The 144,179-nt window shown below is 46.8% G+C and overlaps 2 protein-coding genes across 5 annotated transcripts; one reads left to right on the top strand and one right to left on the bottom strand.

Moving 5' to 3' along the window:
* Window positions 1–35,895: 35,895 nt before the first annotated feature.
* ggt6 (gamma-glutamyltransferase 6) lies at window positions 35,896–120,724 on the bottom strand. Its single transcript, XM_033018461.1, has 4 exons — window positions 120,516–120,724; window positions 60,656–60,870; window positions 43,981–44,094; window positions 35,896–37,335 (listed from the first exon to the last, which is right to left on the bottom strand). Exons 1-4 carry the CDS (start codon window positions 120,629–120,631, stop codon window positions 36,071–36,073), a joined length of 1,710 nt encoding a protein of 569 aa, XP_032874352.1. The 5' UTR covers window positions 120,632–120,724; the 3' UTR covers window positions 35,896–36,070.
* Window positions 120,725–131,980: 11,256 nt separating this feature from the next.
* LOC116971355 (beta-1,3-galactosyltransferase 5-like) lies at window positions 131,981–139,027 on the top strand. Of its 4 annotated transcripts, XM_033018472.1 has the most exons (3): window positions 131,981–132,188; window positions 134,233–134,341; window positions 136,763–139,027. In XM_033018472.1, exon 3 carries the CDS (start codon window positions 137,833–137,835, stop codon window positions 138,835–138,837), a length of 1,005 nt encoding a protein of 334 aa, XP_032874363.1. In that variant the 5' UTR covers window positions 131,981–132,188; window positions 134,233–134,341; window positions 136,763–137,832; the 3' UTR covers window positions 138,838–139,027. The 4 variants fall into 4 exon arrangements, with proteins under 4 accessions (XP_032874363.1, XP_032874365.1, XP_032874367.1 ...); XM_033018474.1 differs by lacking the exon at window positions 134,233–134,341; XM_033018476.1 differs by lacking the exons at window positions 131,981–132,188; window positions 134,233–134,341 and adding an exon at window positions 133,813–134,181.
* The last annotated feature ends 5,152 nt before the right edge of the window (window positions 139,028–144,179 follow it).

The following is a 144,179-nucleotide window of genomic DNA, read 5'->3' as shown; positions in this document are numbered from 1 at the left end:
AGTTGAGGTGAATGTTTGGAGAATAATGATGCAGGAGTGTTTATTTTCAACAATTATTGTGTTTATTCGTCATCATTTGAACTAGAACAATAAAATTATTATTAGTTGCAGCTCTAAAGGCCCATTAAATGCAACACAACAAATGGTGGGCACAGTGGTGCAGTGGGTAGAGCCACTGCCTCACAGCGCCAGAGATCCAGGTTCAATCCCAACCTCGGCTGCTGTCTGTGTGTGGAGTTTGCACGTTCTCCCTGTGACCACGTGGGATTCCCTAAATGGTTTAGACTTTAGAGATACAGTGCAAGAAACAGGCCCTTCGGCCCACCGAGTCCACGCTGATCAGCGATCCCCCCGTACACTAGCACTATCCTACACATTAGGGACAATTTACAATTTTTACCGGTCAATTAACCTACAAAGCCTGTACGTCTTTGGGGTGTGGGAGGAAACCGGAGCACCCGGAGAAACCCCGCACAGGTCTCAGGGAGAATGTGCAAACATTGTACAGGCAGCACCCTTAGTTAGGATCGAACCTGGGTCTCTGGCGCTGGGGGGCAGCAACTCTACCGCTGCGCCACCGTGCCACCCCAGTTTTGGCAACTTGAACACTGCCCGGTCCATCAATGGTACTGACCTCCCCACCATTGAGGGGATCTACAGGAGGCGCTGGTGCAAAAAGGCAGCCAGCATCATCAGAGACCCATATCGCCCTGGTCGTGCTCTCATCTCGCTGCTACCATTGGGAAGAAGGTGTAAGGCCGAAGATCACCTGGTTGTGTTGCTCCTGGGCCTGGCCAAGCTGGCCATCCGCGAGTCACGGCGCCAGGCGGAGGAGGGCTCTGCCCGAGCCGGCTGCCTGCCCCTATTTCCAGGGTTACGTCCGTGCCCGGATGGTACTTGAGAGGGACTACACGCTGCCCACGGGCACCCTGGGGGGTTTCCGGGACTGCTGGGCACCGCGGGGGTGGGTGTTGTTATGTATTATGGTGGTGGGTTTTGTTTTGATTTCTTTTGCACTGTAAATATTATTGTAAATACTTGATTAAATAATTTTTGGTTAAAAATAAACAAACAAATAAATAAATAAATAGATAAATAAACGATAATAATGATAATAAAAATAATAAATCGGGAAGAAGGTACAGGAGCCTGAAAAACATGACCACCAGAGTCAACCAACCCAACAACCATTGGGCTCTTGAACACTACATAACACTAACTGATAAATGTAGAAAACAAGCAACTGCAGATGCTGGTTAATACACAAAAGGACACAGAGTGCTGGAGTAACTCAGCGGGTCAGGCAGCATCTGTGGAGAACATGGATATGTGACGTTTCATAGAGTGCTGGAGGAACTCAGCGGGTCAGGCAGCATCACTGGAGAACATGGATAGGTGACGTTTCGGGTCAAGCCCTTCTTCATTCTGATTGTAGGGGAGGGGGTAAGAATGCTGAAAGAGGAATTAGGCAGGACAAAGTGTGGACACCAGATAATGGGTGGACACCAAGGAACGATGGACAGTCTGTAGTAGGACTAACTTTTTTTTGCGCTTGGATCAGGGTTATAGATTCATTGAATTTTTGTATCATATATATTGATTTGAATTTATTAGTCAATATAATGCAGACAGTAAGCATGCAGGTACAGCAGGCAGTGAAGAAAGTGAATGGCATGTTGGCCTTTATAACAAGAGGAGCCGAGTATAAGAGCAAAGAGGTCCTTATGTAGTTGTACAGAGCCCTAGTGAGACCACACCTGGAGTATTGTGTGCAGTTTTGGTTCCCTAATTTGAGGAAGGACATTTGTGCTATTGAGGGAGTGCAGCGTAGGTTTACGAGGTTAATTCCCGGGATGGCGGGACTGTCATATGCTGAGAGAATGGAGCAGCTGGGCTTGTACACTCTGGAGTTTAGAAGGATGAGTGGGTATCTCAATGAAACATATAAGATTATTAAGGGCTTGGACACACTAGAGGCAGGAAACATGTTCCCGATGTTGGGGGAGTCCAGAACCAGGGGCCACAGTTTAAGAATATGGGGTAAGCCATTTAGAATGGAGATGAATGAGGAAACACTTTTTCACACAGAGAGTTGTGAGTCTGTGGAATTCTCTTTCTCAGAGGGCGGTGGAGGCCGGTTGTCTGGATACTTTCAAGAGAGAGTTAGATAGGGCTCTTAAAGATAGCGGAGTCAGGGGATATGGGGAGAAGGCAGGAACGGGGTACTGATTGTGGATGATCAGCCATGATCACATTGAATGGCGGTGCTGGCTCGAAGGGCCAAATGGCCAACTCCTGCACCTATTGTCTATTGTCCAAACAAAACACAGAATTACATAAATTTAACATAAACATCCATCACAGTGATTCTCCACCAGGCACCTCCTCACTGTGATGGAAGGTAAAAAACTCTTCATGTTCCTTGCTTCTTTGTGTATTGTGTTTACAGGCCTGTAAAGCAGCCGCATGTAAGATTTTAATTGCCCTGTTGCTGGTGCGTATAACGATTAAACATCGTTGACTCTTAACTTTGGCAGTTCCAGCATTTAGCGATGGTGCTAGGTTACAGGCAAGGAGATTTCAGGGCAAGTTCCGACCGCATAGCCGCAGCGCCTGTCACAGAGGCCAACTCATTTCCTTTGGAGGATATTAGTGAATCCGTTGGGAATTTACAATGATCCAGCAGCGTTATGAGCTTGACACTGGATTTCACTTATTAAATTTGAATTCCAGCTCTGCTTTGGTTTAGTTTAGAGATACAGCGCGGAAACAGGCCCATCAGCCCACCGAGTCCGCACCAACCAGCGTTCCCCGCACATTAACGCTACCCTACACGCATTAGAGCCAATTTTACAATTATACCAAACCAAATATCCTACAAACCTGTACGTCTTTGGAGTGTGGGTGTAAACCAAAGATCTCGGAGAAAACCCACATGGTCACGGGGAGAACGTACAAACTCCGTTCAGACAGCACCCGTAGTCGGGATCGAACCCGAGTCTTTGTAAGCACTGTAAGGCAGCAACTCTATCGCTGCGCCACCGTGCCGCCCTCTGTGGTGTGATTTGAACACACGCCTCTGCCATTGACAGACATTGTCTTGGGATTTCAAGGCGAGTTATAATAAACCGTGATCGATTGCCGAACTGCATAAGTTCATAAGGTCATAGGTTTTAGGAGCAGAATTAGCCTATCCGGCCCATCAAGTCAACGCCATTCCCTCCTAACCCCATCCTCCTGCTTTCTCCCCATAACCACTTACACCCTTCCTAATCAAGAATCTTTCGATCTCCGTCTCATTGCCCTGGCCTCCACAGCCGTCTGTGGCAAATAATTCCACAGATTCACCATTCTAGCATGGGGGTCATAGAGCCACACAGAGATACAGCACAGAAACAGGCCCTTCGGCCCACTGAGTTTGTGCCGATCATTGATCACCCTTTAACCTATCAAGAACCAGTTTCACCCCGGTCACTCCCTCTTCTCCCCTCTCCCATCGGGCAAGAGGTACAGAAGTGTGAAAACGCACACCCCCAAATTCAGGGACAGTTTATTCCCAGCTGTTATCAGGCGACTGAATCGTCCTCTCACCAACAACTAGAAAGGGGTCCTGACCTCCCGTCTACCTCACTGGAGACCTATGAACTATCTTTAATCTTTATCGGACTTTATCTTGCACTAAATGTTGTATCCTTTATCTGTGCACTAAGGATGACTTGATTGTAATCATGTACAGTCTTTTCATTGACTGGATAGCACGCAACAAAAAGCTTTTCATTGTACCTCGGTCCACGTGTCCATATTAAACAAAACTAAAATCTAATCCAATTCTTCCTACACTGAAGAAGTCTCCCATACTCGCACAGTCTGAAGAAGGGTCCTGACCTGAAAAGTTGCTTATTCAGACGCTCCAGAGATGCTGCCTGACCCGCTGAGTTACTCCAGCACTCTGTGACACGTCACCTATCCACGTTCTCCAGAGATGCTGCCTGACTCGCTGAGTTACTCCAGCATTCTGTGACACGTCACCTATCCATGTTCTCCAGAGATGCTGCCTGACCTGCTGAGTTACTCCAGCTCTTTGTGTCTTTCTTTCTTTGTTTCGCAGATGGATAGAGCAAGTGACAAAGACTAGTGAAAAGGAGACAAAGGATGTCAGATAGGGAGAGAAGCAGAGGAGTGAAATGTGAAACAGGAGGGAGGGATGTGGGTGGATGGAGCGAGGGGAAAGGGGGGGGGGGGGATTAAAGGGAAACGGGGGACTTTGAGGATGGGAAGTTTAGTTTAGATTAGTTTAGAGATACAGCACGGAAACAGGCCCTTTGGCCCTTCGAGTCCGCGCCGACCAGCGATTCCCGCACATTAACACGACCCTGCACACTTAAGGGACAATTTTACAGTGATACATTTTTACCGAACCCACTTAATCTACAAACCTGTACGTCTTTGGAATGTGGGAGGAACCCAGAGATCGCGGAGAAAACCCGTAGTCAGGATTGAACCCGGGTCTCTGGCGCTGACAGGCAGTAACTCTACCGCTGTGCCACCGTGCTGTCCTAAGATGTTGGGATATGTGTGTACACAACAAGTGGGTATACATTGAAATTGGAGAATTCAATGTTCGTGGTATTGGGTTGGGCCCATGGTGAATGGTTGTGGGATTTTCAATACATTTTACAATTGGATATTCCAACCTACTTATTCTAATCTGTTGGGGACCAAGCACATTGAAGCGACAGCCAAGAAGACACCCCAATGCTTCTGCTTCCTGAGGAGACTGAGGATATTCCCCGTGTCTCCAGTGCCTCTTACAAACATCTACAGATGCCCCGTAGAGAGCACACTGTCGGGTTACATCACAGCTTGGGCGGGGGACAGCTCTGTCCAAGACCGCAAGAAATCACACAGAGTTGTAGATGTAGCCCAGTTCATCACACAGACCACACTCCCCACCATTGTAGATGTAGCCCAGTCCATCACACAGACCACACTCCCCACCATTGTAGATGTAGCCCAGTCCATCACACAGACCACACTCCCCACCATTGTAGATGTAGCCCAGTCCATCACACAGACCACACTCCCCCCATTGTAGATGTAGCCCAGTCCATCACACAGACCACACTCCCCACCATTGTAGATGTAGCCCAGTCCATCACACAGACCACACTCCCCACCATTGTAGATGTAGCCCAGTCCATCACACAGACCACACTCCCCACCATCGACTCCATCTACACTTCACGCTGCCTCGGGGGAAAGCAGCCAACGTAATCAAAGACTTGTCCTTGTCCCACCCCGGTCATTCCTTCTTCTCCCCGCTCCCGTCCGGCAGAAGGTACAGAATCTTGAAAGCGCGCACCACCAGACTCAGGAACAGCTTCTTCCCCTCTGTTATCAGGCTTCTGAACGGTCCTTCCATAAGCTAGGGCGCTGTCCAATTCACCTCTACCCCATTGCGGACATTGGACTTTGTCTCTGGAACTGATGCGCTAAAGATACTGAGAACTATATTCTGCACTGCATCTTCCCCTATGCTCTACCTATTGTACTGGAGTTTGACTTGGTTGTATTTATGTATGGTATTATCTGATCTGATTAGATAGCGTGCAAAACAAAGCTTGTCGCTGATCCCCAGTACACCTGACAATAATAAACCTAAACCTAAACTCTAAACCTACACCCGCTTTTAATACATCCTTATTAAAGTATCTAATATGGTTAAAGAGTGTGATGACACTCACTACTAGACACATGTGTAAAATAGATGGGAAATGTGGTGTGTAGGAAGGAAAAGCAGATGTTAGTTTAAACCAAAGACAGACACAAAAAGCTGGAGTAACTCAGCGGGTCAGGCAGCACCTATGGAGAAAGGAATAATAGGGTCTGAAGCAGGGTCTCGACCTGAAACGTCACCTATTCCTTCTCTCTGGAGATGCTGCCTGACCCGCTGAGCTACTCCAGCTTTTTGTGTCTTTTCCAGCAACACAACCTAATTCACGACCTCTACCGAGTTTGCCCTTGACTCATACTCGCAGTGTGGTCGTCACGAGGGCGTAGGAGGTCGTAGGTAGGTCGTAGGTAGGTCGTGATGCTAGTCGTAGGTACTCATGGCATCAAGTAGGTCGGGGCGTTTTTTCTAGCCTGATGAAAAATGTCCACGAGTAAAAAAGGTTGTGAATTAGGTGGTGAAAGTGGGACAGGCCCTTTAGTTGTTGGATTCATCTTTCGCAGCCTGAGTCCTTTAATAACTTCCAGATCTGCAGAATTCGGAATTAACTGTTCGGTCTGACTAGATGATGCATGTCATTATTCAATGTAGGTGGATTTAAAGTTTGAATATTTATGAGCTTAAAGTGAAATGTTTATTGGGTGATAAGGAAAGATTTGCTAAATTAAACTTCAAACGCTTATTCAGAAAGGGAGCTCTTAGTGTGAGGGGAATTAGATTTAGCAGAGTACATCTTTGCACTTGAGAGAAGGCACATAACAGGGACTTGGCAAGAATGTAGGGAAAGCTGGTTTAGTTTTAGTTTGGAGATACAGTGTGGAAACAGGCCCTTCGGCCCACCGGGTCCACGCCGACCCCGTACATTAGCACGATCCTACACGCTAGGGTCAATTTAATTCATTCATCATCGTTGATAACATTAGCGGCGCACATGAGCGGAAATCGCTTTTAAAACATGGGGGACACACAATGAGGCCTAACAGGGGTCTAGGACAGGGGTCGGCAACCTACGGCCCAAGGGCCGGATTCGGCCCGTAACCCGAAATCATCCGGCCCACAGGCGTAATTTTTTTCAATTCGTTTTTGCGACCTGGGAACGGCAGCCAGTCCCGGGGCACGCAGGTCCTTTGGCCCACCGTGTCCGCGCCGACCAGCAATCACCCCGTACACTAGCACCATCCGACACACTGGGGCTCCGAAGGGCCGAATGGCCTACTCCTGCACCTATTGCCTATTGTCTATTGTTTAGAGGGACGTGGGCCAAAGGCAGGCAAGTGGGCCCAGCTAAGTTGGTCGGCATGGACGATTTGGGCCGAAGGGCCTGTTTCCATGGATAATAGCTCCACGAGTTTATGGAATCAATTTATCATTTACGTTGGAAGTATTTATTAATAACATTCCAGTGTGGAGAATCATTAATTATTCACGGGGCACGTTTGACAGATTTCTTAATTATTAACTGGTTGGGCGTCAAGTCATTCATGAATAATTTACGGTGGATCCTGGAGAATTTGTTAACTTTTATGGATCAGCAGAAAGCATTACTATATATACACCCCAAGTCCACAGCTCCATGATAGATAGACTGGTAAAGAAGGCGCATGATATTCTTATTGAATGGGATATTTAGTGTAAGAGTCAGGAAGCCATGTTGCAGCTTTGTAAAACATTGATAAGGTCACATTTAGAGTATTGTGTACAGTTCTGATCATCCCCATTACAGTTTAGTTTAGTGCCGATATACAGTGCGGAAACAGGCCCTTCGGCCCACCGTGTCTGCGCCGACCAGCGATCCCCGTTCACTACCACTATCTACACACAAGGGACAATTTACAATCTTTACTGAAGCCAAATTAATCTACAAGCCTGTACGTCTTTGGAGTGTGGGAGGAAACCAGAACACCCGGGGAAAACCCACGTGGTCACGGGGGAGAACGTACAGATTCTGTACTGACAGCACCCGTAGTCAGGATCGAACCCGGGCGTCTCGCGCTGTAAGGACTTAATTCTACCGGTGCGCCACCGTGCTACCCGAACTTTGGTTAGGTCACATTAGGAGTATTGTGTGCAGTGCTTGTCCCCGCATTACGGGAAGGATGTGGAGGTTATGGGGAGAATGGCGGAGTAGACTTGATGGGCTGAATGGCCTAATTCTACTCCTATTCCTTATGACCTTATGACCTTATGACTTTGGATAGGATGCAGTGGAGGTTTACCAGAATGATGCCTGGGTTAGAGGCCATTAGCGACAAGACAAGGTTGGACAAACTGGGATTGTTTTCTCCAGAGGCTGAAGGGGGGATGTGATGGCATTTTATAAAATTGAGAGGCATAGATACGGTAGACAGTCAGAACCTGAGAGAAGTATATAAAATGGAGGTAACCTCAAGGAACAGTACCACGCCTTCCCTCCGGCCACAAGTAACCTTTTGGATTGAACACTTTTAGAGTCATACAGCTCGAAAATAGTCCAACGTGTCCACGCCAACCAGTACGCCCCATCTGAGAATCAGAATCAGAATCAGAATCAGAATCACACTTTATTCGCCAAATATGTTTTGCAACATACGAAGAATTTCATTGGCCAGGTCAGTCATACAATTAAAAGTAACAGATCAGTCAAAAACACATTTTAACATGAACATCCACCACAGTGACTCCTACACATTCCTCACTGTGATGGAAGGCCAAATAAAGTTCAAGTCCTTCCTTTTGTTTTTCCTCGGTCGGGGGCCTCGAGCCCTCCGTTGATGGGACGATCTTGACTCCCGTAGCCGGCGACGTTCGGGCCCTCCGCATCGAGGCCTTCAGCTCCTGCAACGGGGGGGATGTCAGCTCCCCCGCGCTGGACGATCGAACCTCGCGTCGGGGCTGGTCAAACCTTCCGCGGCGTTGGAGCTCCCGACTAACCTCTCCCGTGACTGCGAGCCCTTGGTGGTAAGTCCACGGAGATCGCGGTGGGAGCGATCCCAGGCAAGGGATCTGCTCCGATGTTAAGTCCGCGCCCCACGGTGGGGCTCACGACAGTCCGAGGAGGCCTCCAGCTCCAGCGATGGTTGGCCGCAGAGCCCGGAGAATGTGATCCGAAAATTGATCACATCTCCGGGAAGGTAGGAACTTGGAAAAAAAATTCCCCCGATCCCCTCCCCCCTCCCCCCTCCCCCCACATAAAACAAACCGAAGAACATTAAAACAAATTTTAACGCACTAAAAAATAACAAAAAGAAAGAAAAAACGAACAGACTGCCGGCAGGGCTGCCTTCTCCCCGACGCCCCCTGGTGGTCTAAGCTAGTCCCCCGTTTGGGCCATATCCTTTTAAATTATTGGACCATGACCCCACTGACGAGCACCAGGCCACCATTTCTAGCACCATCACCGACTTCATCAATTCCCACGCCCTGCCCGACCAAGCTTCCAACCTCATCGTTCCCCAGCCCCGCACGGCCCGTTTTTACCTTCACCCCAAAATCCACAAACCCGGCTCTCCCGGCAGACCCATTGTCTCTGCGTGTTCGTGCCCCACCGAACTCATCTCCACATACCTTGACTCCATCCTATCCCCCTTGGTCAAATCCCTTCCCACCTATGTTCTAGACACCTCAGACACTCTCCGCCGCCTCCACGCATTCCACTCTCTGGGCCCTCACCCCCTCATCTTCACCATGGATGTCCGGTCACTCTACACCTCCATCCCCCACCAGGATGGCCTCGGAGCCCTCCGGTTCTTCCTCGACCAGAGGAGCAACCTATACCCAGCCACTGACACTCTCCTCCGCCTAGCGGAGTTGGTCCTCACCCTCAACAACTTTACGTTTGACTCCTCCCATTTCCTCCAAACACAAGGCGTAGCTATGGGCACACGCATGGGCCCCAGCTACGCCTGCCTCTTTACAATACAATACAATACAATTCAATTTATTGTCATTTGGACCCCTTGAGGTCCAAACGAAATGCCGTTTCTGCAGCCATGCATTACAAACAAATAGACCCAAGGCACAACATAATTTACATAAACATCCATCACATTGCTGTGATGGAAGGCCAAAAAAACTTCTCTCTCCACTGCACTCTCCCCCCCGATGTCAGAGTCAAAGTCAAAGCCCCCGGCGGGCGATGGCGATTGTCCCGTGGCCATTAAAGCCACGCCGGGTGATGCAAGGTCGCACACCGGGTCTTGATGTTAGAGCCCCCGGCGTGCGCTCGCAGCCCGCAGCCATTCCAAGCCGCGCGGGGCGATGATGTAGGCCCTGCTCCAGGAGCTCTTCAACCCCGCAACTCGGGCGGGAGAAGTCGCCATGTCGGGTACATTGAACAATCCTTGTTCAATACGTACCAGGGCCCCATCCCCGACCTCTAGCTCCGTTACATTGACGACTGCTTTGGGGCCACCTCCTGCACCCACACACAACTGACTGACTTCATCCACTTCACCACCAACTTCCATCCGGCACTCCAATACACCTGGACCATTTCCGACACTTCCCTACCATTTCTTGACCTCACCATCTCCATCGCAGGGGACAGACTCCTGACCGACATACATTACAAACCCACTGACTCACATGGCTATCTGGACTACACGTCTTCCCACCCTGCCCCCTGTAAAGACTCCATCCCCTACTCCCAATTCCTCCGCCTACGCCGCATCTGTTCCCAGGATGAGACATTCCATACCAGGGCATCGGAAATGTCCTCGTTCTTCAGGGAACGGGGATTCCCCTCCGCCACCATAGATGAAGCTCGCACCAGGGTCTCATCCATACCCCGTAACACTGCTCTCTCTCCCCATCCCCGCACTCGCAACAAGGGCAGAGTCCCCCTAGTCCTCACCTTTCACTCCACCAACCGGCAAATACAACACATAATCCTCCGCCATTTCCGCCACCTCCAACGTGAACCCACCACTCGCCACATCTTCCCATCTCCCCCCATGTCTGCCTTCCACAAAGACCGCTCCCTCCGCAACTCCCTCGTCAATTCTTCCCTTCCCTCCCGCACCACCCCCTCCCCGGGCACTTTCCGTTGCAACCGCTAGAAATGCAACACCTGTCCCTTCACCTCCCCCCTCGACTCCATTCAAGGATGCAAGCAGTCGTTCCAGGTGCGACAAAGGTTCACCTGTATCTCCTCCAACCTCATCTACTGCATCCGCTGCTCTAGATGTCAGCTGATTTACATCGGGGAGACTAGCGGAGGTTGGGCGATCATTTCGCCGAACACCTCCGCTCAGTCCGCAATAACCTACCTGAACTCCCGGTGGCTCAGCACTTCAACTCCCCCTCCCATTCCCAATCCGACCTCTCTGTCCTGGGTCTCCTCCATTGCCAGAGTGAGAAACAGCGGAAATTGGAGGAACAGCACCTCATATTCCGCCTGGGGACCTTGCGTCCGGATGGCATTAACATTGAATTCTCCCAATTGTGCTAGCCCTTGCTGTCTCCTCCCCTTCCTTAACCCTCTAGCTGTCTCCTCCCACCCTCCCATCCGCCCGCCCTCGGGCTCCTCCTCCTCCTCCCCTTTTCCTTCCTTCTCCCCCCCACCCCCCATCAGTCTGAAGAAGGGTTTCGGCCCGAAACGTCGCCTATTTCCTTCGCTCCATAGATGCTGCTGCACCCGCTGAGTTTCTCCAGCAATTTTGTGTACCTTCCTTTTAAATTATTCCTCTCCATGCACCTGTCCAAATGTCTTTTAAATTTTATTATTCAACCTGCGAGTTGTCAAGAGTGTTTTATTGTCATATGTCCGGAACTTAACAATTAAATTCTTAATCGCAGCAGCACAACTGAATATTTAAATATAGCACTATAAACAATATAATAAATGAAAAAAAAGTTCTGTGTGTATATATATATATATAATATAATATATGCACACACACAGTCAAACCTACAGACACATAAAACAAACAAACAAACAAACAATAATAGTGCAAAAAGACAAAACCAATGCCCTCAAGTTTATGTTGTTCAAAGCTTATTTGCATGTTGTAGCATTTAATTCTTATGCTTGTAGGGAAGAAGCTGCTCGTGAACCTGGACGTTACAGTTTTCAGCCACCTGTATCTTCTACATCTCAACTATCTCCTCTGGCAGCTCTTTCCATACATACGCCACCATCTGAGTGAAAATAATGCCTCTCAGCTTCCATTTAATCTTTCCCCTCTCACCTTCAACCCATGTCCGCTGGTTCTTGATTCCCCTCCCCTGAGTAAAATAATCAGTTCGTTCTTCCTATCCATGTCCCTCGTAACAAGGGCCGAGTTCCCCTTGTCCTCACCTTCCACCCTACCAGCCGTCACACACAACAAATAATCCTTCGACATTTTCGCCTCCTCCAACGGGATCCCAACACTGGCCACATCTTCCCATCTCCTCCCCTGTCTGCATTCTACAGAGACCACTCCCTCTGTAACTCCCTGGTCAATTCGTCCCTTCCCACCCGAACCACCCCCTCTCCTGGCACTTTCCCTTGCAACCGCAGGAAATGCTACACTTGTCGCTTAACCTCCCCCCTTGACTCCATACAAGGAACCAAGCAGTCTTTTCAAGTGCGGCAGAGGTTCACCTGCACCTCCTCCAACCTCATCTATGTAGAGCAGGATAAGTGGCAGCTGCTCTACATCAGTGAGACCAAGCGTAGGCTTGGCGATCGCTTCGCCCAACACCTCCCCGCGGGTTCACAATAACCAACCTGATCTCCCAGTGGCTCAACACTTCAACTCCCCCTCCCATTCCGAATCCGACCTTTCTGTCCTGGGCCTCCTCCATGGCCAGAGTGAGGACCACCGTAAATTGGAGGAGCAGCACCTCATGTTTCGCTTAGGCAGTTTACACCCCAGCGGTATGAACATTGACTTCTCTAATTTCAGGTAGTCCCTGCTTTCTCCTCCCCTTCTCAGCTCTCCCACAGCCCACTGGCTCCTCCTCTTCCTTTCTTCTCCATCCCCCCCCCCCCCCCCCTACACATACATCAGTCTGAAGAAGGGTCTCGACCCAAAACGTTGCCTATTTCATTCGCTCCATAGATGCTGCCTCACCCGCTGAGTTCCTCCAGCATTTTTGACTACCTTCGATTTTCCAGCATCTGCAGTTTCTTCTTGAACAAGTGAACGCTCACTGTCTTTTTGGGGTGGAGGATTCTAGAACTAAAGGGCACAGGCTTACGGTGAGAGGGGCAAGATTTAAGGGGGACCTTGGGGGCGTATTTTTCACTTGGAGGGTAGTCCGTATCTGGAAAGAGCTGCCAGACTAAGCTATAAAAGTGGATACCACTACTAAGTTATTTAGATAGATATAGGGATAAGAAGTGTACAGAGGGATATACCCTTGGACGTCAGTTTACCTAGATTTCTGAAAATCTTTGATAAGGTGCAAAGGAAGATGAGAGCCCACGGTATCAAAGGGCAGATACTAGCACGGATAACATATCGGCCGGATGGCAGAAGGCAAAGAGTGGCAATAAAGAGGGCTTTTTCTGGTTGGCTGCCAGTGACTAGCAGAGTTCCGCAGGGGTGGGTATTGGGGCCGCTACTCTTCACGTTGTATATTAATGATTTGGATGAGGGGATTGAAGGCTTTGTGGCCAAGTTTGCGGATGATACGAAAATAGGTGGAAGGGCAGGTAGTGCAGAAGGACTTGGACAGGTTGGCAGAGTGGGCAGATGGAATATAGAGCAGCAAAATGTGGAGTCATGCATTTTGGTAGCAGGAATAAAGGCGTAAACTATTTTCTAAATTGGGAAAGAATCCAGAAATCGGAGGCGCAAAGGGACTTGGGAATGCTGTTTGCAGGATTCCCAAAAAGTGAATCTGCAAGTCGAAGCAATGGTAAAGAAAGCAAACAATGCTGGCATTTATTTCAAGAGGGCTTGAATACAAAAAACAGGGATGTAATGCTGAGGCTCTATAAGGTCAGGCCGTATTTGGAGTATTGGAAGCAATTTTGGGCGCCATATCTGAAGAAGGATCTGCTGACCCTGGAGAGGGTCCAGAGGAGGTTTATAAGAATGATCCCAGGAATGAGTGGGTTAACTTATGATGAGCGTTTGACGGCACTGGGCCTGTACTCGCTGGAGTTTAGAAGAATGAGGGGGAACCTCATTGAAACGTACCGAATAGTGAAAGGCTTGGATAGAGTGGATTTAAGAAGGAACTGCAGATGCTGGAAAATCGAAGGTAGGCAAAAGTGTTGGAGAAACTCAGCGGGTGCAACAGCATCTATGGAACAAAGGAAATAGGCAATGTTTCAGGCCGAAACCCTTCTTCAGACCCGATAGAATGGATGAGTGGATGTGGAGAGGATGTTTCCACTAGTGGGAGAGTCGAGGAACCAGAGGTCACAGCCTCAGAATTAAAGGATATTCCTTTCAGAAGGAGATGAAAAGGCATTTCTTTATTCAGAGGGTGGTGAATCTGGGGAATTCTTTGCCACAGAAGGTTGAAGTGGCCAAGTCAGTGGATATTTTTAAGGCAGAGATAATAGATTCTTGATCAGTACGGGTGTCAGGGATTATGGGGAGAAGACAGGAGAATGGGGTTAGGATGGAGAAATAGATCAGCCATGATTGAATGGCAGAGTTGACTTGATGGGCCGAATGGGCTAATTCTGCTCCTATTACTTATGACTTTATGACCTTATGATTTGTGCCCAATGCACACAAATGGGATTAGGTCACAAATGGATGCCAACTTGGCCAGCAAGGACAAGGTGGGCCGAATGGCCTGTTTCAATACTGTTTAGCTCCAGGACTCTAACTTTAGGGTGGCACAGTGGCGCAATGGTAGACCTGCTGACTTACAGCGTCAGAGACTCGGGGTTGATCCTGACTACAAGTGCTGTCTGTTTGGAGTTTATACGTTTTCCCAGTGATCGTGTGGGTTTTCTCCAGGTGCTCCGGTTTCCTCTCACACTCCAAAGTAGGATCATTGGCTTAGATAAAATGTTAAAGTGTCCTTATTGTATAGGGTACTATTAGTGTACGGGTTTGGTCGCTGGTTGGCACGGACCTCGTGGGCTGAAGGGTCTTTTTACGCACTATATCTCTAAAGTCTTAAGTCTATCGACTCTATAATGAACGTAGAGGGACAATACATGGCAGTTTGGGACAGAGAAAGTAAGTAAATTTATTGGCCAAGTATTCACATACAAGGAATTTGCCTTGGTGCTCCGCCCACAAGTAACAACATGACATACAGTGACAGTTACGAATGACTCAGAAAACACTAAACATTAATAATAATAAAACATTAATGATAAAACACCATTGATTAAGCATGTGAACCAACAAAATACCAGATCAAAGGGAGGCTACAGATTTTTGGCTGTTGAGTAGAGCAACTACTCGTGGATAAAAGCTGTTTTTATGTCTGGCTGTGGTAGCTTTGACAATCCGGAGTCGCATTCCCGAGGGAAGTGATTCAAAGAGTTTGTGGCCAGGATGAGAGGGGTCAGAGATGATCGTGCCCGCTCGCTTCCTGGCCCTTGCAGTGTACAGTTCATCAATGGACTCGGTGGGCTGAAGGGCCTCTTCCCGCGCTGTATCTCTAAACTAAACCAAACTGAAAATTCATTAATTATTTTGACATTAATAGTCAATAGACAATAAACAATAGGTGCAGGAGTAGGCCATTCGGCCCTTCGAGCCAGCACCGCCATTCAATGTGATCATGGCTGATCATCTACAATCAGTACCCCGTTCCTGCCTTCTCCCCATATCCCTGGACTCCGCTATCTTTAAGAGCTCTATCTAACTCTCTGTTGAAAGCATCCAGAGAACCGACCTCCACCGCCCTCTGAGGCAGAGAATTCCACAGACTCACAATTCTCTGTGTGAAAAAGTTCCTCATCTCCGCTCTAAATGGCCTACCCTTATTCTTAAACTGTGGCCACTGGTTCTGGACTCCCCCAGCATCGGGAACATGTTTCCTGCCTCTAGCGTGTCCAAGCCCTTAATAATCTTATATGTTTCAATAAGATACCCTCTCATCCTTCTAAATTCCAGAGTATACAAGCCAAGCTGCTCCATTCTATCAATGTATGACAGTCCCGGGAATTACACTGGCATATCTCAATGTATGACACAATTCAGCGGGACAGGCAGCATCTCAAATGCGGAGATGTTGTCAAGTGTGAGGTGCTGCCTGTCCCGCTGAGTTACTCCTGCTTTATGTGTCCATCTTCGGTTTAAACCAGCATCTGCAGTTCTTTCCTACATATTGTATCTCGATGTATGATTGAATTTGGAAAATGCTCCAACTAAGGGATTGGAATTGAAAATTTAATTGAATGTTAAGACTAAAGTATTTAATTATTCAGAGATTGTGTTTGGGAGAAATAGTTAATAACTTAGAATAGAATATAACAGAATTAGAGAATACATTCATCGGAGATTGCATCGGGATTAAAAATAAACTGAGTGAATTCATAGCTTGTTGTTAGATTAGGTAAATGCCTTAATTATTCAGAAAGTGGGTTGGGAGATTTTATTCCTAATTTTGGGTTCATTGATTCTTTATTTAGATTGGATTGGGGAAGTCCAGAACAAGGGGTCACAGTTTAAGGATAAGGGGGAAGTCTTTTAGGACCGAGATGAGAAAAACATTTTTCACACAGAGAGTGGTGAATCTGTGGAATTCTCTGCCACAGAAGGTAGTTGAGGCCAGTTCATTGGGTATATTTAAGAGGGAGTTAGATGTGGCCCTTGTGGCTAAAGAGAAGTATGGAGAGAAAGCAGGTACAGGATACTGAGTTGGATGATCAGCCATGATCATATTGAATGGCGGTACAGGCTAGAAGGGCCGAATGGCCTACTCCTGCACCTATTGTCTATGTTTCTATGTTTGGAACAAATCAATATTTTTTTAAGGATTGAATCACCAACACAAATTGATTTATGATTTGGATACTGGTTTAGAATTATTCATACTTAATTAGTTGGTGAGAATTTGTTAAGTATTAAGAATGGATTGGTAGAATTTGTTACTTCACGAGATAGCTGTGTTTGAATTGAATCTTTATTGAAATTGGATTGACTGAATTCAACAAGGATTGTGGGTAGATTTTGAGAATTCACTAGATATTTGGAGATTGTTATGGGAATTTGCAAGATCACTTAGAATTGCAAGCAGTTGGAGATTGCACGAAGATTTGGTACTGAATTCGATGATTTAAAACCTAGATAATTTTCAAAAAGCTTTGAAGAAGCGTCTAGATTGGATGGGAGAAAAATTAGGTTGCTTTGGCCAAATTCACTATGACTGAAATTGGGATTGGGTGAATCCAATAGTTTTAGGATTGTTTTCTGACAGTCCGTGAATTGTCTCGGAGAAATTTGTTAATAATTTAGAGATTTATTAAGTGAAGTCATTAATTATTGAGATTGTTTTCAGAGAATTCTTCAATTATTTATCAATTAGATTGGAAAATGCATTAATTATTCAGAGATAGAATCAGCTGAATTTATTAATTATTTAGAGATTGGATTTGGAGCGTTCATCACGAGTTGATATTGGATTGGTGAATTCAATAATTATGGGGGAAGGAAATGGTTGAATTCAACAATAATTGAGATTAAATTTCGAGAAATTACATATTCAGATTTTGAATTGAGTGTATTTATTAAAGTAAACTCCAATGATCATTGGACATTAACATATAAGATTAACATAAAACATATAAGATTATTTAGGGTTTAAGAAGGAACTGCAGATGCTGGGAAATCGAAGGTACACAAAAAAGCTGGAGAAACTCAGCGGGTGCAGCAGCATCTATGGAGCGAAGGAAAAAGGCAACGTTTCGGGCCGAAACCCTTCTTCAGATACAAACACTCAAAGTTAATACTGGTCATTTCAACAGACCAATAAGCCACCAATCAAAGCTTATGGAATTAAAATGGTGGAGGGATAACATTCGGCATTGTTCCAACCCTATCGTTATCAGCAAACACTTAGTGGTGCTACAAACTGATGCCAGTGCGCTTGGTTGGGGTACTACCAATTTCCATCTCCATCTGTGGAGGTAGATGAAAGGCACGGGAGGCATCATTATCACAGACACTGGGCATAAATTACCTGGAAATGTGGGGTGCGTTCTATGGCCTAAAGTCATACTGCTCTCGGATAAATCACCAGCATGTTAGACTACAGAGTGACAATCTGACTAATACAATTTGGTAATGGTGTATCCAGAGAAATAATGGAATATCAGCTACTTACCTACCAGGTAACCCAAAATTCAGTGACAGACATCAGGCCACGCAAATTCAATAAAATAAGACTTAATCACCAGTTACCAAACTGTGTTTCTTGGGGACCAGACCCTGGGACAGCAGGGACAGATGCTTTTCACTGCATTGAGGGGGCAATTGTTTATCTATGCATTCTCTCCTTTTCTGCATCATCAGTCGGGTATTACGAAAAATACAACAAGATTCAGCGTCTGTTAATTGGTAGTGCCGATTGGCCTACTTAACCATGGTTCCTTGCGATACTCAACATGGGTTTTAACCATGCATCACCATCCTGAAACAAGCAGATTATTGGTTCATCCCGTAACAGGGGAACCCATCCATGTCAAAAACAACAAACCTATCAATTTGTAGAGTCTAAAGAAACCTCTACTGCAACTGGGACTAGCGGACCGAACATTGAACATTATCTCAGCGGGCCACAGACAGTCCACCAAAAACTATATCTGGGGAATTTTTAATATCAATCCCCCAAGAACCAGGTACTCTCTAAATGGGATATGAGTATTGCCCTAACGTTGCTAAGGAATTGGTCTCCAGCAACAGCTCTGTCCCTGCTAAGACTGACGCACAAAACAGTCATGCTGATGGCTTTGGTCACGGCGCTAAGGCTACAGTCGTAAATAAGTTAAGGCTGGACTATATGATTTCTTCAACAGGAATATAACGTTTCATATTACGAATTAGTCAAACAGAACAGACCGGGATCATCAGGCCTCAAAATAGAATTTAGGGATTACCCTACAGATATCGTCTCTGTATAATAAGACAATTATTGTTCTATATGGAGAACACCAAGAACATCTGAGGCTATGAGATGGCACTACTAATCAGCCACAAACAAACCCACAAAAAAGTGTCGGTTCAAACTATTTCCAGATGGCTGAAACAGATTTTAACAACAGCTGGGGTGGATACAAACATATTCAAATCCTATTCCACCAGGGCTGCAACTACATCGGCAGCTATGGAGTTGGATGTACCAATGAACCAAATCCTCGAGACAGCAGGATGGATCAGGGGAAAATGTTCCAACTATTCTACCACAAACCAGTAGTTAAACTGGAACTTTGCAGAGCCAATTTTAAGTTCTTTAATATAATTTCACCCCTTAAATAGGGGCTATAATTTGTTGTTAACAATTTATCATGGATTTCAATGTTGGATTCATGTCTAAACATGTTAACACAATTCCTCCCACAGTTAATTAAGGCAGATGTGATGCATGGACTCGTTTCCACGGCATGAAATCACAGAGCTTTGAAATCTTCACGTAGTCACTCACGTGACTCCGAAGTAAAATAGTATGATTAAACGAGAACTTACCAGTTCGAAGTTTGATCATTATTTTATGAGGAGTACGTTGAGGGAATACGTACCCTCCGCTCCCACCCTTGATCATATACTCAACTGGTATTTTCTTCTCTAATCTTACTATGTTCAGTCATTACAGTTATCTGTGATTTCACACCGCTGCTTTGAAGAATGACACGCATGCGTCCTGGCGGGGTTCTTCACGTATTCCCTCAACGTACTCCTCATAAAATAACGATCAAACTTCGAACTGGTAAGTTCTCATTTAATCTTACTATTCTACTTGTTCAAGTGTCTTTTACATGGTGCTATCATACCTGCCCCAAACACCTCCTCCAGCAGCTCGTTCCATGTGCGTCTAGAGCCACATTCATATTTTTCACAATTCTTATATTTATTTCATCTGTATAACAAAGTAGGAGGAAATTTCCCAGTGCTCTGGCCAATAGTTGTTCCAGTCAAAATCACCACATTGCTGTGTGCAGGTCCACATTCACTGCTTAATACGGCATCTACAACTCACAAGATCTTTTATTCAATCAATGGTACTTTATTTGTCACATGTACCGAGGTGCAGTGAAATTTATTTTTGTATACAGTTCAGTACAGGTATCACTATACATCAGTACTTAATACATCTTAGACAAGCATCTCAGATACAGTGCAAGTGTACGGCAGAAGTACACTGAGACAGTGTACAGGGTCGCCAGTTTGCCGCCATTTTCAACATGCAGGGACATTGACCTGACCATGAAGGCCCGTTGTCCTGGCGACGTTGCAGCGTCGGCCTGGCCAAGTGTAGCTATGGTATCCTCCACTGCTGCAGGCCGCGTCCGGTCCACGTGCTCGGCCTCTTGCAGCGGGGCCCGGTCCTGCCGAGCCCCAGGCTGCTGCAGCGGTCTCCAGCGGCCCGTTCCCCCCCCCCCCCCCCCCCCGTCGAGGCCGTGCACTCCATCCCGCAGCCGGTCTGGTTACCGGCCCTCAGTCCCAACTCCTCCACCCTCCACTCTGGTCCACAGGGTGAGCACGGTCTGTGCTCGGTGGCTCCCTCTCCAGGCCGGTTCCGGTTCCGCGGCCGAGCAAGGCCTGATGTCGGGGTGTGGCCATGGCCATGGACTGCTGCGAGCCTTCTACCGCACAGCTTTCCAGGATCTTTCTCCTCTCAACTCCCGTTATCAAACACCCTTGTGACTCCTTATCATCTCTAGCCCTTGTCGACACATCTACCACTCACCCACCCCACCCCCCAACCTCACCTGTATCCACCTATCACTTGTAGAACACAAAGTGCTGGAGTAACTCAACGGGGTCAGGCAGCATCTGTGGAGGATGTGGACTGACTACTCCCTCTCTGGGCGGGCGGGCGGGCCCTGCCTCCTGCGAGGGTGCTCGATGGAGGAGTTCTTTGGGACAGACCTAAAGCTAGGTGAGATATGATGCAGGCACAAGTCTTTCCTTGGTGACACAATGACTGCAGACACTGGTTTACATAAAAAAGACACAAAGTGCTGGAGTAACTCAGCGGGTCAGACGTCATCACTGGAGAACATGGATGGGTGACGTTTCGCATTTGGAAAATTGGAGGAACAGCATCTCATATTTTGCTTGGGCAGCTTACAGCCCTGTGGTATGAACATTGACTACTCTAACTCCAGGTAGCCCCAGTATTCCCTCTCTCTCTCCCTCCCTCTGCCACCTGTCACACTAGCTTCTCGTTTTCACCCAACAAACAGCCTGTTCCCTTTATCATCAATACTTTTTTGCATCTCTTTCATTCATATCTCCCCACATCACCATCTATCTCTCGTTTCCCTTAACCATAAACAGTCTGAAGAAGGACCTGAAACATCACCTATTCCTTCGCTCCAGAGATGCTGCCTGTCCCGCTGAGTTACTCCAGCTTTTAGTGTCTGTCTTTCTCAGTCTTACCTTGTTTTGTTTTTATTGACTCATAGAGAGCTATGCAGCACAGAAACAGGCCCTTCGGCCCACCACATTGATTCCCATCTACACTGATCGCATTAGAATAGCATCCTATGTCTTCACTATTTAAGTGTCCGTCTAAATGCCTCTTAGTCCACCATGGCCTCTGGCAGTGAGTTCCAGATACAGTCACAAAGTGCTGGAATAACTCAGCAGGCCAGGCAGCGTCTCTGGAGAAAAAGGATGGGTGAGGTTTCAGACCCATCATTCAGTCTGAAGGGTCCTGACCCAAAACGTCACCCTACTTCTTCCTCCAGAGATGCTGCCTGACCTGTTGAGTTATTCTAGCACTTGTGTCTATCATTGGCATAAACCAGCATCTGCCGTTCCTATCCACACATCCAGATATTAACAACTCTCTGTAAATTTAAACTCCTTCCCCTCATCTTAAACTGGAACTCAAACTTCATTTATTTACTAGTTAAATCAGCATAGGGTAAACTGTAGGCCATTCGGCCCTTCCAGCCAGCACCGCCATTCACTGTGATCATGGCTGATCATCCACAATCAGTACCCCAATTCCGGCCTTCTCCCCATATCCCTTGATTTCGCTATCTTTAAGAGCTCTATCTAATTCTCTCTTGAAAGCATCCAGAGAATTGGCCTCCACTGCCTTCTGAGGCAGAGAATTCCACAGATTCCAAACTCTCTGGGTGAAAAAATCTTCCCCCATCTCAGACTATTGGCCTACCCCTTATTCTTAAACTGTGACCCCTGGTTCTGCATCCCCCCAACATTGGGAACATAGATACCAACATTGTTTAACAAAGAACTGCAGATGCTGGAAAAATCAAAGGTAGACAAAAATACTGGAGAAACTCAGCGGGTGAGGCAGCATCTATGGAGCGAAGGAATAGGCGATGTTTCGGTTTGAGACCCTTCTTCAGACTGATGTCAGAGAGGGGAGGGGGGGCGGGAAAAAGGAAGAGGCGGAAACAGTAGGCTGGGGGAGAGCTGGGAAGGGGAGGGGAAGGAGGGAGAAAGCAAGGACTACCTGAAATTGGAGATCAATGTTCATAGCGCTGGGGTGTAAACTGCCCAAGCGAAATATGAGGTGCTGCTCCTCCAATTTGCGGTGGGACTCACTCTGGCCATGGAGGAGGCCCAGGACAGAAAGGTTGGATTCAGAATGGGAGGGAGAGTTGAAGTGCTGAGCCACTGGGGGATCAGGTTGGTTATTACGAACTGAGCGGAGGTGTTGGGCAACGCGATCGCCAAGCCTAGGCTTGGTCTGGCAAATTTCACTACACTAATTGGTGTACGTGACAAATAAATGTCCTTTGTCCTTTGGTCTCACCGATGTAGAGCAGCTGACATCTAGAGCAGCGGATGCAATAGATGAGGTTGGAGGAGATACAGGTGAACCTCTGCCTCATCTGAAAAGACTGCTTGGGTCCTTGTTTAGTTCACCTTATTCTGACCTACAGGCAGAAACTAAAATCTGCTAAGCCTGTGGTCAGAACACCGAAAAGGTGGACAAGCGAGGGCATTGAAAACCGACAATCCTGCTTTGACTGCACGGATTGGAATGTGTTCAGGGAAGCAACCACATGCCTCGATGAGTATACGGACATTGTGTCATCATATGTCAGCTTTTGTGAGGACATTTGCATTCCAACTAGGACCCGGATACCTGGTTCAATAACAACAAGCCCTGGTTTACTGCAGAACTCAGACAGCTCCGGCGGTCTAAAGAGGAGGCCTACAGGAGTGGGGATGCAAACCTCTACATGCAGGCCAAGTACAAGCTGAGAAGAGGAATCAGAGCTGCCAAGGAAAGGTACTCTGAGAAGTTGAGGAGCAAGTACTCAGCTAGTGACACTTCGTCAGTTTGGAAGGGCTTGCAAGAAATCACCAGCTACAACTCCTTTCCCACCCACCCCCCTCCAATCACTACTTCACACTCAATTACCCACACCCTCCGTGCTGCACAACTTCACTTCTCCATCATCAACGATAAAAAAAGAGGCTTTTCAGAAGACAGAAAAGCCGGAAATCGCCTGGACCGGACAATGTTTCCCCCTCTACTCTCAACTGGCACCAGTCTACACAGACATTTTCAACCAGTCCCTGCAAACCTGTACTGCCCCTGCCTGGTTCAAAGTCTCCACTATTGTCCCTGTACCCAAAAAGGCAAGGATTACTGGTCTTAACGACTACAGGCTTGTCGCACTGACCTCTGTAGTCATGAAGACACTCGAAAGGCTTGTGCTGGCCAGGTTGAAAAATATCACAAAATACCACAAAATTATCACCTGCTGGACCCTCTGCAGTTTGCATATCAGGCCAATAGATCTGTGGATGACGCAGTCAACCTGGGCCTGCACTTCATCGTCCAGCACCTAGACCGCCAGGGGACCTATGCGAGGATTTTGTTTGTTGATTTTAGCTCTGCAGTCAACACCATTGTGCCAGAGCTACTACACTCCAAACTCTCCGAGTTGACTGTGCCTGAACCCCTCTGTCGGTGGATCACCAGATTCCTGACAGACAGGAAGCAGCATGTGAGGCTGGGAAAGCACATCTCGGACCCGCAAACACTCAGCATAGGAGCACCGCAAGCTGCGTACTCTCTCCTCTCCTCTACTCTCTCTACACCAACGACTGCACCTCCACTGACTCCTCTGTTAAGCTTCTCAAGTTTGTGGACAACACAACCCTGATTGGGCTGATCCAGGATGGGGAGGAATCTGCCTACAGACAGGACAGCCCCGATGCGAGGTTCGATCGCCCGGCGCGGGGGAGCTGACATCCCCCCGATGCGGGAGCTTGATCGCCTCGACGCGGAGGGCCCGAACACCGCTGGCTATGGGAGTCAAGAAGAACAAAGGAAGAGACTTGAACTTTATTTTGCCTTCCACCACAGTGAGGAATGTGTAGGAGTCACTGTGGCGGATGTTCATGTTAAAATGTGTTTTTTGAGTGACCTGCTGCTTTTAATTGTGTGACTGACCTGGCCAATTAAATTCCTCGGATGTTGCAAAACATACTTGGCGAATAATGTGTGATTCTGATTCTGATTCTGAAGTGTCACAACTGGCGTCCTGGTGCCATCTCAACAACCTGGAGCTCAATGCTTATAAGACAGTGGAATTGAATGTAAACTTTAGGAGAGCTCCCCCTCCTCTCACCCCACTCACCATCAACAACATCACAGTCACATCTGTGGAGCCTTTTAAGTTCCTGGGAACTATCATCTCCAAGGACCTTAAGTGGGGGGCTACCATCAACTCCACAGTCAAAAAGGCACAACAGAGGATGTACTTCCTGCGTCCGCTGAGGAAGCACAATCTGCCACAGGCCATGATGGTCCAATTCTACACGGCCATCGTAGAGTCTGTCCTCACCTTCTCCATCATGGTCTGGTTTGGCTCAGCCACCAAGCACGACACCCGGAGGCTGCAGCGAATCGTCCGATCAGCTGAGAAGGTTATTGGCTGCAACCTTCCCTCCTTTGACGAACTGTACACCGCAAGGGCCAGGAAGCGAGTGGGCAAGATCATCTCCGACCCCTCTCACCCTGGCCACAAACTCTTTGAATCACGTCCCTCAGGAAGGCGACTCCGAACTGTCAAAGCTGCCACAGCCAGACATAAAACAGCTTTTTTCCCACGAATAGTAGCTCTACACAATAACCAAACATCTGTAGCCTCCTTTAGCTCTGGTATTTTGTTTAATTCACATCTTTAGTCGATAATGTTTTATTATTAATGTTTTATATGTCACTCCTAACTGTCACTGTACGTCATGTTGTCACTTGCGGGCGGAGCATCAAGGCAAATTCCATGTATGTGAATACATGGCCAATAAATATATTCATTCACTTATTCATTCGGATGGAGTCGGGGGGGGGGGGGGGGGGGGGGGGGCGGTAAAGCGATGTATAGCATTTCCTGCGGTTGCAAGGGAAAGTACCAGGGGAGGGGGTGGTTTGGGTGGGAAGGGATGAATTAACCAGGGAGTTATGAAGGGAACGGTCTCTGCGGAAAGCAGAAAGGGGAGGAGATGGGAAGATGTGGGATTCCATTGGAGGTGGCGAAAATGTCGGAGGATTATTTGTTGTATGCGACGGCTGGCAGGGTGGAAGGTGAGGACAGGGGGGACTCTGCCCTTGTTACGAGTGGTGGGGATGGGGAGTGAGAGCGGAGCTACGGTATATAGAGGAGACCCACGTGAGAGCCTCATCTATAGTCGAAGAAGGGAACCCCCCTTCCCTAAAGAATGAGGACATCTCCGATGCTCCGGTTTGAAACACCTCATCCTGGGTGCTGATGCGGCGTGGACGGAGGAATTGGGAGTAGGGATGGCGTACCTTAGATACCAACATTGGTCAGCATAGACGTGCAGGGCCGAAGGGGCTGTCTCCAAGCTGTGTGACTCTAAGGCTTAGAGATATAAACTAATCTTCCATTCCATACGCACATGAACTTTCTGTAAACTTCAAGCTTTTTACGGTTTTAAGAGTTGTTATTTATAAATTCTTAATAGTAAATATAAGCGAAAGTTCTTGTCGGTTGATTTTGCTCCTGATGAAAGCTCAAGATAATAGGCATGAACATTAAATATTGAGCTGGGATTTAATACTGAGTTATATAAATGATGAATACACACACAGTGGTCCACAGTTTGCTATCAACCAAGAATGAGGCTGGAGGTACGATTAAAAAATGTTGGAGTAACTCAGCGGGTTAGGCAGCATCTCTGGAGAACATGGATAGGTGACGTTTCACAGAGTGCTGGAGTAACTCAACGGGCCAGGCAGCATCTATGGAGAACATGGATAGGTGACGTTTCACAGAGTACTGGAGTAACTCAGCGGGTCAGGAGGCATTTCTGGAGAACATGGATAGGTGATGTTTGAGATCAGGACCCTTCTTCAGTCTGATTGTGGAGGAGGGAGAAAGCTGGAATAGCAGGGGGACTGGACAAAGCCTGGTGAGTGATAGGTGGAGCAGACGACTCTGAAGAAGGGTCCCCACCTGAAACGTCACCTATTCATTTTCTCCAGTGATGCTGCCTGACCCGCTGAGTTACGCCAGCTTTTTGTGTCTCTCAAGTGATTGGTGGATACAGGTGAGGGGTGGGGGCCGATCAGCAGATGGATGGTCAATGGCCAAATATGAAAAGATGAACAGTGTGAGATGAGGAGAAAAGGTACAAATTGTGAAGCCAGAGGAAGGAATGTAGGTGGAAAGGGACAGGGGGGGATGGGGAAAGGGAGAAATGGGTGCAGGTGGGGCACAGGGAAGAAAGCTTATGCTGACTCCTTACCAAGACAATTACGCCTGCCCTCTCTCTTCCACCGTGCAGTCCTATGCAGTCTTGGAAACATAATCCTGCACATTTTAGGTAACTCCTGCAAACACCTTCACCCTCCTCCTTCTTCCCCCTCCTTCTCTCCCCTCCCCCACTCCCCCACTCCCCCTCCCCCCCTTCATCCACTAACAGTCCGTTAACCAGTTCCACAGTTTGCAGATATGTTTCCCTTGGGCTTACACCGTCTCTAGCCAACAGCCAGCCTACCGCAACCTGTTTCTCTCACGGTTCACAGACTCGCCAACCGCCTGCCACTTTTGCGGGCTGGAAGAGACTGTGTACCACGTGTACATAGAGTGCGTGAGGCTGCAGCCCCTGTTCCAATACCTAAAGGGGCTGCTCCTTGCTTTCTGGCTGCATTTTTCACCCACCATCCTTTTGGGCACCCTGTGCGTAGGGGAGAGGGTAGGGCTGAAGATGTCCTGGTTGGGTTGCTCCTGGGCCTGGCCAAGCTGGCCATCCGCGAGTCACGGCACCAGGCGGACGAGGGCTCTGCCCGAGCCGGCTGCCTGCCCCTTTTCCGGGGTTACGTCCGTGCCCGGGAGGCGTTAGAGAGGGACTACGCCCTGTCCACGGGCACCCTGGGGGATTTCCGGGACCGCTGGGCACCGCGGGGGGTTGAATGCATCCTTGACAAGGAGTGTAACATAGTTGTATAGCAGTTTATTTAGGATATTTGTTTGTATTGTATTATGGTGGTGTGTTCTGTTTGTTTTATTGTATTGTAAATATTATTTTAAATAATTGAATACATTTTTTGATTAAAAAAAACAAAAAAAAAACAGTCAGCCTATCAGGCAACCTCCTAACCGGAAGTCCTCTGTACTGGTCTCGGTTATTCCTGTTTTATCTTTGCTTTCAGTTTTCCCCCCTACTCTCCGTACTAAATTCAGTCTGAAGAAGGATCCCGACCCAAAACGTCACCTATCCATGTTTTCCCAAGGTGCTGCCTGACCCGCTGAGTTATTCTAGCCTTTTGGTCTATCTGGGGAACTGCAGATGCTGGTTTACAAAGAGACACAAGGAAGTGCAGATTCTGGTTTACAAACAAAGACACAGAGTGCTGGAGTAACTCAGCGTGTCAGGTAGCATCGCTGGAGAACATCGATGGGAAACGTTTAGGGTATGAAGAAAGTTTCTGGCCTGAAAACGTCACCTATCCATGTTCTCCACAGATGCTGCCTGACCCGCTGAGTTACTCCAGCACTCTGTGAAACGTCACCTATCCATGTTCTCCAGAGATGCTGCCTGACCCACTGAGTTACTCCAGCACTCTGTGTCTTTATCTGCAGTTCTTTGTGCCTATTAAGAATTGCAGATGCTAGTTTACAAAGTGAGACGTGGAATTACAGATGTACATTTAATTGACAGTTCAATCTATTCTTTCTTTAAATGCAAGTGGACAACAGATGTGTGTGTGATCATAACTGTTCTGACAAGGGACTGACTGTCTGCCAAAGGAATTTCATCATGAACATGAGAAATAGATAGCCACCAGTGGGATTTTTTGACATAATTGAGTAACTCATAGGAGTGGAGTTTTGCACAGGCTCCTGTTCACCAAGGCTACACAACAGTCAAACTATCGATGAAACCCAGCGTGACACAGAGTGCTGGAGTAACTCAGCGGGTCAGGCAGCATTCCCTAGAGAAAATGAATAGACAATGTTTCGGGTCAGGACCCTTCTTTACATCTGATCCAAAACGTCACATATCAATGTTCTTCTGAGATGCTGCCTGACCCGCTGAGTTACTACAGCATTTGCAGTTCCTTTTTATTACAGCAGAACATTCAAGTTATCGATGAAATTCAGCAAGACACAATGTGCTGGAGTAATGCAGCGGGTCAGGCAGCATCCCTGGAGAACATGGATAGACAATGTTTCGGGTCAGGGCCCTCCTTCAGAGTAGGGGTAGAAGGGGTGGAGAAAGTTGGGAAAGAGGTGGGGCCAGGTCAGCAGAGGGTGCCGCTGGAGGCCCTGCAGCAGCCTGGGACTCAGTCAAGAGGCTGGGCGCGCGGGTCAGACACGGCCTGCAGCGGCACAGAGCGGCGGAGCAGCGATGAAGGACAACACTTCGCCTGGCCAGGCTGACCACCACAACTCCGACTCAGTGCCGCCACCAGGACAACAAACCTTCACGGCCAAGGTAAGACTACATTTTGAACAACTCGGTACTTGATAGGTACAAGATAGCACCAGAAACATGGCAGTGCAGTCGCAGTGTAATCTACTACCTTATACTCTTGCACTTAAGTATGATTGTTGAACATAGAAAAATAGGTGCAGGAGTAGGCCTGCAATGAAGGCCAACATGCCATTAGCTTGCTTCACTCCCTGCTGTACCTGCATGCTTACTTTCAGTGACTGACCAGCACAACCAGGTCTCGTTGCACCTCCCCTTTTCCTAATCTGACACCATTCAGATAATAATCTGCCTTCCTGTTCTTGCCAACAAAGTGAATAACCTTACATTTATCCACATGATATTGCATCTGCCATGCATCTGCCCACTCACCCAACCTATCCAAGGTACCCTGCAGTCTCATTGCAGCTCACACTGCCACCTAGCTTTGTGTCATCCACAAACTTAGAGATGTCACATTTAATTCCCTCGTCTAAATTATTAATATATATTGTAAATAACTGGTTCCCAGCACAGAGCCTTGCGGCACGCCACTAGTCACTGCCTGCCATTCTGAAATGGACCTGTTAATTCCTACTCTTTGCTTCCTGTCTGTCAACCAGTTCTCTATCCATGCCAATACCCTACCCCCAATACCATGTGCTCTAATTTTGCACACTAATCTCTTGTGTGGGACCTTGTCAAAGGCTTTTTGAAACTCCAGATACACCACATCCACTGTCTCTCCCTTATCCATTCTACTTGTTACATCCTCAAAAAATTCCAGATGATTAGTCAAGCATGATTTCCCCTTCATAAATGCATGCTGACTTTGACCGATCCTGTCACTGCTTTCCAAATGCGCAGCTATTACATCTTTAATAATCAACTCAAGCATCTTCCCCACAACTGATGTAAGGCTGATTGGTCTATGATTCCGTTTTCTCTCTCCCTGCTTTCTTAAAAAGTGGAGTTACATTGGCTACCCTCCAGTCCACAGGAATTGATCCAGAGTCTATAGAATATTGGAAAATGATCACCAATGCATCCACGATTTCCAGGGCCACCTCCTTGAGTACTCTGGGATGCAGACCATCGGGCCCTGGGGATTTATCTGCCTTCAGTCCCAACAGTTACCTAACACAATTTCCAGACTAATGTGGTTTCCCTTCAGTTCCTCCCTCCCACTAGATCCTCGGTCCCATAGTATTTCTGGGAGATTGTTTGTGTCTTCCTTAGTGAAAACAGAACCAAAGTACTCGTTTAACTGGTCTACCATTTCCTCATTTCCATTATAAATTCACCTGTTTCTGACTGTAAGGGACTTACATTTGTCTTCAATATTCTTTTCCTCTTCACATATCTAAAGAAGCTTTTACAGTCAGTTTTTATATTACCCGCAAGCTTTCTTTAATGCGCTATTTCCCCCCTCTTAATTAAGGGGGGGGGGAAATAGATTCCCCCCCTTTGTCCTCCTCTATTGAGTTCTAAATTTCTCCCAGTCCTCCGGTTTGCTGCTTCCTCTGGCCAATTTATATGCCTCTTCCTTGGATTTAACACTATCCTTGATTTCCCTCGTTAGCCACGGTTGAGCCGCCTTCCCCGTTTTATTTTTTCACCAGACAGGGATGACCAATTTTTGGACTTCATCCATGCGGTCTTTAAATCTTTGCCATTGCATCTCCATTGTCAACCCTTTAAGTATAATTTGCCCATTTATCCTAGTCAATTCTCTTCTCCTACCGTCAAAGTCTAATTTCTTGAAGTTCAGGACCCTAGTCTTTGAATTAACTGTGTCACTCTCCATCCTAATGCAGAATTCCACCATGTTATGGTCACTGTTGCCCAAGGGGCTTTGCACAACAAGATCGCTATGTAATCCTTCTCTCATTACACAATACCCAGTCTAGGATGGCCTGCCCTCCAGTCGGTTCCTCTACATATTGGTATAAAAAATCCTCCTCAGCGCTGTTACCAATGTGGTTGGCCCAATTTATATGTAGATTAATGTCACCCATGATAACTGCTGTACCTTTGCTACACGCATCCCTAATTTCCTGTTTGATGCTATCCACAACCTCCCTACTGCTGTTTGGTGGTCTGTATACAACTCCAACAAGCGTTTTTTGCCCTTGACTATTTCGCAGTTCTACCCATAGAGATTCTACAGCATCCAAGCTAATGTCTCTCCTTGCTATTGCATTAATCTCCTCTTTAACCAGCAATGACACCCCACCTCCTCTTCCTTTCCATCTATCCTTCCTGAATATGAATACCCCTGCATGTTTAGCTCCCAGCCTTGGTCACCCTGGCGCCATGTCACCGTAATTCCAACTATATCATATTCCTTTAATACTAAATGCGCATTCAACTCATCCACCTTATTACGAATGCTCCTCGCATGAAGGCACAAAGCTTTCAGGTTTGTTTTTCTTTTCTCCCTTCTACCTTTTGCTTCTTTCCTTTTATGTCCCTCTGTCTCCTTGCATTGGTTCCCATCCCCCTGCCCTGTTAGTTTAAACGTGACCTTTCCTAAACTCTCTTTCCCATTAACTGCACACATACGTGTCGACATTGTTGACTCCACTGGTTGTGCCTTTGTACAGGAAGATTTTTACTGAATTGTATGGAATAAGAGGAATTTCTCTACACTTAGATACATGGCAGTAAAGAGCCATTGGACCATTGACAAAGAGTGATAGGTCTTTACACAAGAAACTGCAGATGCTGAAATCCTGTAGAAAAGACAAAGTGCTGGAGTAACACAGCAGGTCAGGCAGCATCTCTGGAGGACATGGAGAGGAAAAGTTTTGGGTCAGAATGACTCTCTCTCATTGTCCCCGTCTGCGATTCCTACTGTTCCTTAGGAAGAAGGGTCCTGACCTGAAATGACCTTACCTGTCCATGTCCTCTAGAGATGCTTCCTGACCACTCCAGCACTTTGTTCTACAAGTGATAGGTGGATACAAGGTTGGTGGGTTATTGGTAGATGGGTCAATAAAGGCTAGAGATGATAAGGAGACACAAGGGTGAAGGATAAGGAGGGTTGAGAAGAGAAAGATCCTGGAAAGCTGAGCGGCAGAAGACACCGGCAGGCCATGGCCACACCCCGACATCAGGCCTGGCTTGGCCAGGCCGACCCAGCAACGCCGCCAAGGCAACGGGCCTTCATGGTCAGGTCAAGAACCTTGCACATGTCAGTGTTGCCTTTTGGTCGCGAGGTGGCCCCCCAGTGGAGGTCCCTCTACACAGGCATTCTCCCCCTTTACATTGGAGACCTGGGGTGGAGGGTACTTCACGGAGGAGTCCCCTGCATCCTGTTTCTCTTGCGGTTCACAGACTCGCCAGCCGCCTGCCACTTTTGCCGGCTGGAAGAGTCTGTGTACCACGTGTACATGGAGTGTGTGAGGCTGCAGCTCCTGTTCCAACATCTAAAGGGGCTGCTCCTTGCCTTCTGGCTGCATTTCACACCCACCAACCTCATCTTTGGCCACTCTGTGTGTAGGGTAGGGCCGAAGATGTCCTGGTTGGGTTGCTCCTGGGCCTGGCCAAGCTGGCCACCCGCGAGTCACGGCGCCAGGCGGAAGAGGGCTCTGCCTGAGACGGCTGCCTGCCCCTTTTCCGGGGTTACGTCCACACCTGGGTGGTTCTAGAGAGGGACTACGCGCTGTCCTCAGGAACCCTGGGGGATTTCCGGGACCACTAGACACCGCAGGGGGTGGAATACATCCTCAATCACGATTGTATTACAGTAATTCAGATTTGTATTACAGTAATTTATGTCTTAGATAATTTGGTGATTTTGTACCATGGTGGTGGGTGTGTTACCATGGTTTTGTTTGGTATCGTAATTGAATAAATTATTTTTGAATATAAAATAAAATAATAAATAAATAATAATAATAATTTAAAAAACCCCAAAAAAACAAACCTGCACCTACAACAACTGGGACTTGAAAATGGTGCCAAACTGGCGACTCTTGTATACTGTCTCAGTGTACTACTGCTATGCACATGCTGTATCTCAGATGTGCTTAGGTATAGTGATGCCTGAACTGTATGCAAAATTAATTTTACTGTACATGTGACCATAACGTACCATTAAACCATTGAAATGTAAAGTTAGAGGAAAAGATATAGGTGGGAGGGGATGGGGAGACAGGGGTGGGGGAGAAGAATATTTTGGACAAATGCAATCAAAACCGATTAGGAGGCAGCAGAAATGTAAGTGCAATTTAATTCTCAAATCACTTCCAGAGGAAACATGACCAGGATTCCTTCATTCAAATGTTCATTCAAACGTATCCCCAGAGAAGGTTGATTTGAAAGCAATCCTGAACAATGTAATTTAATTCCCCTCTCCAACACCCCCGGCGGGGATAATAGAATAAGGACGCATTAAAAAGGCAAACAGATGCCCTGCTGCTATCTGATCATTTTAACTCCCCTTCCCATTCCCACACTGACCTTTCTGTCCTGTGCCTCCTCCATTGTCAGAGTGAGGTCGCACACAAATCAGAGGGAAAGCACCTCATATTTCGCTTGGCAGCTTCCAACCCAGTGCTGCGAGTATTGATTCCTCAAATTGCAAGGAACCCTTGCATTGCCTCTCTATCCCTCCCTCCCCCACCCTGGCGTCCTGCTAGTTCCACTGTTTGCATCCATATACCCCATCGTTATCATCTCTTCCACAGCCCTCAATCGACCACTGGGGGCTCCACTCTTCCTGGCACCACAACAGCGCACAATACTCTAAATGCAGCCCAACCAAAAGTCCAATGAAGTAGCAAACTTCATCTGGTTTGCATTCCATTTGATTTGTATGGTCTGCAACAAAACAACAAAAAAAAGAAAAACAGACGGACTGCAGGCGAGCCACAGCTGCCAGGCAGCGCCGCCACTTCCGAAAGGTCTCAATGACAATAAAGGTTCAAGTATGGATTATTCACGTGCCAATTTGCTGCCAAATTTCTAATATTCCAATAGCAACCAAAACACTTGGGTGACTTTCAAATTCCTTGGGATTCTCTGATATTGTGAATGGTGCTATATAAATGCAAGTTTGTCCTTTTAATTTATGCACCACCCATGCTTTTTCAAAGGTTTGAAACCCTATCATTGCAGGCAATTACATCAAAGGGCTGGAGGAAAGCAGCAGTCAGGTAGTATCCATGGAGGGAATGGACAGACAATGTTTTCTCGGCATGCTGGTCCGAAGAAGAGCCCAGGTGTGAAATGTTGTCTGCCTATTCCCTCCACAGATACTGTCAGATCCACTGAGTTCCTCCAGCGCTTTGTTCTTCTGCTCGAGATTCCAGCATCTGCAGTTCCTCTGTGTCTCCAATAATCCCTCCCGACTTGTTTTAATAAGTTAAAACAGATGGTGGTGGTGGAGGCAGATACGCTGGTGGCATTTAAAAGGCATTTAGATACCTCCAGGCAGAGAATAGTTGGCATCATGTTCATAATGGACATTGTGGGCCTGTTCCAGTGCTGCACAGTTCTGTTCTATGATTGCTTGGATTGGAGGGGCATTAGCTGCAGGGAGAGGTTGAACAGGCTTGTTTTCTGTGGAACACAAGAGGTTGCAGGGAGATCTGACAGAAGGAAATGAAATGATGAGAGGTATAAACAGGATTGATAGTCCTTTTGCCCAAGGTGGAAATGTCAAAGACTGGAAGGCATAACGTTAAGATCAAAGGGTTAAAGTTGAAAGGAGATGTGCGGGGCATATTTTTCATACGGGGAATAGTGTGTGCCTGGAACACACTGCCAGGGGTAGTGGTGGAGGCACATGGAATAGTGGCGTTTAAGATAATTTTGCATAGGCACATGGATATGCAGGGAATGGAGGGATATGGATCACATGCAGGCAGAGATTAGTTTATCTTGGTAGATAGACAGATAAAAAACAATGTGCTGGAGTAACTCAGAACGAGTGACCTTGAAGTCTGAAGAAGGGTCCTGACCTAACACATCACCCATCCTTTTCTTCAGAGATGCTGCCTGACCTATTGAGTTACTCCAGCATTTTGTGTCTGTCTTCGATTTAAACCAGCATCTGCAGTTCTTTCTTACACCCTTCCAACATCAGTTCCTTCTGTAGGGTGTTACCTTGTGCTAACCATCTTCTGATCTCTGAACTTTTTAGTGCTTCTGCATTGAATGCTTTTGGAGATTTGAATGCCCAGTATCCAGGTGGGAGTCACACATTTGGGGAATGTATTTTTGTTCTGTGCACCAACCATGAAGAGCAGATGTGTACGAAGGAACTGCAGATGCCGAATTGGCATGTAAATTTTCTGTACAAATAAAATGGAATATAAACCAGACAAATGTTTGTTGCTTTATAGAACTGCGTGCAATACTCCAAATGCAAACTTTATAGGTCTTTTTCTCCAGAGGTGCGATTTTTCGTGTAGCTTCGGCTCATGAGGTTAATTCCCGGGATGGCGGGACTGGGCTTGTATACACTGGAATTTTGAAGGATGAGAGGATATCTTATCGAAACATGTATGATTATTAAGGGATTGGACACGCTACAGGCAGGAAACATGTTCCAGACGTTGGGGGAGTCCAGAACCGGGGGGCACAGTTTAAGAATAAGGGTAGGCCATTTAGAACGGAGATGAGGAAAAACTTTTTCACCAAGAGAGTTGTGAATCCGTGGAATTCTCCGCATCAGAAGGCAGTGGAGGCCAATTCTCTGGATGCTTTCAAGAGTTAGATAGAGCTCTTAAAGATAGCGGAATCAAGGGATATGGTGAGAAGGCAGGAACGGGATACTGATTGTGGATGATCAGCCATGATCACAGTGAATGGTGGTGCTGGCTCGAAGGGTTGAATGGCCTACTCCTGCACCCATTGTCTATTGTCAATTTTATCTGGAGGGGAGATCTGATAGAAGCGTATAAAATTATGAGAAGCATAGATATGGTACAGTCTGAACCTTTTTGCGCAGGTGGAAACGTCAAAGACTAGAGGGCATAACTTTAAGGTGAGAGGGGCAAAGTTTAAAGAGGATGTTTGGGGCTTTTTTGTTTTTGGTGGGTGCCTGGAACACGCTGTCAGGGGTGGTGGTGGAGGCAGATATGATAGTGGCGTTTAAGAGGCTGTTAGATAGGCACGTGGATATGCGGGGAATGGAGGGATTTGGTTCATGTGCAGGCAGAGATTAGTTTAACACATCATGTTCGGCACGGACATTGTGGGCCGAAGGGTCCGTTCCTGTGCTGTGCTGCTCCGTAGGCATGGAATGGAGTGATATGGATCACGTGCGGGCACTGGAGATGAACCAGGCATCAAGGTTGGCATGAACAGTGTGGGCCGAAGGGCCTGTTCCTGTGCTGTACTGTAATCAATAACCATCTACAAAGGCACATGTCTGTGGGTGTGCGTAAGCTCTCTTGTGTCCTAGGTGGGATTCGACCAGGGTGCTGGTCACACCCTCCGCCGTCCCATTGACCAGTTCCAGGCCCGGGACCTCCCGGGACAGGTGGGCGAATATTTCGGAATCGCTTTTGAGTCCCGAGACGGCCTTGTGTAGGGCTCCCTGCCGTCCCACGTGCAAGTACAAGCGAGGGCCGGCCAACGCATCGCTGGCCGATCGCTCGAGGTAAACCACGCTGATGATGGCCTGAGCAGAAACGAAGGGGGCGTCGGCTCCCCCCGAGCTGACGAGAACCATGTAGTCCTCTCCTGCCTTGGACCTCAGCAATCCCGGGCAGGCCCAGTAGACAAGGCCAGAGTCCCGACTCCCCGTGAAATCACTGAGGAAGGAGCCGGTGGAAGGTGAGAAGGTCTTGGCCCCGAAGGTGCTGTTGAGGGAGCCCACCATTGCCAAGATGTTGCCGGTGCCATCGACCACCAAGACGTGACTTCCACCGGGAGCCGTATCCGGGGAACGCCTGCCCCCACCTCGTTCCCGAGGACTTCCAGGGAGACCCAGGAGCTTCTGGTAGACTTGCTGGGCGGCGTTGAGAAGATCTCGGTAGGTGCTGGAGGTGTTCACATCGTTGGCAAGGCTGGCCCAAGAGAGACCCAGCCGCCTGGCCCTTCCCACCAGTTGGATCAGGACCTCTCCTGCGGAGGGAGCTGGTGGGACGGCCAAGGTAAAGTCGTCCAACTCAGTGACCAAAGGGCTGCTCAGGACTGCCCTCTGATGTCTGAGGGTCTCCGCCAACGACTGGGGGTCCAAACTCAAGTCACGGGCCAGGTCCCGGGCGAGGGGCTCCGGGAACGAGTCTCCCCTCATCTTCCGCACCACCTCCTCCAAGACCGTGGCCAGTTTCTCGTTGGTGACTTGGGCGCCGACGCCCTTTGGCGCTTGCCCTGGCCCCGGGCCGCAGAGGAACGGGCACAGCCCAGCGGCCCCTCCCGCCGCCTCTCTGGCCACCGCCCGCGCCAGGATCTCGTCCACGGCGAAGCCTTCCCTCGCCAGCTTGGCCGGCCGTCCCGGCAGCCGGGCCCAGGGCAGACCACCGTACTTGCGGTGCAATAGCCGCAGGCCCTGCAGCAAGAGCGGCGCTCCGAAGCCCGGCTTCAGCCTCTCCGTCGGCAGCGCGTTCAGGGCCTTGGTCGCTCCCGAAGTCCCGTTGTGAAAGATGGCGGTCAGAACTCCACCTGTAGTAAAACACAGTCACAGAGTCACACTGCACAGAAACTGGCCCTTCAGCCCAACCCGTCCATGCTGACCAAGGTGCCCCGTCTAAGCTAATCCCAATTGTCCACAATGGGCCCATATCCCTCGAGACCTTCCCTGTCCACCAGTCAGAAGAAAGTCATAGAGTTGCAGAATGACATAGCAGGGAATCAGGCCCTTCGGCCCAACTCAACCAAGATATGATATATCATAACTTTATTTATCCCAGGAGGGAAATTGGTCTGCCAACAGTCATCACACATAACAAGATGCCACGTCTAAGCTAATCCCAACAGCCTGCTTGGGCCCATATCCCTCTAAACCTTTCCTATACAGTGCATTCAAAAAGTATTCAGACTCCTTCATTTTTTCCACATTTGGTTACGTTACAGCCTTATTCTAAAATGGATTAAATTCTTTTTTTTTTTTAAATCATCAATCTACACACAATACCCCATCTAAAAAAGCAAAAACAGGTAGGGTTTAGAAATGTTTGCAAAGTAATTCAAAAGAAATATCTGAAATATCACATTATATAAGTATTCAGACCCTTTACTCGGTACTTTGTTAAGGCACCTTTGGCAGCGATTACAGCCTCAAGTCTTCTTGGGCATGATGTTACAAGCTTGGCACACATGTATTTGGGTAATTTCTCCCATTCTTCTCTGCAGATCCTCTCAAGCTCTGTCAGGTTGGATGGGGAGCGTCAATGCACAGCTCTTTTCAGGTCCCTCCAGAGATGTTCGATCGGGCTCAAGGCCGGGCTCTGGCTGGGCCACTCTAGGACATTCACAGACATGTCACAAAGCCACTCCTGCATTGTCTAGGCTGTGTGCTTAGGGTCTTTGTCCTGTTGGAAGGTGAACCTCCGCCACAGTCGGAGGTCCAGAACGCTCTGAAGCAAGTTTTCATCAAGGATCTCTCTGTTCATCTTTCCCTCGATCCTGACTAGTCTCCCAGTTCCTGCTACTGAAAAACATCCCCACAGCATGATGCTGCCACCACCATGCTTTACAGAGGAACTCTGGAGCTTTGTCAGTGACCATCGGGTTCTTGGTCACCTCCCTGACCAAGGCCCTTCTCCCCCGATTGCACAGTTTGGCTGGGCGGCCAGTTCTATGAAGAATCCTGGTGGTTTCAAAGTTCTTCCATTTAAGAATGGCGGAGGTCACTGTGCTCTTCTGGACCTGCAATGCTGCAGAAAGTGTTTTATACCCTTCCCCAGATCTGTGTCTCGACTCAATCCTGTCTCGGAGGTCTACGACAATTCCTTCGTCTTCTTGGTTTTTGCTCTGACATGCACTGTCAACTGTGGGACCTTATACAGACAGGTGTGTGCCTTTCCAAACCATGTCCAATCAATTTAATTTACCACTTGTGGACTCCAATCAAGTTGTAGAAACATCTCAAAGTTAATCAATGGAAACAGGATGCACCTAAGCTCAATTTTGAGTGTCATAGCAAAGAGTCTGAATACTTATGTAAATGTGATTTTTCAGTTATTTCTTTATAATTTGCAAAAATTTCTAAACACCTGTTTTCGCTTTTTTATTATGGGGTATTGTGTGTAGATTGATGATTAAAAAAAATAATTTTGATCCATTTTAGAATAAGGCTGTAACGTAACAAAGTGTGGAAAAAGTGAAGGAGTCTGAATACTTTCTGAATGCGCTGCTTCAGTCGGAAGACAGTCATAGAGTTGTAGAGTCACACAGCAAGGAAACAGGCCCTTCGGCCCAACATTTATGACAAAAAGGATGCCCCATTTAACTAATCCCATTTGCTCGTGTTGGACCAGTATCCCTCTAAACCTTTCCTATGGCGTTATGTTATGGCCCAGCCCTTATTTAAGAATAAGGGGTAGGTCGTTTAGAACGGAGATGAGGAAAAACGTTTTCACCCAGAGAGTTTGTGAATCTGTGGAATTCTCTGCCTCAGAAGGCAGTGGAGGCCAATTCTCTGGATGCTTTCAAGAGATAGTTAGATAGAGCTCTGAAAGAGAGCGGAGTCAAGGGATATGGGGAGAAGGCAGGAACGGGGTACTGATTGTGGATGATCAGCCACGATCCCAGTGAATGGTGGTGCTGGCTTGAATGGCCTACTGCACCTATTGTCTATCCATCAGTCAGAAAGTAGTCATAGAGTCACACACCAAGGAATATCTCTCGAAACCTGTCCTCTCCATGTCCTCTCCCAACCTTTCCCGAGGCAGCGGGCAGTATACCTGGAGTCTGGACTGTCTGATAGCAAGGAGAGGTGAAGAAGATAATGCCAACTCCCACACTATCTATCCCAACGTTTAAGAAACATTTAGATATGTGGATGTATCCAACATGTATGTGGATAGGGTAGATCCATAAGTCATAAGAGCGAAATTAGGCCATTTGGCCCATGGAGTCCGCTCCAGCATTTGTTAGGCTGATCTATCTCTCCCTCTAAACCCCATTCTCCTCCCTTGACACCCTCACTAATCAAGAACCTGTCAATCTCCACTTTAAAATGCCCAATAACTTGATCTCCACACCCGTCTGTGGCAATGAATTCCACAGATTCACCACCCCCCAGCTAAAGAAATTCATCCTCATTTCACATCCTGGGGAACCGCGCGTCACTGCTTACGTCACCACGCACCATGCGCGCGTAATGCGTCGTGACGCGTAAATGATGTCGCGTAAATGACGCACAAATGACGCCCAAGTGGGACAGGCCGTTAAATGTACGCCAATTTATTCTGAGGCTGTGACCCCTGGTCCTAGACTGTCCCACCACTGGAAACATCCTCTCCACATCCACTCTATCCAGGCCTTTGGTCTTGGCGTTATGTTCAGCAGAGACATTGTGGGCCGAAGGGCCTGTTCCTGTGCTGCACTGTTCTGTATGACCCGCTGAGTTACACCACCAAGATTGCAACTTCTGCTGTCCCTTGTATCTTTATCAATGGTTTCTTGTTCCTTTGATTCTCGGGCTCGCAACTGGTCCAGAATATCCAGGTTAATTAATCATTCAACCCCATGCCCCCTGTGACCTGCATAGAACACATTTCAGATGAGCAAACTGACACTTCCCTCAAAGTATTCAATCTGTAAAGTGCGTGCGTCGCAGCTAATAATAGTACTCCATAAATAAGTCTCTTTCCCCAGCTCTGGCTGAGCTCTGCATTAAATATTGACGAGGACACCAAGACAATTCCTTTCACTTCTTCAAAGAGCGACCTGTCAGCTGTACTATTTGTCCACAGTGGCGAGACGTGGCTTTTGAGTCAATAAGCCTACACTCTTTGGGTGAAAAGAAAAAGACCCAGGCTCAGCAGGTCGGGCAGCGTCTCTGGAGAACGTGGATAGGTGACGTTTCAGGTCGAGACCTTTCTTCAGAAGTCTTCAATCACCTATCCACGACAGAGTGACACGCCAAGAGAGGCAGAGTGGACCCCAAGGAACTGCAAATGTTTGTTTTCTTTAAAAAAGACACAAAGTGCTGGATTAACTCAGCGGGCCTGGCAGCGTTCTGTAAAACATGGATAGATGGTGTTTCAGAGTGCTCGACTAACTCAGCGGGTCAGGCAGCATCTCTGGAGAATGTGGATAGGTAACGTTTCACAAAATGCTGGAGTAAATCAGCGGGTCAGGCAGCATCTCCGGAGAGAAGGAATGGGTGACGTTTCGGAGAGATATAAACGATGATGTAGAGAGGTAAAGAACAATGCATGAAGGATATGCAAAAAAGTAACGATGCTAAAGGAAACAGCTGTTTGTTGGGTGAAGCTAGTGCAACGGGTGGGGGAGGGATAGAGAGGGAATGCCGGGGCTACCTGAAGTGAGAGAAATCAACATTCATACCTCTGGGCTGTAAGCTGCCCAAGAGAAATATGACTCTCTTGAGACCCAACCCGACCCAACCCAAAAAGGGACTTGCCCATTCTCTCCAAAGTTGCTGCCTGACCTGCTGAGTTACTCCAGCATTTTAAATCTATCTTAGATATAAATCAGCATCTGGGCAATCACGGTGGCACAGCAGTAGAGTTGCTGCCTTACAGCGAATGCAGCGCCGGAGACCCGGGTTCGATCCCAACTACGGGTGCTGGAGTAACTTGTTTAGTTTAGTTTCCTATTGTCATGTGTACAGAACTGGTTATTTCATAGACCATAGATGGGCTTCATGGTGGCGCAGCCGTTGAGTTGCTGCCTCACAGCGCCAGCGTCCTGGGTTCAATCCTGACTACGGGTGCTGCATGTACAGAGTTTGTACGTTCTCACCGTGACCTGCATGGGTTTTCCTCCCACACTCCAAAGACGTGCAGGTTTGTAGGTGAATCGGCTTGGTAAATGTAAAAATTGTCCCCAGCGGGTGTAGGATAGTGTTAATGTGTGGGGATCGCTGGTCGGCGCAGACCCGGTGGGCCGAAGGGCCTGTTTCTGCGCTGTATCTCTAAACTAAACTAAATCTGCAGTTCCTTTTTATTATGAGTTTTGAAGCCTGTTATATTCCAGTAAGTAAGAATTTCATTGTCCCATTGTCAATAAATATGATACTTAAACACTCTTGACTTTGAAGCTACTCCAACGTTATGGCCAATTTTAATGGTCTTTAATTCAACCTTGGATAACCAATGTTCCTGGCTGTTACACAGAGGCTGATCACAGTGATCAGGTATGTTGAACCATTGGGCTTCTTAATTACTCATGGAGTCATACAGCATGGAAACACGCCCTTTGGCCCAACTTGTTCATGGCGACTAAAGTCTCCCATCCACACTAGTCCCACCTGCCCACATTTGGCCCATATCCCTCTAAAGCTTCCCTATCCATAGAAACATAGAAAATATGTGCAGGAGTAAGCCATTCGGCCCTTCGAGCCAGCACCTCCATTCATTGTGATCGTGGCTGATCGTCCCCTATCAATAACCCGTGCCTGCCTTCTCCCCATATCCCTTGACTCCACTAGCCCCTAGAGCTCTATCAAACTCTCTCTTAAATCCATCCAGTGATTTGGCCTCCACTGCCCTCTGTGGCAGGGAATTCCATTAATTCACAACTCTCTGGGTGAAAAAGTTTTTTCTCACCTCAGTCTTAAATGACCTCCCCTTTATTCTAAGACTGTGGCCCCTGGTTCTGGACTCGCCCAACATTGGGAACATTTTTCCTGCATCTAGCTTGTCCAGTCCTTTTATAATTTTATATGTTTCTATAAGATCCCCCTCATCCTTCTAAACTCCAGTGAATACAAGCCTAGTCTTTTCAATCTTTCCTCATATGACAGTCCCGCCATCCCAGGGATCAATCTCGTGAACCTACGCTGCACTGCCTCAATCACAAGGATGTCCTTCCTCAAATTAGGAGACCAAAACTGTACACAATACTCCAGATATGGTCTCACCAGAGCCCTATACAACTGCAAAAGAACCTCTTTATTCCTATACTTTGAAATCCTCTTGTTGTGAAGGCCAACATTCCATTAGCTTTCTTCACTGCCTGTTGCACCTGTAAGCCAACTTTCAGTGACCGGTGTACAAGGACGCCCAGGTCTCGCTGTACCTCCCCCTTACCTAACCTAACCCCATTGAGATAATAATCTGCCCCCTTGTTTTTGCTGCCACCTCACATTTATCAATATTATACTGCATGTTAATTAGTTCATAAATCATGGGAGCAGAATTAGGCAATTTGGCCCATCGAGACTAATCCTCCACTCAATCATGGCTCATCTATCTTTCCCTCTCAACCCTATTTTCCTGCCGTCTCCCCGTAACCTTTGACACCCGTATTAATCAAGAACCTTCCAATCTCTGCATTTAATTTGTCCTATGACTTTGCATCCACAGCCGTCTGTGGCAATGAATTCCACAATTTCAGCACGCTCTGGCTAAATATATTCCTCCTCAACTCCTTTCTAATGGGACGTTCTTTTAATTCTTAGGCTGCGCTCTCTGGTACCAGATTGTCCCACGAGTGGAAATATCCTCTCCACATCAACTCTATCCAGGCCGTTAACTATTTGGCAACTTTCAATGAGGTCTTCTTCCTTCTAAACTCCAGCGAGTGCAGACACAGACCTGTCAAACGCTCATCATATGTTAACCCAATCATTCCCGGGAACATTCTCGTAAATGCTTTTTAAATGCTGTTCTAGCGCTAGCCTCAGTCACTCTATGGTCAATCTACAGACAGTGAGCCCCCTTAAGGGCCTGTCCCACTTACTTGATTTTTTCGATACCCGTCATAGTCGCAGCAGGTGGCTGAAAATTTTCAACATGTTGAAAATCCAGCGGCGACCAGAAAAAGGTACGACTCTTTGGGCGACTACTCACGACCATACATGCGTCACCCCGCGACATGTCTCATAGCGCCAGAGACCCGGCTTCGATCTTAACTACGGGTGCTGTCTGTACGGAGTTGGAACTTTCTCCCTGTGTTTTTCTCCCGGGTGCTCCGGTTTCCTCCCGCTCTCTAAAAAAGTTCAGGTTTGTAGGTTAATTGGCTTCTGTAAATTGTCCCCGGTGTGCAAGGAGTGAAAGTGGGATAACAGAACTTGTGTGAGCAGGTTATCGGTGTTCGGTGCGGACTCAGTGGGCCAAAGGGCCTGTTTCCACGCTGTATCTCTAAACTAAACTACACTTTAACATCACCTACCTATTCCGGTGCTGTGCGGATGCACCACTCCCAAACAGAGCATCGCTACCACGCCAGCGTCCACTGCGTTGCCGCCTTCAAGCAGAGTTTCCTTCGCAAAGCCGGAGCAGATCTCTAAATGGCAAAGAGTTGGCACTAGATTCATTGTCATACAGTGTTGAAACAGGCCCTTCGGCTTAACTTGCCCACGTCGACAAACATGTCCCATGTACACTAGTGGGACTAGTGTGGGTGGGACTAGTGTCACCCATATCCCTCTAAACCTGTCCTATCCATATATCTGTCTCAATGTTTCTTAAACATTGTGGTCGTCCCTGCCTCAACTACCTCCTCCGGAAGCTCGTTCAATACACCCACCACCTTCTGAGTGGAAAAAGTTGCCCCTTAGGATTGCATTGAATCTTGTTGCTCTCACCATAAACATACGTATATCCTCTGGTTTATCATTTCCTTTTCCTGCGGGAAAGATTATCTATTTCCCTATGTTCTCCACATGAATTTATGCACCTCTCTCATATCACCCCTAGGTCCTCTGTGCTCCAAGGAACAGTTTTAGCCAAACCAACCTCTCCCTATTGCTCTGGCCCACAAGGTCCTGGTAACATCCTCAGGCAGCTCAATCCATACACCCATCACCCTTTGTGTAAAAAAGTTACCCCTCAGGTTCCTAGTAAATCTTTCCACCGTTGCCTTAAACCTATGTTCTCTGAATCTCAATTTGCCTACTCTGGCGTTTACCCAATCTATTCCTCTCATGATTTTGCACACCTCTCTATAAGATCACCCCTCATCCTCCTGCACTCCAAGAAATAGTCTAGTCTGCCGAACTTCTCCCTATAGCTCAGGTCTTCGAGTCCTGGCAACATCCTCGTACATCTTCTCTGCACCCTTTCCGATTAGATTACTGATGTGCGTTTGTTAAATATTCTAACGCTGAATGGATGAAATGGTATTACAAATAATAACACAACTTCATTAATGAAAGATATCGAGCCTACTAAACCTTCATAACAGGACAAAAGTGCTGGAGTAACTCAGCGGACCAGGCAGCATCTGTGGAGAACATGGATAGGTGACATTTCACAGAGTGCTGGAGTACTCAGCGGGTCAGGCAGCATCTGTGGAGAACATGGATAGGTGACATTTCACAGAGTGCTGGAGTAACTCAGAGGATCAGGCAGCATCTGTGGAGAACATGGATAGGTGACCTTTTGGGTCATGCCCATCAGAATGAAGAAGGCTCTCGCTCCGAAACATGGGTTTCCTCTGGGTGCTCCGATTTCCTCCCACAACTGAGAGACGTGCAGGTTTGTAGTCTAGTTGGCCTCTATAAATTGCTCATAGGGTGTAGGAAGTGGATGAGAAAGTGGAATAACATAGAACTTTGTTATAACTCATTACTAAAAGGATTTAAAAAGGGGTGGCACAGTGGCGCAGCGTTAGAGTTGCTGCCTTACAGTGCTAGAGACCTCAATCCTGACCTCGGGTGTGGTTTATGTGGAGTTTGCATGTTTTCCCTGTGACTGCATGGGTTTTCTCTGGGTGCTTCGGTTTCCTCCTGAACTCCAAAGATGTACAGGTTTATAGGTTAATTAGCATCTGTAAATTATAAATTGTCCCTTGTGTGTGGTATAGTGCTAATGTACGGGGCGATTGCTGGTCTGCGTGAATTAGGTGGGCCGAAGGTCCTCTTTCAGCGCTGAATCTCTACAATAAAAAAAGATTTTTTTTAAAATCTAGTGTGATTAGGTGAATAGATGGGCCTGACTGACAGGCCTGTTTCCAGGCTGTATCTCTGCACTAAACCACACTAAAGACCTTTAAATCCCATTCACCTCTCACCACAACGTACTGGAAAGTATCAAGATTTGTTCTTGGACTTCAGTGCTGGACTTATCATCGTACAGCATTTTATAGACCAGTTAGCCTGACATCAGTGGTGGGGAAGATGCAGGAGTCAATTCTAAAAAATGAAATAGCCGCACATTTGGATAGCAGGAACAGGAACGGTCTGAGTCAGCATGGATTTACAAAGGGGAAATCATGCTTGACTAATCTTCTGGAATTTTTTGTGGATGTAACTATGGACAAGGGAGAGTCAGTGGATGTAGTGTACCTGGACTTTCAGAAAGCCTTGGATAACATAGGAGATTAGTGGGCAAAATTAGATCACATGGTATTGCGGATAGAGTGCTGACATGGACAGAAAATTGGTTAGCAGACAGGAAACAAAGAGTAGGGATTAACGGGTCCCCTTCTGAATGGCAGGCAGTGACTAGTGGGGTACCACAAGGATCGGTGCTGGGACTGCATCTATTTACAATATACATTAATGATTTAGATGAAGGGATTAAAAGTAACATTAGCAAATTTGCAGATAACACAAAGCTGGGTGGCAGCGTGAACTGTGAAGAGGATGCAATGAGGATGCAGGGTGACTTGGACAGGTTGGGTGAGTGGGCAGATGCATGGCAGATGCAGTTTAATGTGGATAAATGTGAGGTTATTCACTTTGTTTGCAAGAACAGGAAGGCAGATTATTATCTGAATGGTGTCAGATTAGGAAAAGGCGAAGTACAACGAGATCTGAGTGTCCTTGTACATCAGTCACTGAAAGTAAGCATGTAGTCCAGTGAAGAAAGCTAATGAAGGCCATGCTGGCCTTCATAACAAGAGGAATTGAGTATAGGAGCAAAGAGGTCCTTCTGCAGTTGTACAGGGCCCTGGTGAGACCACGCCTGGAATATTGTGCGCAGTTTTGGTCTCCAAATTTAAGGAAGAACATTCTTGCTAATGAGGGAGTGAAGCGTAGGTTCATGAGGTTAATTTACGGGATGGCGGGACTGTCATATGTTGAAAGAATGGAGCGGCTGCGCTTGTATATACTGGAATTTAGAAGGATGAGAGGGTATCTTATTGAAACATAAGATTATTAAGGGATAGGACACGCTAGAGGCAGGAAACATGTTCCCGATGTTGGGTGAGTCCTGAACCAGGGGCCACAGTTTAAGAATAAGGGGTAGGCCATTTGGAATGGAGATGAGGAAAAACCTTTTCACTCAGAAAGTTGTGAATCTGTGGAATTCTCTGCCTCAGAAGGCAGTGGAGGCCGATTCTTGGGATGCTTTCAAGAGAGAGTTAGATAGAGCTCTTAAAGATAATGGAGTCAAGAGATATGGTGAGGTGGCAGGAACAGGGTACTGATTGTGGATGATCAGCCATGATTACAGTGAATGGCGGTGCTGGCTCGATGGGCCGGAAGGCCTGTTCCTGCAGCTATTGTCTTTTGTCTATAGAGCCTCTGATGGGAGAGCAGCAACATTCAGTAATACAATTGGAAGCTGAGACAGTCTCTCAAACACCTCCTAACTCATTACTGACCCCCGGACTCATTTATCATCTGAATATTTCTGCAGCTGCATTCTTGGCTCGTTACGATAACAAGCTTATATTTAAAAAAAAACTAGGTCTGCTTCATTAAACCTCTGCCTGATTTATCTGCTATCCTCTCCCAATTATATTTCACCTCTCTGCTCCACAGGCTTTGGCCCACCGCTGAGGTTCTGGTTGGAAAAGACAATCCTTGGAAGCTAAGCTAAGTTTTAAACTAGAAGGCCTCATAATAAGGGTTTGCAGCCTCTTATTTTTTCAAAACTCTTTCCCTTTGAGAGTCTTCATATTGGGTTGATGACTGTTGTCCCTCCTGGTTTTTCAGTGAACATCACGGTGTCTTTAAAAAGATACTCGAGGCTCGAGGCATTTGATAACACAAAGACTTTTCCCAGACACCCTCTGGACTTCCGCACTATCGAAGGGATCTATAAGAGGCGCTGTCTCATAAAGGCAGCCAGCATCTTCAGAGGCCCACACCACCCTAGCCACACTCCAACCATCAGGAAGAAGGTACAGGAGCCTGAGAACTGTGACTACCAAGTTCACGAACAGCTTCCTCCCAACAATCATCAGGCTCTTGAACACTACACAAACCCTAACTCATATTATATGAACTATGGACTGTCTATGGTTGCACTAAGGACTGTGTAGAAAGCATTTTATCAGGATGCATCACAGCACCGTTTGGGAATGGATCCATCCAAGACCGCAATAAACTGGCGGAAGCCAAGTGCAGAGTCGTTCCGGTTGAGGGTAGAGGGACCAGTAGAGCGTCCCTTGTAGCCAGGGTCCGGAGGCCGAGGAGCACCGCCACTCCACCCAGGGTCCGTAGTGGGAGGAGCGGCTCTGCTGTTAGTGACCGAAGGACTGGTGACGGGATCCGGGGAGTGGGCAGGGCTGAACATGTCCTGGTTGAGTTGCTCCTGGGCCTGGCTAAGCTGGCCATCCGCGAGTCAAACAGCGCCAGGCGGAAGAGGGCTTTGCCCAAACCAGACGTTTGCCCCTTTACCGGGGTTACGTCTGTGCCCGGGTGGTGTTAGAGAGGGTGGTGTAATTTGTAACATAGCTGTTTGCAATTTAATGTTTGAATCATTTGGTGATTCTGTAATATGGTGGTGGGTGTGTCACCACGGTTTTGGTTTTTGTATCATGTTGGAATTTAAGTAAATTATTATTTCGATACAAAGGAAAGAAAAACGCAATAAATGGCACAGAATTGTGGACGTAGCCCAGACCATCACACAAACCAACCTCCGCTTCCAGTGACTCCAAATTTAAATTGTCCCTAGTGTGTAGGATAGTGCTGGTGTACACGGTGTGATCGCTGGTCGGCACTGACTCGGTGGGTCAAAGGTCCTGTCTCTGCACTGTCTTTCTCAACTAAACTAAAATAGATAAAACATTTCCTGCATCTTTACATCACCCGTCAGGCAATAGTGTCAACTGCGGAGACAGCGTTTGACTTATCAATGGTATTGAGACTTTTTCCAGAGGGGTTTTAGAAAAAAGTTATGCCATTATTTTTGCTGCAGGATGGAGACTGTTGCCCAGCACTTGTGTTTCCAGCTTTTATTTATCCTATTTATTTGCTCTTGTTTGGTCATACATTGTGCTGATAGCTCTAAGTCAGGAAATGAAGCACAAAATCATCGATCAGATATGGTGTTATACATGCGCATGCACGCAGACATATCATATCATGCAACGGTTATGTCCTCTCACGCACGCACACCCATAAATCTACTCCCACCTACACACAGACACATCAGCTTCTGTGAGCCATTCATGCTGTATAATTAGACCCCTGACCGATCTTCATCCCAACTCATTTCCCAGCTTTATCCCCTCAGAAGCCTTACCCGACAAATCCATCAATTCAGTTTAGTTTAATTTAGAGATAGTACATTTAGTTGAGTTTTGGAGATACAGCACGGAAACAGGCCCTTCGGCCCACTGAGTCCACGTTGACCATTTATCACCTGTTCGCACTAGTTCCACATTTTCCCCACCTACTCTTCCACTCCCTACATGCCAGGGACAATGGTGGCGGTGGTAGAAACATAGAAAATAGGTGCAGGAGGCCATTCGGCCCTTCGAGCCCGTCATAGGCAACGATACCATGGTTGTGCAGTCTCATGTCTTGTGGGATCTCACGATGTTTGAGCCACACACACGCGGGAGCAGTGGGGGCTCATGAAGGCCGCTGTGGGGTGGGGTGGGGGGTGGGGATCTAGGGTTGCAGCCTTCCTCCCGTCTCTGGCACTAACGAGTCGGCGATTGTCCTCAAAAGCGCTGACTGCCTTCCTAGTGGTTGTACACCAGCCAGTCCTGTCACTAGCACGGGTTTCCAGTTTGTTTGGGGCTTGGCCTGCGTGCTGGAGGTGATCCTTGATACAGTCTTTGAACCGTTTCTTTGGGCATTTCCCTGGGTTCATTTGACCCTGTGACAGAACTCAGTACAGGAGTTGACAAGGGATTCATCCATCCAGATCACACGGCCTGTCCGTTGAAGCTGGGCCTTTATGATCAATGCTTCGATGCTTTGTGAATCCAAACAGGTCCAGCACTTCCACGCTGATCAGCCTGTCCTGACAGCGAGTGCCCATGTTTGGCCGCAGAGAGCGCACGTGGAATTTCTCAAGCTGGCGGGCGGGTGTCTGCTGTACATGGTCCATGCTTCACATCCATACAGCAAGCTGGAGAGTACGGCAGCTTTGTAGACTTACAGCCTAGTTGGCAGCTTGATGTCGTGGTGGTTTAACACTCGTGCCTGCAGTCGACCAAGTGCTTGACTGATTCTGGTCGATATTTCCTTGTGCAGCGAGCCATCAGTACTCACACAGCGTGAACTGGTTTCAGCTGAGTGTTGTCAATGTGTACACTTGGTGGTGGTGCTGCGGTAGAGTTGCTGCCTTGCAGGGCCAGAGACCCGGTTTCCATCCTGACCTTGGTGGTTTGTATGTGCGGAGTTTGTAGGTTTTCCTTGTGACGGCGTGGGTTTTGTCCAGGTGTGCTCCGTGTGTTTCCTCTCACACATCAAAGGCATGCAGGTTTGTAGTTTAATTGGCTTCTGTAAATTGTAAACTTTTCCTATGCGTAGGGTAGTGTTAGTGTGCAGGGTGATCTGTGCGGACTCGGTGGGCCGAAGGGCCTGTTTCCACGGTGTATGGCTAAAGTCTTAAAGAAACCAGAGTACCCACGTGGTCACAGGGAGAACGTACAAACGCCGGGTAGCGCAATGGTAGAGTTGCTGCCTAACAGCGCCTGAGACCTGGGTTTGATCATGGCTACAGGTGCTTCCTGTACGGAGTTTGTACGTTCACCCCGTGATCTGCGTGGGTTTTCTCCGAGATCTTCAGTTTCGTCCCACACTCCAAAGATGCGCAGGTTTGTCGGTTAATTGACTTGGTATGAATGTATAAATGCAAAATTGTCCCTAGTGGGTGTAGGATTGTGTTAATGTGCGGGGATCGTTGGTCGGTGCGGACTCGGTGGGCCAATGGGCTTGTTTCCGCGCTGTAAAGATGTGATCTAAAGAGGTATACAATGTGGAGACCCGTGGAACTGGTAAAACGACGAGGGTGGAGGAAGGGGGCATATGGAGGGGGGAGGGGTGCAAGTAGAAGTTACTTAATAGTGACTAGCTTAGACGGGGCATCTTGGTCTGCATGGGCAAGTTGAGCCGAAGGGCCTGTTTCTGTGCTGTACTGTCTTAAGTGCTTCTCCTGAATGAGCGATCTAGCTGTAACTTTAAGGCTGTCTATTGTTCTTTGTCCTGGGCATCCCCAGCAGAATTGTTGATACTAGTTATCCTTTGAAATACCTTAAACAAACCTCAGTTCGTCCACTAATCTTCTTGGCGGCATGTAAAATGAACCCTTGAGACCAGTTATCATAACTTAGGTTTTATTTTAAGGCTTGTTTGTGCAAAAGCAAAATCAAAGTAATTCTCCAGTGATTGCCGCTGGCAGTCATAATCATTTATAATGTCACAGGGAAATGGCTTGCACTGCTTACCACAGGTGTGTGTGGGGGGGGGGCGGCGTGGAGGGAATTATACTAGAGATGCAGCATGAAAAACAGGCCCTTCGGCCCACCGTGTCCGCACCAACCAGCGATCCCCGCACAGTAACACTATCCTACACACACTGGGGGACATTTTTTACATGTATACCAAGCCAATTAACCTACAAACCTGCACGTCCTTGGAGTACGTGGCAGGAATTCGAAGGTTTCAGAGAAACCCCACGCAGGTCACGGGGAGAACGTACAAACTCCGTGCAGAGAGCACCCGTAGCTGGGATGGAACACGGGTCCTTGGTGCTGTCAGGCAGCAACTCTGCTGCTGCGCCACCGTGCTGCCCATTGTGATGTTGTACCAAAAACTATTTGTCAGTGGATACTTGGAAGGTGGACGAGGAAACACTTTTTCTCACAGAGAGTGGTGAGTCTGTGGAATTCTCTGCCTCGGAGAGCGGTGGAGGCAGGTTCTCCGGATGCTTTCACGAGAGAGCTAGATAGGGCTCTTAAAAATAGTGGATTCAGGGGATATGGAGAGAAAGCAGGAACGGGGTACTGATTGGGGATGATCAGCCATGATCACATTGAATGGCGGTGCTGGCTCGGAGGGCCAAATGGCCTACTCCTGCACCTATTGTCTATTGTCTATTGATTGTGCGCATGTACGTTCATTTCCCCAAAGATTGAGAATAAATTACATGTGTTTAAGATCATGAGGGGAATAGAAATGGTAAATGCACCAAGTCTTTTACCCAGAGTAAGGAAATCAAGAACCAGAGACAGGTTGGAGATGTGGGGAGAAACCCGAGGGCCAAGTTTTAAGTTAAAGAGGGGTGGGTGGGTGGAACAAGCTGCTGGAGGAGGTAGTTGAGGCATGTATCTGTACACTGTGGATGGATCAATTGTAATCATGTATTTGAGTTTGTGTTTAGTTTATTGTCATGTGTATGTAGACGGATCAGAGTATAGAACTGAGATCGACTGACTGACCAAATGGTGCCAGCACAACAACCTCGATCTCAACATCAGTAAGACCAAGGAACTGATTGTGGACTTTGGATGGGGAAGAATGAGGACCCACAATCCTGTTCACATCAATGGGACGATGGTGGAGAGGGTCAAAATCTTCAAATTCCTGGGGGTGCATATTTCCGAAGCTCTTTCCTGGACCCAGCACACCAATGCAATTATAAAGAAGGCACATCAGCGACTCTACTTCTGAGAAGGTTACGGAGATTCGGCATGTAGAGGAGGATTCTCCTGAACTTTTACAGGTGCACGGTAGGGAGCATTCTGACTGGTTGCATCGTGGCCTGGTTTGGCAACTTGAACGTCCAGGAGTGGAAAAGACTGCAAAAAATTGTGACCACTGCCCAGTCCATCACTGGCTTTGACCTCCCTACCGTCGAAGGGATCTATCATAGTCACTGCCTCAAAAAGGCAGCCAAAATCTTCATGGACCCACACCATCCTGGCCACACACTTATCTCACCACTGCCATCAGGAAGAAGGTACAGGAGCCTGAAAACTGTAATGTCCAGGTTCAGGAACAGTTTCTTCCCCACATCCATCAGGCTATTAAACACAACAACAAATAAGCTCTGAGCTCTGAATTGCAAAAGACGATATTATTATTGCACTATATTAGTTATTTATTGAACTTTTTCTTTTTTCCCTCTTCCCCCGTTATGCTATGTTTACATATTCACATATTCTGTTGTGCTGCAGCAAGTAAGAATTTCATTGTCCCATCCGGGACATATGGTGAGGTGGAGGATAAATGCGTGGATGAGGGACTGGTGCAGTGGGTATGGATTCAAGTTTCTGGATCATTGGGACCTCTTTTGGGGAAGGTGCGACCTGTACAGAAAGGACGGGTTGCACTTGAACTCAAGGGGGACCAATATCCTGGCGGGGAGATTTGCAAAGGCTACTGGGGAGACTTTAAACTAGTATGGTTGGGGGGAGGGACTCAAATTGGGAAAGCTAGCAGTCAGTGTGTGAAGCAGGGGGCAGAGAATGGTAGCACTCTGACCCAAAATGTAGGGGAGAGAGAAGAAAAAGAAAATAATCAGAGAATAAGAGAGGGTGGGTTTCTTAAATGTGTATATTTTAATGCTAGGAGCATTGTAAGAAAAGTGGATGAACTTAGAGCCTGGATTGACACCTGGAAGTATGATGTTGTGGCGATCAGTGAAACATGGTTGCAGGAGGGCTGTGATTGGAAACTAAATATTCCAGGATTTCGTTGCTTCAGGTGTGATAGAATTGGAGGGGCAAGAGGTGGAGGTGTTGCATTGCTTATCAGGGAAGATATTACAGCAGTGCTTTGGCAGGATAGATTAGAGGGCTCGTCTAGGGAGGCTATTTGGGTGGAACTGAGAAATGGGAAAGGGGTAGCAACACTTATAGGGGTGTATTATAGACCGCCAAATGGGGAGCGAGAATTGGAAGAGCAAATATGTAGGGAGATTGCAGATATTAGTAGTAAGCACAAGGTAGTGATTGTGGGAGATTTCAATTTTCCACACATAGACTGGGAAACACATTCTGTAAATGGGCTGGATGGGTTGGAGTTTGTAAAATGTGTGCAGGATAGTTTTTTGCAACAATACATAGAAGTACCTACTAGAGAAGGGGCGGTACTGGACCTCCTGTTAGGAAATGAGATGGGTCAGGTGGCAGAGGTATGCGTTGGGGAACAGTTCGGGTCCAGTGATCACAATACCATTAGTTTCAATATAATTATGGAGAGGGACAAAACTGGACCTAGGGTTGAGATTTTTGATTGGAGAAAGGCTAACTTTGAGGAGATGCGAAAGGATTTAAAAGGAGTAAATTGGGACAGTTTGTTTTATGGGAAAGATGTGGAAGAGAAATGGAGTACATTTAAAGGTGAAATTTTAAGAGTACAGAATCTTTATGTCCCTGTTCGGTTGAAAGGAAATCGTAAAAATTGTAAAGAGCCATGGTTTTCAAGGGAAATTGGACACTTGGTTCGGAAAAAGAGGGATATCTACAATAGTTATAGGCAGCATGGAGTAAATGAGGTGCTTGAGGAGTATAAAGAATGTAAAAAGAATCTTAAGAAAGAAATTAGAAAAGCTAAAAGAAGATATGAGGTTGCTTTGGCAAGTAAGGTAAAAGTAAATCCGAAGGGTTTCTACCGCTATATTAATAGCAAAAGGATAACGAGGGATAAAATTGGTCCATTAGAGAGTCAGAGTGGCCAACTATCTGCAGAGCCAAAAGAGATGGGGGAGATATTGAACAGTTTCTTTTCTTCGGTATTCACCAAGGAGAAGGATATTGAATTATGTGAGGTAAGGGAAACAAGTAGAGTAGCTATGGAAACTATGAGGATCAAAGAAGAGGAAGTACTGACACTTTTGAGAAATATAAAAGTGGATAAGTCTCCAGGTCCGGACAGGATATTCCCTAGGACATTGAGGGAAGTTAGTGTAGAAATAGCAGGGGCTATGGCAGAAATATTTCAAATGTCATTAGAAACGGGAATAGTGCCGGAGGATTGGCGTACTGCGCATGTTGTTCCATTGTTTAAAAAGGGGTCTAAGAGTAAACCTAGCAATTATAGACCTATTAGTTTGACGTCAGTGGTGGGCAAATTAATGGAAAGAATACTAAGAGATAATATATATAAGCATCTGGATAAACAGGGTCTGATTAGGAACAGTCAACATGGATTTGTGCCTGGAAGGTCATGTTTAACTAATCTTCTTGAATTTTTTGAAGATGTTACTCGGGAAATTGATGAGGGTAAAGCAGTGGATGTTGTGTATATGGACTTCAGTAAGGCCTTTGACAAGGTTCCTCATGGAAGGTTGGTTAAGAAGGTTCAATGGTTGTGTATTAATGGTGGAGTAGCAAGATGGATTCAACAGTGGCTGAATGGGAGATGCCAGAGAGTAATGGTGGATGGTTGTTTGTCAGGTTGGAGGCCAGTGACGAGTGGGGTGCCACAGGGATCTGTGTTGGGTCCACTGTTGTTTGTCATGTACATCAATGACCTGGACGATGGTGTGGTAAATTGGATTAGTAAATATGCAGATGATACTAAGATAGGTGGGGTTGCGGGTAATGAAGAAGAGTTTCAAAGTCTACAGAGAGATTTATGCCAGTTGGAAGAGTGGGCTGAAAGATGGCAGATGGAGTTTAATGCTGATAAGTGTGAGGTGCTACATCTTGGCAGGACAAATCAAAATAGGACGTACATGGTAAATGGTAGGGAATTGAAGAATGTAGGTGAACAGAGGGATCTGGGAATAACTGTGCACAGTTCCATGAAAGTGGAATCTCATGTAGATAGGGTGGTAAAGAAAGCTTTTGGTGTGCTGGCCTTTATAAATCAGAGCATTGAGTATAGAAGTTGGGATGTAATGATAAAATTGTACAAGGCATTGGTGAGGCCAATTCTGGAGTATGGTGTACAATTTTGGTCGCCTAATTATAGGAAGGATGTCAACAAAATAGAGAGAGAGTACAGAGGAGATTTACTAGAATGTTGCCTGGGTTTCAGCAACTAAGTTACAGAGAAAGGTTGAACAAGTTAGGGCTTTATTCTTTGGAGCGCAGAAGGTTAAGGGGGGACTTGATAGAGGTTTTTAAAATGATGAGAGGGATAGACAGAGTTGACGTGGAAAAGCTTTTCCCACTGAGAGTAGGGAAGATTCAAACAAGGGGACATGACTTGAGAATTAAGGGACTGAAGTTTAGGGGTAACATGAGGGGGAACTTCTTTACTCAGAGAGTGGTAGCTGTGTGGAATGAGCTTCCAGTGAAGGTGGTGGAGGCAGGTTCGTTTTTATCATTTAAAAATAAATTGGATAGTTATATGGATGGGAAAGGAATGGAGGGTTATGGTCTGAGCGCAGGTATATGGGACTAGGGGAGACTATGTGTTCGGCACGGACTAGAGGGGTCGAGATGGCCTGTTTCCGTGCTGTAATTGTTATATGGTTATATTGTTATATATGATAATAAAACACTCCTGACTCTTGTGTACAGTGAAAAGCTTTTGTTGCTTGAACTCGTACAATGGGACATGGCTTTCAGGCATTTTCCAGAGCTTGGTTTACTGATAGTGAGGTTAAAGCTCACTCCCCCAAACCGATGGGCAGTACGGTGGGGCAGCGGTAGAGTTGCTGGTAGGTTTTCCTCAGGTGCTCTGGTTTTCTCGCACAATCCAAAGACGTACAGGTTTGTGGTTTAATTGGCTTCGGTAAAAAAATGTAAATTGTCACTAGTGTGAGTAGGATAGTGCTAGTGTGCGGGGATCGCTGGTCGGCACGGACCCTGTGGGCTGAGGGGCCTGTTTCCGTAGCGTATCTGTAAACTAACTCAAAACCAGAGAGATTATTCTGTTTACCCGTCCATTGTAAATCTGCAAAGTAATAGCCTGGAAATTAAATAAACAAAACATTGTGCAACACGCATCTTTGCTTCTTGCACTGCAAGTCAAACGCGCAAGTTTATTTCAGAAAACTAAAGGAATTCAAGTTGACATGAGAGTTTTTTTTGCCTGGAAGTAATTTAATTTCATGGTTGTGCAGATTAATTAGTGAAGTTTCTATTGCTTAATGAGTTTAATCAAGAGCTCTTGCTGAGTGCTGCTGACTTTGTAACTCCTGGTTATTTGTTATGCAGATCTGTTACAGTCATGGAGTTATACAGCACAGAAACAGACCCTTCGGCCCAACTTGCCTATGCTGACCAAGTCTGACCCATCTACCCTAGTCCCATTTGCCGACATTTGGCCCATATCTCTCGAAACCTTTCCTATCCATATACCTGTCCAAGTATCTTTTCGAGGAGCATGGTCTATGCAGACGCCTTTCTGTACTGTTTTTTGCAGACGTTACAATTACTGACAGCCTTTGCACTGTTTAGCATTGTTGCAATGTAAAGGGCCTGTCCCACTTGGTAGTAATTTGCGCATAATTTACGCGTCATCATTTACACGTCATGACACGCACGTGATGTGCGCATGGTGCGCTTTACGAGCTCATGGTGCACGATGACAAAGGCAGTGATGCGCGGGCGCGCGCAGCGTCCAAGGACTTTGTGACGTACAAAATCTTTGCGCGCCATTTGCATGACGGCCAAGTGGGACAGGCCCTTAAGAAGCAGAGCATCTACTTGGGTTAATGAATTAAGTCATTGGCTCATGACGTGAGGGACCCGGGTTTAATCCTGAACTCTGGCGCTGTCTGTGCGCAGTTCAGTTTAGTTGTTTAGCTTATTGTCACATGTATTGAGGTACAGTAAGAAGCTTTTTTGGTGCGTGCTATCCAGTCAGCTAACGGACTATACAGGATTACAACCAAGCCGTTCACATTGTACAGATACAGGATAAAGGGAGTAGCGTTCAGTGCAAGATGACCTCTGATTAAAGATAGTTCGAGGGTCTCCAATGGGGTAGATGGGAGGTCAGGACCGTTCTGTGGTTGGTGATAGGATAGTTCAGTTGCTTGATAACAGCTGGGAAGAATCTGCCCCTGGAGGTGTGCGTTTTCACACTTCTGTGCCTGTTGCCTGATGGGAGAGGGGAGAAGAGGGAGTGACCGGGGTTTAATCGGTCCTTGATTATGCTGCTGGCCAAAGATCCTCCGCTATAGGATCTTTGCTGCTGGCTTTATCGAGGCAGCGTGAAATGTGGTTTTCTCTGGGTGCTCCAATTTCCTCTGACATTCTGATGTGTGGTTAATTCGCCGCTATAATTTGCCCCTAATGTGCAAGGGGGGTCGGGGGAGGAGGGGGGGGGTCCTTAGTGGCATTGATGAGAATGTGGGGAGGATAAATAATATGATTAATGTAAGCCTGGTGTGAATGGGCGGCTGCTAGTTGGTGCTGACTCGGTGGGCCTGTTTCCCTGCATTATCTCTCTCCAATATGCACACCGCAAACTCCCATAAATAACAACTTGATGGTAAGATAATAGTTTGCACTGGTGTTCAGTTTAGTTTTTAGTTTAGAGGGACAGCGCGGAAACAGGCCATTCGGCCCACCGAGTCTGCACCGGCCAGCAATCCCCACACATTAACGCTATCCCACGCACACCAAAGATCCTATAGCGGATCTTTGACGCACACTAGGGACAATTTACATTTAAACAAAGCCAATTAACCTACAAACCTGCACGTCTTTGGAGTGCTCGAGGACACCAAAGATCTCGGAGAAAACCCACGCAGGTTACGGGGAGAACGTACAAACTCCGTACAGCCAGCACCCGTAGTCAGTATCAAACCCGGGTCTCCGCCCCTGTAAGGTAGCAACTCTACCGCTGCACCACTCTGCCGCCCTAGTGTTGCTGGAAGATACTTTCATCGACACATACATCAGGATCAATGTGTTGACAATAAGCCAAGATATTGCTCAAGGAGGACACAAAAAGCTGGAGTAACTCAGCGGGACAGGCAGCATCTCTGGAGAGAAGGAATGGATGACGTTTCGGGTCGAGACCCTTCTTCAGACTGGTTAGGGATATGGTAAAAGAGAGACATACACGATGATGTAGAGAGATAAAGAACAAGGAATAAAAGATATGCAAAAAATATTTTTTTCTTGCCCATCCCTAATTATTCGTGAAGGTGATAACTCTTTGAAACACTGCAGTCTATGTTTAAAGATCCAGCATAGTAACTGAGACCCCCTCGACCGGCTAAGTTCACACCGACCTTCGATCACACTTTCACACTCGTTCCATGTTATCCCACTTTCTCATCCACTCCCCACACACTTGGGGCAATTTACGGAAACCAATTAACCTACAAACCCGCACGTCTTTGGAATGTTGGAGGAAACCCACGCAGTTGCAGAAAGAACGTGCAAACGCCACACAGAGCACCCGAGGTCAGGATTGAACCTGTGTCTCCAGCACTGTGAGACAGCAGCTCTACCCGCTGTGCCTTACTCGTTTAGTTTAGTTTATAGATGCAGTGTGGAAGCAGGCACTTCAGCCCACTGAGTCCGCGCCGACCAGCGATCACCCATACACTAGTTCTATCCTACACACTAGGGACAACTTACACAAGCCAATTAACCTACAAACCTGCAAGTCGTTAAGGGCCTGTCCCACTAAGAGATTTTTTAGGCGATTTACTGTCACAGTCGTAGCAGGTCGGCAAAAAAACGGCGACTGGACTAATGTGCCTATCCCCCTTAGACGATTTTTTAGGCGGCTGCCGGTGACTGCGACAATGGAATTCACCGACGTCAGCACCAGCAACAATCTATGCCATCCTGGCGACAACCTACGACAACCTAATTCAGCACCTACGTCAGATGAAGACAAGCTACGACAAGCCCATGGTCGCCGACTGTCGCCGAAATGTTTTGAACATTTCAAAATCCAGCGGCGACCAGAAAGACGCTATGACTCTTTGGGCGACTGAGGAGATTACTCACGACCATACAGGCGACACCCCGGCGACCGTGTGGCGACAGCCTCGTCGCCTGTAGTCGCCTAATAAAATCGCCTAAGTGGTACAGGCACTTTAGGATGTGGGAGAAAACCGTAGCACCTGAAGGAGACCCAAGTCGTCACAGTGAGAACGTGCAAACTCCACACAGACAGCACCCGAGGTCTGGATCGAACCCGGGTCTCTGGCGCTGTAGGACAGCAGCTCTACCAGCTGCGCCACTGTGCCGCTCGTGTTGAGTGAGAAAGACTTTTGCAACAGAGGGACTACAGACATCTTCCCAGCGCTTCTTCGAAATAATGGGCGTTCACAGTGGTGTAGCGGTAGAGTTGCTTCCTTACGGGACTTGCAGCGCCGGAGACCCGGGTTCGATCCCAACTACGGGTGCTGTCTGTACGGAGTTGGTACGTTCTCCCCGTGACCTGCATGGGTTTTCTCCTAGATCTTCGGTTTCCTCGCACACTCCAAAGACGTACATGTTTGTAGGTTAATTGGCTTGGTAAATATAACAATTGTCCCTAGTGGGTGTAGTAGGATGGTGTTAATGTGCGGGGATCGCTGGTCCGCGTGGACCCATGGGCCTGTTTCCGCGCTGTATCTCTAAGCTAAACTAAACTAATGGTATCTGTCCCATGTACCCAAGTGAAAGCAGGCTGGACATCAGGTCCGCATGTCAACTGATTGACCCCCCAGCCTGCCAGTGGCCCTGGGTGTCAGAATCAACGTGATGGCCTAGTGAGGAGGTGAGATGGAAGGCCGACGATATTTTAGAGGTGGATATTTATGTGGTTAGATATTTATGGGGGTGGAATCTGGGTACTAACCTGAATCAGTAATCACTGCAGCCTGATGGTAAACTCCGTGCTCGTGGTGGTGAAGGTGGATCCCCTCCACATCGCCGGCTTCGGGAGACTCCAGGCCGCTGAGCCACAAGGCGTGAAACCCAAAGTAAAGGCCCACGCCGAGCAGGGTCATGGAGGCAGTGACACGAAGGCAGGAGTTCCGCTTCTGACGCGAGAGCATGACGCGCGCTGAAGGCCTACAAAAAGAGAACAGGCACAGGTTTAGACAATAGACAATAGACAATAGGGGCAGGAGTAGGCCATATGGCCCTTTGAGCCAGCACTGCCATTCAATGTGATCATGGCTGATCATCCCCAATCAGTACCCCGTTCGTACCTTCTCCCCATATCCCCTAACTCCGCTATTTTTAAGAGCCCTATCTAGCTCTCTCTTGAAAGCATCCAGAGAACCTGCCTCCACTGCCTTCTGAGGCAGAGAATTCCACAGACTCACCACTCTCTGTGAGAAAAAGTGTTTCCTCGTCTCCGTTCTAAATGGCTTACTCCTTATTCTTAAACTGTGGCCCCTGGTCCTGGACTCTCCCAACATCAGGAACATGTTTCCAGCCTCTAGTGTGTCCAAGCCCTTAACAATCATATATGGTTCATTGAGATGCCCTCTCATCCTTCTAAACTCCAGAGTGTACAAGCCCAGCTGCTCCATTCTCTCAGTATATGACAGTCGCTACATCCCAGGAATTAACCTTGTAAACCTACGCTGCACTCCCTCAATAGCAAGAATGTCCTTCCTCAAATTAGGGGACCAAAATTGTACACAATACTCCAGGTGTGGTCCCACCAGGGCTCTGTACAAATACAGAAGGACCTCTTTGCTCCTATATTCGATTCCTCTTGTTATAAAGGCCAACATACCATTCGCTTTCTTCACTGCCTGCTGTACCTGCATGCTTACTTTCATAGACTGATGTACAAGGACCACCAGATCCCGTTGTACTTCCCCTTTTCCAAACTTGACGCCATTTAAATAGTAATCTGCCTTCCTGTTTTTGCTACCAAAGTGGATAACCTCACATTTATCCGCATTAAACTTCATCTGCCATGCATCTGCCCACTCTCCCAACCTGTCCAAGTCACCCTGCATTCTCATAGCATCCTCCTCACAGTTCACACTGCCATCCAGCTTTGTGTCATCTGCAAATTTGCTAATGTTACTTTGAATCCCTTCATCCAAATCATTGATGTATATTGTAAATAGCTGCGGTCCCAGCACCACGCCTTGCGGTACCCCACTAGTCACTTCCTGCCATTCTGAAAGGGACCTTAGCTTAGCTTTATTTTATTGTCACAGTGAAAAGCTCTTTTGTTGCGTGCTACCCCGTCAGTGGAAAGACTATACATGATTACAACCATGTCGTCCGCAGTGAACAGAGGATGGACACAAAATGCTGGAGTAACTCAGCGGGACAGGCAGCATCTCTGGAGAGAAGGAATGGGTGTCGTATCGGATCGAGACCCTTCTTCAGACTCAGGTGAGTGGGAGACTAAAGTTATCTCTAAAGAATTAAGATGCCTAGGATTAGGGGTATTAGCTACATGGAGAGAATGAACAATACAGCTTGCCCACACTGACCAACATTCTACTTCTACACTAGTCCCATCTGCCAGGGTTTGGCCCATATCCCTCTAAACCTATCCTATCCATGTACATGTCCAATTATTTCTTAATGGATATTTTTAAGGCAGAGATAGATAGATTCTTGATCAGTAAGAGTGTCCGGGGTTATGGGGAGAAGGCAGGAGAATGGGGTTAGAAGGGACAGATAGATCAGCCATGATTGAATGGTGGAGCAGACTTGGTGAGCCGAATGGCCTAATTCTGCTCCTATCACTTATGACCTTATGAACAAACTTGAATTATTTTCTCTGGAATGCCGGAGGCTGTGGGGAGGGAGACCTGATAGAAGTATATAAAATTATAAGAGGCATAGATAAGGTCGACAGTCAGAACCTTTTTCCCACGACGAATGGAAACGTCGTACACCATTGTGCAAAGCTTTAAGATGAAAAGGGAACAGTTTAAACAAGATTTGCAAGGCACATTGTTTTACACAGAGGGTGGTGGGTGTCTGCACTCTTCTCTGTGTGTTGAAATGCGCAACATCTTTACCTTTACCAAGTTGGATACGCATCGGGATACAGAGTCATAGAGCGTAACTTGCCCACGCCAACCAACATACCCCATCTACATCAGTCTGAAGAAGGGTTTCGGCCCGAAACGTCACCCATTTCCTTCGCTCCATAGATGCTGCTGCAACCGCTGAGGTTCTCCAGCATTTTTGTGTACCTTACCCCATCTACATTACTGCACCACCCCACCTGCCTGCATTTGGCTCACATCCCTCTAAACCTGTCTTATCCATGTACCTGGTTAACAGCGTTTCAACATTCTGATAGTCCCCTCCCTGAAGGATGAAAGGGCAACACTTTGAAACATATAAAATTATTAAGGGATTGGACACGCTAGAGGCAGGAAACATGTTCCCGATGTTGGGGGAGTCCAGAACCAGGGGCCACATAAGAATAAGGGGTAGACCATTTAGAAAGGAGATGAGGAAAAGCGTTTTCACCCAGAGAGTTGTGAATCTGTGGAATTCTCTGACACAGAAGGCAGTGGAGGCGGATTATGTGGATGCTTTCAAGAGAGTTAGATAGAGCTCTTAAAGATAGCGGAGTCAGGGGATATGGTGAGAACACAGGAACGTGGTACTGGATGATCAGCCATGAATGATGGTGCTGGCTCAAAGGGCCGAATGGCCTACTCCTGCACCTATTGTCTATTGTGTGTTGTCTAATGAACTACCTCCTCTGGTAACTCATTCCATACACCCACCACCCTTCGGTGAAAAAGTTACCCATCAGATTCCTGTTAAATCTTTTCCCCTTCACCTTAAACCTATGTCCTCTGGTTCTCGATTCCCCCACTCTGGGCAAGAGACTCTGTGCATCTATTTGTGCGTATGGCCAACCTATTCCAACATCACCACTTTACGTTCCCCTCCAAATTATAAATTTTCCACCCTTGAAATACGTTGCAGTTCCATCATCGTCACTGGGTCTAAAGCCTGGAACTCCCTTCCCAAGAGTACTGCCAGTGGGCATACCTTCACAGTGGGCACAGTGGTGCAGCTGATCGACCTACTTGCTCGTAGTGACAGAGACCCGGATTTCTCCAGGTGCTCCGATTTCCTCCCCCGTCCGTGTCCTCCCACAATCCCAAAGACGTGCGGGTTTGTAGGTCAATTGGCTCCTGTAAATTGCCCCTAACGTGTGAGGAGTGGATGAGAAAGTGGGATAACGTGGAACTAGTACGAATGTGTGATTGATGATCGGTGTGGACTCGATGGGCTGCAGGGTCTAAGTCTCTGTGCTGGTTCACTAAAACAAAGCGGCAGCTGTTCAAACCATTGATTCATCACCACCTTCTCAAGAGTCATTCAGGATGGGCAAGAAATACAAGAAATATTTTACATCCTGAAAATAATCTAACTAAAACCGATCAAGGATCTTGATTTGGATGACTTGCAATCACTACTGGCAATAGAGTAATTTTCCCAGCATTGGTCAATCAAGAACTAGAGGACATAGGTTTAAGATGAGAGGGGAAAGATTTAATAGGAACCTGAGGGGCAACTTTTTCACACAAAGAGTGATGAGTATATGGAACGACGTGTGATGTACTAATACCAACATGTAAAAGACATTTGGGCATCAGGGAACTAAACTGTCCTCTCACCCACTAGAGAGTGGTCCAGACCTCCCATCTACCTAATTGGAGACTTTTAATCGGACTTTACTGGACTTAAATCATGTAGTAAACTTTAGAAACATAGAAAATAGGTGCAGGAGTAGGCCATTCGGCCCTTCGAGCCTGCACCGCCATTCAATATGATCATGGCTGATCATCCAACTCAGTATCCTGTACCTGCCTTCTCTCCATACCCCCTGATCTCTTTAGCCACAAGGGCCACATCTAACTCCCTCTTAAATATAGCCAATGAACTGGCCTCTACTACCTTCTGCGGGAGAGAATTCCAGAGATTCACCACTCTCTGTGTGAAAAAAGTTTTCCTCATCTCGGTCCTAAAAGATTTCCCCCTTATCCTTAAACTGTGACCCCTTGTTCTGGACTTCCCCAACATCGGGAACAATCTTCCTGCATCTAGCCTGTCCAACCCCTTAAGAATTTTGTAAGTTTCTATAAGATCCCCCCTCAATCTTCTAAATTCTAGCGAGTACAAACCGAGTCTATCCAGTCTTTCTTCATATGAAAGTCCTGACATCCCAGAAATCAGTCTGGTGAACCTTCTCTGTACTCCCTCTATGGCAAGAATGTCTTTCCTCAGATTAGGAGACCAAAACTGGACGCAATACTCCAGGTGTGGTCTCACCAAGACCCTGTACAACTGCAGTAGAACCTCCCTGCTCCTATACTCAAATTCTCTTTATTCTCTTTATCATGTATCTGTGCACTGTGGAGGGCCTGATTGTATAGACGTTTCACTGACTGGATAGCACGCAACATGAAGCTTTTCACTGCACGTAGCAATAAACTAAACTAAACTAAATAATAAACTGAACTAAACTGGACATGGATGGGAAAGGTTTAGAGGGTTTAAGGGGCAAACGCAGGCAAATTAGATGAGCTTGGTGGGGTATCTTGGTCGGCATGGATGAATTGGGCTGAAGAGCCTGTTTCCACACTGTATGGCTCTATGATACCGAGCTCCTGTTCCCAACAAGGCAATATGCAATGTTTTTGTGAATTGCGGGACATTAATCTCCTTAAAATATTTTTGATGAGCTGATTAAATGAGACAGGAAAGGTCAAGCTGTTTGTGAATATTAATTTCAGTGTTGGGAACGTTAACAGAATGAAATTTCACTTGCCAATTTATATGTCGCGGAAAGTAAATGTTTGATATATGACCGTCTAATAATTTTCCTTCCCTATTGAGACAGCATCCTTGGGTCAATACAATACAATACAATACAATTCAATTTATTGTCATTTGGACCCCTTGAGGTCCAAACGAAATGTCGTTTCTGCAGCCATACATTACAAACAAATAGACCCAAGACACAACATAATTTACATAAACATCCATCACATTGCTGTGATGGAAGGCCAAAAAAACGTATCTCTCCACTGCACTCTCCCCCCCCCGATGTCAGAGTCAAAGTCAAAGTCAAAGCCCCCGGTGGGCGATGGCGAATTGTCCCGCGGCCATTAAAGCCACGCCGGGTGATGCAAGGCCGCACACCGGATTCTTGATGTTAGAGCCCCCGGCGCGCGCTCGCAGAGACCCGCAGCCATTCCAAGCCGCGCGGGGCGGTGATGTAGGCCCCGCTCCAGGAGCTCTTCAACCCCGCAACTCGGGCGGGAGAAGTCGCCGTTGCGGGAGCCCTGAAAAGCGGTCTCCCTCCAGGGACCAGCGGGCTCCCGGTGCCGTCCGCCAAACCCGCAGTTGCAGCCTCCGAATCAGTCAAAGCAGGGACTGGAGGGAGATGGATTATGTGCAGATAGATAAGAGTTGGTCGCTGCATCATGTCCAGCACAGACAATGTGGGCCGAAGGGACTCTTCACGTGCTGTACTGTTCTATGTTCTAGGATGAAAGCCTCAGTGCAAAACTGCACTGTTTCAAGAGCAGATAGCTGTGCAAATCCATGTGAACACATGTGTAGTACAAATGGAGGTGACGACAGACACAAAAAGCTGGAGTAACTCAGCAGGTCAGACAACATCTCTGGAGAAAAGGAATAGATGATGTTTCGGGTCGAGTTCCTTCTTCAGACTGAGAGTCAGGGTCTCAGTCTGAAGAAGGCTCTCAACCCAAAACGTCACCCATTCCTTTTCTCCGGAGATGCTGCCTGACCCACTGAGTTACTCCAGCTTATTGTGTCTATCTTCGATTTAAATCAGCATCTGCATTTCCTTCCTGCACTGATGGAGGTGATGTCCTTTGGATCAGTCATTGACATGTTGTAGATGGATGCAATAGTCCATGTTATAGGAGAAGATTTAGGCCAATCGGCCCATCAAGTCTACTCCGCCATTCAATCATGCCTGATCTATCTCTCCCTCCTCACCCCATTCACCTGCCTTCTCCCCATAACTCCTGACACCCATACTAATCAAGAATCTGTCAATCTCCACCTTAAAAATACCCAATGACCCATCGGCTGCGGCAATGAATTCCACAGTTTCACCACCCTCTGACTAAATTGCCTCATCTCCTGTCAAAAAGTGCGTCCTTTTACTCGGATGCTGGTGCCTCGGGTCCGTGACTCTGCCACTAGTGGAAACATCCTCTCCGCATCCAGTCTATCCAGGCCTTTCAAAAGATCCCAGATTATGATCTGCTGAGGAAGGGTTTTCCCCGATGTGTCAGCATGCGATGGCAAAGAAGTCACAGCAACGCCTCTACTGCCTGAGGAGACTGAGGAAATACAGTACGTTTCCAAAGACTCTAACGAACTTGCACAGATCCACCGTAGAAAGGATAGACTTTAGAAATACAGCGCGTAAACAGGGTCTTCGGCCCACCGAGTCCACGCCGACCAGCGATCACCCTATACACAACCACTATCCCACGCACTAGAGACAATTTATAATTTTTATCTATGCCAATCAACCTACAGGCCTGCATGTCTTTGGAGCGTTGGAGGAAACGGGAGCACCAGGAGAAAACCCACGCGGTCACGGAGAATGTAGAAACTCTCTACAGACAGTAGCCGTAGTCATGATCAAACCCGGGTCTCTGCTGCTGTAAGGCAGCAACTTTAACTCTGAGCCATTCTGCCACCCAATATTGTCGAGATGCATCACATCTCAGTTGGGAACTGCTCTGCCCAAGACCGCAAGAGATTGCAGAGAGTTATGGATGTAGCCCAGTCGATCATGCAGACCAGACTCCCCCACCATCGACTCTATCTGCACTTCACACTACCTTGGGAAAGGAGTCAACATAATCAAAGACAAACCCACTGACTCCCACATCGTGTGGCCAGAAGGCTTCCCGCCAGGCCGCGGCTATGGACTGGGAACAAGGCCAGAGGCCTTTATCAAGGCGCCGCGATCTCGATGCCTCCCGGATCGCCACCTAGAAGCCTGAGTTGGGGCCCCGCAAGTCGGATGGAGGAGCCGGGCCTCACGGGTCAGAGTCCGGGTCGGCGGAACGGCCGACGGAGCCCGCGGCTGGGGCCCAGGTCGGCACCGCGGAGGCGTGAAGTGGGGTGTCGGCAGCGCTGAGGCCTCAGCGGCGTTGATGCCTCACGGGTCGACCCACGATCGATGGTCGATGAGGGCGTGGAAGGACCACCGTGATGGGAGATGGGAAGAACAATGGAGGAGCCGACGTGTGGGGACTGCCATGAGTGACGTGGAGGGAGAACAAAGGGGACCTAACGGGGGGAACCGATGTGAGGGGGGGGGGGGAAGAGAACAATGGAGGAGTCGGCGTGCTTTGTAACTTTGTCAGTGCCGTAGGTGGCAGCTATTTGTATACAATGGGTATGTAAGCATAGAATTTCCCTGTGCCTAGTCACATGTGACAATAAAGTATTCCATTCTATTCCATTCCATCTATCTCAACAACAATTCTTCCCACCTTGCTTCCTGCAAAGACTATCCCCGACTCCCAATAAGCGAGTTCGGTATCTCGATAAACGCAAGGAATCATGGGATTTGTCAAAGGTCATTTGGGATTTTTTTTAAAGCGAACTCAGCGCTGTATAAACTGTGTATAAATTGTTAACTATTCTTCCAGGGAATTAAACTAGAATTCTGTCAACTCAATAGATTCCTTTCTTGTTCTGCTGTTCACACACTACTTACACAGTCCCAGTTCTAGTTCCGTTCATTAATCTGCAATAATGAGATATTCAAAAAGTTGAAGAATTTATTATTTTCATTTAATCTTTAATGTGTTTGCTACTGGAATTTTAAAAAATATTACGTGTTTGAAACAATTTCTTACCTTTATTCATAATTTACGTGTCAAAATATATTTAATCTGAGGCAGTAATCCACAGCAGCTGAGAGCAATAGTTTTAACTTTGAGGAAAAACAAAACCATGAAAGAAAGCAAATGGTGGAATATCCTCCGACCAGTCCATCAGCTTCATTTAAATGTTCCTAACCAATGTCTGCAGTGATCTCCGCTGAGAAGATAAATATTTGACTTGGAAAAGGGCCAGTTTAGAAAGGTCGTCATGCAGTATCCCAACCTCACCTCTCAAAGGAAAGGTGACAACAGCCTCAGTTTCCTCGACAATAGCCTCAGTTTCCACGATAATGACATGTCCATTGACAGGCCCAAGACCCTGGCGCGGCGCAATGTCTCACCTCCAACAGCAGCAGAAGCAGGCAAACGATCAGCGAGCTCGGCCTGGGGCTCATGGCCGTTGTGGATCCGGATACGCCCCCACTCCTACTCCCAGAGCGGGGCCAAGAAAATTGAAGATGGACACAAAATGCTGGAGTAACTCAGCGGGACCGGCAGCATCTCTGGAGTGAAGCAATGGGTGACGTTTCGGGTCAAGACCCTTCTTCAGACTGAACGTCTTACCATTTGTTTTCCCGATTTCTCAGGCATCTACAAAAAATACAGGTTCTACACCATAGACAACTTCCCTCGAGCTCTGGAAGCAATCAACTACACCTAATGCAATACCATAAATCCAAAAGCTGCTACTGAACAGAAAAAAACACTGAAGAAGAGAATATTAAGGAATTCTGCAAAAGCATAAACTTGGTCAGGCTAGATTACATGGGGAAATGGCAACAGCACTGCATGGAATTGCCAGCAATCTCTTATCTTAAGTGCCACTACTTTTGGGATTACTTTTGAAGTCTTTCTTGGCTGCTTTCTTACCCACTGGGGAGAAACAACTTAAAAAACTGCACCAAATAACAAAGTCAATTATCCACTATTCATCGTCACGATCTCGCTCACTCACCGAAGCATAAAGCAGTATAACCACCAAAATCATTGTAGTTTTGTACAAATGAACCATAGATGCACCTGGTTAATAGTTTTGAAAGCAGTATTTTCTTACCTCGAAGAAGCAAAACTGGAAAATACATATGAACGCAGGTCCGTACACACACAGTAGCTCAGCTGGTGAGAATGTTTATCCCGAATGACCCATGACCTGGGCATGCACAGTTGTAATAATAATAATAATAATAATAATAAATACTTTATTGATCCCCTCAGGGAAATTCAGATGTCCAGAAGCTCCCAACCAACAAACCCACAGATTCAAAACGAACGCAGACAGAAAATACATAGAATACAATGTGGACACTACCTGAGAGCAATAAAAACTTAAAAAGACCAATAATTAACAGTTAAAAATTAATAATTGCAAAATGCATCCCCCTACAGCCTAGCGGTCCGAATTATAAAATCTAATGGCTGCAGGGGTGAAGGATCTCCTGAATCGCTCTGTTCTACAGGGCAGGGAGAGGAGCCGGTTGTTGTTCCGAGTGCTCTTTTGACTCTTCAGAATTATATGGAAGGGATGCCCGGGGTTTTTCAGGATGACCTGCACCTTGTGCCTCATACGCCTCTCAAGCACCTCCATCCCAGAGTCTACTCTCCCCTCCAGCACTGAGCTAGCTCGTTTAACCAGTTTGACCAGCTTCCTATTGTTTTTTGCACTAATGCTGTTGCCCCAGCAGACAACAGCGTAGAAAATAACGCTTGCAACCACTGTGTTGTAAAACATGTGCAGCATATCCTTACACACATTGAAGGATTTGAGCCTTCTGAGGAAAAAGAGTCTGCTCTGGCCTTTTTTGTAGAGGGAGTCAGAGTTGACAGACCAGTCCAGTTTGTTGTCAAGGTGCACTCCAAGGTATTTATATGTCTGCACCACCTCAATGTCAGCCCCTGCAGCGTTGACCGGCTGAAGGGGGAGCTTGGACCTGCCAAAGTTAACCACCATCTCTTTAGTCTTTGTTGTGTTCAGGGTGAGACAGTTCTCTTCACTCCAGGCACAAAAGGCACTGGTCAAGTTCCTGTATTCCTCCCCCTGCCCGTTCCTTACGCATGCCACAATCGCTGTATCATCTGAGTATTTCTGTACGTGGCGTGTCAGACTTATAGTTAAAGTCTGCTGTGTACAGGGTGAAGAGGAACGGGGCCAGAACCGTTCCCTGTGGGGCTCCAACATTGCACACCACTGTGCCAGACACACTGTCCCCCAGCTTGACAAACTGTGGTCGACCCGTCAGGTAGTCGTATATCCAGGAGATAAATGTGGAATCCACCCCCATCTTCTTAAGCTTGTCATTACCGAACTCGCTTATTCCTCCGTCTACGCTGCATCTGCGCCCAAGAAGAGGGACATTCTTTCCCCTCTTCCAATATAGATGAGGCCCTCACTCGTGTCTCCTCAGTACCCCACAGCTCCGCCCTTGCTCCCCCTCCCCCTCGTCGCAACAGGGACAGAATCCCCCTAGTCCTCACCTTCCACCCCACCAGCGGTCACATACAGCACATAATCCTCCAACATTTTCGGCACCTCCAACGGGATACCATCACGAGTCACATCTCCCCATCTCCACCTCTTTCCGCCGTCCGCAGAGACCGTTCCCTCTGCAACTCCCTGGTTAACTCATCCCTTCCCACCCAAACCACCCCTTCCCCAGGTACCTTCCCCTACAACCGCAGGTGATGCAACACCTGTCCCCATACCTACCAACAGATTCCTGAATTAATCATCGCTCACACCCACTTGCTTAGTTTTGTTTATTGTCACGTGTGCCGATGTACAGCGAAAAGATTTTGTTGTGTGCTAACCAGTCAGCAGAAAGACGAAACATGATTACAATCGAACCATCCAGTGTATAGATACATAAAAAGGAGTAACATGAATAACGTTTAGTGCAAGATAAGGTCCAGTAAAGTCCAATCAAAGATAGTCCGAGGGTCTCCATTGAGGTAGATAGTAGCTCAAGACTGCTCTCAAGTTGGAAGGGTCCTTCAGTTGCCTGATAACAGCTGGGAAGAAACTGTCCCTGAATCTGGAGGTGTGCGTTGTCACACTTCTGTACCTCTTGCCTGATGAGAAAGGGAAGAAGAGGGAGTGGCCGGGGTGCGACTCGTCCTTGATTATTCTGGAGGCAGCATGAGGTGTAAATGGAGTCAATGGAAGGGAGGGTGGTGTGTGCGATGGTCCGGGCTGCGTCCACAATTCTCTGCAACTTGCTAAAGGTGCTGCCAAGTACTCTTGCGTTGAACTTTATATCATTCGGCTATCATATTATGGTTTTTTAATTTATCTTTGCACTGCATCAGGTTGCATTCCAATCTTGCAGCATTCTGCTCTTCTGCTCTCCATCAGAAGAGTTCACCATTGTATTTATCATTCTGTGTGCACGCTGTTTATTCTGAACTTTATGTGAACAAGGAATCCCATTGCACCGTGAAACACATGACAATAAACACATCTGAACCTGAATATGGAAGAGAAAAGTAACAGTGAAAGAGTTGCAGAAACAAGGAACTGCAGGTGCCGGTTCACACAAGAAAGACAAAGTGCTGGAGTAACTCAGCGGGTCAGGTAACATCTCTGGAGAAAAGGAATGGGTCACCCCCCCCCCCCCCCCCCCCCCCCCCCCTCCCCCACTTTCAGTCTGAAAAAGGGTTCTGACCCAAAACATCACCCATCCTTTTTCTCCTGAGATGCTGCCTGACCCACAGACTTACTCCAGCACTTTGTGCCTATCTCCAGTACAAACCAGCATCTACAGTTCTTTCCTACAAAAAAGTGCTGTGTAACTCGGGTCAGGCAGCATCTCTGGAGAACATGGATAGGTGACGTTTTGGGTCGGGGTTCTTCAGATTGATTGAGGGTGCGGGGGGGGAGGAGGAGCAAGAAACCTGTGAAAGAGGAGGGGGAGTTTGATAGGCAGATGGTTGGGATATCTTGCACCCACAGACCCTCAGCATAGGAGCACCGCAAAGCTGCGTACTCTCCCCTCTCCTTTACTCTCTCTACACCAATCACTGCACCTCCACAGGACTCCTCTGTCAGGCTTCTCAAGTTTGCAGATGACACAACCCTGATTGGACTGATCAAGGATGGGGAGGAATCTGCCTACAGACAGGAAGTGACACAGCTGGCGTCCTAGTGCCATCGCAACAACCTGGAGATCAATGCTCTTAAGACGGTGGAATTGATAATAGACTTTAGGAGAGCTCCCCCTCCCCCTTCCCCCACTCACAATCTACAACACCACAGTCACGTCTGTGGAGTCCTTTAAATTCCTTGGAACCATCATCTCCAAAGACCTTAAATGGAGGGCCACCATCGACTCCACAAAAAGGCCCAACAGAGGATGTACTTCCTGTGGCAACAGAGGAAGCACAATCTGCCGCAGGCAATGGTGGTCCGATTCTACACGGCCATCGTAGAGTCTGTCCTCACCTTCTCCATCATGGTCTGGTTTGGCTCAGCTACCAAGCACGACACCTGGAGGCTGCAGCGAATCGTCCGATCAGCTGAGAAGGCTGTGCAACCTTCCCTCCATTGACGAACTGTACACTGCAAGAGCCAGGAAGCGAGTGGGTAAGATCATCTCTGACCCGTCTCACCCTGGCCACAAACTCTTTGAATCACTTCCTCTGGAAGGCGACTCCGGACTGTCAAAGCTGCCACAGCCAGACATAAAAACAGCTTTTTTTTCCACGAGCAGTTGCTCTACTCAATAACCAAAAATCTGTAGCCTCCTTTTGCTCTGGTATTTTATTTCTTTCACATGTTTAAACTATAATGTTTTATTCTTAATGTTTTAATGTTTTATGCTTTATTCCTAATGGTTTACTGTCTGTTGTGTTGTTACTTGCGGGTGGAGCACCAAGACAAATTCCTTGTATGTGTACATACTTGGCCAATAAACTTATTCATTCATTCATTCATTCAAAGGCCCAAGATTAAAGCAGAAGGTGTGATGCAGAAGAGTCGTAAATTATGAAGTCCCTGCTTTTTTTCCTTAGTCTTTAGACATTAGAGATAAAGCACGCAAACAGTCCACATCACCCAGTGATCACCCTGCACAATCCTACACACCAGCGACAATTTACAATTTTTTTTACCAAAGCAAATTAACCAACAAACCTGTACGCCTTTGGAGTGTAGGAGGAAACTGGAGCACCCGGAGAAAACCCACGCGGTCACAGGGAGAACATACCAACTCCGTACAGACAACACCCGTAGTCAGGATCGAACTTGGGTCTCTGGCGCTGTGACGCAGCAAGTCTACCGCTGCGCCACCGTGTCCTGTGATGATTGCTTCATGCACACCTTTCATGTTTTGCCCTGCATCAGTCCGCTGTGTAGGAACCATGCATTGAAGCTTCTGTCGCTGGTTCATCTGTTGTTTATCAACAGGTTTAACTTTCTTTACCACCCTTCACGTGCTGGCAGCACACAATCAAACAATTTAATTGTGTTTGCCTGCACCATTAAACGCCTCGCCTTCACTGACTTACAAACTTTAATCACCTCAATCTGTGCTGACAAAGATTTAACAGCAGTCGGGCAGATTTATGATTCGATTTGACAGCCTTTAAATCACCTTCGGTCACTCAGACTCCTGAGCATAATATCAGTATTCCTTGGCTGAGAATATGTTTAAATGATGCAATGGGAATTAAGTACAAATGCTGTAATTCTGAAATAAAGCAACACAGAAAACACCCTAAATATATCTGCACGTTAGGACTTTAGCTGAATGTGGGCCTACATTCCTCATAGGGATTTGCATTATTATTATGGACACCACTGAGATTCAGATTCAGATTCAACTTTAATTGTCATTGTCAGTGTACAGTACAGAGACAACGAAATGCAGTGAGGGTGCACTATGATCACCAGTTCCAAGATCAGCTTTCTCAAAGCAACTATCAGGCTCTTGAACACTACACAACGCTAACCTCAGCTATGAACATTTTTTTTTAATTTCAAAAATATTTATTCAAATATTAAAATAATAAAAACAGTCCAGTAAAAAACAAAACAGAACCCACCACCATAATACACGACACATGATAAACTATTATACAACTATGTTACAATCCTTGTCCAGGATGCATTCCACCCCCCGCGGTGCCCAGCGGTCCCAGAAATCCCGCAGGGTACCCGTGGACATCGCGCAGTCCCCTCTCTATAAATTATAAAAGGACTGGACAAGCTAGATGCAGGAAAAATGTTCTCAATGTTGGGCGAGCCCAGAACCAGGGGCCGCAGTCTTAGAATAAAAGGGAGACCATTTAAGACTGAGGTGAGAAAAAGCTTTTTCACCCGGAGAGTTGTGAATTTGTGGAATTCCCTGCCACAGAGGGCAGTGGAGGCCAAATCACTGGATGGATTTAAGAGAGAGTTAGATAGAGCTCTAGGGGCTAGTGGAATCAAGGGATATGGGGAGAAGGCAGGCACGGGTTATTGATTGGGGCCATGATCACAGTGAATGGCAGTGCTGGCTCGAAGGACCGAATGGCCTTCTCCTGCACCTATTTTCTAAAAGGAGGCTACAGATTTTTGGTTATTGAGTACACCTACTACTCGTGGAAAAAAGCTGTTTTTATGTCTGGCTGTGGCAGCTTTGATAGTCCGGAGTCGCCTTCCAGAGGGAAGTGATTCAAAGAGCTTGTGGCCAGGATGAGAGGGATCAGAGATGATCTTACCCACTCGCTTCCTGGCCCTTGCAGTGTACAGTTCGTCAAAGGAGGGAAGGTTGCAGCCAATAACCTTCTCTGCTGATCGGACTATTCGCTGTTGCCTCCGGATGTCGTGCTTGGTGGCTGAGCCAAACCAGACCATGATGGAGAAGGTGAGGACAGACTCTACGATGGCCGTGTAGAATTGGACCATCATTACCTGTGGCAGATTGTGCTTCCTCAGCTGCCGCAGGAAGTACATCCTCTGTTGTGCCTTTTTGACTAGTTCTTGATATGGGACGGGTCAGTGAGGGAACTCCTTCGGCTATCGAGGGAGTTGGCAAAACAAGTTTCCAATTAATGATTCAAAAGTTTAAAAATGTCAAGAAATTAAAGGATGTTAGGCAAGCTTTGCATAGACCCTAAGTAATGATCACATAGAAAGGAGATATGTCATGTACATCTGTTAATGACAAAGTCAAGGATCCAGTTGCAAAGGGATGCACAGAGACCCAATTCCCTAAGCATGATAACAAGTTTGTAGGAGAGGATGGTGTTGAATGCTGAGGTGCAGTTCATGAACAACAGCCTGATGTATGTGTTTTTATTGTCCAAGTGGTACTCTGCAGAGTGGAGAGTCATTGAGATCACATCCTCTATGGTTTCTATTGTGGAGGATGGCAAATTGCAGTGGATCTAGGTTTTGAGAATCTTACAGCATAGAAACCGGCATTTTGCCCCCAGGTTGCCTATGCCAACTAAAATGCTCCATCTACACTAGTCCTACCTGCACGTGTTTGGCCCATATCCCTCTAAACCTTTCCTTCTTGCTAAGGTAGGAGTTGATATGCACCATAACCAACCTCTCAAAGCACTTCATCAACACTGGTCGGTAATCATTAAGACATGTCCCCTTACTCTTCTTGGGCACCAGTATTGTTCATGCCCTTATAAAACAGGTGGGAAGCTCAGACCTCAACAATGAGAGGTTGAAGATGTCTGCAAAACTCCAGATATTTGGACTGCACAGGTTTTGAGAACGTGACCATTTCACCATTGTGTGAAAAACATTTAGACAGGTAGTGTAGGAAGGAACTGCAGATGCTGGTCTCTACCAAAGATAGGCATAAAAAGCTGGAGTAACTCAGCGGGTCAGGCAGCACCTCTGGAGAAAAGGAGGAGGTGACATTTCGGGTCGGAACACTTCTTCGGATTTGTACAGATACATGGATAGGAAAGGTTTAGATTTCCTATCTACTTTGGCGTGTGGAAAGAAACCGGAGCACCCGGGGAAAACCCACTCGGTCACAGGGAATATGTACAAACTGTACAGCCAGCACCCATAGTCAGGATCAAACCTGGGTCTCTGGCGCTGTAAGGCAGCAACTCTATGCACGGTTCTTTGTGGAAGGACATCTGTCCTACCTACATAATTCGGGTGGACCTACACAGTCTATTATCCCACCTGGTGTGATAGACTTTTAACAGGGTCCTCAGTTGAGGAGCAGCTTGGGATGTGAGTGTGGAACGGACGGCAAAGTGGCACAATAGTAGAGTTGCTGCCTCAGAGTTATAGAGTGACCTTCTGGTCAGGTGTGCTTCCACTCCACACTACCATCTACCTCATTGGAGACCCTCGGAATATCTTTAATCAGACTTTATCTTGCACTAAACGTTGTTCCCTTTATTCTGTATCTATACACGATGTACACTCGATGTGAAATCAAGTATGGTTTTTCCACTGACAGGATAGCACACAACTAAAAATACTTCACTGTACCTTGGTACACGTGATAATAATAAATAAACTAAACTAAATTTGTTGAGATCTAGTCAAGAGTCAATAGTCTTTTATTGTCATTTGTCCCAGATAGAGCAATTAGCTGCAGCAGCACAAGAGAATGTGTAATAAATAAGAAAAAGTTCAGTGCACACACACACACATATGTACATACACACACACACACACACAACTGCACATAAACAACAAGCAATAACAGTGCAATAATAGTCCACGTAGTTCAGAGCTTATTGGTGTTTAATAGCCTGATGACTGCAGGGAAGAAGCTGTTTCTGAACCTGGACGTTACAGTTTCCAGGCTCATGTACCTCCTTCCCAATGGCAGGAGTGAAATGAGAGTGTGGCCTGGGTGTGGTGTGGGTCTCTGGTGATGCTGGCTGCCTGTTTGAAGCTGACTTTTATCGGGGTGGGGAGAGGAGCATCAAGAACTTGGAGACTGGGGAGAAAGCCTTCAGTGTCTGAATTTCTCCTGCAACGTGGATTATTGCGGGGTCTTGTTCCAAGCTTAAACCTGGCACAGAAACAGTGCGTTGGTTGGAATTGGAATGATGTTCATGTGAACATCAGCATGAGAGAGCTGTTCAGAGTTTGCACCTTTTGCATCAAATTATCACAAAGATGCAAGGCCAATTAGTCCTGGCCCAATGTCTAGTATTTATACACGCTTGTGGAGCAAGCACATTTTTGGGAGAGACAAATAACAAGAGGGAATGAAATTTCAATAAAACTCCTGGAAAACAAATATAACTGCAGATGCTTTCATCTGAAACAAAAACAGAAATAGACACAAAGTGCTGGACAGAAATAGACACAAAGTGCTGGAGTAACTCAGCGGGTCAGGCAGCATCTCTGGAGAACATGGATAGGTGACGTTTCAGAGTGCTGGAGTAACTCAGCGGGTCAGGCAGCATCTGTGGAGAACATGGATAGGTGATCTTTTGGGTCATGCCAATCAGAATGGAGAAGGCTCTCGCTCCGAAACAATGACCAAAACTACACAGAGAACAGTACAGCACAGGATCAGGCTCTTCGGCCCAACCTAGTTGTCTGTCCGAGCTACTACCATTTGCCTGTGTTTTGCCCATATCCCTCTGCATTTTCCTATCCATGAACCTGTCCAAAAATTTATTTTAAACATTGTAATTGTACCCACGCCTATGGGCAGTGTGCAGGTGCTATAGACCTGCACGGGAAGGTAGACGCTCCCGCCCCCACTGTGGGCCAAAGACTGTAATGTTCTATGTGCTGTACTGTCCAATGTTTACAGCACGGAAACAGGCCCTTCAGCCCAACTTGCCCATGTCGCCATGGTGGCCCATCTACACTAGTCCCACCTGCCTGTATTTGTCCCGTATCTCTCTATACGTTTCCTGTCATGGCCCATATCCCTCTATACCTTTTCAGGCGAGTGCCCTTGAGCTTGAAGGTCGAAGACAGTCGCTGAAAGGTCGTGTCTGTGGGACAGGCCCTTTAGGAAGGAGATGAGGAGGAACTTCTTTAGTCAGAAGGTGGTGAATCTGTGGCATTATTTGCCACAGAAGGTTGTGGAGGCCATCAGTGGATATTTTTAAGGCAGAGATAGATAGATTCTTAATTAGTATGGGTGTCAGGGGTGATAGAGAGAAGGCAGGAGAATGTGGTTAGGAGGGAGAGAGATCAGCAATGATTGAATGGTGGAGTAGACTAAATGGGCTGAATGGCCTGCTCATATCACTTATGACCTATGAAAAGTGGCTCAGAGGGAGAGTCAGTCATTTCATACCGTCTATCAAAGGGCCATAAGAAAAGTGGATCACTTCACAAATGGGCAGCACAGAGGCGCAGCTGGTAGAGCTGCTGCCTCACAGCGCTAGAGGCCAGTGTTCGATCCTGACCTCAGCTGCTGTCTGTGTGGAGTTTGCATGTTCTCCCTGTGACCGTGTGGATTTCCTCCGGGTGCTCTGGTTTCCTCCCAAAGACAAAGGACAAAGGACAAAGATTGCCAAGATGCATGGGTTTATAGGTCAATAGGCCTCTGTAAATTGCCTCTAGTGTGTAGAGATAGACACAAAGTGCTGAAGGAACTCAGCAGGTCAGGCAGCATCTCTGAAGAAAAAATATGGGTGATGTTTCAGGCCGGTGCCCTTCTTCAGAGGGGTGTAGGGAGTGGATGCGAAAGTGGAACAACACAGAATTAGTGCAAATGGGTGCTCGATGGATTCGGTGGGCCAATGGGCCTTTTTCCATGCGAAACTAAAGTAATCTAAATGGCTTGGGAGATAGCTCCCAGTGAAGGCAGACATCAGGGATGAAATTCACCATCATCTTCTGGAAGTCACCACAGGCTTTTTTGGCCGTCTCAGCAAAAGGTGCTGACGGATTGAAAACTCAGATGCAGCACAAAGCGAAGCTTTCACGCACTGAAATGGCCTCCTCCTACACACTTCTGAGGCACACGAGCCACAGGAGATCACTTCAAAGCACTAAAGAGATACAATCAATGCTGTCTTCACAAGAATTGCTTTACTTTTTACTTCAGAGCTACAGTGTGGAAACAGACCCCTCCTGAACCAGTGCCGACATGAGTTCGCCCCGTACACCAGCCCTATCCTACACATGAGGGGCAATTTACATTTAACAGAAGCCAATTAACTGACAAACCTGAGGTAGACACAAAATGCTGGAGTAACTCAGCGGGTGAGGCAGCATCTCTGGAGAGAAGGAATGGGCAATGTTTCGGGTCGAGACACTTCTTCAGACTGAAGAAGGGTCTCGACCCGAAAGGTCGCCCATTCCTTCTTTCCAGAGATGCTGCCTCGCCCGCTGAGTTACTCCAGTATTTTGTGGCTACCTTCAATTTAAACCAACATCTGTGGTTCTTTCTTACACAAACTAACAAACCTGTACGTCTTTGCAGAGAGGTTTAGCTTAGTTTAGAGATACAGCGTGAAAACAGGCCCTTCGGCCCACTGAGTCCGCGCCGATCTGCAATCCCCGTAGACTAGTACAATCCTATACACTAAGGACAATTTACAATTCTTACCAAAGTCAATTAACCTACTAACCCGGTATGTCTTTGAAGTGTGAGAGGAAAGCGGAGCACACGGAGAAACCCACATGGTCACAGGGAGAACGTACGAAGACTGCACCTATAGTCAGGATCGAACAGCAGATCTCTGGCACTGTACGCTGCAAGTTTGCCACTGCGCCACTGAATCCCTTCAATGTGCAGGGCCATTTTTAAGGAGTTCAGTTCTGGGCACCATGTTATGGGTAAGATATTGTCAAGCTTGAAAGGGTTCAGAAAAGATTTACAAGGATGTTGTCAGGACCAGAAGGTGTGAGCTATAGGGAGAGGTTGAGTAGGCTGGGTCTCTATTCCATGGAGCATAGGAGGATGAGGGGAAATCTTATAGAGTTGTACAAAATCATGAGAGGAATAGATCGGGGAAATGCACAGAGTCTTTTGCCCAGAGTAGGGAAATCAAAGACCAGAGGACAAAGGTTCAAGGTGAAGGGGAAAAGATTTAATAGGAATCCAATGGGCAACTTTTTCACACAAAGGGTGGGGAGTGTATGGAAAAACTCCCAAGGAGGTAGTTGAGGCTCGGACTATCCCATCGTTTAAGAAACAGTTAGACAGGTACATGGATAGGACAGGTTTGGCGGGTTATGGACAAAGCGCAGGCAAGTGGGACTAGTGTAGCTGGGTCATTTGTTGACCTATGTGGGCGAGTTGGGCCGAAGGGCCTGTTTTCACACTGTATCACTCTATGACTCTATGAACGGGGCCAGTTTTGTTTTCACACAGAGGGTGGCGAGTGCCTGGAACACACTGCTAGTGGTGGAGGCAGATACGATGGTGGTATTTAAGAAACCTTTGGATAGGCACTTGGATATGTCATTGGCCTTCAACATTAGGGTACTGAGTATTGGAGTTGGGACATCACGTTAAAGTTGTACAAGATGTTGGTGAGGCTGCACTAGAGTGGAGTCATCCTGCTATAGGCAGAATGTCATTAAGCAGAGAAGATTTACCATGATGTTGCCAGGACTCGAGGGCCCTGAGCTAAAGGTGAGGCTGGGCAGGCTTGGACTTTATCCCTCAGAGTGGAGGAAGATGAGAGGTGATCTTATTGAGGTGAATAAAGTAATGTGGGAAATAGATAGGGTGAATGCTTTTGCCATTTCTTTTTAACCAAGAGTACGGGAATCAAGAACAAAAGGGCAGAGGTTTAATGTGGGCGAGAAAAGATTTAATAGGAACCCGAGGGGCAACTTTTTCCAATCAGAGAGAGGTGGCAATATGGAACGAGCAGCCAGAGGAGGTACTGTAGTTGAGGCAGGTACTATATCAGCATTTAAAAGACACTTGGACAGGTACATGGATGTTTCTCACCTGCTTTAAAAGGGCATCAACAAAACAGGTGCCCAAGTAGAGGAAGGGGGACATGCCTCAATGATTCCGACCAAAGGTACCACACATCCACGGTGACAAAGTGATTTGAGAGGTTATTTATGGTGCATATCAACTCTTACATTAGCAAGAAGGAAAGCTTGAAAGGGATATGGACCAAACTCAGGCAAATGGAACTAACTTGGATGGTTCATCTTGGTCGGCACGTACGGGGGGCCTGCTTCCGTCGAAGGAAGACACAAAAAGCAGGAATAACTCAGTGGGTCAGGCAGCAACTCTGGAAAAAAGGAATAGGTGACGTTTCGTGTCGAGACCCTTTTTCAGACTGTGAGTCAGGAGGGAGGGAAGCTAGAGGTATGAAAAGATACAGAACAAATCGCAGCCGGTACTGATGGCCGGAGAGCCCACAATGATCCATTGTTTGCTGTAGAAGAGGTGATAACAAGGGGACGCGAACAGTAAAACTAGCAGGACGACCTGGGTGGGGGAGGGAAGGAGGGGGAGGGAATGCTTGAAACCAGATAAATAGTAAGATTAAACGAGAACTTACCAGTTCAAAGTTTGATCGTTATTTTATGAGGAGTACGTTGAGGGTATACGTGAAGAACCCCGCCAGGACGCATGTGTGTCATTCTTCAAAGCAGCGGTGTGAAATCACAGATAACTGTAATGACTTAAACATAGTAAGATTAAAGAAATACCAGTTGAGTATATGATCATGGGTGGGAGCGGAGGGCACGTAATCCCTCAACGTTACTCCTCATAAAATAACGATCAAACTTCGAACTGGTAAGTTCTCGTTTAATCTTACTATTTTACTTCGGAGTCACGTGAGTGACTACGTGAAGATTTCAAAGCTCTGTGATTTCATGCCGTGGAAACGAGTCCATGCATCACATCTGCCTTAATGACTGTAGGAGGAATTGTGTCAACATAATTTAGACATGAATCCGACATTGAAATCCATGAAATTTATTAACACAAAATTATAGCCCCTATTTATGGGGTAAATTAAATTACAGAACTTAAAATTGTTTCTGCAAACGTTCCAGGTTTCATGACTGGTTTATGATAAAATAGTGGGAATGTTTTTTCCCCTGACCATCCTGCTGCCTTGAGGATTTGGTCCATTGGTACATCCAACTGCATAGCTGCCGATGTAGCTGCAGCCCTGGTGGAATGAGATTTTAAAATATTAGTATCCACCCCAGCCTGTATTAGAACCTGTTTCAGCCATCTTGAGATGGTCTGGACCGTCACTCTTTTGTGTGGTTGCTTATGGCTGACTAAAAGTGCCTTCTCATTGCCTCTGATGATTTTCGTGTTCTCATGTATAACGACAAATGTCTTACTATACAGAGACGATCATCTGTTGGGTAAGACCTAAATTCTATATTGAGGCCTGCTGATCCCTGTTTGTTCTGCTTTACTAATTCATAAATATGAAACGTAATATTTTCAGATGAAGAAGTCATGTTGTCCAGTCTTAATTTATGTAATGACTGTACCCTTTGTGCCGTGACCAATGCCATTAGCATGACTGTTTTTAATGTCAGTCTATGTAGGGACAGAGCTGTTGTTGGAGACCAATTCCTGCGCATCTTCAGGACAATACTCACATCCCATATTTGGGAGTACCTGGTTCTTGGGGGATTGGTATTAAAAATTCCCCTCATAAGATTTGTTACCAGTGGGCGAGTCCCAAAAGAGTGACGCTCTGTTCCTTGCCATAGATAAGTTGATAGGGCACTTCTGGCGCAGTTGATGGCACTATAACTGAGCCCCTCATCATAATGGAGGCCTGCCAGGTATTCCAGAACAGACGGGATGTTCATATCTCTGTAGGTGATGCTGTTTTTGTGACAATACATCTCCCACTTCCTGATATAGACCAGATACTGTTTTTTGGTGGACTGTCTGTGGCCCGCCGAAATCATGTTCACTGTTCGGTCCGTCAGTCCCAGCTGTAGTAGTGGTATTTTTAAACTCTACAAATTAATAAATTCAAATAGTTATGGCATGGGTGGCTATCCCTTGTTACGGGATGAACCAATAAGTCTGGTCTATTCGGGATGGTGATACATGGTTCTAATACCATGTTCAGTATCACTGGGAACCATGGTTGTGTAGGCCAATCGGGTACTACCAAAATACCAGACGCAGAGTCTTGCTGTATTTTCCTTAATACCCGACAGATGAGGCAGAAAGGAGGGAATGCATAAATAAACAATTTCCCCCAATGCAGCTAAAATGCATCTGTTGCCGCTGCCCCAGGGTCTGGTTCCCACGAAACATAGTTTGATAACTGGTGATTAAGCCTGGATGCGAATAGATCGATATCTGGTGTTCCATATCGTGCTGTAATATCAGCAAATACTTTTTTATTCAACATCCATTCGGTGTTTTCATTAAATTTGCGTGACCTGGTGTCTGCCACTAAATTTAGTTTACCTGGTAGGTAAGTAGCTGATATCCAAATAGCTCTCTGGATACACCACTGCCAAATTGTATTAGCCAGATTGTCACATGATGTCGAATTGTTTCCACCCATGTGGTTGATATATGCTACCACGGTGGTATTGTCAATCTGTAGTCTAACATGCTGGTGATATGACCCAGTACAATATAACTTTAGGCCATAGAATGCACCCAACATTTCCAGGTAGTTTATGCCCAGTGTTAGTAATAATGATGCCTCCTGAGCTGTCCATCTACCTCCACAGCTGGAGATGGAATTGGTGGCACCCCAACCAAGTGCATTGGCATTAGTTTGTAGCACCATAGAAGGGTTGCTGATAATGATTGGATTGAAACAAAGCCAAATGTTATCTATCCACCATTTTAGTTCCATTATAGCTTTGATTCGTGGCTTCATTGGTCTGTCAAAATGACCAGCATTGATTTTGACTGCTTGTATTTTTGCTCTCTGTAAATTTTGGTAATGTAAAGGTCCAAATTGTGTGGCTGGAAAAGCAGCCACCATTTTGCCAATTACTTTTGCTACCAATCTGATGGATGGTTTACTGATGTCAATGAGGTTATTGCAAGCCTCTATTAAGTCTATAGCCTTTCCCTTTGGCAAAGTCACCGACATGTGAACTGAGTCAATGGTGAACCCCAAATAGTCCATAGTAGTGGAAGGCGTTAATTTAGATTTAACTGGATGGATAATAAACCCCAGTTTTTCAAATAACTGTTTTGTGGCTGTTACAGTTTGTTTGGCCAATTCCAAAGTTTTGCCCACAATAAGTATGTCATCTAGATATGCCATGACCATGTGTTTCCGTTTCCGTAGAAACGCTAGGGCTGGTTTCAAAATTTTTGTGAACAGCCTGGGGGCTGATGTTAACCCATTTGGCAGCGCTCTATACTGTCAGCGCTGTCCCATCCAGTTGAATTTTAAGTAACATCTGTGGTCACCTCGTATAGGCACTGAATAGTAAGCATCTTTTAAATCGATGCTAGCCATGAAGTAACCTTTGGAAATCAATTGTTTAGCAGTAACAAAGGTTTCCATTTTAAAATGAATATATTGTACAAATGTATTCAATTTGGTCAGATCTATGATGATGCGACAACCACCATCTGTTTTGTTTTTGGTAAAGATATTCGACACGAATTCTAGCGGTTCGTGTTGGGATTTTTCAATTACACCTTTTGCGTAAAGCCGCTCCAGTTCAGCATGCGCTTCTGATTTTTCTTTACCGGAAAGTACGAACATTCGGTTCGGTATATGTTGAACTGGAGGGCTGTACTTGTGTATAAATTCAATTGTATATCCCTGGATACTGCTTAATATATAAGTATCGGTAGTTAACATACTCCATGCATCCAGAAAGGAGTGTAATCTCCCCCCAACCTCCATGCTCCCTGCAATTTGTAGGGAACCAGACCCACCTACCTCCATAGTTACCAGTGGGAGGTTTACTTCTTTTTGTAAATCCTTCGTTGATGTTGAGGCGTTGGTGTCTGGGTTTGTGGTTTGGTTGATGTTGGAGGTTCGCGTATCTTCCAAGAAGGCCGGCCTGGGCCATGGCCTAAAAAAGACTCATGTTTGGAATACCGGACCTTCGAGCTTTCACCAGTCGGTCTTGTTCTACTGGTGGGTGCGTAGGGGTGCTGTCTATGGCCGTAGTGGGTTTTTGATGAAGTCCCTTTTATGAGTCCCAGGGTTTTTGCTTCCTCATCGAGCTCCTTGACTTGCTTCGATAGGTTACCTCCAAATAGTAGTATTGGTGGTTTTATGTTTCCAGGTTTGCACAGACCCGCGAATTTCGGGTTTAAAGTAGGTCGGATGGCACTCTTCCTGATGCTGTTTATCTCATATTGAGTGTTGCAAAGCAGTGCCAGTGCATCCTGTTGGTCCTGGGACATGTCCTTCTCATCCACTGTGCGGGTGAATGCTGTTATCCCTGCTGTTAGGAGTTTTAATACCTTTTGGAGTTTGATATCCATGCCTCTAACTCCTATTCCAATATGTTTCCATATACTAGTATTTACTACTGGAACATTCAGGGATATACAGTTACCCGGTGCCAGGTGTCTTGACGTGGTGTCCAATACAGCCTGTTCTTGTAGCTGGTTAAAGGACATATAATCTATACTGGCAGCTAGTTTTTGCTCCAGGTTTTGGCCAGTCTGGTCTGGCTGTATGAAGTTGGACACCATGTCCAGTAGATTCTCACATTCCTGCACCCACTGCACACTTGATTTCTCTTCTGCAAACCCCTCTTCAGGATCAGCCCAGTACTGACCCCCAGTACTCCCCTCTGATGAGGGAGAAGCACTGTGCAGCCCTACAAGAGGTGCTGCTGTGGGTTTTACATAGAGCCCACAGTGACTCGACTCCATCTCCCGGAGCCTGTCACGTTGGAGCAAATGCTCCACACACCGCTCCATCTGGCTCCAGCGCTCACGGTCGCTGGCCGGCCGCGGCTGCTCAAAGTCGGACTCATCTGAGTCCACGACTTTGTTAGTTTTCTGTTTTGCCTTACCGCCCGGCCGCGGAGTGGATCTGGCTGGTGCGGAGGCGACATCGGGCACAGCTGATCCCATTATCGGTGATTCAAGTGCCGCTGGCCGCTGCTGGCTGCCCGCTACTCCGCGGTCCTCCCCCACCAGCTTTGTCACAGCCCTCTTTGCTTTCTTTGACTTGTCCATGCTCCCCACCTGTAAATCGGTATGGGAAACACAAAAAGAACGCAGAGTAACTCTTACCTGCAGGTTCCGGCTTTTAAACTGCCGCTGCGGGGGAACGTCGTTCCACCCCGCCTGACTGTTTCGCAATGCGTGTAGAGATATGACACGCATGCGTCCTGGCGGGGTTCTTCACGTAGTCACTCACGTGACTCCGAAGTAAAATCAATATTTATACCATTGGGTTGTGAACTGCCCAAGTGAAATATGAGGAGCTGTTCCTCCAATTTGTTGTGGCGTCACACTGACAGTGGAGGAGGCCCTGGATAGAAAGGTCAGCGTGAGAATGGGACGAAGAGTGGTTAGCAACCGAGACATCGCCTGTTTCTGTGTTGTGTGACTTTATACCAGCCCCGTATTTGAGATGAAGGTAGGTGAGAAATAACTGCTGATCTCGCCAGCAATAACAACACTGCCCGAAAAAAAAGTTATTATTTATTTTCCAAAAACCCATAAGCCGGGCCACCGGAGAGATACAAGGAAAGATATTCCAGTGCGAGAGGTAACGGTATATTTACAGGCCTGCATTTTGACTCTAACAGCACACAGCAAGGGGCCGTACGTTATCTGCCCCCACCCCGCATCCATGCTGTGAATTAGTGAGCAAAATCAAATTAAACTGCGCTGACTACAATCGTACATGAATTTTATTGTTGCCATTACTCAGAGAAAGCCATTTAAAATCCTTATCACTCTGCAAACAGCTTGCCTCCGAGGTTCATGCTGCAAATGCTAAGTTCATTTTTATCACCTCTGCGACAATACAACACCAGTTGGTCATAGTTTTGTGCCGATAAGATTACAGAATCTTCCAGTCGCTCGTGTTCTGGGAATATTATAGCACCCACAAACCCCTAGCATGGGCAACCTTCCACTATTGCCCCACAGTTGCCAGGGTTTAATGACCATTTTGCTTTATTTGATGCTCGGTTTGTTGGCAAGGCAAGATTAAGAAACTAGATAAGTGGTCCTTTTTCCCCAGGGGGCAGAGAATCCTGGCACACAGAAGGCCTGGAGAGAGTGAATGCGGAGAGGATGTTTCCACTAGTGGGAGTGTCTAGGACCAAAGACCACAGCCTCAGAATAAAAGTACGTACCTTTAGAAAGGAGATGAGGAGGAATTTCTTTAGTCAGAGATTAGATTAGATTAGATTAGATTAGATTCGTTTTATTGTCATTCAGACCTTTCGGTCTGAACGAAATTTTGTTTCCCTGCAGTCATACATATAATTTTTAAAAATGGCAAAAACACACACTCAACACAAATTTAACATCCACCACAGTGAGTTCACCAAACACCTCCTCACTGTGGTGGAAGGCAAAATCTTAAAGTCTCTGTCTCTTCCCCCTTTGTTCTCCCTCTGCGCCGAGGCGACGGTTCAAACTCCGCGGGTGGTTGCTGCCTCCGCCGCAACTCCAGGGCCGAGTCGGGTCTCCGCCGCTGCTGCTGCTGCTGCCGCCACCGCAGCTTCTGTGCCGAGCCGGGTCTCCGCTGCTGCTGCTGCCGCCGCTAGAGCTTCGGGGCCGAGTCAGGTCTCCGCTGCTGCTGCTGCCGCCGCCGCAGCTTCTGTGCCGAGCCGGGTCTCCGCTGCCGCTGCTGCCGCCGCCACAGCTTCGGTGACGAGTCCGGTCTCCGCTGCCGCTGCTGCCGCTGCTACAGCTCCAGGGCCGAGTCAGGTCTCCGCTGCCGCTGCTGCCACTGCTACAGCTCCAGGGCCGAGCCGGGTCTCCGCTGCCGCTGCTGCCGCCGCCACAGTTTCGGGGCCGAGTCAGGTCTCCGCTGCCGCTGCTGCCGCTGCTACAGTTTCGGTGCCGAGTCCGGTCTCCGCTGCTGCCGCCGCCGCCGCCACAGTTTCGGGGCCGAGTCAGGTCTCCGCTGCCGCCGCTGCTGCTGCCACAGCTCCGATGTCGCCAGCTCCGCCATTAGGCTTCAGCGCAGACGGAGACGGGGAATACGACCGAAGAAAAAGTCGCATCCCCCGAAGGAAGAGACCAAAACATGTTTCTCCCACCCCACCCACACACATACACAACTTAATAAAACAAAATTAACTAAAACATGACAATGAACAAAACGAAAGAAAAAAAACAGACGGACTGCAGGTGGGCCGCAGCTGTTAAGCCAGCGCCGCCATCTTGGAGGGCCAGAGGGTGGTGAATCTGTGGAATTCATTGCCACAGACGGCTGCGGAGGCTAAGTCAGTGGATATTTTTAAGGCGGAGATTGACAGATTCTTGATTAGTAAGAGTGACAGGAGTTAACATGGGGAGAAGGCAGAATGATATTTAGAGGGAGAGATAGATCAGCCATGATTAAATGGCGGAGTAGACTTGATGAGCCAAATGGCTCAATTCTGCTCCCAGAACTTATGAATCACACAAGAATACATACCAGAAGGGCGGTCACGGTGGCGCAGTGGTAGAGTTGCTGCCTTACAGCAAATGCAGTGCTGGAGACCCGGGTTCGATCCCAACTACGGATGCTGTCTGTATGGAGTTTGTACGTTCTCCCCGTTTTCTGCGTGGGGTTTTCTCCGAGATCTCCGGTTTCCTCCCACACTCCAAAGACGTACAGATTTTTAGGTTAATTGGTTTGGTAAATGTAAAAATTGTCCCTAGTGGCTGTAGGATAGTGTTAATATGCGGGGATCACTGGTCAGCGTGGACCCTCCACCACTGTTTCCGAAGGGCCTGTTTCCGTGCTGTATGTCTAAACTAAACTAAATCTGCAAACTAATCTAAGGCCATCTGATTTCCATCCCAAAGGGCTATTAGTGACCCGAGGGTGTTCTTTATTTTTTCTTCCATATTTATTCAATTAATAAATTGTAACTTTTAGTTTAGTTTAGAAATGCTGCGTGGAAACAGGCCCTTCGGCCGACCGAGTTTCCACCAGCCAATGATCACCCATACACTAGTACTATCCTACACAGTAGGGGACAATTTACTGAAGCCAATTAGCCTACAAACCTGCACATCTTTAGAGTGTGGGAGGAATACAATACAATACAATTCAATTTATTGTCATTTGGACCCCTTGAGGTCCAAACGAAATGTCGTTTCGGCAGCCATACATTACAAAACAAAAAGACCCGAGACACAACACAGTTTACACAAACATCCATCACATCATTGTGATGGAAGGCAAAACAAAAAAAACCGGAGCACCCGGAGGAAACCCACATGGTCACAGTGGTAGAGGTGCTGCCTTACAGCGCCAGAGACCTGGGCTCATTACCTGACTATGGGGGCTGCCTGTACGGAGTTTGTACGTTCTCCCCGGGAGCGCATGGGTTTTCTCCCACATTCCAAGGACGTGCAAGTTTGGAGGTTAATTGGCTTCTGCAAATCGTCCCCAGCGTGTACGGTAAATTACTGCAGCGGTGATCACTGGTCGGCGTGGAATCGGTGGGCGAAGCCAGTTTCCATGCTGTGTTTCTAAACTACACTCTAAACTATATTGGTGCAGGTCCCTGGGTTATGAGTCTGGTAACTCACTCACACCCCCTCTGCAGGGGGGGTGATAGATCGAGAAATACATCTCACCCACCATTTAGAGTATGGTTCCTCTTACTAAGTTGCAATCCAGAATGTTCCCCAACCATGCAATCTGAGCAGCCACTGATCGTGATAATTAGTTTGTAGACAAAAATGCTGGAGAAACTCAGCGGGTGAGGCAGCATCTATGGAGCGAAGGAAATAGGAGATGCTGCCTCACCCGCTGAGTTTCTCCAGCATTTTTGTCTACCTTTGATTTTCCAACATGTGCAGTTCCTTCTTAAACATGATAATTAGTTTGGTTCATTATTGTCACAGGTACCGAGCTACAGTGAAAAGCTCTTTCTGTTTGCTATCCAGTCAAAGAAAAGACAAAAGGTAGACACAAAGTGCTGGAGTAACTCAGCGGGCCAGGCAGCATCTCTGGAGAAATAGGATGGGTGACGGTTCGGGCCGGGTCCGAGTCTGAAGAAGGGTCCCGACCCAAAACGTCAGCCATCCTTTTTCTCCAGAGATGCTGCCTGACTCGCTGAATTACTCCAGCATTTTGCGTCTATCTTTGGTAAAAACCAGCGTCTGCGGTTCCTTTCTACACAAAGAAAGGACCATACACGAATACAATCTAGCCGTCCACAGTGTACAGATAAACGGTATAGCATTCATTGCAAGATATATTCTGTGAAGTGGAGCTGGAGTGAACTGCAGCTTGGACAGCTAATTTATCAGGGTAGGTTTCATAAACTTGGTGTGTTTGTTTGAGTATATAATGTTGTGGGATGATCCAATCGAGCTGTTTAGAAGATTAATGTAATACATCAGGGTAGCCGAGAAAAAGATCTTGTACTCTGCAATCTATAATTCTGAGTAATAACAGGGCACTTGGCAAATAGGATCCGGCAGCCTTGATTTACAGTCACATAGCACAAACAGGCCCTTCAGCCCATCACGTCCATGCGGACCAACACCCCATTTAATTTAATCCTAATTTTCTTCTTGTATCCCATCAAACTCATTACTGAGGTCGACAACTATGAGGAAGGCTATCAAAGTATACAGCTGGACATAGATCAACCACAGAAATGGCCAGGGAAATGGCAGATGGAAATGAATCCAAACATGGGTCAGAGATCCAGGTTCGATCCTGACTACGGGTGCTGTCTGTACGGAAGTGGGAGAACATAGAAAGTGGGATAACATAGAACTAGTGTGAATGTCTGTACGGAGTTTGCATGTTCTCTCAGTGACCGCGTGGGTTTTCTCCGGGTGCTCTGGTTTCCTCACACATTCCAGAGACGTGCAGGTTTGTAGATTATTTGGCCTCTGTAAATTGTCCTTCGTGTGTAAGGTAGAACTAGTGTACGGGTGATCGCTGGTCGGCACTGACTTGGTGGGCAAAGGGCCTGTTTCCACACTGTATCTCTAAAACTAAAACTAAGTGTGAGATGCTGTACTATGGGAGGCACATTAAGAAGAATACACAGCTAATGGCAAGGCCCTTAACTGCATTGATGTGCAGAGGGATATTGGGGAACCAGTGCTCCACGTCTTTGGAATGTGGGAGGAAACCAGAGCACCCGGAGGAAACCCACGCCATCACAGGAAGAGTGTGCAAATTCCATACAAAGCGCCCGAGGTCAGGATCGAACCTGGTTCTCTGGCTTTGTGAGGCAGCTGTGCCACTGTGCTGCTGCATATGCCCCTGTCCCACTAAGGAAACCTGAACGGAAACCTCTGGAGACTTTGCGCCCCACCCAAGGTTTCCGTGCGGTTCCCGGGGCTTTTTGTCAGACTCCCTACCTGCTTCCACTATCTGCAACCTCCGGCAACCACCTGCAACCTCCGGGAACCTCACGGAAACCTTGGGTGGGGCGCATAAGTCTACAGAGGTTTCCGTTCAGGTTTCCTAAGTGGGACAGGGGCATTAGTTTAGTTAATTTTAGAGATACAGCATGGCGACAGGCTCTTTGGCCCATCGAGTCCGCGCCGACCAATGATCGTTCCGTATACTAGCACTATCCCACACACCAGGGACAAATTGCATTTTTTCACAGAGGCAGCAAATCTACCACTGTGCCGCCTGCTTTAAAAGCCTTATAGCCCTGTCCCATGGTACGTGTTCATTCCAAGAGCTCTCCCGAGTTTGCCCTGATTCAAATTCGGAGATTTATGGTAATCGCCGCTCGTCGGTACTCGGGGTTCTCGTGTACATTTTTCATCATGTTGAAAAATCTTTACGAGTCTTCCCGTGCTTACCTGCCGTTAGCAAGTCTTCCTGAGTACCTGCCGTTAGCGTTACGAGCCGCCAAGAGACGTCCCCGAGCTCCGACGTACCCGCTACGTTCATTCTCTGTGCTTACCACGAGTTTGATTATTTTTTTTAACTCGGGAGAGCACTTGAATGAACTTGTACCGTGGGACAGGGCTTTAAGGTTCTGCAAATACCCAGCAGGTTAAACACCAACCGTGAGGAGAGCAAAGCAAGCACGTTAAGTTAATTATTTTTAATCAGAACTCTGTGTTCTTACCTCAGGCAATATATCACAACACTGAGAAAAACATCCTTGTGTTATTACTGTTAATTGCCTCTCGTCTCATTGTGAACATCAGACACAAAGCAACAATAATCGTTTACACCGATTACAGATACTGTAAAACAATTTGAGATGGCCCATTCCAGAGTGAAGTATTAGCAATGTTTTTTCCTGTGGACCAAAACCAACCTTGTGCATATAATTTCTAGCCATAAATTCACGTGATCGGAGAAGAATTAGGCCATTCACCCCATTGAGTTTGCTCTGCATTCAATCATGTCAGATCTATCTTTCCCTCTCAACCACATTCTCCTGCCTTCTCCCTATAACCTTTGACACCCTTACTAATCAAGCTTGTTCTATATTCCCACCACCCGTGTGAAAGAAATGCCCCTCAGGTTCCATTCTCTTGTTGTTGGTGTCTATGGCAGATTGTCCTCCTATCAGGGCTGCCAACTCTCACATTGAGCGTGAGACTCAGGCATTTGACAAAATTCTTACGCTCTCATGTTGATGACAGAAGTTCTCGTGCTCAATTTAAAATAAATAAATAGAGCCACACTGCTCCACGGTCACCAATGAGTGATAGTTTTCCTCACCCGCATTCACATTCCCGTGCAGATGGTGTGATTAGGTGGCCGCAGCAGCATCCCCCCCCCCACCCCCACCCTCACCTCCAGCGGCTCTGCATCCGGTGGCCGCTCTGTCCACACCGTATGGAGTTTTAACCCCGACTCGGAGCCAGGAGCAGACCGGGCGGGTGGGGGCGTCGTTGCCGCCTCCGGAGCCGCGGGGATGAATCTCGGGCTATAGCTCCGCTCCGATGCCCGACCCTCACCTTCCCCGGACCCCCAGGTCACTGACCCTCACCTCCCCCGGACTCCAGCTGGACACAGAGCATCTGGGTGTTGGCCCGCATTACCGGGGAGTGGGGGAGAGAGGGAAATGCTCCCCGGACATCGCCAAGTCTCCGCTCACTCCGGGTGTTGTCGCCGCTTCACTGACACACACACTCTCACACACAACCTGACACACACCCTTACACACATCCTAACATACACTCTCACACACAACCAAACAAATACTGACATACACAAGGTTTAAAGGGATATGGGCCAAATGTGAAAAAATGGGACTAGTTTAGATGGGGCATCTTGATCTGCATGGACAAGTTGGGATGAAGGGCCTGTTTCCATACTGTAAAACTATGACACACTGTAGAAAGGGTGCAATTGCTCTGGAGAGGATCCAGGGGCGATTTATGAATATATTGGCAGGACTGGAATTTTATTTTCACTTTGAAGAAAGATTTGATAACTGGGATTGTATTCTCTGCAGCAACGGAGGTGAAGAAAAGATTTAGTTGAGGTGAATAATATTGTGAGAATAGGACCTGTTTCGCTTAACAAAGAGTGTAGGAAGGGACTGCAGATGGTGGTTTAAACTGAAGATAGACACTAAAAGCTGGAATAACTCAGCAGGACACGCAGCATCTCTGGAGAGAAAGAATAGGTGATGTTTCGGGTCAAGACCTTCAGACTGAAAAGGTTTAAAACCAGCCATAAAACACAATGACTGGAGATGTGTGTTATCCAACTAAGGGCAGAAATCAGAATCATGTGTTCATCTTTATTAACGTGACACCATAATAAATATATTACAGAAAAAATAATTTGATGGGGTGGCACATTGGCGCAGCGGTAGAGTTGCTGCCTAACAGCACCACAGACCCAGATTTGATCCTGACTAAGTGTGCTGTCTGTACAGTATTTGTACATTCTCCCTATGAACACATGGGTTTTCTCCGGATATTACGGTTTCTCCCACGTCCGAAAGGAGTGCAGGTTAATTGGCTTCTGTAAATTGTCCCTGGCATGTAGGATACAACTGGTGTATGGTAGATTGCTGGTCGGTGTGGACTTGGTGGGCCAAAGGGCCTGTTTCCATATATATGTTTTACATATATATCTTAATTTCATTGAACCATATACGGTTGAATATGTGGCATTATTTTCGTCTTGTTTCTATAGTCGAAGGGTAAGGTTGATTGATTTATTTGTGCAGATCAGTGATGGAAGTCTGACTCTTCTTGCCTTGTTTCTATGTTCTTGTTTCTCTATATATATGCATAACAGCATGAATTATAATCTGATTTCCATACATGAATAAACTAAGGTCATTCATGTGCTGCACCTGTTAATCAGAGCCTGGCTCCACTGTGGAATGTAATTAGGAATGTAATTTAGCCTAACCTTATTCATACCTAATCCAATTTGAAGCATAAATGTTGCATTCAAGTGTAAGTTAAAAGACTTGCTACAGTATGCACCATATTGCACAATTTCAAGCTGAACAATGCATAAACATCCTCCCCCCCTCGGTCGCTACGCTCCCTCGCAATTTCTCACTCGCAACTCTCACCCAATGTTGGCAACCCTGTCCTATATACCTAACCTGTTTAAGGATTGGGAGCCTTAGTTTAGTTTTGTTTAGAGACACAGCGCGGAAACAGGCCCTTAGGCCCACCGGGTCAGCGCAGCCAAGCGATCCCCGCACATTAACACTATCACTACACACAATAGGGACAATTCTTTATACATTTACCAAGCCAATTAACGTACATACCTGTACGTCTTTGGAGTGTGGGAGGAAAATGAAGTTCTTGGAGAAAACCCACGGGAAGAACGTACAAACTCCGTACAGACAGCGCCCGTAGTCTAGACCTGTAAAGACAATACTATGACCTAAGATTACTGAGACAAGCTGCCAGCCGACTGAAAAACTCAATCACTGAATCTCTATGCATTGCGTGTAGGAAGGAAGGTGGTGCTTTAAATCAAAAATAAATATAAAAAGCTAGAGTAACTCAGAGGGTTAGGAGAACATCTCTGGAGAAAAGAGATAGGTGACGTTTCGGGTCGAGACCCTTCTTCAGACTGAGTTAGGGGAAAGGGAAATGAGAGATATAGACGGTGATAGAGAGGGTGATGTAGAGAACAAATGAGTGGAAGGTATGCAAAGCTGTAATGATGATCAAGGAAAGATGGAGCCCACAATGGTCAATTGTTGGCTTGAGCTAGGTGATAACAAGTTATGCAGACAATGAAACTCAACAGGATGAGTGAAACTAGTACGATGACTCGGTGGGGAAGGGACGGGGACGGGAGGGGGGGGGGGGTGCATGGGTTACTTGAAGTTAGAGAAATCAATATTCATCCCGCTGGGTTGTAACCTGCGTAGGAATATATAAGGTGTGATTCTCCAACTTGCATTTGGCCTCACTCTGACAATGGAGACCAAGGACAGATAGGTCAGTGTGGGAATGGGAAGGGGAGTGGAGTTACAGTGTTTGGCACCGTGATCTTCATGGATTGATGGTTATAATGGGAAATATAATATTGATGAATTTGAGGTTGTAATTTAGACTTTTAGATTTCAAAGATGCAGTGCAGAAACAGACCCTTCGGCCCACTGAGTCCACACTGTGCTGTGATCACTCCACACACTAGCACTATCGTATACACTAGGAACAATTTACAATTTTACCTAAGCCAACTGACCTACAAGCATGTATGCCTTTGGTATGTGGGAAAAACCCACACAGGTCACGGGCAGAACGTACAAACTCCGTACAGACAATACCCAGAGTCATGATCGAACCCGGGTCTCTGGCGCGGTGAGGCAGCAACTCTACTGCTGCCTCACCGTGCCGTCCATTAATGTGCATTTGACGTCTTTACTGCGAGTCTGTAAAAAGATCAGTCCTTCGCATCTAATCTTTGCTGTCCCTGTCTTGGGAGTACTTGATGGGATGGTGCAAAGTAGTTTTACTCTGTATCTTACCCATGCTCTAACTGCCATGGGAGTGCTTCATGGGGCAGTGCACAGGAGATTTTATTTAATTTATAGCTCTTGCCATCCGTATTATGGAATGTGTGGCAGAGAGTGTGTGTAGAGAAAGCTTGATTTGGACATAATGTGATGTGACATTGTAAGAGGGAGAGGGAGCTTCAGAACACAGAACAGTACAACAAAAGAACAGGAACAGCATCTCATATTTCACTTGGGCAGCTTACAACCCAGCAGTATGAACATTGCTTCTCTAACTTCAAGTAACCCTTGCTTTTCCTCTCTCTCCATCCCTCCCCATCCTAGTTCTCCGACCAGTCTGACAGTCCTCCTGATTAAATGTTATCTTTGTATCCTTCGTTGTCAACTTCCCCTAGCTAACAATGATCTATTCTACATTTTCCTTGATCTTTGTCCCCTTTGATGTCTCGTCTGCACATCTTATCCTTCTATATCTCTGTGCCTCCTTCTCCCCTGCCTCTCAGTCTAAAGAATATTCTCGGTCTGAAACGTCACCCATTCACTCTATCCAGAGACGCTGCCTGTCCACTGAGTTACCCCAGCATTTAGTGTTGGCCCATGATGACTGTACTAAATATGATACCAATTTAAACGACCCATCTGCCTGCATGGTTTCTATCCTTCAATTCCCTGCCTGTTCATGTATTTGCCTCTTCAATGTTGCACCAACCACTCCCTGTAAATAAAAACTCCTTTAAACTTTCTCTCCGTTCACATCGGGTAGAGACCAAGTCAGGAAGCTCTAATGACGCAGAAGGTTCGACCAGCCCCGACTCGGGGTCCGATCGCCTGGCACGGGGAGCTGACACCCCCCGATGCAGAAGCTTGATCGCCCCGATGCCGAGGGCCTGACCGCTGGCTGAGGGAGCAAAGATTGCCCCGTCAACGGAAGGCTCGAGGTCCCCAACCGTGGGAGAACAAAGAAGGGAAGAGATTTAGCTTTTTTTTTGCATTCCATCTCAGTGAGGAATGTGGAGGAGTCACTGTGGTGGATGTTTATGTTAAAATGTGTTTTGTGTGTCGTTGCTTTTTATTGGTATGACTGTATGGCAAATCAAATTCCTTGTATGTTACAAAACATACTTGGCTAATAAAGTATGAGTATGATTATGATTAGAGCTATGCCCTTTAGTAATTGACATTTTTACCTTTGAAAAAAAGACTCTGACTATCAACCCTATCTATCTCTCATAACTTTATATTCTTCGATTGTTCCATACACCCATCACCCCATGGACTCTGGCTCTCCAGAGAGGAAAGAAAATCCAGGTTTGTCAATCTCCATCTAGACCTGTAAAGACAATACCATGGCCTAAGATTACTAAGACAAGCTGCCAGTAGACTGAAAAACTCAATCACTGAATCTCTATGCATGTGCAAAAATCCAGGTTTGTCAACACTTTCTTAACAGCTAATACACTCCGACCCAGACAACATCCCAGGAAAGCTCCCCGGATGCACCTCGCTGCGGAGCTGGACGAAAGAAGCTCTGGGGAAACATGGCCTGTAAGGGAAACCGCTGAGCCTCTCCGCAGCAGCAGGCTGGCTCGCCGATGAGAAGAAAGACCCAGCGGGCCCATGCGGGGGGGGGGGGGGGGGGGTGGTAAGCTTGGAACCCACTGACCTCGTCCCAGAAGACCAGAGAGCAGAGGAGTAGGGAGTTGATGGCGATGACGAACACAAGGAATGGGACCGGGGCATTGCCTCCAACACCTTCAAGGTTGGCTGCAGGAGGCGCCTCCTGGGACACAGAGGCAGTCGGGCGAGGAGAGGGATGTCAATTCGCAGGCTGAGGTTACGTAGGAGGCCCTTCAGCAGCCTGGGGCTTACGTGGATCGGGAGCCGCATCCACCAGTACATCAAGCAGGTGGACCATACTTTTGACTTTGTGTAAATGGTGCCAAAATATGGTGACTTGTGCATGTTCAAAGGTTCATTTATTGTCACATACACCAGTTGGTGTAGTGAAATTCAAGTTGGCATTGCAGCACATTAATAAGAATACAACATAACATTATAAAGAATTTAACATAAAACATAAAACATCCCCCCACAATGGTTCCCACTGTGAGGGAAGGGACAAAGTCCAGTCCCCATCCCCTTGTCCACCCATAGTCGGGCCTATTGAGACCTCCAGTCGCCACAACGGTTTCAGGCCCTTCTCGCCAGGTGATGGTGCTCCGGCGTCGGGAGAACCCTCTCAGCCGCTTGGGGTACCTGGAACAGCCGCTTCCCTACCGCAGACCGCGGCTTCCGAAGCCAACAGGCCGCGCTGGACGGAGCTCCACCACTGGTGATCTCGGCGAGAGATCCCAGGCTCCCGATGTTAAAGTCAACGTCACCGCCCGCGGCTGGCCGTTCCACAGCCCCGCAGCTCCGCGATGTTCATCGGCGGGCTCAGCATTCCTGAGCTCCAGCGCAGCGACCCGGGCAAGGCATCGCCCGCTCTACTCCGCGATTGCGCTCCAGCGCTGTGCCGCCACCGAAGCCATGGTTCTGGCCGGTTCCCTCAGGAAAGGCAACTCCAGGCCCGATGGTAGGCTGCGAGGACGGGTCGAAGACGCTGCTTGGAGGAAAGCCGCCTCTCCGACCAGGTAGGGACTAGGAAAGCAGTAGTCCTCCAAAAACCAAACACTATTTAACATACTAAAATTTAAAAAAGCGAAATGACGGAAAGCAGCAGGCAGGGCAGCCATACCCAACTCGACGGCGCTCCTATCTGTGTGATGTACGCAAAGAGAATCTCTCTGTGCAGTGACAATAAAGTACTACTGAACATCCTTGTGAACATCTTGTGCTTTCTCTCCAAAGAGTCCACATGCTTCTTGTAAATGTGGTGTTCAGAACTGCACATAATGCTAAAAATATGACCCGACCAAACATTTTAAAGCTGCATTGAGACTTTCCAACTTTCATAATTAGTGCCGTGACGAATTAAGGCAAGTATACTGCATGGTCCCTTCACAACCCTATCTACGGGGGTTTGCATTTTCAGGGAACTGTGGACTTGAACCCCAAGATGCTCAAGATGGCGCCTGCCTGCGGCGACTTTTGCGGAGCTCCGGAACATAAAAGGCTCAATTACAACTTCCAACAACTTACCTGGATCAGAAAAACGGCAGAAATCGGTGCCGTTTCGGACAAGCTGCTTGAGCACCTCAAGGCTCTCGTAATTTCGTGATCACCCGCAGCTGCGGGAGCCCCGGACTTTAAACTTTCCCATGCTGGATATTATGGTATATGGACACACTGATCTGTTTTGTAGTAAATGCCTACTATGTTCTGTGTGCTGAAGCAAAGCAAGAATTTCATTGTCTTATCAGGGACACATGACAATAAACTCACTTGAGCTTGAACTTCAGTGCTCTTCAGGAACCCTGCCGTTTACTGTGGATTTTTCCTCATATTTCACCTGCCAAAATGCAACACCTCACACTTGCCCGGATTATGCCCCTGTCCCACTTAGGCGATTTTTTAGGTGACTAGGCTGTCGCCACATGGTCGCCGGGGTGTCGCCCGTATGGTCGTGAGTAGTCTCCTCAGTCGCCCAAAGAATCGTAGCGCTTTTCTGGTCGCCGCTGGATTTTGAAATGTTCAAAACTTTTGGGCGACAGTTGGCTTATCGTAGGTTGTCAGCAGAATGACGTAGTTTGTCGCCGATGCTGACTTCAGTGAATTCCATTGGCATCTACCTACGTCAACCGGCACCGGCGACTGAATTGTCTTACCTTGTCGTAGCTTGTCGCGGGAGGACATAGGTTGTCGTGGGTGTGGTCGTAGGTTGTTGTAGGTGTGGTCGTAGGTGGACGTCCTAATGGGTCGCCGGTTGTCGGTAGCTTGCCGTAGCTGGACATCGACTGGTGGTAGACATTGTAGACATTGTCGTAGGGGGGTCCTGCTACGACTATGACAGTCGTCGTCTGTCGCAGAAAAAAATTGCCTAAGTGGGACAGGCCCATTAAACTCCATCTACCATCTCCATCTACCTGCATTTCCAACTGTTCAGAATCCTGCCGAATTCCTTAAACAGCCCTCCTCACTATCCACAGCTCTGACAATTTGTGTTGCCACTAGACTTATTAATCAGACCACCAACAACTTCATCCATATAATTTATTTACATTATAAACATCAGAGATCCCAGCGCTGATCTTTGCAAAACACCACTGACCACAGACCTCTAGTCAGACTATATGTGTAGGAAAGAACTGCAGATGCTGGTTTAAACTGGATAGACACAAAAAGCTGGAGTAACTCAGCGGATCTGGTAGCATCTCTGGAAAAAAGGAATAGGTGAGATTTCGGGACAAGACTGAAGAAGGGTCTCGATCCAAAACGTCACCTATTCCTTTTCTCCAGAGATGCTGCCTAACTCGCTGAGTTACTCCAGCATTTTGTGTCTACCTCTGGTTTAAACCAGCACCTGCAGATTCTCCTTTTTACATTTTGGCTGCAAGTTGATACATTCGGATTAATCTCCGTGAACCACTACCCCTCTGTTTTCTAACAAAAACCCCTAGTGGCGGGGCAGCACAGTGGCACAGCGGTAGAGCTGCCTCCTTACAGCGCCAGAGACCCGGGTTCGATCCTAACCACGTGTGCTGTCTGTTTGGAGTTTGTACGTTCTCCCAGTGACTGTGTGGGTTATCGCCGGGAACTCCAATTTCCAAAGATATGCAGGATGTCGATTAGTGTAGTTTATTGTCACATGCACTGAAGTACAGCAAAAAGCTTTTATGTTGGACTCATAGTGTCATAGAGTGATACAGTGTGGAAACAGACCCTTCGGATTCCAATTAAATCTTTTCATCTTCACCTTGAACCTATGTACTCTGGTCCTCGATTCCCCTACTCTGGGCAAAAGACTGTGCATCTACCTGATCTATTCCTCTCATGATCTGATACACCTTTATAAGATCACCCCTCATCCTCCTGCGCTCCATGGAATAGAGACCCAGCCTACTCAACCTCTCCCTATAGCTCACACCCTCTAGTCCTGGCAGCATCCTGGTTGTGTGCTAACCAGTCAGCGGAAAGACTATACGTAATTACAATCAAGTCGTCCACAACGTGCAGATACAGGATAAAGGGAATAACATTTAGTGCAAGATAAAGTCCAGTAAAGTCCAATTAAAGATAGTCCGAGCGTCTCCAATAAGGTAGACGGGAGGTCATGATCGTTTTCTAGTTGGTGGTAGGATGGTTTAGTTGCCTGATAACAATTGGGAAGAAACTGTCCCTGAATGTGGAGGTGTGTGTTTCCAACATTTGTAACTCTTGCCTGATAGGAGAGGGGAAAAGAGGGAGTAACCGGGGTGAGACTAGTCCTTGCTCCTAAAATATAAGGAAGAGGGAGTGTACGGGTGATCGCTGGTCAGAGCAGACTTGATGTGCCTGGTTTCCACGCTGCATCTCTAATCTAAACTAGTTCCCTGTTCTTCCTAAATGTTAATCCTAATTTCATGTACCACTTTGTGGCGCCTCGATGGCAGCCTCGCCAACAGTCTGTCTGTCCGTTTCGTCTTTTTGTTGTTACTTTTAGTATGTTTAAAAAGTTTGTGTTAATGTTCTCTGGTTTTGTTTTATGTGGGGAGTGGGGAGGGGGAAACGTTTTTTCAATCTCTTACCTTGCCGGAGATGCGATTGTTTGCGGGATCGTATCTCTGGTCGCTCTGCGGCCTAACATCATGAGCTGGCGGCCTTGCTCGGGACTGATTTTGAGCCCCACCGCTGGGTCGTGGACTTACCATCGGAGCCGATCCCTTGCCTGGGATCGACTCTCCAACATGCGGATTTCAACATCAGGAGTTCGCAGTCTTGGTAAGAGACCGATGTCAGGAAGCTCCAAAAGCCGCACGACGTTCGACATGCCCCGACCCGAGGTCAGATCGGCCGGCGCGGGGGAGCTGACATCCCTCCGATGCAGGAGCTTGATCGCCCCGATGAGGAGGCCCGCTGCCAGCTACGGGAGTAAGATCATCCCGTCAACGGACGGTTAGAGGTCCCCTGACCAAGGGAGGACATTTTGTCGCCTTCCATCACAGTGAGAAATGTAGAGGAGTCACTGTGGTGGATGTTCATGTTAAAATGTATTTTATGTGTTCTGTCACTTTTTATTGGTATGACTGTATGGCAAATCAAATTCCTCATATGTTACAAAACATACTTGGCTAATAAAATATGATTATGATTAATTTCATGTCTGTGAAAGGGCTATCCGACCACGCCTACTTATTTCTATCTGTGCTTAGTTCTACTGCTTTGATTAATATGCCCTCTGCACGCAGCCACACAGCCTTTAGTTCGTCCTTTTTATTAAGTGGGAATCCTCAGACCTTGTCGGCTGATTACCCCTTGGATTTGTACTCTCAATCCCTTCCTGTCACAGCCGGTTTATCATTTCCCCGACCGATATTTTTCTATCTCGCTCAGCCAGGTCACCAGCTCCTCATGCCGGCAATGCAGAGCGTACATGACAGACTGCATAGGGGCAAGGAGTTTGACAACCTGAAAACACTGATTTAAGGCACTGGGAAAAGAAGCAAGGCATAATGAGAATTGTGCCTCTAAAAATCAGTTGCTGGGATTCACTGCTTGGAAGGGTAGCGGAGTTTCACCCAAAGGAAAAATGGTGATTGATTAAAAATAAATGTTTTTATTTATCTCTCCGCCATTGCCTCTGGCTCTCAGAATAAATTCCCTCCTTGTGTGTACCTACCTTCTCCCCAGCTACCCTTTTATTTTTGGCTGGTCCCAATGGTTCATTATTACAGTGATTCTTTATTGTCAAAGATAGACACATAGTGCTGGGGTGACTCAGCGGGTCAGGCAACATCTCTAGAAAAAAAAGGATGGGTCACATTTTGGGCTGAAGTGGGAGGGGGGAGGGGGGAGTGAAGAGATGGAGGCGTGAAAAGAGAATCACATGTACAGGCATACAGTGACATTCCTTTCTGCATTCAGTTGAATAAAGTGTTCCCATACCCAAGCACAGTCCCCGATTAAGTACAAAGTGTATAGAAATAACCCACTGAGACAGTATACAAAAGTCGCCAGGTCTTGGCAAATTTTCAAAATCTAGTCCGGTCTGCACTCTCGGTCTTCCGAAGCAGTAACTGGGGAGAGAATGAAGACTGAAACGTCATCTCAGCTCTTATCAGGCAACTGATCCATCCTCTGGAGAGCCGTCCTGCCCTCCCATTGACCTAATTGGAGTTTAGTTTAAAGATACAATGTGGAAGCAGGCCCTTCGGCCCACTGAGTCCGTGCCAGCCATCAATCCCCGCACATTAACACTGCCCTGGGGTGGGAGATTGCAACCTGCACGTGGTCCGCCCTGTTTCGACAAATGCAATCAACCTGGTGTGCACAATCAAATAAGATCAAATAGAACAAGTTGTCCTACAACGTTAGGCTGTGCACGCCATACGCAAGAAGAAGAACACTACCCTACACACACTTAGGACAATTTTACATTCATACCAAGCCAAGTAACCTACAGAAAAAAACGGAACGGGGTACAGAGTTTGGATGCTCAGCCATGATCATATTGAACTGGTGCTGGCTCGAAGGGCCTACTCCTGCACCTATTTTCTATGTTTCTATGTCATCTGTCCACTCCCTCCACAGATGCTGCCTGAGCAGTTGTTTCCCCCGGAACTTTGTGCCCTTTTCTGTAAACCATCATCAGCAGTTCCTTGCATCTACACTGAGATTTCCAGCTGTTAAACAGACACGGCTCGATGAAAGATAGAAAAGACTCCGTCTCCACACTCCACAATGTATCCCCCTTGAGATCACACTTTCCCTAGCCAACAATGGGTCGACCAGGCACTGCCTTGCCTGGGGACATTTGTGGTCCTGGCCTTTCCTCGCCTCCACCTCTTCACCCCACCCTCCCCCTACTGTCAAACTGAAGAAGGGTTCCGACCCAAAATATCACCCATCCTTTGTCTCCAGAGATGCTGCCTGACCCGCTGAGTTCCACCACCACTTTGCATTTTTAGTTTTAGTTTTTAGTTTTAGAGAGAGTGCGGAAACAGGCCCTTTGGCCCACCGGGACAATTTTGGGACATTTTTTTACATTTTCCAAGCCAATTAACCAACAAACCTGTACGTCTTTGGAGTGTGGGAGACAATAGACAATAGGTGCAGGAGTAGGCCATTCGGCCCTTCGAGCTAGCACCGTCATTCAATGTCATCATGGCTGATCAGTACCCCGTTCCTGCCTTCTCCCCTTATCCCCTGACTCCACTATCTTTAAGTTCCAAACCAAAGAGTTTGGGAGGTAACCAAAGATCTCGGAGAAAACCCATGCTGGTCATGGGGGAAACGTCCAAACTCCGTACAGACAGCACCCGTAGTAGGGATCGAACCCGGGTCAACGCCGCTGCATTCGCTGTAAGGCAGCAACTCTACCGCTGCACCACCATGTCTATTTTCGAGAAATTCTTAGTTCTAACTGAGTTTCCCCCTGTGGTCACGGCAGATCCGTTTCCACAGCCGATCTTTGAGGCCGACGTCCCGGTTGGTATTCCGGTCCTTCAGCAGCCTAGGCGGACCGTTCCAGTACCGATCGACTCAGAGGCCGTGACCTCTGTTGTTACAACCAAACGGATGATCCAGAAATGCTCTGGAGCCAAAGGCACTGGAAAAACCGATGTATATTCTTCACACAATTACCCCGCAGAGAATCCTGAGAAATACAAGTCTGCATAAACATCCCAAATGTTTAAAAACATCGTATAGAATCATAGAACTGTACGGCAGAGTAATGAGTCCCTTCAGCCCATCTCATCCATGCCGACCTTGATGCCTATCCACACCAACATTTACCAGTAGTAAACTCCTATCTCCCTCTCCCATCTGGTCCATCATAGGTGCTGACCTCCCCACCATCCAATGGATCTACAGGAAGTGCTGCCCCTAACAAAAGCAGCCAGCATTATCAAGGACCCACACACCACCTTGGCCATGCTCTCATTTCCACTCCAGCCATCAGGAAGAATAAATAAAGGAGTCTGAAAACCATGACCTCCAGGATCAAGAATAGCTACTTCCCAACAATCATCGGGGTCTTGAACACCACAATACTACAAGCAAGCTATGAACTGTCTTGGTTGTGCTAAGGACTTTGGGATTCTGACAATAATACCGGAGTTTGTAGTTTATTGTTTTTTTTTGTTTACTATGTTATTTATGAGTACTGTGTTAACAGGCCAGTTATGCTGCTGCAAGTAAAATTTTCATTGTTCTGTTGTTAGTACCTATGAGAATTAAACAATCTTGACTTGACTCTATTTGAGTTGCGGTGGCACGGTGGTGCAGCGGTAGAGTTGCTGCCTTAGAGCGCCAGAGACCCGGGTTCAATCTACGGATGCTGACTGTAAGGAGTTTGCACGTTCTCCCTGTGACCGTATAATTTCCGAGTGCTCCCGTTTTCTCCCACGCTCCAAAAACTTGCGGGTTTTTAGGTTAATTGGCTTCTGTTGCTTGTCCCTAGTTTGTGGGAAAGAACTAGTGTATGGGTGATCATTGGTTGGCATGGGACTCGGTGAGTTGAAGGGCCCTGTTTCCACGCTGTATATCCAAACTAAACTACACCTTTCCTATCCAACCTGTCCAAATCTCTTTTCAAGTGGTATTTGTATCAACCTCTATCACGTCTTCAGCCAGATTAGCTATCATTTTATGTTTAATTTAGTTTAGAGATACAGAGCGGAAACACCGGGTGCGCGCCGACCAGCGATCCCCGCATTTTAACACTATCCTACACACACTAGGAACAATTTTTACATTTACGTAGCCAATTTACCTACATACCTGTACGTCTTGGATGTGTGGGTCACGGGGAGAATGTACAAACTCCGTACAGACAGCACCTGTAGTCGGAGTCGAACCCGGGTCTCCGGGACTGCAAGTGCTGTAAGGCAGCAACTCTACCGCTGCACCATCATGTGAAACACTTACCTCTGAGATCACCTTTAAATTTCTCCCCTCACCTTGGGTCACATGACCACACACAATAGAGTCCATAATTAGAGCCCAGTGAGAGAGCACCTCGACCAACGATTAACATCAAGGCTGGCCACATCTGTAGATTACTGCTAGATGACAATTTGATAAAACAAGTACTTATTTTCCAGGTTTATAACACCTATTCAATTTCCCAACTCAACCAGCCTCCCGTACATCAGGAAGACCAAGTGTAGATTAGTCGACTGTTTCATCAAACACATGCGCTCAGTCCGCCAAGGCCTACTTGTAGGAGCCATTTATGTTTAGGCTAGCTACTGTTGGCATATTATATTATTTTGTCCAGATAAATCTTACAGTATTATTTTGGACATTTGGGGGCAGCACAGAGGGATGTATATATATGGGCATGGTGTACAGAGAGGGGCAGACCAGGCACATGGGTGGAGGGCATACAGTACTCACCAGACCGGGAAGAACAGTTAGCTACAACTTGTACGCAGAATAAGGAAAGCCTGGTACGTTCATCTCTTTGTACAACTACTTCAATAAAGAACTAATTAAACTGGAAATAACGACTGGAAAATCTGTTCTATTTGGTCTGCGTAAGATCACTCCTACCTACCTGTGCAGTAATGGCAATGGAAAGTTGGACACTGGAACAGTCAGAAATATGCCATTACACTACTGAATCTCCCGTTTGCCACCATTTTAACTCTTCTTCCCATTCCTATGCTGACCATTCTGAACTGGGATTCCTCCAATGCCAGAGTGAGGCCACACGCAAACTGGAGGAACAGCATCCTATACTTCGCTTGGACAGCTTCCAACCCAGGGGTGTGAAGGTGGATTTCTTTAATTTCAAGTAACCCCTGCACTCCCTGTCTCCCCCACCCTAGTTGTCCTTAGTTCAACTAGTTCCACCAAAGATCCTATAGCAAGCAAGATAGATCACTCAACGGTCATGGGCAGATTCATGGGTAATTTTTGGCCCCATTTCCGTAACCAGCTTCCGTCTCCGCACCAAAGATCCCATACTAGTGCGGAGACGGAAGCCGGTTATGGAAACATCCTCGTAAAAATAAAAGTTCTTTGGTAAAAATCTTCTCCTCATTTTCAGAATTATAATTTATTAACACAAACTGTTCCCCCGCAACGTTGATTACACTGCGAGTCGGGTCACTGACATGGATGAAAAAAAGGCCCACGTTCCGCTCCATTGCGTACTACACGTCAGCCCATTGCATTTAGAAGGAGTGGTCTATCTTGCTCCGCTATAGGATCTTTGGTTCCACTGTTCCCATCCTTGTATCCCTTCATTATCACCTCTACCCCAGTCAACAATGAGCCATAATTAGCACTACCCTTCTTATCTGTTGCTGGCACTGCCGCCACTACCTCCAGTTCCCTCCCCTCTACTTTCAGTCTGAAGAAGGGTCCTAACCCAAACCATCACCTCGCCATGTTCTCCAGAGATGCAGAGTTACTCCAGCACTTCTGTGTCTTTTTATAAAAACAAATGCCAACCTACATACGACTCCCCCACCCCATGTTTAATAGCACCTTTGTTGCCACAAACCCAAGGAGGCTACACACCAATGTCAGTCACTGCTTCAGTGAGGAGACGTCACTGTGACGTCACAGTGAGGAGACGCCAGTGAGGCGCACAGCAGCCTCGCCAGCAGTTTGTCTGTCATTTCACCCTTTTTGTCATTTTTATTGGGTCAAAAGTATGGTTTTGGAAGTTTCTTAGTCTCTTTTATGTGGGGGGTGGTGGGAGGAGGGGGAAAACCGTTTTCTCAGTCACTTCCTGGTCGAGGATGCGTCTTTTCTCTGAGTCGCATCTTCGCTCCCCCCCTCCCCCCCGCGCCCTACCATCTGGATTGGCGCGGCCTTTCCTGCCGGAGACCGGCCAGAACTTCAGCAGCGTCGCAGCACTGAATTCCATCGCGGAGCGGGGCGGTGCCTTACCGGGGATCGCCTATGTTGGAGCTCCTGAGTGTTGGGCCTGCTGCTTTAACACCGTGCACCTATGGTTTGCGGAGCTTCCAGCTGCGGAGTCCTGGGACCTTTTGCCGGGGGGGTCGCCAGCGTTGAATCTCCATCCAACTCGGCCTGTGGACCTCGGGACCCAGGGTCTCCGGTAGGAAGCGGCCGATTCGGAAACTCCAAGCCGCTGAGTGTTCTTCCGTTCCGACGTCGGAGTTCCATCATCCTGGCGAGAGGGCCTGAAACATCAGGCCGCCGTAGCGGCGACTGTGGAGGGCTCAAAGGCCCCGACCACAGGTGAACAAAGAGGAAGTTGACTGAACTTTATTGCCTTCCCTCACAGTGGGAAACGTTGATTCCACTGTGTGGGGATGTTCATGTTAAATTCTATCGTGTGTTGTGTTCTGTTTATTCGTATGGCTGTATGCTCATTCAAATCTCACTTTACGAATTGGTGCATGTGATAATACATGTAACTTGAACTTGAACTTGAGTATATTGGTGGTGCAACAGTTAAGTTAGGAGTAACGTAGAGGAATGTGCAAACAAACTAAAGCCCTTGATCTCAAATCCCATCATGACAGCTGTGGAATTTACATTCAGCTAACAATTTAGAATTTAAATTTAAAAAGTTTGGCTTAGTAGCAACTAAACACGAGAATCATTGTCGTAAAGTACAGAAACAGGCCCATTCAGCCCAACTCATCCATGCTAACCCAGATGCCCATCCAAGCTGATCATACTGCCCATGTCCATCTGCCATTTCTCTTCCCACATTTACAACTGTTCGCAATCCTGCCGATTCCTTTAACGGGCTTCCTCACTATCCACAGCTCTGCCAATTTTTGTGTCTTCTCTAAACTACTAATCAGACCACCTCCAATTTCATTCATTTACATCACAAACAACAGAGGTCCCACACTTATTCCTCGCGAAACACCACAGATTACAGACCTCTTGCCAGACTTCATCCCTGCACCATTACTCTCTGTTTTCTAAGATCAGACATGCCCTAATCTTCTGGATCAGCCTACCATGACAGATCTTGTCATAAACGTTACTGAAGTCCATGTATCCAACATTCAATGACCGACCTTGATCAATCATCTTCATCCATGTCTCTTGAATATGGATGTCGTGCCCCAATCACAAAGGCTGGCAGCACTTTTTACAAATCCCCGACACCATATCCATCCAAACCTTGATTGTAAAATTTTTGACAAGTTCTGTCATGGTGGGCTGGTCCAGAAGATTAGGGCATGTCTGATTCATTGGAGACATTGCCATAAAGCTTCTCAAGATTCACTTAGTTCATAACTCATAGGAGTAGAGTTTGGACGTTCAGCCCATCGAGTCTACTCCACCATCCAATTATGGCTGATCTATCTTTCCATGTCAACCCCATTCTCCTGCCTTCTCCCCATAATCCTTGAACCTTGTGTCCTTCAGAGGAGGCAGTTTGCTCTCTTTAACTGGTTTGGCCCAAATGACTGGAGAACCACCATTCATAAATGATTCATAAATGCCCTCTGAAATGTTCAAGAGAATTTTGGGCTAGGGAATAACCTCTGGGCTTGCTCGAGCCATGCAGATTGCGGATAGAAATTAGAAACCAAAAAGGGATCTGTTGGGAGATGCAACCCTTGGCTCTTCTCCGAGGGTGGCCACCTTGTGGTGGTGGAACAGCTCACATGAGCCCACGATCCTGTGAGCTGAACCATCTGGAGCTATCTCCGGGCAGGGTCACCCAGAGCGGGCAGGTCCAGACAAAGTGTGGCTCAAGATAAAGACTTGCCACGGATAGCTTTCAAAGCCGCCATTATACATTTGTAAGGTGGAAATTGACAAATTCTTGATTAGTACGGGTGTCAGGGGTTATGGGGCGAAGGCAGGAGAATGGGGTTGAGATAAAAAGATGCTTGAATGGCAGAGTAGACTCCATGGGCCAAATGGCCTAATTGTGCTCCTATAACTTATGAACCTAGGACCTCAATAGTGTAATAGGCAGAGGATAGAGGCACCACAAGGGCTGAGAAGGCGGAAGACGGTTGCAGCAGGGATACTATCCCAGGCCTTTCCACCTGGGTGTGTCTCCAACAAGGACCATGTGCTGGCTGCCCGTGCACCAGTCTCTCCACGTTAAAACATGTCACATAGTACGGTACAACACAGGAACAGGCCCTTCGGCCCACAATGTCTATGCTGAACATGATGCCAAGTTAAACTATCTGCACATGATCTACATCCCTCCATTCCCAGCATATCCATGTACCTATCCAAAAGTTCCTTAAATGCCACTTTTGTATCTGCCTCCACCGTGGCAGCACGTTCCAGCACCCACCACTCTTGTGTGTAAACAAATCCTGCAACGTCACCTATCCATGTTCTCCAGAGATGTTGCCTAACCCATTGAGTTACTCCAGTATATAATGCTTATTATTTACAAATGATCACACCACATTTTCCCCCACAGTCCAGCGATTAGCCAGCTGGAAGAAGCTTTCAAACTGATGGTAAAGTTCACCAACAGAGGACATTAATGAGCATGTCCTTACCAGGCCAAACTCTCCCAGTACCTCAGACCCTCGAGTCCCTTCCTGTCCCATCCCAGCCCAGCCCCACCTGACCTTCTCTGGAGTTGAGTTTATTTTTTTTGTTTAGTTTCGGGATTTAACACGAGTAAAGGGTCTCACCCCTAAACGTCCCCTATCCATTTTCTCCAGAGACGCTGCCTGACCCGCTACGTTACGCCAGCACTTTGTGTCCTTTTGTGTTTCCGGTTTCCTCCCACTTTCCAAAGACGTACAGGTTTGTCGGTTACTTGGCTTCGGTAAAGATTGTATATTGTCCCTAGTGTGTAGGACAGTGCTAGTGTACAAGGGGGGTGATTGCTGGTCAGCACGGACTCGTTGGGCCGAAGGGCCTGTTTCCACTTTGTATCTCTAAACTAAACAAAAGACTTTGTGTGTCCATTTTAGGAGAACAATCATACTCGGCCTCAAGTGACCATGAAGATGACAGCTTTGGCTAACGCACTATGTCTATCCTAACCACACCAGCCAAGCTGAGAAGCTGCCAGCAAATGGTCAGGGAGATAGCAAGTGCATACCTTAATCCTCAATGTCATATTGATACTGAGATACGCTGCGGGGTATGCAAATACTGGCAAACAGGCAACAGCATTAATCAAAATGTCATTGTGTGAAGGACTAGGGGGATCTCAGTGAATTACAAGGCAGTAATCCAATTGAGCGGTTTAGATAATCCTATAAACTGGCCAGGCTGGAATATTGCAGTTTACAAATGCCGTCCCCTCCTGAGTTTTAATGTGCAACGAGAATCACTTGCCAGCAGAATTTGTGACGCACATAATTGTAAAACGTTATTTTATTTACATTGAAGATAGACACAAAATGCTGGAGTAACTCAGCGGGTCAGGCAGCATCTCCAGAGAAAAGGAGCAGGTGAGGTATCAGGTCGAAACCCTTCTTCAAACTGAGATTGAGGGGGGAGGGAAACTAGAGGTATGAAAAGGTTCAGAACAAATCGGAGCCAGCACCGATGACCAAGGAAAGGTAGAGCTCACAATGGTCCATTGTTGGTTGTGGAAGAGGTGATAAGGAAGGGAAACATTGATATGAACAATGGAACTAGCAGGACAACTAGGGTGGGGGGAGGGACGGAGAGAGACCAAATGCAGGGGTTAGTTGGAATTAGAAAATCAAATCATACCGCTGTGTTGTAAGCTGCCCAAGCGAAACATGAGGTGCTGTTCCTTCAATTTACGTGTTCCTCCAACTTACATTTCTTGACTTAATGTTTGCTTAGTATTCAAAGAGTTATTTCAGCTTATTATTTCCAAGAGTCGAGGTTAAAGTAAAAGGTGTACACAAGGACGCCAATTTAAAATAATTGGCCGAGAACCAGATGAAAGATAGAGATCTCAGGAGCTGGAGGAGATTACAGACCTCGGAGGCAGCCAGACAGCAAAGGGATTTTAACACGGATAACGTTTAAAGTTGAAGGTAAAAGAGCGGCATAAAGGTGCTGCCATAGATCTGCTGCCTTGCAGCGCCAGAAATCCTGACTACGGGTACTGTCTGTACGGAGTTTGCACGTTCTCCCTGTGACCACATGGGTTTCCCCCATGTGCTCCAGTTTCCTCCAAGACTCCTGAGATGTGCAGGTTTGTAGGTTAATTGGCTGCAGTAAAATTGTAAATTGCCCCTATTGTGTGGGATAGTGCAAGTGTACGGAGGGATCTCTGGTCAACGTGGACCCAGTAAGCTGAAGGGCCCATTTCCACGCTGTATCTCGAAAGTCCAAAGTAAAGTCTAGACTAGCGATGCTACAAAATCTACCTTCAGCGGCGCTGCAGTTCTGTCACTGGCCGTGTGCACCTTTGGGGGGGGGGGGGGATTAAAATGCAGTTTTGTACTGCTTGTCTGAGAGGAATTTCCTCGAGCTGTTAGCTGATGAGGAAAGATCAATCGGTCTTCCATTCCCGTTTAAAAATTTTCATATATAAATCGCTGGACAATTTAATAATTGGATTAAAATAAAAAGCAACTTCGAACGCCCTCAATACCTACAACGTGACAGATCGTAATGACAGGACAAAACAAAGGGTAAGTCGTCTATTTTACATATAATCTTGCTACGTGGGATGGCTAATTTTACGCTGCGAAATTTTTATTTGGGCCCCATACGAACCGGCAGTGTCTTTCCTGCCGATATGGGGTTCAAATTCATCGTAACCGCAACGTTCCAATCGATCGCGTTCCAGAAACAACCACTCGCAAGATGATTTAAATGCTCTTTTTTTTTGGACAATCATGTCATAAGAGCATCTAAATCATCTATATTTTGTGTTATTGTCTATCCATAGTCAATATTTTTATACTAAATATACACAAGTTTTAACCACATGTATTGTGCAAAAAATAATAATTTTGATGTTTCTAGATTAACTTATGGGAATTAAACATTAAATTCCTTCCATCTGGCATATAAATTAATGACAGTGAGATTTAAAAATCATGTTATATTGTGAATTCTTGTGTGAATGGGATTAGTTTGTTAATTGGATACTTAGGCTATTTAAAAAAATTATCCTTGTCTTAAGAAATTGAATCTACAGGACATTGTTAATGGGAAAGTAGTGGGCAGAAAAGCATGTCATGCGTGGTTTAAAGAGCAAAAACTTGAAGTTTACAATGCCAAAATTGAAAAGTTGAGGAAAAACAAGGTGTACAGAGTTGCTTATTGGTTACAATCTGAGGAGTATGATGATGCTACTGATTATGATATGCCAATGTTCCAGCTAGCAACTGATCTTCTCCATAAAGACGGTCTATTGCTAGAAATTGGAATTTATTTACATATCTGTTACGGACTTACAGCATATATACAATAATATTAGTTCTGATCTTGAGAATATCACATTTTTTAATTTTCAAGGCAGTCTGGGTGTTTATTACTGTTTCTGTCACAACGGTCAATTTTGTAATTAGCTACAATTAGGTAATTAACTAATTATATGTTTTAATTTCAGGTCATCCAAGTAAGATGTTTTATATTTGTTTCAGAATGCTTCAATCTATAGTAAATGAAAATTTCATTCAGTTCTCTTAATTTTTAAGAAAGTTATGGGCTTTTGACTGTCCTCGATCACAGCTTTTATGTTGTCAATGGAAAAGCAACAGGGAACAACATGCTAATTTCTGAGCATGAAAATGGCCATAACTTAATGATATGAAAGTGAATTAGGTGTCAAATTAAACTTCTTTTTATGCTTTATCTGATGGGATAAATTGCAGACTTGATTTTTATAATCTCAAAATTTTGTAACATTGCTATAAAGACTAAAGTAAAGAATGCAGGAATTGCTCAGGTAAGGCAGCTTATGTGGAGAGACGGAAACACAGAGTTAATATGGATCGACACAAAGTGCTGGAGTAACTCAGAGGGTCAGGCAGCATCTCTGGAGAAAACATCATTCATGTTCTCTAGAGATGCTGCCTGGCCTACCGTGTTACTTCAGCACTGCATCTATCTTCAGTGTGAACTAACATCGTCAGTTCTTTCCAATATAGAATTAAAGTTTCAGGATGACAATATATTGTGAGGACTTCTCTGAGATGAATTAAAATATTCTAACTGCTGACTGACCGACCAGCTGAGCACTTGCATTTTTTTCTGTTTATATTTCAGATTTCCAGTTAGTCATACAGCACGGAAACAGGCCCTTCAGCGCAACTCATCCAAGCAGAGTTTAGTACATTTTTTTGTTCATAAATATTGGCGGACATGAGCCAAAGGGCCTATTCATGTGCTGTACTGTGCTATCTTCCATGTATAAAGCTTATGCAATGAATAAATAATACCTTAGCCTCCTGCTGAAGCAAACCCTATTGGCTCCACACATTATAAATAACCAAATAATTTGTTTCACTGACGCAGAATACAGGACAAACTCAAAAGCATTCCTCACAACTGTGTTCCAACAGAGTGCGAGTGAAAATAAATTAAATATCCCATGCTTTATAGCTAACAGTGAAACCTGAAAAAATGAAGAATGGATTAAAATATTAAAATCCTTAATCCCAGGTGTTGCCTGGAGTAACAGACAGGGAGACACAGGGAACTGCAGTTAGAGCCAGACCCATGCAGCATGAAAACAGGCCCTTCGGCCCAACTAGCCCATGCTGACCAAGATGTCGCATCTACATTAGTCGCCTGCATTTGACCCATATCCCTCTAAACCTTTCCTATCCATGTACCTGTCCAAATGTGTTTCAAATGTTGTTGCCGTTTCAGTTGCTGGTTTACAAAAAGAAACATACAGAGTGCTTGAGTCATTCAGTGGGTCAGGCAAGATCTCTGGAGAACATGAATAGGTGACGTTTCACAGAGAGCCTGAGTCATTCAGCGGGTTAGGCAGTACCTCGGGAGAACATGGATAGGTGATGTTTCACAGAGTGCTGGAGTAACTCAGCGGGTCAGGCAAGATCTCGGGAGAACATGGATAGGTGACGTTTCACAGAGTGCTGGAGTAACTCAGCGGGTCAGGCAGCATCTGTGGAGAACATGGGTAGGTGACGTTTCAGGTCAACACACTTCAGTCGGAAGAAGGGTCCTGACCCAAAACGTCACCAATGCAAGCTCTCCAGAGACCTGCCTGACTGGCTGAGTTACTCCAGCCTTTGTGTCCTTTTGTGTATTAAGCAGCATCTGCAGTTCCATGTTTCTATGTTTTAGGTTGTGTGACATTTCCGATCAGGTGCCTTGAAAAACGTCACCTATCCATGTTCTCCAGATATGCTACCTTACCCGCTGAGTTACTCCAGCACTCTGTGAAACGTCACCTATCCATATTCTCCAGAGATGCTGCCTGACCCACTGAGTTACTCCAGCACTCTGTGAAACGTCACCTATCCATGTTCTCCAGAGATGCTGCCTGACCCACTGAGTCTGTGGGCTCTCCGCGCTGGCTGTGGTGCCAGGGGCCGCTGGTGTCGTCGGTCGGTTGGCCCGGCGGGAGAGGTGGAGGTGAGCTGGGGTTGGCGCTGATCCGCGCTGCCGGTGTGGCCCTGGGGGCTAGTGTCCAGTTGGTCCGGCCTTCTCCAAGCGGGTATGGGACACTCGAGGGGGGGGGACCGGGGACGGTCCAGTGGTGCTTCGGTAGCGCTTGTGGCTCCAGGGACACGGGTTCGATCCTGGCTGCGGATGAGGCCAAAAAAAAAATCGGACCCAAACCTATACTCAGTGATTCTACAGCGTTTCATTCGAATTTTATTTATGGCGTTCGACCTTTGACAAATCCCATGAATCCTTGTGTTTTTCAGAATACCAAACTCGTTTATTTAGTTTTAAGCGTCAGGCCTGACAGTGCCATGCACAAGTGCAATGAATCATGATGAAAATTGGGAGATACAAGCTAACCGAGAGACAAATGCAACAGGTAATTGATGATCACAAAGATAGACCTATAAGCAGAGTCAAGAGCTTCATATTTAGATGGACAAAATGGTAGACATGCTACAAAGCAGCATACACAAGAGTCTGTAGAGAGTGTTGGACTCAGGCCGGTCCATCACGGGTACAGCCCGCCCCACCATCGACAGTATCTACACCAGGCGCTGCTTCAAGAAGGCGGCATCTATCATCAAGGATCCCCACCATGCCCTCTTCTCACTGCTACCGTCGGGCAGGAGGTACAGAAACCTGAAGTCCCTCACCACCAGCTTCAGGAACAGCTACTTCCCCGCAACCATCAGGTTTTTTAAATGCAACCTAATTATACAAGCCTAATCATACCTCAACAATAGAACACTCTCATCTTCAATACTAGTCTTGTTTTTGCACTAATGTCTTTTTATTTGCAGTCTTTTCTTCGGATTTTATATGCCTATGATGCTGCTGCAGGCAATATTTTCCGTTGTGCCTGTACCTTACCGTACTCATGCATATGATAATAAACTTCAACTTGACCTTTTCTTTGGCAATTCATATTCCACGCTAAGTTCAATTAATAAAATCTCGCTGTACCTTCAGAACTGGGTAATAAATAATCTCAACCCGACATAATTAATAAAATGCCCTTTGATTCATGTTAAAATAGACGTCATGAATTTATCAAAATAAATTAACTAATTTAAGTGACTATTCAATGCATCAAATTATAGAAGTATTGCTGCAACGGAAGGCTTGAGCAATGGTGCAGCATTAACTTTTACAGAGATACAGTGCCCTCCATAATGTTAGGGACAAATACCCATCATTTATTTATTTGCCTCTGTACTCCACTATTTGAGATTTGTGATTTTAAAAAATCACATGTGGTTAAAGTGCACATTGTCAGATTTTATTAAAGGGTATTTTTATACATTTTGGTTTCACCATGTAGAAATTACAGCTGTGTTTGTACATAGTCCCCCCATTTCAGGGCACCATTATGTTTGGGACACGCGGCTTCACAGGCATTTGTAATTGCTCAGGTGTGTATAATTGCCTCCTTAATGCAGGTATAATAGAGCTCTGAGCAGTCTTTCCATCACCTTTGGAAACCTTTATTGCTTTTTATCAATATGAGGACCAAAGTTGTGTCAATGAAAGACAAAGGAGCCATTATGAGACTGAGAAACAAGAATAAAACTGTTAGAGACATCAGCCAAAACTTTTGCTTATCAAGATCAACTGTTTGGACCATTATTAAGAAGAAAGAGAGCACTGGTGAGCTTACTAATCGCAAAGGGCAAGGAAGACCTCCACAGCTGCTGACAGAAGAATTCTCTCTATAATAAAGGTAAGTCCCCAAACACCTGAACGACAGATCAGAAACACTCTTCAGGAGTCCTATCCATGCATTTGATCCCAGCTGCCTATATCTGTCCCATACATCCTTCTTGTTTTTGATCAATGCCTCAATTTCCCTCGTCAGCCAAGCTTCCTTATTTTTGCCTGCTTTGCCCTTCACTCTAACGGGGATGTACTTATCCTGAGTTTTCGTCAGCACACTTTTTAATATCCCACTTAGCGAGATCTTCGGTTTCCTCTCATACTTCAAAGACGTACAGGTTTGTAGATTAGTCGGCTTGGTATATGTGTAAATTGTCCCCAATGTGTCGGAGAGTGTTAATGTGCGGGGATCGCTGGTCGGTGCGGACTAGTTGGGCCGAAGGGCCTGTTTCCGCACTGCGTCTAAACTAAACTAAACTGATGATGCGCATCAGCCAATTTGCATACGGCAAGGTCAGCTTGAAGGATAAGTATTGGGCTGAGCAGAGGAGAGGTGGCCAGGGATCATTTATGGTCACACATGAGGCTTTATATTTCATCCAAAACAATAATACATCAAATAGTGTACCCTGTTGTTAGAATTGCCACGAGCATTTAATTTTGCTTCAAAAAATCTTAAAAATGCAGATATTATGCATAACTGGCAGATTAAATGCATTTATTGTGAAGACACAATATGATAGTTTAGTTTAGTTTCTTGTCACGCGTATCGAGGTACAGTGAAGAACTTTTGTTGTGTGCTATCCATCCAGCAGAAAGACAATACATGATTATAATCGAGCCATCCACAGTGTACAGATAAAGGGAATAACGTGAATAATATTTAGTGCTAGATAACTTCCAGTAAAGTCCAATTAAAGATAGTCTGAGGGTCTCTAATGAGGTAGATAGTAGTTCAAGACTGCTCTCTAGTGGTTGGTAGGATGGTTCAGTTGCCTGATAACAGTTGGGAAGAAACTGTTCCTGAATCTGGAGGTGTGCGTTTTCACTCTTCTGTACCTCTTGCCTGATGGGAGAGGGGAGAGGGGAGAATGCCGGGGTGCGACATCCTTGATTATGCTGCTGGCCAAGTCGAGGCAGCGTGAAGTGTAAATGAGTCAATGGAAGTGAGGTTGGTTTGTGTGATGGTCTGGGCTGCGTCCACAATTCTAGGTTTTTTTTCGGTTCTGGGTTTAAGTTCTAGGGTGGGTTAGTCAATGATTTGGCCAAGTAGCTAGGTGGGGGGAGGTGGACAGGAAGGAATCTCAGATTAATATAAAGGTGTAGGAAAGAATGTAATTGTTGGATATCATTAGCAATATTTCATGCTTTCATGCTTTCATTCAACAAAATAGGCCATTTGTCCCTTAGATCGATGCCAGCCTCACAGAGTATTCCTCCACATATTATTGCAACCTATTCACTCTCACAATGCCTTCAACTCCACTATCGATCGCCCCTATCTCCAGATTATCCTGCCACCCATCTACACTAGGAGTAATTTACAGTCACCAGTTAATGTACCAATTCATCTTCGGGAAGCAGGAAGAAACCTAAGCACCGCAGGGAAAACCATGCAGTCACAGAAAAACCATGAAGACTGCACACCCTAAGGTCATGAGCGAACATTGGACACTGAAAGCATTCTGTAGGAGTATTAAATGCTTCACAGTGCCACCCATTTTCATGTTCATAAGTCAAAGGAGCAGAATTAGGCCATTTGGCCCATAGAGTTTACTCCACCATTCAATCATGGCTGATCTATCTTTTCCTCTCAACTCCATTCTCCTGCCTTCTTCCCATAACCCCTGACACCCTTACTCCTCAAAAATTAATACCAGTTTCTTAACTGAAAAATATTGCGTTAGAATAAAGACATTTTAAATATCTGATCTTTTCAGGGTTTAGAACAAAAAAAAATCTCTGAAATAAACCAAAAAACAAAATCTGAAAAAAAATCAAGACTTCGTTTTTGTTCTGAGAAATCTGAAGATTAAGTCCAATCCCACCAGGAGAGCACTGAGGATATTGTTCAAAGATTTTGTCTGAACTTGTCATACATCCCCGTGCAGTCACTTCTAAACAATCAGACCAAAGTATCAGAGAATTGTCTCTTCTAACGGTGACAAGAAATATAGAACATAGTGCAGGCCATTCTGCCCTGCGAGCCAACACCACCATTCACTGTGATTATGGCTGATCATCCAAAACCAGTACCCTGTTCCGGGTTTTTCCATAGGTTAATTGGCTTGGTATGAATGTAAAATTGTCCCTAGTGTGTGTAGGATAGTGTTAATGTGCGGGGATTGATGGCTGGCACGGACTCAGTGCACCAAAAAGCCTGCTTCCACGTTGTATCTATAAACTAAACTCCAATGAGGCAGATGGGAGGTCAGGACTGCTCTCTAGAGGATGGTTCAGTTGCCTGATAAGGGCCGAGAAGAAACTGCCCCTGTATCGTTTTCAGACTTCTGTATCTCTTGCCTGATGGGATAAGGAGAAGAGGGAGTGACTGGAGTGGGGAATGGTTAGGGTCCAGGAAGGTTTGACCTTTCTAACACTTTAAACTTCCATGACCATTTTCTTGTTTGGTTATTTCAGTAACATCTACTTACGTGTGCAGATAAATGGACACCTGTTCCTTTTCTTCCTCCTCTTCCTCGCTCCAGTCCTTGGCTGTGATCTTTTGATAACGTGCTCCTGAGGCCCATTTCGTCGCTCCGGCTACCATTTCAAGTCTGCGCCCTTTTATCTCCTCCCCCAGGATCACTATCGCCTAGTTCCGCCTCTCCTGTCGGTGAGTAAACTTTGTGGTGGCTTTGAGCGGCTCTGAGAGGTGAGACATGCCGCACCTCCACCTGCAGGACAAGTCGCACCAACCTCTGGATACCGCATTAATGCCCGTCCCATAACATGGATGTCACATAATATTCCCCCCCCCCCCCCACCCCAGGCAACTGAGTCAAGAGCTGAGAGCTGGGCACCTGCAAATCCAATACAAGTTCACCGCCGATTTTCTGGCAACCTTGGTTCCAAAGCATTTCTGGATTATCCGTTTTGCCAAATCGACAGATGTTATGTCCTCCAAGAGGAGTCCAATTGTACCGGAACAAAGACCGAAGAAAGACCGAGATACCAGCCCGTAAAGTCGACCTTGGAAGTCGGCTACAGGGAACTGATCTGCCAACCGGTCAGGCCAAAACTCCACAGCCCCGGCCACAGAGGAGAAAATTTGACTCGCCGATCGGCTGCAGAAGTCGGCTATGAGATAGGATCTGCCGGCTCCAGCAGGGCCAGGGTTCCAGAGCCCTGGCCTTACGAGGCACATTCGACTCGCCAATCAGTTTGGAAGAGCTGGTGAGGTTGAGCTCACCGCCTCACCTGTCCCAGGCGTCACATTTTCGGGGGGAATTCGAGGGGGAATTACAAGTGCACTCTCATGATGTTGTCCAGATTAAAGGAGGCAACAGTGGCTGGAAAATTGGTGGTGGGATTGTATTCCTAACAGTATTTAATGCACCGGCATTTTCAAACCATTGCCTCTCCCAATCTTGTTAGAAAATTTGATAAAGGATCATCATATCAAAATTGTTAACACAATTTCTCTCTCTTAGAAGTTGCCTGATATGTAGGATGTTTCCAGCATTTTCTGGGGGGTTTTCCTTCAGATTTCCATCCTTTGTAGATTTTAAGATAACTTAAAACATGTAATTTTCTTCATTGCTGTTTGTGGCACCTTGATGTTCATTAATCTTGGCTAATACTTTTCCTGAATTAGCACAGTATTGAATGGTGGTTAAAGTGGTTCAGCCTCCATGAGCAGTCACAATCCCAATCCTACCTCGTCAAAGGAACACCAAGGTTCACCTCTTGCACTGCACGGACTTACTTTATGTTTTCTAATTATATTTTTGCAAAAATGTCTTGTTTTTGCACAGCGTTCTTTCTTTCTGTGTAACACCATTTCTCTCTTCATCGAGATTGCCTGATCTACAGGATATACAGTAAATGGTTCTTCATTATCATGTATGCACAGCACAGTGAAATTCTTTTGCACGACCACAGAAGTACAGTCACCATATTTTTGCGCCATTTGATGCTGGGTATTTCCAGCATTTTCAGATTTTCATCCTTTGTAGTTTTTAGATCATAATAACTTAATGTGCAATTTTATGTGTAATTCATGTGTAATTTCTGCATAATTTATTATATGTGTTTGAGTCTATGGGCCTGGGGTGCTAGTGGAAGCAAGATATTTTCATTGTACCTGTACCTCACCATACTTCAGCATGAAACAATAAACCCGACTTGAAAGATACAATAATATGCCACAGAAATACAGTACATACGGAACACAAGCACTGCCTGAATTAAGTAAAACCAGAAAACATTCAGCAAATTTGTCAGCATCCATAGAAAGAGGCATGTTGAATCAGTTTGTCTCCACAGATGCTGCCTGCCCTGCCACACATTCCATGCATTTAGATTTCCAGCATTTAGAGCAGAACCAAAGACCCAGAATCAATCCTGACCTTGTGCGCTGTCAGTGCGCAGTTTGCATATTCACCCTGTGACCAGGTGGGTTTCCTCCAGGTGCTCCAGTTTCCTCGCACTTCCCAAAGACATGTGGATTTGTAGCTTAATTGCCCACTGTAAATTGCCCCCAATGCGTAGGGAGTGGATGCGAAAATGGGAGAGCATAGAACTAGTATAAATGGCAGATCTATGGACTGCTCGGACTCAGTCATAGGGTATATTTCAATGCTATACCGTCCCATAAATCAATCAATACATGTCTTAATTTGATTTTTCACTTTCTAAATCAAGATGGTTTACTTTGGTTTATTGTCACATGTACCACGGCACAGTGAAAAGCTTTTTTGTTGCATGCTACCCAGTCAGCAGAAAGACTATACAAGATTACAATCAAGCTGTCCACAGTGTACAGATACAGGTTAAAGGGAATAATCTTTAACGCAAGATAAAGTTCAGTATTGTCCGATTAAAGATAGTCTGAGGGTCTCCAGTGGTCGAGTTGCTGCATTACAGCGCCAGACCCAGGTTCGATCCTGACTAAGGGTGCTGTCCGTATGTAGTTTGTACATTCTCCCCATGATCTGCGTGGGTTATCTATGAGATCTTCGATTTTCTCCCACACTCCAAAGACGTACAGGTTTAGAAACATAGAAAACAGATGCAGGAGTATGCCATTTGGCCCTTCGAGTCAGCACCACCATTCAATATGATCATGGCTGATCGTCCAAACCCAGTACCGGCTTTTTCTGTAGGTTAATTGGCTTGGTATGAATGTAAAATTGCCCCTAGTGTGTGTAGGGTAGTGTTAATGTGTGGGGATTGATGGCTGGCATGGATTCAGTGGGCCGAAGGGCCTGCTTCCACGTTGTATCTATAAACTAAACTCCAATGAGGTAGATGGGAGGTCAGGACTGCTCTCTAGTCTAGAGGATGGTTCAGTTGCCTGATGAGAGCTGAGAAGAAACTGTCCCTGTATCAGAAGTTATGCATTTTCAGACTTCTGCATCTCTTGCCTGATGGGATAAGGAGAAGAGGGAGTGACTGGAGTGGGGAATGTTTAGGGTCCAGGAATGTTTGTCCTTTTTAACACTTTAAACTTAATGACCATTTCCTTGTTTTTGTTATTTCAGCAACATCTACTTACGTGTGCAGATAAATGGTCACCTGTTCCTTTTCTTCCTCTTCCTCCTCCTCTTCCTCGCTCCAGTCCTTTGCTGGGATCTTTTGATAACGTGCCCCTGAGGCCCAATTCGTCGCACCGGCCGCCATTTCAAGCCTCTCCCGGGATCACTGTCGCCAAGTTCCGCCTCTCCTGTCAGTTGGTAAACTTTGTGGTGGCTTTGAGCGGCTCCGACAGGTGAGACAGGCCGCACCTCCACCTGCAAGACAAGTCGCCCCATCCTCTGTATACCGCATTAACGCTCGCCCCGTAACATGGATGTCACATAATACTTGCCCCCGGCAGTTGAGTAATCCTCGCCCCGCCATCTGTATAACTCATAGCCCCGCGCATTCCTTGCGTGGCCACGCCCCCGCCCCGTCACCTGGATATTGCATTATCCCCGCCTTTCCCCCGGCCACGGCGCAAGACACCTACCGTCCCAACCCGCCCCGCCACCTGCATATATAATAACTTACCGCCCTGTACTCTGAATATACAATTCCCCCTATACAAGATGACCAACGTGCACAGTACTTTCTTTGTGTAAACAAGGAACTGCAGACGCTGGTTACACAGAAAGACATAGTGCTGGAGTAACTCAGCAGGTCAGGCAGCATCTCTGGAGAACACGGATTGGTGACGTTTCGGGTCGGGACCCTTCTTCAGACTGATTTATTTCTCCCGGATAAAAATATCAAACACAAGAGGGCATAACTTCACGGTGAGAGGGGCAAAGTTCAAAGGAAACGTGTAGGGCAAATGCCCTGTGCAGTACTGTTCTATGTTGTAAATTTAACTCAGTAAGTCAAGCAGCATCTGTGGAGTGAAAGGGATTGGTGATGTTTTGGGTTGGGACCCTGCATCAGGACAATTTCTAAAGTTGCCTGCCTGGCAGCTTAAATAGGATCCCAACAGACCTGTCAAATACGAAACACAACTGCTGGAGGAACCCAGCAGGCCAGGTCAGGTTCTTTAGAGATGGTTCAAAGATATAGTATGGTAACAGGCCATTCGGCTCACCGAGCCCACATTATCCACCGATCACCTGTTCTTTGGGGTGTGGGTGGACACCAGACCACCCAGAGGAAACCTATGTGGTCACAGGGAGAAAATGCAAACTCCACACATGAGAAGAGTCAAGAGTGTTTTATTGTCATATGTCCTGAAACGGGACAATAAAATTCTTATTTGCAGCAGCATCACAGATATGTTAACATGGTACTCTGTAAAACCTATAATAAACAACAAAAAAGTTCAATATATATAGATTTAAAAAACGGACAAATAAATAAACAATAATAGTACAAAGTAAAAAATAATGCCAAGAAAACCTATATAGTTCAGAGTCTATTTGGACATTGTTGTGTTTAATAGACTGGTGGTTGCAGGGACGAAACTGCTCCTGAACCTGGACAGCACCCAAGGTCAAGGTTGAACCCGTGTCTCTAGCACTGTGAGACAGCGGCTCTACCGGCTGCACCACAAATGCCTCCCAGCATCTGTGAAGAGAATGGATGGGAAACAGTTTGTATCAGAACCCTTGTTTGGCCTGCTCGACCTGTCATGTGTCTTTCATTTGGAGTGACACTGTAACATGATAGCAGTTAACAGTTGAATCTTCTTATCCTAACCTTCCAAACTAAACTACCATATAATTATTTTAATATATATATTTGTTACTGTTCACACTGCTCAATCCCCAAATTGGCAAATGGTTTAGGTTCATATTTAGAGATACAGCGTGGAAACAGGCCCTTCGACCCACCGAGTCCGCGCCGAACTGAGATCCCCTCACACTAACACTATCCTACACAAACTAGGGACATCTTACACTTATACCAAGCCAATTAACCCACAAATCTGCACGTCTTTGTAATGTGGGAGGAAACCGAAGATCTCAGGGAAAACGCACGCAGGTCACAGGGAGAACGTACGAACTCCGTACAGACAGCACCCGTAGTCAGGATCGAACCCGGGTCTATGGCGCTGTGAGGCAGCAACTCTACCCAGGTCTGAACACGTTTTCAATTGTTGCTGAACAAATGTTTTGGCTCTGACCCACATAATTTCCCTATTCACTGATTTTAATTTTGTCAGTCTAACTAAATGACCTTGGTTCTAGTGCTTTGTTGTTTTTTTTCAACCATAACAGGATTAATATTTCCCAGAACATTCAGATTATGATGACATTTATTTGGTACAGTCTGGGATGAACAGTGCAATGCCCAAGCATCAATTAACGTACGTCAGCATCTCCCTCTATTCCTAAAGCTCACCAACCTCAGCATTGCCCTCTTCTGGTCTCTGACATCCCTAACTTGAATTATTTCATCTTTGCTGGCTGTCACAGCCATACAATAATGAAACAGGCCCTTCGGCCCACCATGTCCATGTCAGCCATTTCCTCTTCTCCCCTCCCCCGTCGGGCAGAAGCTTGAAAACACGTACCGCCAGGTTCAGGAACAGCTTCTTCCCCACTTTTATCAGACAATTGAATGGACCTCTCATAAGATAGTCCAGATCTCCCGATCTCTGGTATTTTTTTTCTCTTTGCACTACTTGTTTTATGTGGCTTGATTGTGCTCGTCCAGGAATTCTCCAACTTACGTGCTAGGCGACTTACGTAAACTCGCACTTATGTAAGCAATTCTTTCAGCTCACTGACGTCCATCTTGGATCTCTCCCATGGTCTCCGCCTCGGAGCTCCCACTTGGTCCCCGCCTCGGAGCTGCCTCGTGGTCCCCACGTCAGAGCTCCGGCGTGGTCTCCATGTCGGAGCTCCCTCCGTGGTATCATCGTCACAGTTCCCCCGTGGTCTCCGCCATGGAACTCCCCCATTGTCTCCACCTCAGAGCTCGCTCGTGGTCTCCAACTCGGAGATCCCCCATGGTCTCCTCATCAAATAGTAAATTTACATGTGCACAGAAACACTACCGTTTCTGATTTACGTAACACCTGACCTGCGCAAGGGTCCGTGGGACGTAACCATTACACAAGTCGGGAGAGTCTGTATAATATGATTTGTTTAGATGTCAAGCAAACAATGTTTCTTACTCTTGATACACATGTGCTTTTCACTGTACCTCGTTACACGTGACAATAAACAAAATAAAAACTAACATGCCAAAAGCGACATGGTGGCACAGCGGTAGAGTCGCTGCCTTAAAGACCCAGAGACCCGGGTTTGATCCTGAATACGGGTGCTGTCTGTGTGGAGTTGCACGTTCTTCCTCTGACCACGTGGGTTTTATCCAGGTGCTCTGGTTTCCTCTCATACTCAAGACGTACAGGTTTGTGGGTTAATTGGCTTCTGTAAATTGTTCCTCGTGTGTAGGATAGTGCTAATGTACAGGGTTCATAAGTTAATTAGGATCAGAATAAGGCCATTCGGCTCATCAAGTCAATTCCACCATTCAATCATGGCTGATCTATCTGTCCCTCTCAACCTCATTCTCCTGCCTTCTCCCTATAACTCCTGATTTGTGGTCAAGTCAAGTCACGTTTATTCGTCACATACACATACGAGATGTGCAGTGAAATGAAAAGTGGCAAAAGTGGTCGGTGCACCCCTGATTGGCGATGATGGGTGGTCGGCTTGGACTCAGTGGGCTGAAGGGCCTGTTTCCACACTGTATTTAAAAGTCTAAAAAAAAAGTCAAACAGTAATAATAAACCAATATCAAGGATATATTGATCAAAGAGAATTTAAGTGTTGGAGGGGGTGAATGTGAAGCATGGGCCTAAGGGCCTGCATGGCTTGCTTCCATGCAGTGAATTTCAGCTGGTTCTCTGCATTATCCACTGTCGAGGTTTTCAGGTAGAGCAAGGGCCATTACTGTAAGCCGTAACATATTACCCACTGCAACAAACAGCTTGCTCGAGCTGCAGCTGTCCAATTAAAACAAGTGCAATTGATCCCTGATCCCGGCAGCCTTTTATTTAACCTATTCATTATCCAATTTACAGCCCCCTTTATCTCTGCAGCTTCCACTCTAGCCGCAAGTCCCTGGTGAGGTATTTTATCAATGGCTTTTGAAAGTCAAGTTATACAACACCCATCACATTATCCTCTCCATTAAGTCCCTTAGATGCTTAAGGAATTCAATACATTTTGTTGGTCGGGGTGAGATTTCCTTACATTTGAACTGCCTACTAATTATTGCCTTTAATACACAGAAGATTTTGAATAGGTTTCTTTAGCACAATGTTCATTCCATCTCTAACTTCCTGAAATGTAATCTGTGGCGCCAAGCTGAACATGTGTTGCTTTCCAATCCCTTGGCACCTGTTAAAAGGTGTCAAAACGTGGCCAGTAGGTCTTACACACAAAGCACTGGAGCACTTGATCCCTCAGGATTGTTCGGAAGGAGTGGTGCACTCTCAGATACAGAGTCATTCAGGAAAATAGGAGCCGGACTTCAGAGACACATGCAAAGGCCCTTTGGACCGCTGAGTCTGCGCTGACCAGCAATCCCCGCACACTAGGGACATTTTTTACAATTTTACAAACCCAATTAACCTACAAACCTACAGGTAGACAAAAACGCCGGAGAAACTCAGCGGGTGAGGCAGCATCTATAGAGCGAAGGAATAGGTGACGTTTCGGGTCGAGACCCTTCTTCAAGGATCACCCACTGAGATTCTCCAGCATTTTTGTCTATCTTCAATTTTTTCCCAGCAACTGCAGTTCTTAAACATTTCGTATACTCCACTGAGAAATCTCCTCAAGGTATGCCTACTTTGAAGAAGTTCTCCTCCTGAAGAAGGGTCTTGACCCAAAACGTCATTATTCCTTCGCTCCAAAGATGCTGCCTCACCCGCTGAGTTTCTCCAACATTTTTGTCTACCTTCGATTTTTCAAGCATCTGCAGTTCTTTCTTAAACCTACAAACCTGTACGTCTTTGGAGTGTGGGAGGAAACCGGAGCACCTGGAGAAAACCCACGTGGTGATGGGGAGAACATACAAACTTCACACAGACAGCACCCGGAGTCAGGATCGAACCCGGGTCTCTGGTGCTGTCAGGTGGCAACTCTGTTACGGAGCGACCTTGCCGCTCCATAAAATGTTTGAAAGATCGAGGGGGAGGTTAAGCCAAGAGAGTGAGAAGTGAAGAGTATTTAATTGTCATATGTACCGAAAATGTACTTGGGCGGGTGGGCTGAGGAATGGTTGATGGAATTTAATACCGAGAAGTGCAAGGTGTTGCATTTTGGAAAGTCCAATAAGAGCAGGATCTACACAGTGAATGGCAGGCCTCTGGAGAGTGTTGTAGAGCAGATAGATCCAGGAGTGAAGGTGCATATTTCTGTGAAAGTGGCATCACAGGTAGATAGGGTGGTCAAAAAAGGATTTCAGCAGTTTGGCTGTCAGCAGTCAGAGTATTAAATATGGAAGTTGGGAGGTCATGTTACAGTTGCATAAGACATTGGTGAGGCCACATTTAGAGTATTATGTTCAGTTTTGGTCACCATGTTATAGGAAAGATGTTGGTAAGCTGGAAAGGGTGCGGAGAAGATTTACGAAGATGTTGTCAGGACTCGAGGGCATGAGCTATAGGGGGAGGTTGAGCAGCCTCAGACTTTATTCCTTGAAGTGGATGAGGGATGATCTTACAGACGTGTGTAAGATCAGAAGAGTGACTAAATCGGGCAAATGCACAGTCTTTTGCCCAGTGTAGGGGAATTGAGAACCAGAGGAAATAGGTTCAAGGTGAGGGAGAAAAGATTTAGCAGGGACATAGAAACATAGAAACATAGAAAATAGGTGCAGGAGTAGGCCATTCGGCCCTTCGAGCCTGCACCGCCATTCAATATGATCATGGCTGATCATCCAACTCAGTATCATGTGCCTGCCTTCTCTCCATACCCCCTGATCCCTTTAGCCACAAGGGCCACATCTAACTCCCTCTTAAATATAGCCAATGAACTGGCCTCAACTACATTCTGTGGCAGAGAATTCCAGAGATTCACCACTCTCTGCGTAAAAAATATTTCTCATCTCAGTCCTAAAAAGATTTCCCCTTTATCCTTAAACTGTGACCCCTTGTTCTGGACTTCCCCAACATCGGGAACAATCTTCCTGCATCTAGCCTGTCCAACCCCTTAAGAATTTTGTACGTTTGTATCAGATCCCCCCTCAATCTTCTCAATTCTAGCGAGTACAAGCCGAGTCTTTCCACTCTTTCTTCATATGAAAGTCCTGACATCCCAGGAATCAGTCTGGTGATCCTTCTCTGTACTCCCTCTATGGCAAGAATGTCCTTCCTGTGAGGTAACCAGTTACCTGAGAGGTAACTTTATTGCACAGAGGGTGGTGGGTTTATGGAACAAGCTGTCAGGGAAGATAGTTGAGGCAGGTACTATCATAACGTTTAAGAGACATTTGGACAGGTACATGGATAGGATAGGTTTCAAGGGATTTGGGCCAAGCACGGGCAGATGGGAATAATGTAGATGAGGCATGGTGGTCAGCGAGGACAAATTGTTCTGAAGGCCCTGTTTCCATGCTATACTACTATGATACTAAGGCATAGGCACGGAGACTCAGACAAATATGAAAACACATCAATTATACATTGGACAGTGAAACGAAAAAAACTGAAATAAAATAAGACATTCTTGTAAAAACACAATTAGGAAAGAATTACCTTTAGAATTGAATTTATTTAGCCCTAGGATGGTGAATCTGTGGAATTCATTGCCACAAGCAATTTTTAAAGTGGAGATTGTTGGGTTCTGATTAGTAAGGATGTGAAAGGTTTCAGAAATGCAGGAGGATGGGGTGAAGAGGGAAAAACAAATCAACCATGATTGAATGGCGGAGTGGACTCGATGGGCTGAATGGCCTAATTGAAACATAGAAACATAGAAATTAGGTGCAGGAGTAGGCCATTCGGCCCTTCGAGCCTGCACCACCATTCAATATGATCATGGCTGATCATCCAACTCAGTATCCTGTACCTGCCTTCTCTCCATACCCTCTGATCCCCTTAGCCACAAGGGCCACATCTAACTCCCTCTTAAATATAGCCAATGAACTGGCCTCGACTACCCTCTGTGGCAGAGAGTTCCAGAGATTCACCACTCTCTATGAAAAAAGTTCTTCTCATCTTGGTTTTAAAGGATTTCCCCCTTATCCTTAAGCTGTGACCCCTTGTCCTGGACTTCCCCAACATCGGGAACAATCTTCCTGCATCTAGCCTGTCCAACCCCTTAAGAATTTTATAAGTTTCTATAAGATCCCCTCTCAATCTCCTAAATTCTAGAGAGTATAAACCAAGTCTATCCAGTCTTTCTTCATAAGACAGTCCTGACATCCCAGGAATCAGTCTGGTGAACCTTCTCTGCACTCCCTCTAGGGCAATAATGTCCTTCCTCAATTCTGCTCCTATGTCTTGTCCACGGCAATGCAAGAGGTGGTGATAGTGTTTCGTTGCTGACGTGGGATTAGCGTTGTACAGGTCGGTTGAAGAACCTAATAGTTGGAGGGAAGTAGCTGTTCCTGAAATTAGTGGTGTGGGACTTCAGGCTTCTGTACCTCCTGCCCAACGGTAGCAGTGAGAAGAGGGCACGGCCCGGATGGTGGGGATCCTTGATGATAGATGCCGCCTTCTTGAGGCAGTGACTGGGTGTAGATGCTGCTGATGGTGGGGAGGGATGTGTTCTTGATGGACAGCCTCTGCAGCCTCACGTTCTTTGCATTGGAATTGCCGTACCAGGTCGTGATGCCACCAGTCAGGATTTTTTCCATGTTGCATCTACAGATGTTTATTATAGTATTCGGTAACTATCACCGAATCACTTAAACGTTAGACTTTAGAGATACAGCGTGGAAACAGACCCTTCGGCCCACCGAGTCCGCGCCGACCAGCGATTCCCGTACACAAGCACCATCCTACACACTAGGGACAATTTACAATTTTAAACCAAAGCCAATTAACTTACAAGTCTTTGGAGGGTGGGAGGTAACCGGAGCACCCGGAGAAAACCCACGCAGCCACAGGACGAACGTACAAACTCCGTAACGACACCACTCTTATTCAGGATACATGGAAAAGAACTGCTGATGCTGGTTTACAGCGAAGATAGACACAAAAAGCTGTAGTAACTCAGCGAGTCAGGCAGCATCTGTGGGGAAAAAGAATAGGTGATGTTTCGAGTCGAGGATCTTCTTCAGACTCAACTGTATCGTTGATAAGTATGTAGAGACACTGGCGAGTCTTCCTCATGATTATATGTATGTGCTGGGCCCCAGTAAAGGTCATCCGAGATGTTATCGCCCAGGAATGCAACATTTGACTCCCCTGCTCCTCCCCCACCAAATCCATGCACCCATCTTGCCAACATCTCCTCCCCTCACTCTCTCCGTGCCAGAGCAAGGTACGGCAACGGCCCTGTCTTTGTGCTTAAACTTGCGTTGCTTGGTTTCATCAGCGCATTCAATGTGTTGGGACTTGTCGATGAATTCATGCTGGACTTGTCTTGTAGTTTCAGCTGGGTTGATGCAGAGTTTGTGTGAAACTTCATGCTGAGCTTTTCTCTGGGTTTCCACTGACTTGTCTATAGTTTTTTTAGCAGGGAATTTACAGAGTTTGAGTATTTTTGCTTCTGGGTGTTTGCTGTTTTTTTTAGGGTTTTTGTTTTTTATTGACTTTTTGGCTTTTTGGGGGGTCTTTTTGCAGAGTTTGTCTTTCGGTTTTGTTTTCTGGAATTTGTGGGCATGTGCTGAAGAGTTTCAAAGTTTTTACTGAGTTTGTCTGAAGCTTTTTGTTGTGCTTTTGCAGAGCTTGTGTTTTTTTCTGGAGTTTGTGGGCATCCACTTAGGTTTGTCTGAGGGTTGTTAATTAAGCTTAAGAGTTGCTTGCAGAAATTGTTTTGTTTTTCTGAGCTTATCAGCATTCACTGCATTTGCCTGAGGAGTTTTAACCTCTCAGGCAAATGTTTGATGTTTATTTTCTGAGTTTACTGTCAGTGGCACGGTGGTGCAGCGGTAGAGTTGCTGCCTTACAGCGCCAGAGACCTAGATTCAATCCTGACCAGGGGCGCTGTCTGCACAGAGTCCGTACATTCTCCCTGTGATTGCGTGGGAGAAAACCGGGTGCTCTGGTTTCCTCCCACACTTAACAAAGACGTGCATGTTTGTACATTAATTTGGCTTCAGTAAATTTTTTTTATAAATTGTCCCTGGTGTGTAGGTTAGTGTTAGTGTACGGGAATGGCTGGTCGGCTGGCTTGTCGGGCGGACTCGGTGCACCGAAGGGCCTGTTGCTATGCTGTATCTCTGAACTAAACATAGTTTTTTGCTAGGTTTTTGCTGAGTTTGTCTTGGGAGTTGCTGTCTGTACGGAGTTTGTACGTTCTCCCCGTGACCTGCGTGGGGTTTTCCCGGGTGTTCTAATTTCCTCCAAAAACGTAGAGGTTTGAAGGTTAATTGACTTCTGTAAATTGTCCCTGGTATGTAAGATAGAGCTAGTGTACGTGGCCCTGGACAAGAAAGGTCAGAGCCTGCTGTACTTTTTGAGAAGACGCCGCTCCTTCAACGTCTGCAGTAAGTAGCCAGCCCCATCTTCTTGACTGCCGTGTACTGGGGTAGCAGGGCGAAGGCCGGGGACACCAATAGAACTCATCAGGAAGGCTGGTTCCATCCTGGGGGTGCAGTTGGATTCATGGGAGGTGGTCTTGGAGGAAACCGAAGATCTCGGAGAAAACCCACGCAGGCCACGGGGAGAACGTACAAACTCCGTACAGACAGCACCCATAGTCGGGATCGAACCCGGGTTTCCGGCGCTGCAAGCGCTGTAATGCCCCTGTCCCACTTAGGAAACCTGAACGGAAACCTCTGGAGACTCTCCGCCCCACCCAAGGTTTCCGTGCAGTTCCCGGAGGTTGCAGGTGGTTGCCGGCGGTTGCAGGTAGTGGAAGCAGGTACGGAGACTGACAAAAACCTCCGGGAACCGCATAGAAACCTTGGGTGGGGCACAAAGTCTCCAGAGGTTTCCGTTCAGGTTTCCTAAGTGGGACAGGGGCATTAGGCAGCAACTCTATCACTGATCCACCCAGCAATGCTATCTGTTTGGATAGCATACAAACAATGTTTTTTCACTGTACCTCGATACACGTGACAGTACATAAACCTGAACCTAAACCTTTTAACTGAGTTAGATATTTTGTTATCTGAGTTGGACTGAAGTTTTTTTGCTGTTTTTTTTTTGCAATAGTTTGTGTGAGACATTTTTTTCTCTGAGTTCTGGGCTTGCCTGAGGGATCTTAACTGAGTTTGAGTCTGTTTGCAGAGTTTGTCTTGTGGTTTCTTTGTGGATTTGTGGTGGAATTTGTCCGTGGGTTGGCGTTGTTATGTAAAAAAGGTCTCTTTTTATTAGGCTGGGCGGTGCTGAGATTATTTACTAAGTGAACCCAAATCTAAAATATTCAGCCTCTGTAGAGTGAGATCAGATTCCAGTTAAAAACAATTCTAACGCCATTCTTTCAAAGCATACATGCTACAGCAGTATCAAAGCCCGGCTTTATGGGGAGCCGGGAACTTGAAAAGAAGTTTTTAATCCTTGCGTGACTTTCATTTAAAGTGAGTCGAGGCTACATTGATTGGGTTTCAATGGAATGAGTGTGTTCCCAGTTCCCAGGGTCGCAGTGAACCCGCCTCCGCCCCGGGACGTCGGTTGATCGGCTCCGGACCGCCTCTGGTTGGCTGCAGCGGCTGCCGATCGGGGGGCAGCGGAGAGTTGGTGAGTGAGTGGAGAAGTTGCTGGCAAAGATAGCTCCGCTCTATAATCTTTGGTTACTGGTCACCGCTCTCCCAGGAGCAGGTGGGGCAAGTGTGGCGGCTGGGTCTGCGGGAACGGTGCTGGGTGGGTGCGGATTCTGCGGGAGCGGTGCTGGGAATGTGCGGATTCTGCGGGAGCGGTGCTGGGAAAGTGCAGGAGGAATGCTGTGTCTGCGGGAGCGGTGCTGGGAATGTGCGGGGAGCGGTGCTGGGAGTGTGCGGGGAGCGGTGCTGGGACTGTGCGGGGAGCGGTGCTGGGAGTGTGCGGGGAGCGGTGCTGGGATAGTGCAGGAGGGGTGCTGTGTCTGCGGGAGCGGTGCTGGGAGTGTGCGGGGAGCGGTGCTGGGAGTGTGCGGGGAGCGGTGCTGGGATAGTGCAGGAGGGGTGCTGTGTCTGCGGGAGCGGTGCTGGGAGTGTGCGGGGAGCGGTGCTGGGAGTGTGCGGATTCTGCGGGAGCGGGTGCTGGGAAAGTGCGGGAGCCATACAAGTGGAAACAGGCCCTTCGGCCCAACATGTCCCAGCTACACTAGTCCCACCTGCCTGCGCTTGGTCCATATCCCCCCCCCCAAACCTGTCCTATCCATGTACCTGTCTAACTGCTTCTTAAGCGGTGGGATAGTCCCAGCCTCAACTACCTCCTCTGGCAGCTTGTTCCATACACCCACCACCCTTTGTGTGAAAAAAAGCCCTGCGGTGTGTGCGGGGAGAGGCACTAGGAGGGTGTGAATTCTGTGGGAGTAACGCTGGGAGAGTGCGGGTTCTGCAGGGCGGAGCTGTGGGACCAGTGCTGGGAGAGTGTGGGAAGGGTACTGGGAGAGTGCGGATTCTGCGGGAGTGGACTGGATCGCACATTACTTTAGTTTATTGTCACGTGTACCGAGGTACAGAGAAAAGCTTTTGTTACCTATTATTCAAACAGCGGAAAGAGAATACATGATTACAATCGAGCCATCCACAGTGTCCAGATACAGGATAATAACGTTTAGTGCAAGATAAAGTCCAGCAAAGTCTGATCAAAGGTCGTCCGAGGGTCTCCAATGAGGTAGATGGATAGTAGCTCACGACTGCACTCTCGTTGTTAAGGGCCTGTCCCACTATACGAGTTTATCCAAGAGCTCTCCCGAGTTTAAAAAAAAATCAAACTCGTGGTAATCACGTAGAATATACGTAGCGGGTACATCAGACCTCGGGACGTCTCTTAGCGGCTCGTAACGCTAACGGCAGGTACTCGGGAAACGCGGTAAGCTCGTGAAGTTTTTTCACATGTTGAAAAATGTCCACGAGAGCCCCGAGTACCTACGAGCGGCTATTACCGTAATTCTCCGAGTTCGAATCAGGGGAAACTCGGGAGAACTCTTGAATGACCTCGTACAGTGGGATAGGCCCTTCGGCCGGATGGTTTTGTTGCTTGATGGCAGCTGGGAAGAAACAGTCCCTGAATCTGGAGTTGTGCATTTTCACTCTGTTCTACTTTTTGCCAGAGGGGAGAAGAGGGAGGCCCAGTGTGCGGCTCGTCCTTGATTATGCTGCTGGCCTCACCAAATGAACGCGATGGAAGGGAGGTTGGTTTGCTTTTCACTGTGCCTCGGTACACGTGACTATAAACCAAAGCAAACTAAATTTCTAATGTCCCAATCTATCTCATTGCGCCCCTTGCACTTTAAAAAAAAATCTGTAACTGTACCATTATATACTGCACTTTCTTTCCCTACCTGATGTACTCCTTTATGGTATGATATGCCTGGATAGGACGCAATACCACGTTTTTCACTGCATAGTGACAATAATACGCTGATAACAATAATCTTTTATTTTGTGGCAAGATGAGACAAGACACATTTATTGTCACATGCACCAATTGGTACAGTGAAATTTGTGGTCGCCATACAGCCATACGAATAAAATAAAAAACACAGAACACGATAGTCGTTAACATAAACATCCCCACACAGCGGAATCAAAGTTTCCCACTGTGAGGGAAGGCACCAAAGTTCAGTCACCCTCCTCTGTTGTTCTATTGTTGTTCTATTCACAGTGGTGTAGAGGTGCTGCTTTCCAGCACTTGCAGCTCTGGAGACCCGGGTTCGATCCCGACTACGGGTGCTGTCTGTACGGAGTTTGTACGTTCTCCCTGTGACCTGCGCGGGAGAACTTCGAAATCTTCTCTTTGCTCCCACGCTCCAAAGACGTACAGGTTTGTAGGTTAATTGACTTGGTAAATGTAAAAAAAAATTGTCCCTAGTGTTTGTGTGTGTGTGTGTGTGGGATAGTGTTAATTAATATTTTGGGGATCGCTTGTCGGCACTGACCCAGTGGGCCAAAAGGGCCTGTTTCCATGCTGTATCTCTAAACTAAACGAAACTTTCCCTTTTCTTTACCCAAGTGGTTCCTTCTCTGGATTTTGTCGGCCATCTTTCTTCAGACGCAGACTCGTTTGGGATTTCCTGAGGCCACAAGTCGGGTTGGAGACACGGAGCAAAGACTGGGTGGGTGCAGCTACTTCAACTTCCACAACCTCCCTTCCCCCTCAGCCAGCCGGCATGAAAGTGAACACCATTTATAACGCGTGCCTTGGTGAGACGTGGATGCGGCTGGCAGTGCCGCCATTGGTTGCCCATCCATGTTTGCCCCCACACTGAGGTAGCAACTATTGGTAAGAACAACAGTTACATATTCCTGCTGGGATTTAGAGATGATGCATTATTACCAACCTTAACAAAATTACTCAAATCAGAACCCCAAGCTTCTATGGGACTGAAACTTGCACCTCTGGATTTAAACTCTTCAAGTGAACTCTGAGCCATGAAAATATGACGCATCTTCTTCCTGGCTGCATTGGTGGAATTGAAATCTTTACCTCTGGAAATGAACTCTTTGAGTGAATTATCAGCCACTAAAATACATTCTCCTTGGCTGCATTGTTCATAGGTTTATTGGAGCAGAATTAGGCCATTTGGCCCATCAAGTCTAATTGGGCATTCATTCATGGCTGATCTATCATTCCCTCTCAACCCCATTCACCTGCCTTGTCCCCTTAACCCCTGACACCCGTACTAATCAAGAATCTGTCAATGTCTACCTTCAAAATACCCAATGACGGCCTCCACAGTCATCTGTGGCAATGAATTCCACAGATTCACCACCCTCTGACTGAAAAACTATCCTCATCTAAACCACTTTCAAAAGGTACATCCTTTTATTCTGAGACAATTGTCTCTGGTCCTAGACTCTCCGACTAGTGGAAACATCTTCTCGCCATCCACTCCCATCATTGGTGAGATTGAAACTTGTATCTCTGGATATCAGCTCTCTTCAAAGAACTAAGAGCCGTTGTGATATGACTGGCTGCGTTGATAGGATTGAACATTGTGCCTCCAGATACACCTCTTCAAATGAGCAACAAGCCACTATAATATCACCAACCATCCTCTCTCGTTGCATTTTATTAGACCGATGAAGCTAAGAACTTGCTTTAAGGCTTTTGCCCTCACGTTGCTCTCGGCGTCTGCTGCCTTCCTCGTCCTAGTTTTCCGAGATCCTGGGAAATTGAGCGGGAGGCCTGGTGGACGGGCGAGGGGCAAGGTCCTGGAGCGGGGTGGGGAGCCGGCGGAGAACGGAGGGGTAGACTTCACGGAGTTGTTCAGCCGGACGGAGGAGGTGCCGCCTTGCCGGCGTGGACAGGACCTGATGGTGCTGGTGACCTCCGCCCCGTCCAATGTAGCGCGCCGGGATGCCATCCGCAGCACATGGGCAAGGCGCCGACTGCCCAGCCCCTTCTCCTGGCAGGTGGTCTTCCTAGTTGGACGTCCCCCGGAGAAGGAGGTGGCCGCTTTCCTCCGGGCGGAGCAGGGCGAGTTTGGGGACCTGCTGCTGGGGGGCTACCTGGACACCTACAGGAACCTGACCCTGAAGGTGATGCATGGCCTGAAGTGGGCTGCTGGCACTTGCCGCCCCGTCTATCTGCTCAAGACCGACGACGACTGCTTCGTCAACACCGACCGGCTGCCCGGCTTCCTGGTCCGGGACAACCCAGTCCGGACCGGACTCTACGCCGGGTCCCTCTTCCCGGCCGAGCGGAGGCAGGTCATCCGCGACCCGTCCAGCAAGTGGTACGTGTCTTGGCGGGACTACGGTCGGGAGGTCTACCCTGCTTACACCAGCGGGGTGGGCTACGTGCTGTCCTTGGACGTGGCGCAAGCCCTGCTGGAGGAGGCGGCCAGAACCCGCCCCATTCCCGTGGAGGACGCCTACGTGGGGATCCTGGCGGAGGCGTTGGGCGTTGTCCCGCTGGCCAGCCCCCGCTTCGCCAAGCACAACGTGGGATGGAGGGTGTGCAACTACAGGTACCTGATGGTCATCCACCACCTCAGCTCTACTCAGCAGCAGCTGGCCCATCAGAGGATGGTGCTAGCTTGGACCGCGTGCCCGCACAGCGCAGACATCACCACGTGGCGCTGAGGGTGGAGATGGAGGCGCGAGGAGCTGCAGGCGCTGGGATCTCCAGCAAAGCGCAAAGCGCTGGAGGAACTCAGCGGGTCACCCAGCATCTCTGGAGTTTGGGAATAGAGTTCAGGAGGAGCCTGGACCATCAGACTATTAAACACTACAACCTCTAAATAGGCTCTGAATAACATAGACTTGGGGGCATTGCTTTTGTCTTTGCACTATTATTGTTTGTTTATATATCGTTCCATTTCGGGACATATGACAATAAAACATTCTTGAATTTTAATTATGTAATTAATCTTCTGCAGTTGTATAGGGCCCTGGTAAGACCACATCTCGAGTATTGTGTACAGATTTGGTCTCCTAATTTGAGGAAGGACATCCTTGTGATTGAGGCAGTGCAGCGTAGGTTCACGAGATTGATCCCTGGGATGGCGGGACTGTCCTATGAGGAAGGATTGAAAAGACTAGGCTTGTATTCACTGGAGTTTAGAAGGATGAGGGGGATCTTATAGATCTTATAGAAACATATAAAGGACTGGACAAGCTAGATGCAGGAAAAATGTTCCCAATGTTGGGCAAGTTCAGAACCAGGGACCACAGTCTTAGAATAAAGGGGAGGCCATTTATGACTGAGGCATGAAAACCTTTTTCACCCAGAAAGTTGTGAATTTGTGGAATTCCCTGCCACAGAGGGCACTGGAGGCCAAATCACTGGATGGATTTAAGAGAGAGTTAGATAGAGCTCTAGGGGCTAGTGGAATCAAGGGATATGGGGAGAAGGCAGGCATGGGTTATTGATTGGGGACGAACAGCCATGATCACAATGAATGGCGGTACTGGCTCGGAGGGCCGAATGGCCTCCGCCTGTACCTATTTTCTATGTTTCTATGTATAGGTTTTTTGCTGAATAGCAAGCACCAAAACCTTTTTTACTGTACCTTGGTACATGTGACAATATGAACTAAATTCTTGATCTCCCAATTTACCACATTGAGCCTTTGCATTTTTTTTCAAATCTGAACTTTCTCAGTAGCTGTAACATTACCTTCTGTACTCTCTTGCCCTGTATGGTATGACTTGAAATTGAATTGAATTTTATTAGCCAAGTAAGTAAACATACAAGGAATTTGCCTTGGTGCTTTGCCAGCAAGTAACAACACGACTCGCAAGTAACAACTCCATTTGCCCGGAGAAGGATGCAAAACAATGTTTAATGAAATTAAACTTAACTAACCAAGGTGACTTTAGAGATATCGCGTTAAAGCCGGCTCTTCGGCCCATCGAGTACGCGCCGACCAACGATCACCCTGTACCCATCCCGAGTTCTACCCTGCTCGCCAGGGACAATTTACGATTTGCAGAAGCTAATTAAATTATAAACTTGTACGTCTTTGGAGTATGGGAGGAAACCGAGTCACCCGGAGTAAACCCATATCATCCCAGGGAGAACGTGCAAACTCCATACAGGGAGCACCCGTAGTTGGAATCAAACCTGGGTGTCTGGCGCTGTAAGGCAGCAACTCTACTGCTGCGCCACTATGTGCCGCCCCAAACTTTGCGGGCCGGGGCTCTTGAAAAGACCAAGGCCTGCTGGATCTCCTGGTTGCTAACCATTTTAACTCCCCTTCCCATTCTGACACTGACCTTTCTGTCCTGGGCCTCCTCCATTGCCAGAGTCAGGCCACCCGCACACTGGGGAAACAGCATCTCCTATTCCGTTTGGGCAGCTTACACCCCAGATGTACGAACATCGAATTCTCCCATTTCAGGTTACTATCAACCCCTCCCCCCCCTTCTTCGTGCCCCAGCTAGACGTACCTGTTTCTCCCCTCCGCCTACATTCCTTCCTCTGGCTTCACAATTCACAACTCTTCAATTTTTCTGTCTCACACCTCTGGCCTTTGTCCACCCTTTTTGACTGTCAAACCCCAACCTGCTCTTGCCCGTCTTCACCGACCACTTGCCAGGCTTTGTCCCACCCTCCCTCTCTTCCAGCTTTCTTGCCCTACCCCCAACCCCTCCATCACCCCCACCACTATCAGTCTGAAGAAGGGTCCCAAGAGGAGACCGGTGGGTTGTTGGAACTGAAGGACCCATTAACGTGCGTGTAGAACTTAATTATCTTATTGTTCATTCCGGGGGGGGGGTCAGGGCATCGAGCCCAGGAGTTGGGATGTTCTGCTGCAGCCACAAAAGTTGTCGGTGAGCCAACACTCGAGAAGCCCCTGGTCACTGTACCAGAGGAAGGAGGTGCTGAATCTGTAGGAAGGAACTACAGATGCCGGTTTACACCGAAGATAGACACAAAATGCTGGAATAACTCAGCAGGACAGGCAGCATCTCTGGAGAGAAGGAATGGGTGACGTTTCCTGTCGAGACCCTTCTTCAGACCGAAAACGTCACCCGTTTCTTCCCTCCAGAGATGCTGCCTGTCCCGCTGAGTTACTCCAGCATTTTCTATCTATCTTCTTCAGAAAAAGGGTCTTGAAGAAGGATCTCGACCCGAAAAACGTCAACCATTCCTTCTGCTGAGTTTGACTCCAGCATTTTGTGTCTACCTTTACAATGCAATTGCTGGGACTGCAGGGCTTAAGTTATTATGTTGGACAGGAGGAAGCCGAGCGGTGGCTTTTAAGAGATTGATAAAATGATGAGGGACACCGTAGCTGGCACAGAGGTAGAGTTGCTGAAGAACCAAAGAGCCTGTGCCTGCGCTTTACTGTTTCTGTGTTCTAAGCCGATGGCTGGATGGCTAGAGTCAAGAGTTTTAATTATCAAATGTACTGGCAGCGGAAGAATGAAATCTTTCCAAGCTGCAACATAACAGGCCCATAAATACAAATATATAATCAATAATGCAATAAATTAATAAGCATAATCCAAGAAGCATAATAGTGCAAAAAAACAAAATCTGCAGTACAACTGAAAGTAGTCCACAGCAGATTGTAGTTGGTGAGGTTAGTGTTGTGCAGTGTTTAAATCTGATGGTTGCTGGGAAGTCGCGGTTTGCAGGCTCCTGTGCAAGAGTCAAGTCAAGAGTCAAGAGAGTTTTATTGTCATGTGTCCCAGATAAGACAATGAAATTCTTGCTTGCTGCAGCACAACAGAATATGTAAACATAATACAGAATGGGAGATAAAGTTCAGTGTGTCTATGAACCTTAGACCATATATATACACAATAAATAAACAGATAAAGTGCAATAATAATAAAAGACTGTTATTGTTCAGAGCTTATTTGTTGTTGTGTTTAATAGCCTGATAGTTGTAGGGAAGAAGCTGTTCCTGCACCTGGACGTTACAGTTTTCAGGCTCCTGTACCTTCTTCCCGATGGCAATGGAGAGATGAGTGTGTGGCCAGGATGGTGTGGGTCTTTGATGATGTTTGGCTGCCTTTTTGAGGCAGTGACTGCGATAGATCCCTTCGATGGTGGGGAGGTCAGAGCCGGTGATGGACTGGGCAGTGGTCACAAATTTCTGCATTATTCTCCGTTCCTGGACGTTCAATTTGCCTAACCAGGCCACGTTGCAGCCAGTCAGCATGCTCTCTACTGTGCACCTGTAGAGGTTCGAGAGAGTCCTCCTTGACATACCGACTCTCCGTAAGCTTCTCAGGAAGTGGAGGCGCTATTATAATTTATAATTGCATCAGTGATTCATCCAACAACAGTGGTGTCATCGGCGAACTGTACCTTCTTCCTGATGGTAGCAGCGATATGAGAGCATGGTCAGGGTGGTGTGGGTCTTTGATGTTGGCTGACTTTTCGACCAGTACCTTATTTACATGGAGACACAAGGAATTGCAGATGCTGGAAGCTTGTGTACAATGCAAAGTGCCGGAGTAACTCAGTGGGTCATGCAGCTCAGTGACATTTTGGCTCAGGACCCTTCAGCATACTTGAAGGAGTAAAGGGTTCCGACTTGAAATGCCTATCTATGTCTGGCAGAGATCCTACCTGACCCACTGAGCTACTCCAGTACTTTGTGTTCCACCTCCTCTGTAGATCCGTATGATGGTGGGGAGGTCAGTACCTGTGATGCACCAGGCCGTGTCAAGTAATTGGCTGATCACCATTTTGATACACTTGTTTTATTCCAAACTTTAATAATAATTTCAACTGAAAGTGCCTTATCATTAGTCCAAGTCTCAATAGGCATAGGCGCAGGAGTAGGCCATTCGGTCCTTCGAGCCATCACCACCATTCAATGTAATCATGGCTGATCTCCTTAATCATGTAATTCTTACCAACCCTTCTCTGCGTAAATGTTCTGCACAATTTAACAGGCACAGTGGTGCAGAGGAGAGTTGCTGCCTTACAGTGCAGGCGACCCGGGTTCGATCCTGACTACGGGCGCTGTCTGTACAATGTTCTCTCTGTGAACGTGTAGGTTTTCTCCAGTTTCCTCCCACATTCCAAAGATGCGCAGATTGGTAGGTTAATTGGCTTCTGTAAATTGTCCCTAGAGTGTGGGGTGATCGCTGGTTGGCATGGACTTTGTGGGCCGAAGGGCCTTTTAACACACTGTATAAACTAAACTGGCAAGGCCATGTTGTATGCACTTGGAGTTTATCTACTGTACAGATTTAATAAAGCCGCAACGGAATTGATCTGTGGGTTATTTTATAATAAAAATGCACACCTGTCATCTTAGATTTGGGCTATAGAAGTGAAAAATCACATTATTTTCTCTACCCTTTTTCATTATGACTTTTTGAAATATTATTCAGCCCAGCAAAATGTCAGAGAATGGTAAATCATATGGTCATATCGGATGCATAGCATTGGGACCATTCGACTCCACTGGTCCATTAACAGGGGCAGCACGGTGGCACAGCGGTAGAGTTGCTGCCTTACAGGGCCAGAGACCTTGGTTTGATCGTGACAATGGTTGTTGTCTGTACGGAGTTAGTACGTTCTCTCTCAACTGGTGCTTATCTACCGCTGGAGTCTCCTACTTGGTGTTGATATACTGTCATGTGTACTTGGACAAGCTATTGATTGCATGCTATCCAGTCAATCATTCTATACATGAGCACCATCAAACCAGACACAAGGACAAAGGGTGCAGAATACAGATTTTCAGCATTGTAGCGTTATGTATTGCAGGCTGTTTCTGAATCTGGTGGTGCTTGCTTTCAAGATTTTGTGTCTTCTGCCTGAGGGGAGAGAGGGAATGGCTGGGATGAAAAAGGTCCTGGATTTTATGCCTTGGAGTGCATGAGGATGAGGGGTGATCTAATAGAGGTGTATAAGTTTCAATTTAGTTTATTGCACCGAGGTACAGTGAAGAGCTTTTTGTTGCGTGCTAACCAGTCAGCAGAAAAACAATACATGATTACAATCAATCCAT

The sequence above is a fragment of the Amblyraja radiata genome, chromosome 3 (assembly GCF_010909765.2).
Source record: "Amblyraja radiata isolate CabotCenter1 chromosome 3, sAmbRad1.1.pri, whole genome shotgun sequence".
Taxonomy (NCBI): domain Eukaryota; kingdom Metazoa; phylum Chordata; class Chondrichthyes; order Rajiformes; family Rajidae; genus Amblyraja; species Amblyraja radiata.
The sequence above is the reverse complement of the archived record's forward strand: the minus strand, read 5'-3'. Positions and strand labels throughout refer to the sequence as shown.

Bases quoted from the DNA above. Each gene is read 5' to 3' on its own strand.
- ggt6 (XM_033018461.1), bottom strand. From the start codon at position 120,631: ATGGTAGCCGGAGCGACGAAATGGGCCTCAGGAGCACGTTATCAAAAG. The intron at 60,871-120,515 runs GTAAGTAGATGT...CTCTTTTTGTAG, and splicing joins GTGTCCATTTATCTGCACAC to GCCTTCAGCGCGCGTCATGC. The intron at 37,336-43,980 runs GTAGGTGATGTT...GTTTTACTACAG, and splicing joins TCCGCACAGCACCGGAATAG to GTGGAGTTCTGACCGCCATC.
- LOC116971355 (XM_033018474.1), top strand. From the start codon at position 137,833: ATGAAGCTAAGAACTTGCTTTAAGGCTTTTGCCCTCACGTTGCTCTCG.